The 144,179-nt window shown below is 39.6% G+C and overlaps 1 protein-coding gene and 1 long non-coding RNA gene across 3 annotated transcripts; one reads left to right on the forward strand and one right to left on the reverse strand.

The window, feature by feature from the left end:
- Positions 1–45,188: 45,188 nt before the first annotated feature.
- LOC147583373 (uncharacterized) lies at positions 45,189–98,856 on the reverse strand. Its single transcript, XR_015248146.1, has 5 exons — positions 98,650–98,856; positions 95,718–95,831; positions 51,877–52,116; positions 46,633–46,717; positions 45,189–46,488 (listed from the first exon to the last, which is right to left on the reverse strand). It is a non-coding gene; the product is annotated as an uncharacterized LOC147583373 (long non-coding RNA).
- A 92-nt stretch (positions 98,857–98,948) lies between these two features.
- On the forward strand, positions 98,949–106,800 carry SEC61G (SEC61 translocon subunit gamma). Of its 2 annotated transcripts, XM_025923297.2 has the most exons (4): positions 98,949–99,030; positions 100,669–100,767; positions 102,280–102,382; positions 106,629–106,800. In XM_025923297.2, exons 2-4 carry the CDS (start codon positions 100,674–100,676, stop codon positions 106,636–106,638), a joined length of 207 nt encoding a protein of 68 aa, XP_025779082.1. In that variant the 5' UTR covers positions 98,949–99,030; positions 100,669–100,673; the 3' UTR covers positions 106,639–106,800. The 2 variants fall into 2 exon arrangements, with proteins under 2 accessions (XP_025779082.1, XP_086553191.1); XM_086697065.1 differs by lacking the exon at positions 106,629–106,800 and having other exon boundaries at positions 102,280–102,386.
- The last annotated feature ends 37,379 nt before the right edge of the window (positions 106,801–144,179 follow it).

Genomic DNA, 144,179 nt, shown 5'->3' on the forward strand with positions numbered 1-144,179 from the left:
AGAGCCAGGTCTCTGGCCACCGACCCACGCTGTCTCGGCTGCGTGGTGCCCACTTCAGGTGAGATTTATGTCGTTTTTCTGGAAGAGAATCGCTCCCCTCACTCACCCAGGCTGAGGAAGCAGCCTCCAGCAGTCACCCCGCGCCGTCTGGCTGCCTCCCCTGCCCCAGGACCCCCCTGCCGCTGCCGCAGAGTCCTCCCTCCTCCCACTGGCCCAAGATCCTCCTCCTCCGCTGCACTGTCCTCCCTCCTCCACCCCCAGCCGTCGGGTCACGGCAACTGATCCGCATGAGAGCGCTATGACCCGGGTCGGCAGCCGCTGACTCACTCTTGTACTAGGGACGAGTCAGAGTCTCCGCGCGCCTGGACGCCCCCGTTTCTAAACCTGCAGCCGCCACCGAGCTGTCAAGGTCCAAGCGCCGCCGCAGGAAAGGCCCCGGATGTTCTCGGAATTCCCTCCCGGCGCTGCAATGATTCCCCTGCCCCGCCAGGCAGAGTTGCAACCCCGCCAAGCGGGCGGGTGTAAGGATCACCTCGCTCCACCGCATTCCTAGGAAAGACACGGCGCTCGAAGTGGGGAGCTTTTTCTGTTTCGTTCGGAATAGCACTACCGCTTTCCCGATTATAGAAGTTAATATTTTGCTTGCTTAGAAACTCAAATGCATATATAAAGACAATAATTTCTGTAACTCTCAACTTCTGAAGATAATTTCTGACCACACGCGTGTTGCCTTTCAGGCGGACACACACAGATGTGCTTTAAAAGCAATGATGGGGGCGCCTGGGTGGCTCAGTCGGTTGGGCGTGGGACTTTGGCTCAGGTCATGATCTTGCAATTCGTGAGCTCGAGTCCCGCGTCGTGCTCTGTGCTGACAGCTCCGAGCCTGGCGCCTGCCTCGGATTCTGTCTCTCTCTCTCTCTCAAAAGTAAATAAGCATTAAAAAAATAAATAAGCATTAAAAAAATAAATAAAAGCAATAATGGTTTAAACTTTTATTCAGAGTGTTTAATTGCTGTACGTGATTCCATCTGCTGTAATCTTTTAAATACAGTTTTGCAAAAATACTCACCGGTGACTTCTAACATCTTTTCTCCTTTATACCTTTTGTTATTTTTTGACTCTTTGAGAGTTGTGTTATGTATTTTGATGGATGTAGAGTGGATTTTTTTTTTTCGGATATGTATTTAATCAAATAGCTTCCACAGTTTGCTTGTTTTCCCTCTTGGATTGTTTGCTGGTTAAGTGGTTTCCTTTTTTCTTTAGTATATTCCACCTTCCCATAAATCAATTGAGTTGTGGCCATTGATGTAGGCTTTTCTCCAAATTTGTATTCTGAGTGGTCTCCTCTGTTTCTGCTTCCTCTTCCCCTTCTTCCTGACAGCTCATTCTTGCCACCTTTTTTAGTTTTCTGAGTTATCTGTGACTTTTATTGCCTTCAATCAAAAGAACAAAGAGCACAGGGAGTTCATATGGGCATAAGATGCTTCAGCCTTTTAAACAGACTTATCATTCAGGCTCCCCTCTTCCATGATTTTTTTCTTTCTCCTTTTTTTTTTTTTTTTTAATTTTTTTTAAACATTTTTTTTTCAACATTTATTTATTTTTAAGACAGAGAGAGACAGCATGAATGGGGGAGGGGTAGAGAGAGAGGGAGACACAGAATCGGAAGCAGGCTCCAGGCTCTGAGCCATCAGCCCAGAGCCTGACGCGGGGCTCGAACTCACAGACCGCGAGATCGTGACCTGGCTGAAGTCGGACGCTTAACCGACTGCGCCACCCAGGCGCCCCTCTCCTTTTTTTTAAAATTGTGGTAAAATATACATAACATAAAATTTGCCGTCCTAACCATTAAGTGTACAATTTAGTGGCATTAACTGCATTCACTTTGTTTGCCACCAACATCGCTATCCACCTCCAGGACTTTTTTTTGTCTTGCAAAGGTGAAACTCTGTCTCCATGGAACAGTAACTGCCCATTCTCCTTTCCCCCAGCCCCTGCACCCACCACTCTGCTTTCTGTCTTTGTGAATGAGTACTTTAAATGCTTTATATAAGTGGAATCAGACAGTATCTGTCCTTTTGTGACTGACTTATTTCATTTATCATGATGTCTCCAAGGATTATCCGTGTTCTAGTATATGTCAGACTTCTCTTTCTTTAAAAAAATTTTTTTAATGTTTATTTATTTTTGAGAAAGACAGGGTGCGAGAGGGGGAGGGGCAGAGAGAGCAGGACACACAGAATCCGAAGCAGGCTCCAGGCTCTGAGCTGTCAGCACAGAGCCCGACGCGGGGCTCTAACTCACAAGCCGTGAGATCATGACCTGAGCTGAAGCTGGACGCTTAACCGACTGAACCACCCAGATGCCCCACTTCCCTTCCTTTTTAAGATTGAATAATATTCCATTGTTTTTAATAAGGCACATTTATTTATCCATTCATCCAGCAATGGACACTGGGTTGCTTGCATTTCTTGGCCATTGTGAATAAGGCTGTTATGAACATTGGTGTATAAATATCTGTCTGAACACCTGCTTTCACTTCTATTGGGTATATCCCCAGAAGTGAAATTATTGGACCACGTGACAATCCTATATTTAAGTTTTGGAGGAAATGCCATACTATTTTCCATAGTATCAGTGCCATTTTACTTTCCCACCAAGCACAAGGGCTTTCATTTCTCCACATCCTTGCCAACAATTATTATTTTCTGTTCGTTTATGTCTTTTTTTAGTAATTGCCATCTTAATGGGTGTGAGGTGATTAGAAGATGTTTTTTGGGCAAGACGAGCCTTATGTGTTGATGAAGTAAGCAGAATGTAGATAGCTATCTGGGGGCTGGTGTCTAAATCCCCAAACCTACGGTGTTTTCCTCTTGACACCTGCAAGTATCAACTGGGCTCCAGAATAAGTGTCTTTGTAGCCTCCCCTTCTCTGTTTTGCTCCAGGTTAGAATTGGTCAAAAGAGAAATTTGGATGAGATCTGGAGGGCGAAAGGAATGTGGTTAGTTAGCTACCTGAGAGAGAGAGAGAGAGGGAGAGAGAGAGACAATGGCGTGGTTGTTCCAGCTTGGCAGCCCTCTCCCTGCACCCCATCTTGCCCGCTGGGGACCCTCCTGAGCAACAGCGACCAGACCCGCCCCAGGTACAGATTTCTCTGCCTTCTCACCTCCACAGCCTCGGTCTGCAGCCAAGAGGGCCTCGATCCCCGGATTTCCCTGCAAACTCCAGCTTGGCCGCCCATGACAGGTCTTCAGGAGGGCTTGTAGTTACTTCTCTCTGACGCTACAGTTTCCATTTCTGAACTTGACTTAGCCAGCTCCTCTCACAATATGTGAAGTCTAATATCTTATAATAAATCTCTTGTCCTTAATACACATAGTGGATCAACCTCCCTTTGTAGAACCTTGGCTGATGGAATAGCTTCTTCTTAGTTTGGTTAGAAATTACCTTGACAGGAGACAGAATTCTGTCCTTGCAAGATGAGAGATTAGGCTGTAGGTCAATGACTCTCAATCCTGTATATAAAAATCACCTAGAATATTTTTAAAAATATTGATGCCGAGCCCCATCTTAGACAAACTAAGTCAGAATATTTAAGGGTGGAAGGCTCAGATATAGGTACATTTTAAATGATTCTAGCATGATTCCAATGAGCAGCCAGAGTTGAAACCTACTTCTTTGAGTTAAATACTTTTAAAACCTTGACACCACGGATTTAATTCACACAGAAGTAGAAATGATTAATGCCTGAATCTTGCCTTGAATATGGGCTGTGCTGAGTAAGCTGGAAGAGAAAAGCATGATTCTAGGGGCATGGGGAATGTAGGTGGGGGACCAGAGCATGTAAAGCAAAGGTTTGACTTTCTTTTAGGAGAAGTTGAATATAGTGAGCCTGGGAATGAGTGAGAAAGAAACCTCATTTATTTCATTATTTGATAATTTTACCATGGGCTAGATCTATTCCATGAACAAGAGGTTATGGGAGAGAAAATAGTAAATCAGAAGACAAGAATACCTAAAATAAAATAAAAGAGGAGACAGAAATTCAATGGTTGCAATATTCAAAGTGTTTCAGGTCGCTATTTAGCTGTTCATCCTATGGCTAAAGGTTGGCATCAGATACAGATCTAAGTTAATTCTGAAAGTTAGCCTTTTTTTATGACAAAATAAGAAAGACTTTGCCAAGGACCTCAGGCAAATCACTACATGAGCAACGGGACTCTGCTGAAAAACGATAACTTGGAAAGAAATTTGGCATTTTGGGGGACAAAATTTACAATAAGAGAGTATAATTGTCCTTAGAAGCAGGGTCCAAATATGTCCTACTGGATTTGTGTGCTCAAAGAGTCAATCTGCTTTCCCAGAAGTCTCAGATCAAAAATAAATTCTGATCTTTCCCACACTCGGTAGGTTGCAACCAGATTGGAAATGTGCTGCCCATAAATACAGGAAGTTCAAGCATATCAATAATATAATATTCTCTCAAATGACATATTGAACGTTACTTTTCTACCTAAAATATTACTTCCTAAAATTAATAACTTAATGACTTCCCTAGAAGAATGTCCTTTCTTTCTTAATCTTTTTATTTTATAATTTTCCATATATTTCCCATTTCTGTACTTTATTCTTTGCCCACTTACTGGCTTATATCTGTCAGCTTCATGTCTATTATGGCTAATACCTCCTGAACTTTCTTCTCATTATTCTCCTGGCCCTGTTATTCTGAGCTTTGATCATTATTCTAATCACTCATTCACTCGACTTTCATGAAACTTACTGAGTGTCCGTTCAGTCTGGAGACAGAGGAGAGAAGTCCTCAATCCTAAGGTGTGGGAAGATCATGAATAAATAACCAAAAAAATGGGCAAGGTGACTTCAAACACTGGTCAGTATCAGGAGGTAAAGGAACAAGATGATGGGACAGAGAACCTGGCAAGGGATGAGTGAAGGTTGTTTAGATAGGATGGTCTGGAAAGATCTCTGTAGAGGTGGCATTTGAACAAAGAACTGAAGGCTAGGAAAGACTCAGCCACAGAAGAGACTTGAAATATCACAAGAATTAAAGGGAGACCAGAGTGGGCTGGTGTGAATGAGGTTTTGGTTTGTTTGTTTGTTTTGTGTGTGGATCCACATTTATTCCACAGGCCACTTGCAGATTATTCATATGTAGCTTTTCCTTTTGTATAATAACCTTTGTTTCCACTCCCAAGCCTCCCAGCATCCAACCCCCAAAGACTGCTTGCTCATTGGTTCCCCTTTAGCCTTCTTGTACCCCACAGGGCAAGGTGAATAATCCTGATTCCTGCAACCTGTGAACAGTCAGTTTATTGGGAACAGACAAGCCCAGAGGCTCATGGCAGAGGCGGCGGCTCCCTAGATGGGTGAGGCTTCTGCCTGATGCCGCACTAGCCTCTGGGGAGATGGGGTCAGCGCAACACCTTCTGCGCAGCCCCTGAGCCAAAGCCTTCAAGGTGCTGGGCAGCACCCCCATCATTGTAGCCAAGAAAACACATTTATAACAGACCCAAAGCAAGAGGACCTAAAAGGAGAAGGAGCAGGAGCCTGGCTGGGATGGGGGAGGGCGGGGCTGGAGGGGCGGGCAGGGTGGGGGTGGGGGGGGCGGGAAGGGCTATATATAGAAGGTGGGGGAGGGGCTTGATTCAATTGAGGAAATAAATAGTGAGTCACTGTAGAAACAGGGGCAAAGAAAGCCTATTATTCCAGGTAAAATGTTTTAAGAGTTTTAAGCTTAAGAGTGATACAGTATTTTAAAAAAGAGAATGATACAACATGATTATTATATTTAAAGATAGTCCAGGGGCACTTGGGTGGCTCAGTCAGTTAAGCCTCCCACCGACTCTTGATTTTGGCTCAGGTCATGATCTCAGGGATGTGGGATGCAGTCCCGCATCAGGCTCTGCACCACCAGTACGGATTGGGATTCCCTCTCTCTCTGCCCCTCTCCTGCTCATTCTCTCTCTCTCAAAAAGAAATAAAATAAATAAACTTAAAAAAATTTAAAAACATGGTCCAGTCTGTTTTGTGGAGAATCATTTGTGTAAACTTTCACAGTTTACAAAGTCCTTCCCATTCGTTTTCTGCCTTGATCCTCACTCCAGACTGTGAAAAAGTCAGCCCTTCCCATTAGCAGGAAGCTGCGTGAATGTGGTTCACCGACTCAGCAAAAGTCGCAGCTCAGGTCTTCTGATCAAAGTTGTAGGCATCTGGATGTTCTCAGGTTTATAGTTACTTTCTTGCACACACTTAAGGTTTTGTTCTTTCCATTAGAATTTTAGTTATTTAAGTGAATGGACAAAGCATAGGTCAAATGTCTGCTACCTTAAGAGAACCGTCTTAAATACCGTGTAGAGAGTTTGGTATAAGATAGACTCCACCTGCTTAACCTATTTGTTGTCTAGTTGAGACACCGTATGTATTTCCAAACATGGTTAATAATGTGAGGCATTAAGGCTTTCCAAACATGATTAACAAGGAGCATTAAGGAAATCACTAAAGATTTTCAAGAGTTATTTGTAAGGAGTTAAGACTTGAGGTAGGCTTTATAAAATGAGTAGGCATCAGACAGGTAATAGCATTGAGTGCATTTGGGAAGATAAAACTCGGTAGCCACACCATAGGACAATCTATAATAAAATTTAGCATCTGCAACCCTGTACTCCATAATCATCGTATCTGCGAATTACCTCCACACCCAAGTTCCAAAAAATGGAGCTATAATCTCATAAAACCATTGTGTTCTCTTTGCAACTGTAGCTTGAAAAAGCCCTCAGCTCTTCGAATCAGATGGCTGTCCCTCCTTTACAGAAATTTTGCAACTTCTAGTGGACAAGTAGGAATACTTAAAAAAAAAGGTAGTGAGGTTGGAATTTGGAACATGCCATTGGAGGATGGTGGCATTGGTAAAGTAGGCTGAGAACCTTACACTTTGAGGGGGTCGTGAATGGAGCTGTACTTTGGGAAGATTCAGTTTATAGCAGGGACAGTTTGAGGTGTAAGAGACAATGGAATCACTCACGGGGATAAGAAGTTTCCTGGAATAATCCAGGTTAGTTAGGATATAAGCAAGGACGGGGAAAGAAAGAACAAATTGGAGAGCCTGTTATGGTCATGCAGAGATGAATTGAGAAGGCCTGCCAATCAACCATGTTACTACTTGACATTCAGTTTTTCTTAGACAAAAAAAAAAAAAAAAAAAAAAAAAAAAGCTGTGTTGGTATGTTGATTCATGCTTTATGGTGGCATAAGCATGTATGGAGCCTGGAACTTGCTCCTTCAAAGCAGGCTGGTTTATAAGGATTTTATTTTGGAGTTTAAAGGAGCATTTTGCACCATAATAGACTCCTTTATAACATTTCTTAAGCAGAATTCATTTTGCTTCAGAAACACTAGGATTCATTATTTAGTTCATTATTTAGATTATAACTCAGTGTTGTTAAGTTTTGAACTTCTTCCCAAAACTTAAGACCAAATTCTGCCTTTGGATACAATGATAGATTCCTATTTGTTTTTCAAGGACCAAGACTGAAAGAGCACTTATCTAAACACCATTAGAATTCTTTCATAAACATACAGTGTGTTTTTTCTTTTATTTTAAAACTGTGCCTCATTATGCTCATACAGATCTTTAATTTTGACTTGAAGAGAAATGTGTAGTTTATGGTGGTATGATGTGAGGGGAGGGAGGCAGAGACCGTTTTGAGAGATATAACCCAGAGAAGAAGCTTCAAAATGTCAGCTTGGGGCGACGAGCTGTGTTAAAATCACCCAGAGAGATTTTTAAAGTGACTATTCACAGAGATCCTGTCTCGATGGGTCTTGGATGGACCCTGGGAACCTATATTTTTAAAAGCGTGGTAGACAATTCTAGATGCTTACATTTTTCCAAAGGAGGTATGTTCAGCTACCCAGAGTATCATGTTGACAATATCCTGCTGAAGCTGTCCTTGGAGACTGTTTTTGTTGTTGCTGTTGTTTGTTTGCTTGTTTGTTTTGTAGACCAAGAAACTCTAGTTTTCTAAATTTCTTAAGATTTGCTAAAACCATTTTTTAGTCTAGACCAAGTCAGGATTTCTGCCCAGGCAAAGTGTTGCTATTTTTTTCATCTATTTATTAAACAAATATTTATTAGCAAGGCATTTTTTAAAGATACAATGGTAACTAAGACACATTAGTCACCTTCATGAAGTCTATATTCTAGTTGGAGAAGACAATGATAGTTTCTAAACAGAGAGACAGATAAAGAGGAGAAATGAGCCTAAAGGAGATACATGACTCAAGGAGGACTTATTTTCAAAGGAAATGTTTGCAAAAGTATGTGTGAGAGAAACTGTAGTTGTTAATGCAGTAACCCAGGGCTGGAGACAGTCCAGTTCTTACCATATGTAGGTCTGTAAAGGTAAGCATGGATTACTTGAATCTAGAAAGAAGCAGGGTCCTGTAAAGGTGACCATTTTCAAAGAAGCAATGACCTTAGTTAGAGGGACACAGCCAGATATAAACTGGCGAAAATATTCTCAGCACATATATCTGACAAAGGATATGTATCTAGAATCTACAAAGACTTTCTATAATTCTGCAATGGGAAGACAAATAACCCAATAAAAATGGGCAAATGTTTAACTAATAAGTACATGAAAAGATGCTCAACATCATTACTCATCAGAAAAATGCAACTTAAAATCATTATTTACCAACTGTAATGGCTAATTTTTAAAATCTGATAATAACAACTGATAGGATTGAAGCAAGAACTTCACCCATGGCCGGTGGGAATGTAAAATGGCACAACCACTTTGGAAGGCAGTTGGTCAATTCTGTTAAGTGTAACATACAGTGAACAAAAGTCCCACCCATTCCTTGCCAAAATACTTACCAGCTACATCCCCCTAATGAATCCTCTGTCCCCATAAAGACTTAAGTTAAATGTTCATAGTAGTTTTATGTATAATAGCCCCAAACTGAACACAACCTGAATGTCCACCAACAGGTGAATAAATAAATTGTAATACATTCATACAATACAATACTAACCACCAATAAAGATGGAAAAAAAAAAAAACAACCTTTTAGTATATGCAAGCCCATGGATGAATTTCAAAAATATTTCCTGAGTGAAAGAAGCCAGATATAAAAAAGCTTTAGATGGAATTTTAGTCCACAGGATAAGACAGATTCTTAAAGGGAGATTAGCAAGATAAAGAAGAAAACGAGCCCGATATTAAGTCTAGAGTCCTCCAGTACTGTCATGTCAAGGAGAAAAAGGTCTAAGAAATGAGTCTAGATGGGAGCAGCCTGTGAGGTAGGGGGAAATCCAGGAGAGAATAATGTCACTGAAGCCAAGAGAAGAGAGTGTTTTCAGGGGGAAGCAGTGGTCTTCTTGGTCTATTATTGCTGCAAGAACAAACGAACAAGAAAACCAAAGTGACCATGGGACATAACAAACTGGGGCACACTGGGGGCCTTGAGGAGAGTTACCACAGTGTGACGTGGGACAGTAGCCCGACTGAAGACGCTTACAGAGGAAATATGAAAGGCAGAGTAAAAATATCAGTTCTCAACAGTACTAGCCAGGTGTCTGCAGTGACGGCCTGCATACAATAAAGCAAAAGCTCATGTGGAATCAAGGGAAGGTTAATTTACTTTTAATCTGTTTTGTGGGTGTTGTTCATTTTAAGATTGGAGATACCAGTCCATGTTTGTAGACGCGGAGTAATCTAGGAGAGAGACAGAGAGGGAAGTAGATGAGTCAGAAGAGAGGCTAATTGCAGAAGAAAATGAAATTGCAAAAATTTGAAGTTATTTACAAATACATATTTTCCCTTTAATTTATTGATTGCTAACTATTTACTTGTTACAGTATTATATCAAGATTCCCTTCATCACTCATCTGCCAGGGAAATGGATCTCAGGTACTCTTGTATTTATTCTTTTTTTTTTTTAAACTTTTTATTTATTTTTGAGACAGAGAGAGACAGAGCATGAACGGGGGAGGGGCAGAGAGAGAGGGAGACACAGAATCGGAAGCAGGCTCTAGGCTCTGGGCCATCAGCCCAGAGCCTGATGCGGGGCTCGAACTCACGGACCGTGAGATCGTGACCTGAGCTGAAGTCGGACGCTTAACCGACTGAGCCACCCAGGCGCCCCACTCTTGCATTTATTCTATAAACAACAATTTGATTTTACTTGCTCGGACATTCATAATTTATAGTCTGACATACTCATTCTGAGATATGTATGTATGGGTGTGTGCATGTATGTAAATATGACACGTATATTATATAAATATCTGACACCAGGTTAAAGATTCATACAAAACTGAAACTAAAATATCCTCAACTCTAAGGACCATGACATTCTAGGTTTAGTTATACTTTGTTAGTCTATAAGAGACTTTGAATATTGTATTAAGACACATCAAACTGCTACCAAACTGTTTACTTGAGAATAAGTAGGAGAGCAAAAGGGTCAGAAAATGAATAAAATGCTAGGGCTTTTGTGGAATTAATAAGAACGGGGAAGAACACCACCAGAGAACTAAGCCAAGCATGCCTTTCTCAAGACAAAAGGGAGAGGAACACAAAGAGATAAGTTGAATTAAAACCAGGGGACACAGGGGCACCTGGGTGGCTTAGTCGGGTGAGCATCGGACTTCGACTCAAGTCATGATCTCAAGGTTCCTGAGTTTGAGCCCCCCATCAAGCTCGCAGTTATTGGTGCACAGCTGGTTTTAGACCCTCTGTCCCCCTCTTTCTGCCCCTCCCCCACTTGCACTCTCTCAAAAATAAATAAACAGTTGGGGTGCCTGGGTGGCTCACTCGGTTAAGTGGCTCACTCCGTTAAGTGTCCCACCTCAGCTCAGGTCATCATCTTGTGGTCTGTGGGTTGGAGCTTGGAGCTTCGCGTAGGGCTCTGTGCTGACAACTCACAGCCTGGAGCCTGCTTCAGATTCTGTGTCTCCTTCTCTCTCTGCCCCTCCCCCACTGGCGTTCTTTCTCTCTCAAAAATAAATAAGCATTAAACAAATGTTTTTAAAAAAATAAATACTTAAAAAAACTAGGAGACATACACACGAGCATACCAATATTAGCAATCATTACTGGTGTAATATTTTATGCAAAGATCAAAATGCAACAAAATTAGAAATTAATAATTAAATATTTAAAATAAAAAAAACAAGCAAAAGCAAATTTAAAAGACAAATGACAAACTAGAGAAAACTGTAATCCACAAAGGGATAATAAACTTATAAAAGCTACAATAAATACGAAGAAATGGAACAATTTTAATGGGTAAAAACGTGAAATCATGTGTTTAAAAAAAGGGAGGAGGGGTGCCTGGGTGGCTCAGTCTGTTAAGTGTCTGACTTCGTCTCAGGTCATGATCTCGCGGTTTGTGAATTTTTTTTTTTTTTTTAATTTTTTTTTTCAACGTTTATTTATTTTTGGGACAGAGAGAGACAGAGCATGAATGGGCGAGGGGCAGAGAGAGAGGGAGACACAGAATCGGAAACAGGCTCCAGGCTCTGAGCCATCAGCCCAGAGCCCGACGCGGGGCTCGAACTCACAGACCGTGAGATCGTGACCTGGTTGAAGTCGGATACTTAACCGACTACGCCACCCAGGCGCCCCGCGGTTTGTGAATTTGAGCCCCGCATCAGGCTCTGTGCTGATAGCTCGGAACCTGGAGCCTGCTTCTGATTCTGTGTCTATCTCTCTGCCTCTCCCCTGTTCTCTCTCTCTCTCTCTCTCTCTCTCTCTCAAAAATAAATAAATATTTAAAAAAGGGTGGGAAAGTAAGCATCAAAATATTTAAAAAAAAAAAAAAAAACACTGGCAGCCAAAGAAAAAAGTTAAAATAAAAATGAAATATAAAATACACAGATAACTTTTTAATAATTTTGATTGTGGACAAGAGTGGGGGGGAAAGGTGTTGTAATTTTGTGTAAATTTTCTGCAGGACTACTTGCTAAGATGAATCAAAGGCTTTCAAATGCCCTTAAAAAATTACCCAGTAATTGTACTTCTAGAGTTTTCTCACCGAAGTAATTAGATACCCATAATGATTTTATGTATGAGGGTATCTGTCACACAAAAAAAGGGAGTAAATACTCCAAACATTCAATAAAAGGTATCAATTATATACATTACTTATCTTTTTTACCCTCCCTCCTACTTTTACTGAGAAATAGCTGGCGTACATCACTGTATAAATTTAAAGTGTGCATCATGATGGTTTGATTTACATATATTGTGAAATGATCAACAGAGTAAGTTTGGGTAACATCCATCATCTCATATAGATAAAATGACAAAAAAAAAAGAACAAAAAAATAGAAAATAATTTTCTCCTTATGACTAGCAGTCTTAGAATTAATTCTCTTAACAACTTTCCTGTATATTGTACAGTGGTGTTCATTATAGCCATTGTTGTTGCACATTACGTTGTAATTACATCATCATTCTCCATTACCTCCCCCCTCTTATTTATCTTATAACTGGAAATTTGTGTCTATTGACCACCTTCCTCCAATATCCCCTTCCTCTCCCCTCTACCTCTGGTAACCACAAGTCTGATCTGTTTTTCTATGAGTTCTTTTTTTTTTTAATTTATTTTTTTTTAGATTTCACTTATAAGTGAGATGATACATTGTCTCTGTCTGACTTACTTCACTCTGCATAATGCCTTCAAGGTCCACCCATATTGTTGCAAATGATAGGATTTTCTCACTTTGTATGGATGAATGATATTTCATTATATATTATTACCACAACTTCTTTATCCATTTATAAATCAATGGACACTTAGGCTGTTTCCATGTCTTGGCTACTGTAAATAATACTACTATAAACATGAGGGTGCATATATCTTTTTGAGTTAGTGTTTTCATTTCCTGTGGATATATTCCCAGGGGTGAATTAGCTGGATCATATGGTATTTCTCTTTTAAAGTTTTTGAGGATTCTCCATACCATTTTCCATAGTGGCTATACCAATTCACAATCCCACCAAGAATGCACAAGGGTTCCTCTCTTTTCTCTACCCCCTCACCAGTATTTGTTATTTCTGGTCTTTTTGATGATGGCCATTCTAACAGATGTGAGGTGATATCTCATTGTGGTTTTATTTTGCATTTCCCTGATGATGAATGATGTTGAGCATCTTTTAATGTACCTGTTGGCTTTTCATATATATTCTTTGGAAAAATGTCTATTCAAGTCTTTTGCCCATTCTTAATTTGATTATTAATTTTTCTGTGATTTAGTTGTATGAGTTCTTTATGTGTTAGAAATTAATCCCTTATCAGATATATGCTTTGCAAATATTTTTTTTCCCATTCCATAGGTTGTCTTTTCACTTTGCTGATGGTTTCTTTTGCTGTACAGAAGCCTTACAGTTTTATGTAAACTCGCTTGTTTATTTATGATTTTGTTGTTTGTACTTTAGGTGTCATATCCAAGCAATCATTCCCAAGACCCTTGCCAAGGAGCTTTATTGCTATATTTTCTCCTAGGAGCTCTGTGGTTTCAAGTCTTACATTTAAGTCTTTAATCCATTTCAACTTAATGTTTATGAGTGTTGTATGAAAGGAGTCCAGTTTCATTCTTTTACATGTAAATATACAATTATCTCAGCACCGTTTATTGAAGAGACTATCCTTTCTCCACTGAGTATTCTTGATAAGTATTCCCTTATCAAATATTAGTTGACTATATGTGTGGGTTTATTTCAAGGCTTTCAATTCTGTTTCATTAGTCTATTTGTATGCTTTTATGCCATACTCTTAAAAATAGTGACATACTAGGGGCGCCTGGGTGGCGCAGTCGGTTAAGCGTCCGACTTCAGCCAGGTCACGATCTCGCGGTCCGGGAGTTCGAGCCCCGCGTCAGGCTCTGGGCTGATGGCTCGGAGCCTGGAGCCTGTTTCCGATTCTGTGTCTCCCTCTCTCTCTGCTCCTCCCCCGTTCATGCTCTGTCTCTCTCTGTCCCAAAAATAAATAAACGTTGAAAAAAAAAAAAATAGTGACATACTATTTTGATTACTATAGCCTGAAATCAGGAGGTGTGATGCCTCCTGTTTTCTTCTTCTTAGTATTTTATTGGCTATTTGGGGTCTTTTGTGGTTCCATATAGATTTTAGGAGTGTTCTACTTCTGTATAAAATGCCACTGGAATCTTGATAGGAATTACATTGACTCTATCGATGGCTTGACATTTTAATGATATTAATTCTTCTAGTCCATGAACACAAGATACCTTTCCATTTATTTGTGTGTTCTTCTCTTTCTTTCATCAATGTCTTATAGTTTTCAGAGTAGAGAGATATTGCACCTCCTTGGCTAAATTTATCCCTAAGTATTTTATTGTTTATAATGTTATAAATGAGATCAATTTATTTCTTTTTTAGAAAATTCATCCTTAGTGTATAAAAATGCTACTAATTTTTGCATATCAATTTTGTATCTTGCAATTTTATGGAATTCATTGATTAGATCAAACAGCTTTTTGATTGAGTCTTTAGGATTTTCTCTATATAAAATCCTGTCATCTGCAGAAAGAGACAGCCTTACTTTTTCCTTTCCAATTCTAATACCGTTTATTTCTTTTTCTTGCCTGATTGTTGTAGCTAAGATTTCCCGTACTGTGTTGAATAGGAGTGATAAGAATGGGCACCCTTGTCTTTTCTGATCTTAAAGGAATCACTTTCAACATTTTGCCATTGAATATAATGCTAGCTGTGGGTTTGTCATCTATAGTCTTTATTTTGTTGAGATATGTTTCTTCTATGTTTAATTTGTAAACAGTTTTTATCATGAATGGACTTGAATATTGTCAAAAACATTTCTCGCACCTACTAAGATGATCATATGATTCTTCTTTCATTCTCTTCATGTGATATATCACACTGATTAATTTGCATATGTTGAACCATCCCGTGGATAAACCTCACTTAATTATGCTGAATGATCCTTTTAATGTGCAGCTGAATTTGGTTTATTGAGAATTTTACATCTATACTTATCAGATATATCAGCTTATAGTTTTCTTTTCCAACAGTGTCCTTTTCTGAGTTTTGACATACAGATAATGGTGGTCTCATAAAATGAGTTTGGGAGTATTCCCTCCACTTTGACTTTTGGAATGGTTTGAGAAGGATTGGTGTTAATTTTTAAATGTTTGGTAAAATTCGCCAGCGAAGGCATCTAGTACTGGTGTATTGTTGGGAGATTTTCAATCACTGATTTAATCTTCTTACTAGTAATTGATCTAATCAGATTTTCTATTATTTCTAGATTCAGTCCTGGTAGGTTGTAAGTTTCTAAGAATTTTTCTGTTTCTTTTAGGCTCTTCATTTTGTTGTCATATTGTTGTTCATAGTAGCCTCTTATTATCATTTGAATTTTTGTGGTGTCAGTTGAAATGTCTCCTATTTTATTTATAATTCTGTTGATTCGGATCCTCTCTCTTTCTTCCTTGGTTAGTCTAGCTAAAGGTTTTTTAATTTTGTTTATATTTTCAAAGAAGAAACTCTTAGTTTGGTTCATCTTTTCTATTGTTTTCTGTTCTCTGTTATTATTACATTAATATTTATTATTTCCTTTCTTCTTCTAACTTTGGACTCAATTTGGTCTTCTCTTTCTAGTTCCATAAGGCATAAGTTTTTATTACTTAAGTTTTTATAACTGTGCTTCTGGGCATGTCTGCTGAAAATGCCTTTGGGCAGAGATGCCTATATCTATTTTTGGTCAAGCCAAATGTTTAAGCTCTCACGTTGGGTATGGGGTGGGGGAGGGGTGCCACTTGCTGAGAGTATCTGGATAGGACTGCTAGCTTGGGTTCCCTGCCCACATGAAACTGTAGGATGGGATCTATGGTTGCCTGGATTCTCTGGTCAGGCTCACTAGATGGTTGGGACTGGATACAATATTTAGTAGTAGACAGGACTGTGAATTCGCTTCCCTGCACTGGCAGGGCAGTAGGATGAGATGAGACCCAGGGTCTGTATGGTTCATTGGGAATCTGTATCAGGTAAGAATGTACACTGAACTTCCTGGTCAGGTGAGGCCATCAGTTTTGCTTTGCAGATGGAGAAGCTATGGATTGTGCTCTTTGCCACTGTAAGCAGGGCTATTGGATGGGCTGCGTAGCTTGCCATGTGCTCTTGGGTAGGTTTCCTGGTCAAGCAGTTGGAAAGCTATATTTGGCATGAGTGGGCCTATGAAATAGTTTCCTTGCCCAGGGACAGAGGAAGAAGCAGCTCTAAAGCTGGTAAAACTCCTTGTTATCTTAACTTAAGTCAACTTGCACCCCAAATTCCCTGGACAAATAGGTCCACTGGTTTTGCTTTGCAACTAGTGGCTCTACCTGCCTTTCTCTTGTCTGGGGCACTGCTGGGCAGAACAGATTCTAGGTGTTCTGGCCACCTCTTCTGGTCAGATGGAGCCAGCAGCCACAGTGGTTTCCTTGCCCAGTGAGGAAGGGTAGGGGTCACTTCAGGCTGCTCTTAATGTCACAAACAGCCTCCTCCAGTTGGGAGTGGCTGGAAGCTACCCTCTGTCTTGGCTATGAATGAATCCTTTTGACTGTGTACAGGAGGGAAACTCTCCACACTCAGTACTGGCTTTGCTCTGGGGGCAATCACTCTCTTTGCCTGCCCCTTGACTGGAGTTCTACTGGGCCACACTGTTTCAGGTGTTCCCACCAGCCCTTCTGGTCTCATGGGCTGGGAAACACTCTTCCTGATACCTACTGGTATTTTCTTTCTCGTAGTTTCCCTTTCAACACTATAATTTTCCCTAATGCAGGGAGTCATTTTTATAATCTTTGTGGAAAAGGCTTGCTGTTAATAATTTCCTTACCATCTCATAGGAACTCTCCTCCTAAAATAATTTTTTTTCATCTTTTTTGATATCATATGGCTTTCCTTAGGCAAAGAGTGCAGATGGCCTGCATGCATGTATATGGTAGACAGCCAAGGGAAGTACGGAATATTTATCTCAAAAATAGTTGTGTCACCAAAATGTAACTGAGTAGCATACATAGAAAACTGGAATTGACACCCCTTAGGGTGGTTGCCCCATTGCAATTCTCCCTTCTCTGAAAACTATCCTACTGCACAGTGGCTACTGTCAACAGTCATGTCTGTGTTAAATGACCCTACCACCATGCCACAGTCAGTGGATATTTGACTCAAACTGGCCCAAATCACAGCTAATGCAGGAATATGTAGTTTGGGGCAGAGAATCTAGAGACTTATTAAGGTACACAGGGGAGTTTGTTGGCCCAATGCTTAATTAATGGAAGCACTCTAGAGAGAAAGTCTTAAACTACTGATGCCAAAGACCTTAGGGCTTCCCTTTCTCCAAGCTTTGGTTATCAAGCTCTTCCATGGGTTCTGTAAGATATTCCAGTATCTTTTCTATAAATTCCCCTTTTGCTTAAACCATTGTCAGTTTTCATTACTTACCGTGTAAACAGCATTGATTAAAAAAAAAAATCATAGCACAACCTCACATCCAAATGCAGGATAAAAAAATCTCCAATGAAACAGCAAAGAATGTAACTCAACCAAGTATTAATTGAATTATGAATCTGGGGTTAATTTGGTGTCAATTTCTTGTTGCCTAATTTATCTTCTATTAAAGTCCCACAGAAAGATGTATGCCATGAACATTCACAAGAGAAGAATTAGCAACATTCTTAGAATTCGCAACTAGAAATTGGAGACTATCATATGTCAAAATCAGGAGAAAAAAATAGTAACTGAATCATCAATGGGGATATATAGAAAAAATACATTTTGGGAGTTATGCACTGGACTCTCTGAACCAGCTCAATGTGGAGGCAAGGTTGATAGGGAAAAATGTTAGTATTTCCCTGCAGGCTGAAATATCCACTGAACAGAAAAGTAAGCATCCAGCATCCCCTACTCCTCAGAGCAGTCCTCAGAGTTGGCCATAGTGGTGACTTTTTCTATTCATGCCACCCCACTGGGAATACTACCGTCAGTATTCAAGTAGATGGGTTGGCAGAGAGCGGGGGTGGGAGGGGGGAAGGGTGTATTCCTGCCCAAGAATGCATAGCTGGGAACTGCAATTGTGGACAAGGCCAGGAAACACTATGTGCTGGGTGGGCAATGCAGGCTTTCACTTCCCACCCCTGTCAAAGAACTGCCGACTGCCTTGAAATTGGTAGCACAGTTAGGGACTTGGAAAAGAGTGGGGGGGCTGGCCAAGATCCCACTGCATTGCAGCACACTCCAGCTGGGGAAAGAAACAAACCGACCAACACAAATGGAACCAGGGAGATGCAAACCAGCCTATTCTTCCTGGCGTTGGTAGGAGGGAAAGAGCCTCTGAACAGTAGTACAATTGGAGACGTTGTGCCCACCCTATCGGAGACTCAGGGCTGAGACTCAGGGGGACCATACAGCTTATTTTCTAAACTTGGATACTTTGCAAGTGAAAGGGGATACTCTTATTAATTATGTGGGAACAGGTGGTGTTGTCTGCACAGCAGGACAAACAGTCACCCTACAGAGACTGTGCCTGATGGATCTCCCTCAGTTCAAAATCTGTAACAGAAATAAGCCAACCTGGACCCATTAGAAAGACAGAAAACCAAGGGAAAGGGAAGGCTTACAAATGATGATCCGATCTAGGAAAACTCATCTTTGAAGAGGAAGAAGAGAATTCTGGAACGTACCTGCTTGGAGTTTTCAGAAAGATGCAGGAAAATGTAACATCCATGAAATGAATACAAAGCAGGAGCATAAGGGCCAAACTGAAGGCAGATATGAAAAGGGGGTTGGAAGTTTTAAGCCTCTTTGGCAGGAAGGGCTGCTTCCTGCTTGGCATCAGAGCTGAAAGTGGACACTCCATTGTTCAAGGCCATTTCACTTCCTTTAAATGAAGCTACACATCCCCTGGCCACAGAGGTCCGGGGTGTGAGCTTTCCAATTTCAGATCCAAGAATCTGTGGTTTAGACACGCACTGGAATAAGTGAAACTTAGAGCCACGGACACAGGGACAAAACACAGAGCAAGGCTGTGAGGCACACTGTTCAGCTGCTTCCAGAAGGCTCTGCGCTCAGCAGGAGCCCCAAACTCTCCAACTTCCTGCTGCTCCATGAAAGATGGAAAAGTCTCTCGGGAGGAAGTTCTCTGATGAAAATGATCCATAAATAAAACAGAAAAAGTATGCTGTTAGGATAATTCAGGTGAAGAGGACATTACAAAAATGACTGGCTGAATAAAAGGTATGGTTTGAGACAAGAATACTGGCTTGTTTTTGTTTTTTTTTTTCTATAAGTCATTCCCATTCAAGGAACCCTGCTTTAGAATCCCATAGCAGATAAGTAAGACATATAAGTAAGTAAGATATGTAAGTAAGATAAGTAAGATATGTAATAATAAAATCAATTTTGTAATAATAGTTACACTTTTGATAAAAATAATAATATTGAGCGTTTATTCTGTGCCAAATACCTTAAGCACCCTATTTCATTATCCCATCTTTCACAGTGATGGTGACAGGACAGTATCTCCATTTTACAAATGAGTAACTTGAGTTTGCCCAGCCAGTGAACGGTAGAACTGGTTGGAGTCTATGTCTGGCCAATCTGAAGGCCATGGTATTAATCATCATGGCAAACTTCCAGAGGAGTTCTTAGCTCCGACAAGCATCCAAACGGAAGCTTCTTAGAGTCTGCTATCTGAAGGATTCCCGGGGCACCCAATAAATACATTGGCCTGCAGGATAATTCAGGTGATCTGCGAGGCAGGCATCATAGGGCACTGTGAAGAAGATTGCTCCCTGGGAGATTGTTCCTGTTGGGACATAACTCCAAAAGCAATGGGTACTTTATGGCAATAAATTAGAATATTATTTACAATAATTAACCCAGTGCATACCCATTGCTAGCTGGCTTTCTGCAGAGATCATTTCATAAGGTTTTATTTTTTTTTATTTTTTTTATTTATCTTGGAGAGAGAGAGAGACAGAGCGTGAGTGTGGGAGGGGGAGAGAGAGACAGAGAGACAGAGAGAGAGAGAGAGAGAGAGAGAGAGAGAGAACCCGAAGCAGGCTCCAGGCTCCACGCCGTCAGCACAGAGCCAGACGGGGCCGGAACTCACCAACCATGAGATCATGACCTGAGCCAAAGTGAGATGCTTAACCGACCGAGCCACCCAGGTGCCCCTAGGTTTTATTTTTTTCTTAAATACACTTCCCCCCCCACAAGAATCTACATCTAATGTTAAAATACATTAAGCAGCTGCCAAGCAGTAGGTTCAATTAATCTGTAATTCAGAAGGATGGTAGAACTTTCTTTGTATTCGGTGTAAATAAACTAAATATGGTTTTCCAGTCCCGTATAAATGGCTTTTCCCTACTTACACGGAACAAGTAGACAACTGGTAAGCACACCACGTATCGCCACTTCACGGATTAGTGAGAGCCAAAATTTAAAACTCCAGCCCACGGAATATATACACATTCTCACTCGGTCAGTACACTGCAGTAAAGGTATACCACTCTGATAATGACACCCCCAGAAACATGTTTACATAGAGCGTTGTATGGAATGACAGAGGTCGCCCAGAAGTCCGGCCTCCTCCTTTCTTTGGTAATGGGAGGCAGCAAGAGCCGAAGTTCTCACGAGCAGCAGACGTATGGCAATCCTCCCCGGAGTTCAAAAGACTCGAACCAGATGGGGCACAAGCTTCCCCACGCAGCTCCTGCGAGCCTCTTTCGCCGCTGACTCGTGGTGCATTTGCAGTGGGGATTTCCTGGGCTAAGAACACAGGGAGGCAAAATAAATAGGCATCTTCCTTTCATTCCTTTCAACATATTAAACAACAATGAATCATGTGACGGGGTGGCTGCAAGTCAAGGTCGTCCACTTTCAAAAATGTGGCTTTTTAAAGGGAAGGTGAATTTGAACATCTGGAAACATTTTTGACAATAAATCACTTCTTCACTGAAACATTAAATGGCATTTTTTTTGGCAACTAGTGTATCAGCATTACTTGGAAATGAACTCTTGGCAAACCATGGACTTAATGCTCCCCTTATGAGATCAGCACATAATTTGTTATATTCTTAGAATTATTTTTGCTTGAACTATTTCAAGAGTTTTGCCTAGCAGGAAATGAGTTTAGGGTGACAAAGAGATGAGAGGCACTTCAGTTTCTCAGAGCAGAATTACTGATCGATATGCACGTGTGTAACAGCGTGGAGTCAGCAAATACTACTGAGAATTGTCTTTGCTTACGTGGTTAAGAATTTTATTCCCACAAAACCACACAGTCGAAATCTGTGAACAACCGTATCTGATGATAGAAGAGAACTCTACAAAGAGAAATAGGAAAACAGTAGAATGGCATTAAGCACACACATTATTTTATTTGAAAGAAAATCAAATGACTGTGTGAAGACCTCATAGGATGGGAATCACTTTTTTGCAGCAAAAAGAACTGCTCGCTGTTTTTAACTTTCATTATGGTTCCATCAGTCTCTGTACGTATAGAAAATGTGATTTCTAGTTATTCTGCATATTTACGATGAAGGCACAATATCTGTGTATCTCTGTGTGTGTGTGTGTATGTTTCTTTTCTGTGAAATGCTTTTGTCAACACAAAAAATTAACAGTGCAGCAAAATCTTTGTGTGTGTGTATGTGTAAAGAGGAAAAATCTAATGAGATATTATAAGTAAACTGATACTAATCATAATAGTAATGATAAATAGTAAAACATACTTATATAAGTATATCAGTGAAAGGATACTGATAAACAAATGAACCATGAAACAAATTACAGTAACTTTATTTTGTTTATGTATTTTATTAATACCTTTTTAGAAGACCTTAAGAATACTCTTTAGACTAACATGTATTCTGGGACTTCCTCTGAAAAAGAACTCTGATCAACAAGAATTATAGGCGCTTTCCTGTCTGCTAGGAACATTTCTCCAATGATTCATTCCGTTGTTTTGGTAGGCTTGCTTTGAATTGGTAAGAAAATATTTAAGATGGATAAGAATTCATTTTCTTAGGAAGAATGAAACATTTCCCCAAATTTGGAAAAACCCATTAGGCATGCGTAAGGAAGTGAAACAGTCTTCTGAGACATGTATCCCAATCTGAGTCAAAATGGCAGTCTGTTCTTGGTAAGCGGTGGCAGGCAGGATTCCTACATCACCTCTGAGGAAATACCTCACGCTCCAAACTGTCTGTCCCCCTCGATAGAACATTCAACAGTAGCAGCAATGATTGGTAGCATTTGCATGAAAATCTAACTTCAGAGAATGGTGGAATTTTTTTTGTGTCCCTAAGAATATCTTTATTTTAAAATACAGATTTTTTTTTAATGTTTATTTATTTTTGAGACAGAGAGACAGAGCATGAACCGGGGAGGGTCAGAGAGAGAGAGAGAGACACAGAATCTGAAGCAGGCGCCAGGCTCTGAGCTGTCAGCACAGTGCCTAACACGGGGCTAGAACTCACGGCCCATGAGATCATGACCTGAGCCGAAGTCGGACGCTTAACCGACTGAGCCACCCAGGCGCCCCTAAAATACAGATATTATAGTAGTAATGTGAATGGACATACTCCTTACAATTACTGGGACTTTAGAGTTTACCCATAAGTTCGGAGAAAGTATATCGAGCAGTGATTTTACTTCATGAAGTTTTCACATCTATCCCTGGTGTTCCACCAAAGACCATTGAAACTGAGACAAAAATCTATTTAACATGTAGGGGAAAAATAATTTTGATATAGTCTCTTTCATTAAAATCTTATTGTTTTATGTAATTTGATGGTTCTCAAACTTCACTGTGCATCAGAATTGCTTGGAAGATTTGAGAAAATACAGATCACTGGGCCCCTTAGACTTTCGGATTCAGGAGTTGTGAGGCGGAACCTGAGAATCTGCATCTCTAACCAACTCCCAGGGCATGCTGAAGGTGCTTATCTGGGAACCAGGCTTTGGGCTAATTTGACTCTTTTTTTAGCCTCTCTAAAAGGTAATAGAGTAGTGATTACAATGTTACCTGTTTCATTTGGGTTGATTTCTTCTCTGCTTAGGTACTACCTACTTTCTTGAAAATCTTTGTCAATGGAAATGTTAACTAGCATTTATTGAATGCTTAACCAAAGAATAACAAAATTACTTGAATTGAGTGTTGAATTTATCCAAGACAAAAAATAGGACAATGAATTTATAATGCTCATTGCATGGTTTAAAAAAACCTTGCAGACAAAAAGCATATTCTTGGCCACATCCTTTAGAAGAATATTGCCACATACACGTGGCACTCAACAAATATTTGAGTGCCTATTTGTACTGAGTGCTACTGTAGGCAAAGGAGGCCACATCAGTGTAAAAACAGGTAAAACTCTGCTGCTCTTGGATTTTTGTAGAGAGACGGAGATGACTAACCAACAAAAAGTAAAATATATTGGATGTCAGATGGTCATTCGTGTTATGGACAAAAGTTACAAGAGAAGTGCTATAGGGTGAGCGGTATTGGTTGTCCTCGGCTTTCTGAGCAGATAATTTCGTAAGGGGTGGTACCAAGGATACAAGTGTGATGTGGCTAGAAAAGCAAGACAGAGAAGAGAAAAGTCAGTACCGTGTGCATTAACACATTGGTTATACAACGTGCACAAGTGGAGCTCAGTCCTGTCAAGCCCATGCACGCAGATCATGTCTTACCAGACGAAGCCACTGACTCCTGTCCCCAGGGGTTGGACTGTCCTGGGCAGGCACTGTGTCCATCTCTGGGATTCTGTGAGTAGCCTCCTCAGAGAAAGCCCCACAGAAGCTTGGCAGAGAGACACTGGTGTAAATGTAAGGTGGGGCCATGCCTGATGGGATGTGGTGCAGTGTCTGCCTCAGAAAAGAAGAGTTATTAGGAACTTTCTGGCCAGTCCAATGTTTTTTTAATTAAAAAAATGTGTTTAATGTTTATTCACTTTTGAGAGACAGAGAGAGCCAGAGTATGAGCCAGGGAGGGGCAGAGAGAGAGAGGGAGACACAGAATCTGAAGCAGGCTCCAGGTCTGAGCTGTCAGCATGGAGCCTGACATGGTGGGGCTCGAACTTAAGAATCACGAGATCATGACCTGAGCTGAAGTCAGATGCTCAGCTGGCTGAGCCACCCAGGTGCCCCTGGCCAGTGCAATTTTTAACAAACAAACAAAAACAACAACACAGACAATGTGACCCCAGAGTTGACAGTATATTAGAAGAATCCAGGGGCCTGAACAATCTGTCCACTGCACATGCATAAAAGGGAGTCAGAAGGGCACACACAGACAGGTCATTTTATTTGTGCAAAAACCTTTGAAATTTGTTTAAATATCAAGAATACTTTTTTGAAGTGGTGATTCCATGTCACAGGACATAGAAGAATTTCACTTCAAAAGTTTTCAAAAAATTGCAGATTTTTGTTAGCTTTGAATAGAACTAGATTTTCTCCAGCATCTTAGTAAAAACCTCATTAAAAATACACCTCAAATATGAGAATAAAGGGTGCTTGGGTGGCTCAGTAAGTTAAGTGTCCAATCTTGATTTCGGCTCAGGTCATGATCTCATGGTTCATGGGATCAAGCCCCGCATCCGGTTTTTCACTGACAGTGTGGAGCCTGCTTAGGATTCTGTCTTTCTCCCTCTCTCTGTCCCTCCCCTGCTCATGCTCTCTCTCTCTTCCAAAAATAAATAAACTTAAACAAACAAACAAATTACCAGAATGTGCCCATGTGTTGAATAAGTTAGTTGCTGTTTTATGTTGGGAGACTCTGGAGCTCAGACCTCACCCCCTTCTTGTTTTTGTCTATAGTCACAAATTTGGTGATGGCTCTCCTGTGTTGGACTTAAATACCATTCTTCTGTCTGCTACTATCTACCTAGTGAGTCTGCCCACATCTTTTCTGACTTTGATATCACATATTAACTGCCTATTTAATAGTTCCATTTGGATGTCTACCGATCAATATTTCCAAAACTGAAATCCTGAACACCCCTCCCAAAACCCACTCCACCACAGCCTTCTTGTTTCAGGTGACAGCAGCCCTCTCCATTGCCCGGTCTGTGGACTGTACTCGCTCTTTCACATCCATGTCAACTCACCAGCAGGGTCTGTTGGCTCTGCTTCTGAGATATGTCCAGAGTCTGCCCACTGCTCAGCTCTTTACGAACCACCAGCCCACCCACAATGTGCAGGAGAGGCTCACACACACAAGTCTAAATATTTAAAAGTTGCAAGTGAAATTAACAAACCATTAAGTAAAAAAATTCTCTCCCCTTTTTAAACAAATATAGCTTCCAAATGAGGTGGGAGGCCAGTATCTGTAGAATTCTGGGACCCAAGGAATATCCGTGATAGAATGTGTCATCAGGAGGGACCGCCCTGACCCACGACCAGCAACCCTTCCCACCCTGGTTCCCTATGCACACATAGTGACATATGCAAGCTCCACCCACACTTCCTCCAAACAGCTGTGTCCCGGGAATGCGCACTGACTGCATGGTCTTCCCTACATTATATTCATTATGTAAAGGTTGGTTCTCTCACCTTATTTCATACATTCTGTTTACTAGACTTTATTTCTATTTCCTTTTCTTAATTTAAACTTCAGTTAGTTAACATGCAGAGCAATACTGGTTTTAGGAGTAGAATTCAGTGATTCATCGCTTACATAACAACACCCAGTGCTCATCACAAGTACCCTGCTTAATGCCCATCATCCATCTAGCCCATCTACCACCCACCTACCTCCATCAACAAACACATAGTTTGTTTTCTATCCTTTAGAGCCTCTTGTGGTTTATTTCCCTCTCTGTTCTGTCCTCACCCACTTCCCATATGTTCAACTGTTTTGTTTCTAAAATTCCACATATGAGTGAAATCTTATGGTATTTATCTTTCTCTGACTCACTTATTTTGCTTAGCATAATATTCTAACTCCATCCATGTCATTGCAAATGGCCAGATTTTATTTTATTTTTTTGATGGCTGAGTGACATTCCATGTTTATATGTACCAAATCTTTAAAAAAATGTTTATTTATTTTGGAGAGAGGGAGAGAGAGTGCACGTGAGTGGGGGAAGTGCAGAGAGACAGAGGGGGAGATAGAGGATCCGAAGCAAGCTCTCTGCTGTCAGTAGAGAGAGCCCAATGCAGGGCTCGAACCCACCAGCCACAAGATCATGACCTGAGCCGAAGTTGGACACTCAACCAACTGAGCCACCCAGGAGACATCACATCTTCTTTATCCATTCATCAATCAATAGACATTTGGGCTCTCTCCATAGTTTGGCTATTGTTGATAATGCTGCTATAAACATTGGGGCACCTGTACCCCTTTGAATCTGTATTTTGGTATCCTTTGGGTAAATACCTAATAGTGTAATGGCTGGATCATAGGGTAGTTTTATTTCTAGTTTCTTGAGGAACCTCCATATTGTTCTCTAGAGTGGCTGTACCAGCTTTCATTCCCACCAACAGTGCAAGAGGGTTCCCCTTTCTCTGCATCCTCACCAACACCTATTGTTTCTTGTGTTGTTAATTTTAGCCATTCTGACAGGTGTGAGATGGCATATTCTTGTGGTTTTGCTTTGAATTGCCTTGATGATGAGTGGTGTTGAGCATCTTTTCATGTGTCTGTTAGCCATCTTTGAAAAGTGTCTATTCATGTCTTCTGTCCATTACTTAACTGGCTACTTGTTTTTTGGGGGTGTTGAGTTTGATAAGTTCTTTATATATTTTGGATACTAACCCTTTATTAGATATGTCTGTAAATATCTTCTCCCATTCCATAGGCTGTCTTTTAGTTTTGTTGATTGTTTCCTTTGCTGTGCAAAAGGTTTTTATCTTGATGAAATCCCAATAGTTCATGTGTTCTTTGGTTTCCCTTGCCTTTGGGGATGTGTCTAGTAAGAAGTTGCTGCAGCCTGTGTTCTCCTCTAGGATTTTGGTTTCCTGTCTCACATTTAGGTCTTTCAACCATTTTGTGTTTATTTTTGTGTATGGTATAAGAAAGTGGTCCAGGTTCATTTTTCTGCATGTCACCATCCAGCTTTCCTAGCATCATTTGTTGAAGAGACTGTCTTTTTTCCAGTGGATATCCAGTGGATATTCTTTCCTGCTTTGTCAAAGATTAGTTGACCATATGGTTGTGGGTCCATTTCAGGATTTCTATTCTGTTCCATTGATCTGTGTGTCTGTTTTTGTGCCAGTACCATACTGTCTTGATGACTACAGCTTTGTAATATAGCTTGAACTCTGGGATCATAATGCCTCCGGTTTTGTTTTTCTTTTTCAGGATTGCTTTGGTTACTCAGGGTCTTCTGTAGTTCCATACAAATTTTATGATTGTTTATCCCAGCTCTGAAAAAATGCTGGGGGGATTTTGACATGGACTGCATTGAATGTGTAGATTGCTTTGGGTAGTATAGACATTTTAACAATGTTTGCTCTTCCAATCCATGTGAGTGGAACGTTTTTCCATTTCTTTGGGTCCTCTTCAGCTTCTTTCATTAGTGTTCTATAGTTTTCAGAGTACAGATCTTTTACCTCTTTGATTAGGTTTATTCCTAGGTGTCTTATTGTTTTTGGTGCAATTGCAAGTGGGATCAATACCTTGTTTTCTTTTTCTCATGCTTCATTATTGGTGTATAGAAATGCAACAGATATCTGCTCATTGAGCTTATATCCTTCGACTTTGATGAATTCATGTATTAGTTCCAGCAATTTTTGGTCAAGTCTTTCAGGTTTTCCACATAGAGTATCACATCCTCTGCAAATAGTGGTAGTTTTACTTCTTCATTGATGATTTGGACACCCTTCATTTCTTTTAGTTGTCTGATTGCTTGAAGTTAAGATTTCCAGTACTATGTTATATAGTAATGGTGACAGAAGACATCCTTGTCTTCTTCCTGAGTATAGGGGAAACAATCCCAGTTTTTCCCCATTGAGGATAATATTAGCTGTGGGTCTTTCATATATGGCCTTTATGAGGTATGTTCCATCTATCCCTACTTTGTTGAGGGTTTTTTGTCAAGAATGGATGATGTATTTTGTCAAAATGCTTTTGCTGCATCTATTGACAGGATCATATGGTTCTTACCCTTTCTTTTATTAATGTGGTGTATCAAGTTGATTGATTCGTGAATATTGAACTAGGCCTGCAGCCCAGGAATAAATCCCATTTGATCATGGTGAATAATTCTGTCAATGTACTGTTGAATTTGATTTGCTAGGATCTTGTTGAGAATTTTTGCATCCAGTTTCCCCAGGGTTATTGGCCTGTAATTCTCCTTAAAAGTGGGGTCTTTGTCTGGTTTTGGAATCAAGGTAATGCTGCTTCATAGAATGAGTTTGGAAGCTTTCCTTACATTTCTATTTTTTGGAACAGCTTGAGAAGAATAAGTATTAACTCTTCTTTAAATGTCTGGTAGAATTCCCCTGTAAAGCTATCTGGCCAAGGACGCATTTGTTGGGAAACATTTGATTACTGATTCAATTTCTTTGCTGTTGTGGGTCTGTTCAAATTTCTATTTCTTCCTGTTTCAGTTTTGGTAGTTTGTGAGTTTCTAGGGAATTTGTCCATTTCTTCCAGATTGCCCAGTCTCTTGGCATATAATTTTTCATAGTATTCTCCTATAATTGACTTTATTTCTGTGGCATTGGTTGTGATCTCTCCTTTTTCACTTGTGATTTTATCTATTTGGGTCTTTTTCTTTTTGATAAGTCTGGCTAGGAGGTTATCAATTTTATTAATTCTTTCAAAGAAACAGCTCTTAGTTTTGTTGAGCTGTTCTATTGTTGTTTTGTTTGTTTCTATATCATTTATTTCTTCTCTAATCTTTATTATTTCCCTTCTTCTTCAGGCTTTAGGCTTTATTTGTTGTGATTTTTCTATCTCCTTTGGTTGTAAGGTTAAGTTGTGTACTTGAGGCCTTCCTTGCTTCTTGAGATAGGCCTGAATTGCAATGTATTTTCCTTTTGGGACCGCCTTTGCTGCATCCCAAAGGGTTTGAACTATCATGTTTTCATTTTCATTTGCTCTCATGTATTTTTTTTTCTTATTTCTTTTTTAATTTCCCGGTTAAGCCTTCATTCTTTAGTAGGATGTTCTTTAACCTCCACGTACTTGAGAGCTTTACAAATTTTTATCTTGTGATTGACTTCTTCAAGTTTTATAGTGTTGTGGTATGTAAGTATGCATGGTCTGATCTCGATCTCTTTGTACTTGTTGAGGTCTGATTTGTGACCCAGTTTGTCATCTATTCTGGAGAATGTTCCATGTGCACTTGAAAAGAATGTGAATACTGCTGCTTCAGGATGACATGTTGTGAATATATCTGTTAAGTGCATCTTGTCCAGTGTGTCATTCAAAGCCATTCTTTCCTTGTTGATCTTCTGCTTATATGATCTTTCTATTGCTGTTAGTGGAGTGTTAAGTCCCCTACGACATTGTATTATTATCAATGGGTTTCCTTATGTTTGTTATTAATTGATTTATATATTTGGGTACTCCAAGTTGGGGGCATAAATATCTACAATTGTTACCACTGCTTGATGGATATCATATTAATTATGATATAATGTCCTTCATCTTTTATTACAGTCATTGTTTTAAAGTCTAATTTGTCTGATATAAGTATGGCTACTCCAGCTTTCTTTTGACATCCATTAGCATGATAGTTGGTTCTCCATCCCCTCACTTGCAATCTGTACATGTCTTTGGGTCTAAAGTGAGTCTCTTGTAGACAGCATAGAGATGTATCTTTTTTTTTTTAAATCCATTCTGCTACCTTATGTCTTTTGATTGGAGCATTTAGTCCATTTACATTCTGAATGATTATTGGAAGATACGAATTTAGTGCCATTGTGTTACCTGTATAGTTGGTGTTTCTGGTGATGTCCTCTGGTCCTTTCCAGTCTTTGTTTTTGTTTTTTTTTTTTATTTTCTTTTTCTCCACTTACAGAGTCATTCTTAATATTTCTTATAGGGCTGGTTTAGTGGTCACAATCTCCTTTAGTTTTTGTTTGTCTGGGAAACTCTTTATCTCTCCTTCTATTCTGAATGACAGCCTTGCTGTATAAAGAACTCTTGGATGCATATTTTTATTCAGCATGCTGAATATATCCTGCCACCCTTTTCTGGTCTGCCAAGTTTCTGTGGACAGATTTTCTGTGAACCTGATCTGTCTTCCCTGGTAGGTTAAGGACTTTTTTTCCCCTTGCTGTTTTCAGGATTCTTTCCTTGCATGTGTATTTTGTGAATTTGACTATGATATACCTTGGCAATGGTCAGCTTATGTTGAATTAAATGGGAGTTCTCTGTGCTTTTTGGATCTTGATGACTGTATTCTTCCCCAAATTAGGGAAGTTTTCAGCTATAATTTGTTAGAATAAACCTTCTGCCCCTTTTCCTCTCTCTTCATCTTCTGGAACTCCTAAGATGCGAATGTTATTATGTTTAATAAGTCACTGAGTTCCCTCAGTCTGGACTTTGTGATCCATGACCTTTGTTTCTCTCTTCTTTTTATCCTCATTATTTTCCATAATTTTATCTACTATATCACTAACTCACCCCTCTACTTTGTCTATCCTCATGTCATGGCATTCATTCGAATTTGCATTTTGGTTATAACATTTTTAATTTCGGTCTGACTAGATTTTAGTTCTTTTATCTCTGGTATCATCTATGCTTTTTCAGGCCCAGCTAGTATCCTTCTAATCGTTGTTTCCAATTCTAGTTCAGACATACTATATCTATATTGACTAACTCCCTGGCTGTGAGTTCTACTTCCTATTTTTTCTTTTGAGATGAATTTCTCCATCTCATCATTTTGTCCAGGAAAGACAGGAAGAAAGAATAAAAGCCCAAAAAAACAAACAAACAAAAAAAAACCCCAAAAGCAACAAAACAAAACAAAACCCCAAAAGAACCACAAAAAAACAAAAGCTAGATCCTAGGTGTGCTTTGGTCTGCTTGTTAAAAGAATCTAGATCCAAAAAAACAAATAAAGAAAAATAAAATAAAATAAAAATAAACAAAAAATGAAAAAATATAGAGATAAATATATATAAATTAAAAATAAAAACCAACATTAAAAATAAAAAGGAAATTGAAAAAACAAGGAAATAAATGGAAAAAATAAAAATAAAGAATAAAGAATAAATGTAAACAGGAAGGTAGATCCTATTTCCCCTAGAATTGAAGCTTTGTAGCACCTATGGCCAGTAGACTTGGCGGAAGAAAGTTCTTTTTGCTGGCCTTTTGGGGGGAGGGGCTTGGTTGGTTGATTCTCAGGCCAACTTCCTTCAGTGGAAATGCGCCTCCAGGGTGCCTGGTGGGGTAGGGCTTGGTATAAGTGGCTCCAGCCTCCACTAGGTGACACTGATTTGCTCCCTGAAGGCTTTCAGTGCTGATGGGTGGATGAATATGGTGGTGAGAACTTCTCTAGCCCCAGAGCTGAAAGATTGCCCCCCTCCACACTTTTCAGGGAACCCTCACAGAGGAGCAACCAGTCACCCCTCTTATGTTCCTGGTTTCTGTCAGAACCCTGCATTCACCCTGCCTATGTCCCAACCCTTTTATCTCAGGTGCCCGACTGAGTTTCAGAACTCCAAATTTTAGGGACTCCTGCATTGTGGACCCACTCTGTTCCTCTAGGGGAGGGTCTTGTCAGTTTTTGCCTGCCTGTGCAAGGAGAGTGGTCACATGACCATGCAGAGTTCAGAGTTTATGTCAAAACAGAACAGAAAGCCAGCATCCCTGCTTGCTGCCCTCAGCCCAAGATCCTGCTCATATGCCTGGAAACAGTGCAACATGTTGGTGCCACACATCCTTCTTGTGACTCAGGGGATCCTCCGACCCCGCTGTCACTCCTGGGATTCCACCTCACTTCACCACCTGTGCACCTTAAGGTCAGGCACACCCCCCACTGTAGTGGACTTCTAAAAGTTCAGATTTTGCTCTCTGCTGCTTCTAATACTTTTTATTTAAGAAAAAAAAATTAACGTTTATTCATTCTTTTTTTTTTTTTTTAAATTTTTTTTTCAACGTTTATTTATTTTTGGGACAGAGAGAGACAGAGCATGAACGGGGGAGGGGCAGAGAGAGAGGGAGACACAGAATCAGAAACAGGCTCCAGGCTCTGAGCCATCAGCCCAGAGCCCGACGCGGGGCTCGAACTCACGGACCGCGAGATCGTGACCTGACTGAAGTGGAGGCTTAACCGACTGCGCCACCCAGGCGCCCCTTTTTTTTTTTTTTTTTTTTTAATTTTTTTTTTTTTTTTTTTACGTTTATTCATTCTTGAGAGACAGAGAAACAGAGCATGAGTGGGGGAAGGGCAGAGAGAGAGGGAGACTGAGAATCCAAAAAAGGCTTCAGGCTCTGAGCTGTCAGCACAGAGCCCAACGCAGGGCTCGAACCACAAACCGTGACATCACGACCTGAGCCGAAGTGAGAAGCCTAACTGACTGAGCCACCTAGGCACCCCTTTTGCTGCTTCTAATACTTTGAGGTAGGCTCCGTAATCAGGCTCCCTCCTCGCTGCCGTGCCCTCAGCTATATCTCCCCCAAGTCAACTCTCTGCACCTCTTACCTTCCAGAAGGTGGCCACTTTCCTACTTACAGACTTGCAGTTTTGTTCTCTCAGACCTCCTACTGATTTCCTAGGTGTTGAGAATGATCTGATAACTATCTAGCTGTGTTTGAGGGATGAGACAAGCTTGGGGTCTCCCAACTCCTATGCCATCCTAACAACCCTCCCCCCCAGCTCTTCTATTTCTTTTTGCCTCCTTTCTAATCTTTGAATTGATGAAACTTTCTTTGCTACCCATAAAAGTTATACATTCTTATTCTTCTTATATTTACATCTGACTTTTTCAGACTTATGGTTTTATTTCCCCTCCCACTCTTTCAAGATTGTCACTATTTATGTCTTTTCTCAGAATAACTGGAGAACCTTAGCATTCTCTTATATAAAGGGTAAGAGTCCAGGGATTTGGGTTTGGGATGATAGATTTGTGCTCCTAATTTTTGGAGTGTGTGTATGTGTGTGTACCAAGACCCCTATCCTGTAGGACGTGAACACCTCAAGTTCCATGTCAGCCAAAAACCCTGGCAAATTTGTCAGTACACAGGACTGAGTGCTGTCCAGCTCTGACTGGGCCTCAACCTTCCATTTCCAAGGAGTCTCTCCTGGAAGAGGATCCCTGTAGCCAAACAGGAGGGTAGCAGGTGCACAAGACAGAACACTCAAGTCCACTCCCTCTAGGATCTCCAGTCTCTTCTACTCAGGACCCTCTTCTACTCAGGCACACATTCTCTTCCCATGCCCATGGTTGGTTGGGATCCAACTTCCTCTCTCCCACCTTATTTAATTGGCTTACTTCAGTGCATTGCTCTGAATTTATGAACTGCTGTATCTCTCTCCTGGAATCCAGAGGTGGGTTGAGGAGAAAGACGTGGCTTTTTTACTTTTATATCTCTCCCACACCAGCATTTTATATATTGAAAGTATGTGGTGCAAAGGGAATTGGGAGTGAAACTATTAAACAGTATTACCTCCAAATTACTGCTATCAGTTGGGGAGAATTTAATTTCACTGTCCAGGAAGTATTATCGAAATCTTGTTTTGAGAAATTTATTTCAAAATCAGGTTTACTCAAAGGAGATCAAAATCCCCACCCCTCCAGACACACACACATCCCGACAGTGTGATGGAAAATATCAAGATCATGAAATATATGCTCTAGATTACAGATACAGGCTTCACTACAGCAAAACACAGACCCACCCAGCTAGTGGGAAAAACAGAGAGACGAATTTTGTAGGAACACAGAGCCTTCCTGCTAATATCGCTGACAAATGCTACTCTAAATGGATACTTGAGGAAGCGCATATGCAAACACAAAGGACTTTCTAGAAATAGTTACAAAATTTTTCAGTTTTCTCCAGTAAGTCTAGAATTGAAACAAACTGACCTCCCAGGTTCTGTATCTGTCTGGACTGGCAGGATTCTCCCAACTCTTGGAACTCTAGCTTGGGAGATCTGATCAGGCAATGCCAGATGACCAGCACACCTTAAAGGATACTGTCTTTGCAAAATTATGTAGCCTGGATGTGCTGCACATCGTAGCACAGTGTTAAGCAACACACATTTTAATTAAAGCGGAATGCTCCGTGCAGCATCAAAATGAAAGGTGTTGAGATAAGCAAAACAGGTCTTTATTATGGAAGTTTGTGGAAGGTGTGTACTTTGCATCAATTTTAAGAAGGTGGAAAATAATACAAGAAACAAAGCCCGTTGCATAAAGGAGAAAGCCTATTTATGTGTGACACGCTATGGTAGTCACATCATAGAAAGGAGTTTATTAGAAATGCTCACTTCTGAGAGCTCTGCTGACAGCTCAGAGCCTGGAGCCCGCTTCAGATTCTGTGTCTCCCTCTCTCTCTGCACCTCCCCTGCTTGCACTCTCTCTCTCTCTCTCTCTCTCTCTCTCTCTCTCTCAGAAATAAATAAACATTAAAAAATTTAAAAAAAGAAATGCTCATTGCTGAGACTGGTTTGGCTCTGGAATGACCATGTACACTGGGGAACCCTTATCTGGGTACACTTAACAGAGAATCATGGACATCTGGGGTCAATGCCACACCCAGGGTTTACTGGAGTCAGCTTATACATTCACACAGGCTCAGGCAAGCACCAATTGTTAGACACACAGGAATTTTGTGAGCCAGTAGTTAAACTGCCTATAGCTTAATAACAGCCGTGGCTGGAATATTCATACCACGGAAATGAGGAAATGCTACAAATCAGAGTTGTTGTTGTTGTTGTTGTTTTAATTCAAAAAGCTCAAGTTTTCATATGAACTAATATCTTAGCAGTGACTCCGCCATCTTTCTCCCTTAGAAAGAAATGGATTGTAATGAATCGAACATTGGAACATTGTTTCCAAATTGGAAACAATTTGGGTATGGAAGAGGTAGCTTGCTTTTCATCTGGTTGCTTCAAGACCTAAAAGTACACAGTTGTTTTTTTTTTCTCAATATGTAAGACTAGATTTATTCTACTAGTCTTTATTTCCACAATACTTTATGATAACCGGTCTAACAACCACCCTCTTTAAAATAGCATATTTTCATTTAATGATTATAAATCACTTACAAGGACAAAAATTAAAAATAAAAAGCCCACTTACACTACAGCACCAGTCTTTAGGAAAAGAAATGCAAAAGTTAGAGAATATTACAGGATGATCGCACTTCTCAGGGGAGTAGGAGAAAGGGAACACATCAAACTTGTCAACCTCAGCTTATCCAACTCACAACAAAATACCATGAGAATTTTGGAAAGGTGCTTAGTAACGTTTTCAAGTCTACGGATGTGAGGATTCAGATCTAACAGTTAAGGGGCACCTGGGTGGTTCAGTCAGTTAAGCGTCCAACTTCGGCTCATCAGGTCCTGATCTCACGGTTCTTGAGTTCGATCCCCACATCAGGCTGGCTGTCTGCTGTCAGCACAGAGCCTGCTTCAGATCCCCTGTTCCCCCCTCTCTCCTCCCCTGCTCTCTCTGTCTCTCTGTCTCTCCCTCTAAAAAAAAAAAACAAAAAACAGAAAGAAAGAAAGAAAGAAAGAAAGAAAGAAAGAAAGAAAGAAATTTAACAGTTAAAACTGGATTATTAGATTGGATTGTAAACTGGATTATGAAAATTTCACATTCTGCATATTTTATAGGATATTATTTCCAAATTATAGGAATAATTTCAGCGTGAGGTTTAAGTCACCAACGTTTGGTTTCCCATTATTTCGGAAAAACTTTCTCTGCATCCTTAATGTGCTTACAAAGTACTGCACCTAACAGAGGAAGAGAAAAGCAGCAGGCAAGAAAGCTGCTGGTTTAGAGAAAGTCTGTCAGCAACCCTGAAGCAAGTCCTAGTCACTTCCTCCCAGCTCAGACTCAGCAAGGAGCAGGAGGGCACTGACTGAACATACTGGAAGGCCAACTTAGGTATTTACGGAAAGAACAGCCAGTCAGTAGCTTCCCAGCTGAGATGTGAGTCAGTGAAGGACAGAAATATGCTTCTTCTGACTCACCTGCAGGGTGTTAAGGCCCTAACATCCCACACCGCTCCGTGCAGGGATGGGCTTGACACGGAGCGAAAATTTGGACACAAGAGCACATGTAGGAGTTGCCCCACTTAGCTCACACATTTTTCTGGTCAGACAGGCCTCAATTTGAAAGCCAACACTCAGAGGAAAGTTGCAGCCAATACAAGTGAGTGAATAAAATGGATTTACAGACTTTACGATATCAAGAAGGACCCTGGGCCTGAAGACCCAGAAGGTGTAGAATAATTATCTGAACAAGAGAGGTGCACAGGTTAGACTGAGTGAAGGGCATAGAAGCACCGAGTTATAATCCAGAGCCAATTGCAAGAAAACTTAGGTTAATTATTTAGGTCATTTTATTTCCGGTAGAAATCTTTACATCCTGAGTAATGTCTGATACGATGGTTCAAGTTTATTCTGGGGGTGGGGGGGGAGGGGAAGGAGTTTTGTTTAGGTAGCAAGGGAAAGACGTGGTAAGGGACTGAAGCAGAAAAGAACCAACCCAGGTGTAAAAGAGATGGCCACAAAAGACTTTGCCTCGGCACATCCTCCTGTGTTGGAGAATAATTCAACAAATTATTGTGGAGCACCTGTTTTTGTGACACCCTACCAGATGCTAGAGTTACGTAAATCAAAGAAACACATTTATTCTTCACAAAGGATTTAGAGACTGCATCGGGAGACACTTAAAAGGATTATTACAATATGATCTGTATTATTACAGTACAGCTTAGTGAGTGCAATGAAAAGGTGTGCACACAATGACAGAGTACAAGGCACATTTACATAATATGCATTGTTTTCACATACAGGAAGGGTATCTTAGGCAACTGTAAAGTAGTCTAGTAGCCAGGTAATTAGACATGGAGAAAATTAATTATTTAGCTACTATAGATGTATAGATTTAGAAGGAAAATAATAAGAGGAGGGGCTTTAAGAAATTTATATACCTATAAGTGAAATCATATGCGATCTTTCTCTGACTGACTTATTTCACTTAGCATAATACCCTCCAGTTCCATCCACACTGTTGCAAATGGCAAGATATATGTGGAATTCGAAAAACTTAACAGAAGACCATAGGGGGAGGAAAGGAAAAAAGGATACAAACAGGGAAGGAGGCAAACCATAAGAGAATCTTAAATACAGAGAACAAACTGAGGGTTGATGGGGTGGGGGGTCTGGAGGTGGGGAAACTGGGTGATGGGCATTGAGGAGGGCACTTGTTGGGATGAGCACAGGTTATTGTATGTAAGTGATGAATCATGGGAATCTACTCCTGAAGCCAAGACTTCACTGTATGTTAAGTAACTGGACAATAAAAAAAAAAGAAATTTATATACAGAAAGCATCACTGGAATATAGAGGGGGACCTCCCACAGTCTGTAGGACTGGGGAGAATGTTCTGTGGGGAGGGATATTTTTGTTGAGTCTTAAAGTAGGAGTTGGCCAGAGAAGTGAGAAGGGATAGTCAGAGTGGCAAGGTTAAAAAAAAAAAAAAAAAAAAAAAAAAAAAAAGAGTGAAAAGTGGTTAGAAGTGGCCTGGCAAGTTGGGGACCACAAACAGTTCTGTTTTGCTGGATCACAAAATGCAGGGCAGAGGGGCTCATGACAGGCTGGAGAGGAGCAGCCTTGTGAGCCCTGGATGGTCTGGTGACGTTTGGACTTTCTTCTGCAGCAAGGCATTAGAGGTTTTAAGTCTGTGACATTTTCATTTTAAGGTGAATGCTCAGACACCAATGTGAAGGGCAGACTTCAAAAGGCAGACTTGAGATCCAGAATTATTTGGGAGGCTGTTGAATTGTCTAGGTAACATTTAATAAAGGTCTGGATCAGCATAGTGGGAGTAGATACAGAAAAGAGGAGCAGGTTGGAGAAATACTTATAAAGTAAAATTGTAAGACTTATTATAGTGAACTGATGTGGCTATAAAAAAAGATGGGAAAGATAGAGCTTCTTGGTTTTGAGCTCTGATAATTGGTGTTAGGTAGCACTGTCCATCCCCTCCCTGGGCTGCATAGGATACACAGGTGACATGGGTTAAAGAGGTAGAAGATGATTTCATTTGTGACACCAAATAAACAAGCGGTGATGATGTTCAGAACACACACACAATTAGGTATTTATCACTGAAGCCTGGGGACAGGTCGAACTAGAGATGAAGAAGATTTGTCTTCATAAATAGGTGGTATTGGATCCAAGAAGTGTTCATGACATCAGTTAGGTATGCAGAGGTGAGCAGAGGGCCAAGAACTTAGGGTCTGAGACACAACAAGAACCCATCTTTAAATGAGATAAGCAAGAGTAAAGAATATCCGGAAGAGAGAGTAAACCACAGGATGAGAAGTTGACTGGGAAAGAAGGTCCTATAGATAATGTGGGGAGGGAAATAGCTAAGGGCAGGCTTTACTGATCTCAAAGACAATGTGAAAATATGCAGAGGTGTAGATCCAGTTAAAGTTAGGGCCAGGTATGCCAGATGTTGTAAATTTCCTTTAAGAAGTAGGATGCAAGGGGGGCGCCTGGGTGGCTCAGTCAGTTAAGCATCTGACTCTTGATCTGGGCTCAGGTCATGATCCCACAGTTCATGAGGTTGAGCACGCCCCCGCCCCATCTGGAGCATGCCTGGCATTCTATCTCTCCCTCTTTCTCTGCCCCTCCCCATGCTTGCCCGTGTGTGCACACACATTATCTCTCTCAAAATAAAATTAATAAGCTTCAAATAATAAGTGGGATGCAAGGTAACCTGCTAAAAATGATGAGGGGTGTTGAGCAGAAGGCTTAAGGAGAATTTTTTAAAAACCTAACCAAAGACAAGAAGAATTAAATGAAATGTGAGGCCAGCTGGATTTTGAGATTATGGATTTTTAGTGGCATTGTTCTACAATGCTATGTAATTATTGTTTCCCACATCAGTACTCACCTACTCAGATTTGAATAGAGTTGGCAGATTTGAGCATGGATATGTGGTTGAATTCTATTGGACATGTGTGTCCAAGGAGTGACAGGAAACCAAGAATGCTGTTGGGTCCAGTGTGAAAAAGAAGAAAAAGAGACCAGGCCAGGCCTAATAGACTCTTGGAAAATAGAGATTTAAGGCACAAGACATCTCTATGATGTTGTATCCCTGGAAAGTGAAAAGATAACAACTAGTATTTTAGAGGTTGAGTAGTTCTGGGTGATAAATTCAAGTATATGGCCACGAAAGTAAAGAAAAAAGGAGATAATGGTTACTGGAGTTGAGAACTGTTTAGAAGAAAATGCTTATTTTCTTCATCCTTTTGCTCACTTAAAATGAGAGGACTTTTGCTTTACTCCCCAGTAGGGAACACAATTAAGAGGAACATTCTGGTCACTTTCCTCTTTTTCCTTACTTGCTCTTCTCTTTGGGAGGAGGAGGGTCTTATTTGATCTCTGAGATCAATGGAAGCCAAGTTCATTGGTCGTTTCCAGTAGTAGCCTTGCTGCCTTGAAATGTGGGCAACACTGGTCCATATTCTCTGCTCTCTCATGGTACCTGCTCTCTGGCATCACACATGACAGCGTCTGTGTTTGGGTGACTATGTCAGGATCATGCTATTCCAAGATCTTCACTTGTGTTGGAAATCAGAAGCCAAAGTATAACTTTAGTCTACTATTAGTAATGGAGCCAAGATAGTTCAGATCCTTATTATTTAGAAACCATGCAGAGAAGGGATGAACGCTTTGTCTTTTTGGAGTGTCAATAGGGAGTTCAAGGCACTCTGAGGCTAGGATTCAGATGGTGATCCATCTGAGGAGTGATGGATCTTGACACCCAGAATGATGGAAGGAAAAAAAAAAAGACTTTGAGCCAGATACCAAATTTTCTATAAATGTAGCCGAATTACGAGGAATTTGGTAAGTGATAAAAAATGAGAAGCAAATGATTTGCTTATGATGGTCAACATCCTCAAAGGAGCAGAAATGTCCATGAGAATGGGCAATAAGTGACCTTATGGTGACATTGGGGATAACAGAGAATGCTGACCTCACCTTTTGGCTCTGAATGTGGGAGAATGAGTGGCCTCTACTGAAATTGGCTGCGAGGGACTCGTCACCTTCAGGACAGAGGCAGGTTTGAATTAAAGCCAGAGGGTGTCAGTTCCACAAAGAGTTTCTTGATGCAGAGGAGTTTGTTGACCACAATTGTGGTTCCAGAAGGAACACTGAAAATTTCTAATGGCCTGTTTAACAAACTTTCTCTCCATCTTTATACTCTTGAGAGTAGAGGGCCTGAATTTTTATTTTATCCTAGTGCTGAAAAAATACCAGACACATAGTAGGCACTGAATGAGTATCTGCAGGATGAATGAATGAATCTATTAACAAAAAGCACTAAGGAGAGTACAGGATAGAAAAGGTGAACACAGGCTTACATTAACAAGGAGACAAGAAATGTGAAGTATGGACCCAATATTTTAAACAGAATTGATTTAGAACCGCTTTGGTGTGAAAAGTGGGGAGGCCCATGGAAGGAGACTTTCTCTACAAGTGATGAGGCACAAGCAGGAGCTCTTCAAGGCTGAAGGTCCTTACGCTTCCTTGAAAGCAAGAATCCCAGGGCTCCAGATTCAACTATTCAACACTCAGGGTGGAAAAGGGCTAGCCAGTAAAGAGTCAGACAATGGAAGGCTGAGGATCTATAAACACAATGTAGAGCATCAAGTCCAAACAAGGATAGACTGAAAAAGGAATTTTAAGCAAAGAAAAGCAAAATTGGAATCAGTGATTTGGGGGTCCAGGAGAGTTTCTCTTGACCAGTACCCCTTTTAGAGAGGCCTATGGCCATGCCCATAGATAAGGAGGGAGTTACTGGGCAAGTTCAGACACAGGTCAAGAGGAACTGGGGCTGTTGGTATCAGACCATTCTTTTCCAGTAGATTGGGTTGTAGATCTGGTGTGACCTCATCAGAGCCCACAATCTCCAGAATACAATACTCTACTCTCCACTCAATGCCACTACAGTAAAAATGTATTGCAAGAAAAGAGGAAGCCTACTAGAATTAGACAAGCCCCTGAAACTTGTGATTCTCATTGCCTTGAAGAATCCCTGGAAATTAACATCCAGCTTTGAACATGAGCAGGCATTACATCAATTGCTCAAGAAGAGCCAGATGGCATATCTGAGAACCCGAGACCAGTCAGCATGATGCCTGTTTTGCTCCTTTCCCAAGAGGAACCTACACGGGAAGCCATGCTAGGAAGCCCTAGAACTTAGGGCTTCTGTTTGAATAGGAGAGCTGTGGCCAGAGCTGGCAAGGAATGAAGTGTTCTGGGTAGGGGAGTCAGAGCGTTGCATTTAAACTAGGATGTGGCAAGATAGATGGAGAAATGGCAACACAGGTACTCTTTAGGGGCCCAAGTGATAAACTCCACTGGAATTAGGGCAGAGAGACAATAAGTGACCGTTGCCCAAGAAAAAAAATGAGGGTACTGATTAGGAAACAGGTGTCCAGGGGAAAAAGTCCTTATCAGTAACCAGTTCAGAAAAGACTGAAGAAGTGGATAAGAAGTAGGTAAAATGGTTCAGCCAAGCGCTCACCTTGGTAAAGAATTCCTCCACTACTATCAGAAAAGGGTCATGGTCGTACAAGGTGAGCAGACTGAAGGTTAGAGTAGTTATTTCACAGGAAAGTACAGAAAACAGCAAAATGCAGGGTACAAACCAGTACTTTGAAATGGGCTAATGGGGTTCTAAATAGAAACTTTCCCTTAGGATAATGGAAAAGAATGTATGGAAACAAAATTATTTTAAAAAGCAGTGCAAACACAGAAAATAGTTTGGAGGTTAAGATCTGCCTTATATCTTCAGTTACTTCAAAGTATTTGGTTGGCAGTGTTTATGTATTAGGCGGAAGGAGGCAGACGCATGATAGGGTGTGGAAGGATTAGAATCAAGAGGCTCTTGCCTTATTCCTTTCAATGGTATTCTTTTTAATGGGCTGAGTTTACTGGAAATGTTTCTTTCATTCATATTTGACTTCAAGACTCAACCTATGCACTTTTCCCACAGTTGATTCATAGCTGAAAAAGTTGCTAATAGTTATTTCATTACTTTTATCTATGATTATTTTTCTTTTATCTGGGTTATCTCCCAAACATCAAGTTGCCTGATACATAAAAACAATTCCATTCTATCTTACCCACCAAAAATGTTCTGAAGAAGTGATGAAGTGTTCTACCTGACAGAACATAATTTATCCTGTATTATTGTAATCTAATTCAAGCCATTTCATGTTGTACCGGCTATGATTACACAAAACGTAACAGTCTACTTGGCTTAACTCCTCCTATGAAAGAAATTGAAGACACTTTCCTTGAGGTCAGCAATTCCTCTTGCGTCTCATTCCTAAATCAAAGTCTGAGGAAAGTTCAGAAGAGCAGTCACGAGGGAAGGGGGCAAAGCAAGTTCAAAGCTCAAAGAGTGACTGAGAAAACATTCTGGTTTCTAGAGACTTCAGATTCCAGACATAAATGAACAGTTTTTCAAAAGGGAGGGAGAAAAGAGAGAGCAAGGGGGGCAAACCGAGAAACAGACTCTTAAGTCTAGAGAATGAACTCATGGTCACCAGAGGGGAGGTCCCGGGGCTGGGGGGGGGGGGGGGGGGAGGGGGGAGGGGGGAGGGGGAAAACAGGTGATGGGGATTAAGGAGAACACTTGTTATGATGAGCACCGGCTGTTGTGTGGAACTGTTGAATTACTATATGGTACACCTGAAACTAACATTACACTGTGTAACTGGAATTTAAATAAAACTTAAAAGATAAAGTTGAAGTTTTCACCATCAAACAGACAAACAAAATGAATAGCTTTTCAGACTCCGTTCTATGGTGCAGGTCTCTGCCCTTGCATGTGAGAAGAGGCACAGGCCTGGCAAATGTTCTCCTCCGAATATACCCCCTTGACTCCTCACACTAATTCAGGAATCCATGAAAGGGTGGCCGCTTTCTAAATGTGAGTATCTTGTCAGTGAGTTTAAACCTGCCGGTTATTTCTACTTCAGTGTGAATGAATCAGTTAGAAATGTCAGCTTTCTTTCTTCCTAGCAAGTGGTTGATCCATGAGCTCAGAGAGGATGTGATACCAGGTAGAAAAGTAGCCTTTTCTCGGTGACACACCAAGGGGCCAGACTTGGCTGAGGTGGGGCTGAGGTCCTGGAAAGGAACCATCCCTTCCGTGGGGGCAGGGAGGTGACGGAGAAGTGGGAGAAGGGTGCAGAGAGCAGGTGGGGGTAAATTCTATAATTTGCAACGCTGCCTTCAGGGCCCGGTTGGCACACGTCATAAAGCATGTGCAACTTAATGTGGGACTGTATCATTTTTCTGTCAGCATAGGCCCACGATCTGTTGGTTTTTAAAAGTGATCTTAGACCTAGGAGAGAACAAAACTGAATTGTCAGAAGCTAAAATGGCATTGAGCTTGTTAGTGCCCAATGGCCTCAGTGGCCTGCCCAGCTTGTGAAGTGTTCCCAAACTCTCTGCCATGAGTCCCTAACTTCACACGGGACAAGGAACTCTGCACATCAGGCTTCGTCCTACTGGCAACAAGACTGGGCAAAACCGTAAAATACTGTGCCACTGCCCTTAATGCTTCTATATTCCTAATACTTTCTTCCCTTCCCACTTGGGCAACCTTACCGAGCTTTTGGCTTAGTACTTGTGTCTTGACTCAGATTTCAGTGGTTAGTATCACCCTAGAGCAGGTCGTGCCTTGCTGCCACGATGTGCACCCAGGGCTGGCTGTTTTTTCTGTTAGCAGCCTTTAGATTGGCTTTCCCCAAAGTATGGTGCTCGCCCTGGCCACCTTGGCAGAGACACACAAACCTAGATGAGGTGAATTATCTAGATCCTGTCCTGGAAAATAGCTCGTTCATTCAATCATTCATTTTGAAAACATTAACTGAATGCCAGCCTTGTGCCAAGCACCATGCAAGGCCTGAGGGATGAGAAGAAACACAGGCAATGGTCCTGCTTTGGAAGCCATCAGTCTTTTAGGAAGCAAAGATGGTAGTGACAATTGATCCCTATCTGCATTTGACAATGCAGTCTGGTAATTCCGGAGGAGGGAGGAGGGAGCTGATATCTTTACTAATGCTCCAGCACAGATGCTTGGTGGGTGGGGGCGAGGGGTGTAAGTGCAGTGACTGAGGCAAGGAAGTTAGTAAGTAGAAAAGGGGGAAGTCTAACATAGTCCAACGCTGTTGTAAACTCTACTTCCTTGGTGCTCAAGATACTGAGTAGAAATGGTAAGAGGCAGGCATCTGCTCTGTTGGGGTATAGGGAGTTCAATAGCAGCTTTTTTTTTTTTTTAAATAATACAGTGATGAAAAAATGGGAAAATAAAGGTTTTGGAATGCCCCTGACTCTGGCTTGCATAATTCTGGAAAAAAAAAAAAACTTTCTTAAACGGTGTTCTGGCATGTTTCCTTAATAACACAACCTTGTTTATGAAGACTATTTGAGGTATGGCTTTACACCCTTGAGCAAATGAATGTAATTTATTTGCAAGTCTACTAAAATTATTTGGTATGATGCCATTGGCCAAATAAATACCTTAATATTACAGCACCTCTTTGGTAGGAAAATTTACTTCAAACACAGGACTTTTCCAGAGACATAAATGAAAGGTGTCACACTCAGGCTCAGTGTAGCCTCGTAGAGACGGAACCCTGCAGAGGACACAGCTTCCTCAGTTCTTCCCTCTCTGGACACTGGGGAGCACCTCACCCAGACACCACTGACAATGAAACAGACACTGTGCTCAGCACATGTCTAACATGGGGCACACTGAGAATCTGGAGTTCCTTGAAATGAGTATTGTCTTTGTCCAGTGCTCTCCTAGGGGAGGAGGCTAAGTGCTGCTTGGGGAAGAATGGGCACAGGTTGAACCCCATCCCCTCCCTGCCCCCACCGGGAGACCAAACCTGCCTCTCCAGAGGCAGATTAGTGACCTGCTGGTACTGGAGCATGTCCCTCATTGAGATTCCTCGGCACTGGCCCATCAAAGTATTCCTTCCAAACACATGAGAACTATCCTAAAAGGCTTCTGATAATCACACTAAACAAACATTTTGCCTGCTTTCCAGTGATGTGTTATTTCTCACTAATGGTTTAGTGTCCCAAAGGGATGGCACCATAAGCTACTTAATCCAATACTGGTATGAAAAGTAATTTTCTGCTTGGAGACAGAGCTGAAAATACACCCTCTGCTTTCTCAGTGCCCTGGGGAGCTTCGAGTTACACCAGTACGTAACCTCCCATCTCTGGTAAAGAGCTCCACAGAAGTAGCCCTGGGCATTATTTTTTAACCATGTCTTTCCCAAGATCATCCAAGCATTGACCTTAAACAGTGGATTTTTACATTGCAACTTTTTCACTATTTCCAAACATTTTTCAATATTTTGTTATTTCAAAAACATGAAGCCTTGTATATAGCAGAATCTCCAAACACATTTGCAGATCATTAATAAAACCAATTTACATTTTCAAAAGAAACATCCAAGAATTAGGTGTGCTACTGCTTTAAAGATATACATCAATGTTTCCACGAATGTGGAAAATGATAATTACAGTATTAGAAAGTACACTATAACATTTGTGAAGGGCATGTGCAGGGGACATGTCCTTCACAGTAAAAATCTCAGAAATATGAATGCAAGGTACAGTTGGGTTGGCTAAATGAGTCTGAAGAATAGGCATAGAGGCCAGAGTCAGTCACGCCCTGACCTCTTGTGTGCACTGCTGTTGGGAAACATGATTTACCCTATGACAGAGTGTTGACAAGATGATTATTGTTGCTACTCCAGTCTTTATCCACAAAACACACACAAGAGTCCATTGACAAATGGACAAATACATTTCTCAGAGAAATCCTAATCAATATTCCTCAGCGTTTAGAGAACACTGAAGCAGAACAAGTGGCTTCAAATACAACAGAAAATGTTTCATTTAATAAAAGCATCTGGGGGCGCCTGGGTGGCTCAGTCGATTAAGCAGCCGACTTCGGCTCAGGTCATGATCTTGCGGTCTGTGAGTTCAAGCCCCACGTCGGGCTCTGTGCTGACAGCTCAGAGCCCGGAGCCTGTTTCGGAATCTGTGTCTCCCTCTCTCTGACCCTCCCCCGTTCATGCTCTGTCTCTCTCTGTCTCAAAAATAAATAAACGTTAAAAAAAAAATTAAAAATAAATTAAAAATAAAAAATAAAAGCATCTGAAGAAATATAGGAGCCTTGCCTTCTTGGCTTAGAATATCTTCAAGACGAAAATGCACATCTTCCTGCCATGGTTTGGAGAAGGGGAGAGTCGGCCTGAGGAGGAAAAGAGGCCAGAGGAGTTAATCTCTTGGGTTCCTCTGGTATTAAAGTGCCCTTAATCCTTTTTTAATTGGGTTTTTATTAATGTAGATTTCAGTGGTAACAAACACCTTCCCAAGTTGTGAAGAAGCTACTCACAGAGTAAAGCATCTTCATCAGCAAAACACCAACTCTGGTTCCTTGAATGCAGAGGCGAGGCATCACTAGGTGCCCAACAGGTGGCCTGTGAATACAAACGTAGGTGCTTAAGACAGGGTCTTTTCAAAGGTCTTGAAATCCAGACGTAGTTTACAAACTGTAGCATCTTCGTAAGTGCGGGGGCCGGGGGGGGGGGGGGGGGGGGAGGGGGGGGGAGGATCAGTCTCAAAGATGACTCTGAAGCCACTGCCTCAGGGAATTTTGTTGACAGTGCTCTAAGTGTTGGATTTCCTTCCGCCAACATCATTACCTCCTAAATCTATATCTTCTTTGCTGAGGTTGGAAGGATCTCCCACAACCGTGAGTGTGACTTTTCCCAGGAAACTCACCCCAGGGCCACCAGACACACGAAGAGCTCCTTCCTCTCTGCTCACAGAGCACTTCTGTGCCCTGCAGGTGTCATGGCATTTAAATGCCTTGTGGTGGGATGTCTGTGTGCTGGGCTCCAGAAGGAGTCCCTAAGCTCCCCGGCAGGCCTACCCTCTTAACTTCTCACTGTGTCCCGGAATTCCGCATCATTTCTGTAATTGTGGCCAGATAATACTTATAAAACTGAATTAATCCAACACCTCTCCTCTGCCCTCACTTCTTCCCTACACAATGTGTGATTTGACTTGTCACATTCAGGACAAATTCTAGAATTTCCTGTCTCTTCCAGTTCCTTACCACAGGAACCTTTTCTCAGGCTCCCTAATCTACCATTTAGGGTGATTCAAGAAAATACAGGAATGGTGCTGGATTAAAATGGCCAATGATCCCATTTTAACACAAAGGCCAGCATTGTGTTTACAGTCTGCTCCTCTCTCTTGATTATTTTGGCAACAGACTGCACAAATAAAGGATTTTGGAGTGTGGGATGATGTAATAATGTTTTAACATAAAACCGGAGAGTAACACTGTAATGCATTCATGTTAACGGGATGTAAGTCAGAAGATAGTGACTGCCAGCGTTTGATACTTTATTAGTATGTAGAACCTAATTAAACTGATCGTACTATAAGCATGGCTTCTTATTTCTATGGACTTCACTCTGCCAGACGGTGTCAAATGTGAAGTCTGATCTAAACTGGGGGCTTGCAATGACATTTACTTTCCCGACCTGCACAGCCAAATTAAAGTTTATATAGTTCTCCCGTAAAGCCAAAAGAAATATAAGTTTGAGTCAAAATTGCTTTTACGACTCTCATACGAGGAGCCCAGGCAGGGTTCATAGAGTTGAGGCATGTCCCGAGGGCGCTCCTCTTAAATATGGAAATGGAAAACCATTTCCTTATCCAGAGCCCAATGTCGGCCACAATGAGATTATACTGGGCATCAGAAAATGAAGACTGGGCACCGGCATCTTCAAATGAGAACACTCATCCCCAGGACTTTTGGGTCTTTTTTTTTTTTTAGTGCTTGGATGTTTATTTCTATAAACATAATAGAGAAAGAGAGAGGGAGGCAATAAACTAAGACAAATTTAAGAATGTTAGTTAGGGAGGGGCTCCTGGGTGGCTCAGTTGGTTGAGCATCTGACTCGTGATTTCAGCTCAGGTCATGATCTCAGGGTGGTGAGATCGAATCCTTTATCGGGCTCTGGGCTGGGCATGCAGCCTGCTCAAGTTTCTCTCTCTCCCCCTCTCTCTCTTTCTCTCTATACCTCCATCCCCACTGCTCATGCACTCTCTAAAATAAAAAATTTTAAATATATGCATTAAAAAAAAAGAATATCAATTAGGAAAAATACCACATAACTTGGGTCTCTGAAAATGAAGAAAGATTCAGGCATAAAATTAAGGCCCTGAGCAACTTAGTCTCTAAAAAGAACTGGGAATCTTTGTCAGGAGTTATAACCACTGGGCCCCAGGCCAAGAGTCAACTTGGCACCAAAGTCAACTCGAAGAAGTGACTCACTTGGCCATGAGAGCACTGCTGTGTGAGACCTTTGGCCTCCTAAGTGAAAGTACCTGGGTTCTCTTATCACTTAATAAAAAGCACTGGAGGCCACCCAAGGGTGTTGCTTCAGATGAAAGCCATAGGAAGAGGTTTGAACCAAGGTCGAAAGGGCACAGACAATGCACTGAAGAGCAAAACAGGTAAGCACCAGAGAAAAGCAATGTCTGCCTTCTCACAGGTAAGATAGTAACCCATGGGATAGTGGATGTTCTTGTTTAAGGGTTTTAAAACATCAATTTAAAAAAAAAATTAACTTCAATCACTTTCAAGGCTATCTTGTAACATTCGGGATATAGAATATACAGGTTATTGGACTCCATTTCAAGATTGTTTCAGAAAGTGTCTGGTCAGAAGATTTCTTGATTGACTAGTTTTGGAATAAATTTCATGTGAGGTATAGTTAAGGATTTATCAGGGATGGGATACTTTGAGACTAGATTGTCAGATGGCCACTCTCCTTGCTCCTTGATGGTAAGAGCTAGGGGAGGTCTACAATAAAATGGGTGGGAATACTCAGCATTCTCTCAAACCCTGGAACCCATCCCAATGCTAATTTTACCCTTTGCTCCTAGGTCTATTTCTCTTGGTCCTACACAACAAGATTACCCACTCTTCCCTATGACTGCCTTTGGCATTACTGAGGATGCTTGTCAGCGTCTCTGAGTTCTCTCTTGTTCAGTGAAAATATCCTCAGTACCCTCAGTGTTTCCTCAAAGGACTTTAAATCCTTCAATTGTCTTCACTGCTTTTTCCCCTGAATGTGTTAGTTTATCAAGAAATATTGGGCTCAGGATTTAACACATTCATTCCTTGATAAACAGTGATGGAAAGCATCAAATAGCAGGGCTGAATTCTGCAGAGAAGAGCAGAACCTCTGTGTGCAGGTACCTCTATTGGTAGTCTGATGGGCTAGCACTTACAGAGCTGTATTAACAGCCGTGTGATTGATCCTCATGCATTCTTATTAACCAAAAATAAACCTAATTCTTAACTGTCCCAAATTGGAAGGAACCAAGATGCCCTTCAGTAGGTAAATGGATAAACAAATGGTAGTACTTTCAATACAATGGAAATTTATTCAGTAATAATAATATAAAAAAGAGCTATCAGGCTACAAAAAGATATGGAGAAATCTTAAGTGCACATTATTATATAAAAGAAGCCAATTTGGGTGGTTACCAGAAGCAGGGGCTGGGGAATAGGCAAAAATGGGGGAATGTAGCCAAAAAGAACAGTAGTCCTGGGGATGTCATGTACAGCATGCTGACTATATAGTTAACAACACTGTGTTGTATACTTGAAAGTTGCTAAGAGATATTAAAGTTCTCATCACAAGAAAAAAAAAGTGTAACTATAAGTGATGATGGATGTTAACTAAACTTATTTTGGTGATCATTTCACATATATCAAATAACTGTATTGTACATATAAAACAAATACAAGGTTATATGTCAATTATGTCTCAATTAAGAGGAAAAGCCACCAATTTGAAAAGACTCCATACTATATGATTCTAACTACGTGCCATTTTGGAAAAAACTATAGAAACAGTAAAAAGATCAGTGGTTGCCAGGAGCTGGAGGGAAGGAGGAAGGTAGAATAGGTGAAGCACCGGGAGTTTTTAGGGCAGTGAAACTATTCTGTATGATACTATGATGGTGCGCACATGCATTGTGCGTTGTCAAAACCGAAAAAAACTGTGCAACACAGAGTGAACCTTAATGTAAAGTACAGATGTCAATTAATAATAATGTATTGGGGCACCTGGGTGGCTTAGTCGGTTAAGCAGCTGACTTTTGATCTCAACTTAGGTCATGATCTCATAGTTCATGGGTTTGAACCACCCATCGGGCTCTGTGCTCACAGCATGGAACCTGCTTGGGATCACCTGTCTCCCTCTCTCTCTTCCCCTCCTCCACTAGTACTATCTCTCTTTCTCTCTCTCAAAATAAACAAAGATTAAAAATAAAAAATAATAATGTATTAACACTGTGTTCATTGATTTTTTTTTAAAATTTTTTTTTCAACGTTTATTTATTTTTGGGACAGAGAGAGACAGAGCATGAACGGGGGAGGGGCAGAGAGAGGGAGACACAGAATCGGAAACAGGCTCCAGGTTCTGAGCCATCAGCCCAGAGCCTGACGCGGGGCTCGAACTCACGGACCGCGAGATCGTGACCTGGCTGAAGTCGGACGCTTAACGGACTGCGCCACCCAGGTGCCCCTGTTCATTGATTTTTAACAAATGTACCACACCAAAGCTGGATGTTAACAAACACAAAATAGGAACAACGACAACAGCAACCTTCAAACAAATCCTTTTTTTCATAATCCCTTCTATCATGTCATTTAACCCTATAATCTTGATTTTCCACTACTTTTTGCACCCAAAGGCAGGCTTTTTATTCAGTCCTTATTAAACTGCACTGCTTATTAGTCTGATAGCTGCTGACCTTGATTCTATCACCCAACATATGCCCGTTCTCTTGTAGGTACATGGATATGTGGTATCCAGAAATCTAGTGGCTAGGTACTTTATTCATGTAAATGCCACACATAAAAGTGGATGAAACAATTTATTCAATAGCAATGTGTTAAGTGGTATGTACCAGACATTGCTTTGGGTATCAGCCAATGAAATGGATGTTAGCCTCTGCTCAGTGGAGCTACTATATTCTAGTATAGGGAGAGAGACAATAAGCAATGATGTCATAAATGAGTTCTAAAATAGGTGAGAAGACGCTGAGTACCTGGGGAAAACCAAAATGGAGTGGGGGGGTTGGTCTTTAATTATTCAAATGCCCTGAATCTGAGGCTGGAAGGAATAGGGCAGATTTGAGGTAGTGTGAAAAGGCCGTCTGTGATGGACATGTGTGCAGAGCCAGGAACGTGAGAGATGGGGCTGCAGGGACGGTGAGGGGCCAGATCATGCTGGGATGTGTAGGCTGTGGAAGGATTTTTAACTTTATGCCATCTTTTCCCTCTCAAATAGAAAGCCATTCCATTATTTTAAACAGCAGATAAAATGAGCTTTTTGAAGAGAACGGAGAGGAGGAAGGTAAGAGGAGAGATGGAGAGTCCAGATGGCCATGATGGCAGCAGCAGGGCCCCTGGGAGGAAGAACTGAGGTCCAAGATCCTAACAATTGGGTGGATGGTGGAACATTCACTGAGAGAGCAGACCCTGGACCAGGAGGAGAAGTCCGGGGCACTTCTATAAAGCTTGAGGTGCCTATATGACACTCACAGGCTGGTGGGGTGGTAGGTAGGTAGATTCATGGGTTTGGACATCAGGCACGAGGAACTGGAACCAGCAGACATTCATTCAACAAGATCTGAATTTCCACGGCTACAGGCTGCACAGATCTGGGCTGGGATCCTGCTTCCACCACTGGTAACATTCTCTTGAGTTTGTTTAACTTCTCTGAGCTTTAGCTCCCTCTTCTGCAAGTTCAGGTCATTACTTCTGTGAAGGATTTCTGCCAAGCTTGAAAAAGAAAATGTAAGAACTCTAGCAGATTGGTTTCTTTTGGGGGGGGGGGGGGTGGGGGATAAGAATCCTCAAGTCTCTCTCTCTCTCTTTCTGTCTCTGCCCCATTCTTTCTCCCTCCCCCTCTCTCTTTTTCCTTCTGTAGTTTCCTGTTTCCTATGTTAACTAATTTTACTTTCAAAAAGCAAATTTGTTCTTACATGCCCTGTTCCCAAGGCCTGCAATCTCCTAGTTGGTGACTGACATGCCTCTGATAATTGGATCTAGAATTTTTAACACTGACTAAAAGAAAGTTGTAGATGTGAGAATGCATCATATTTTCTTTGTCAAAGCTTCACCTACATCTGCCAACTCCAATCTGCTATCACCCCTACACAAATCCCAAACACTCAACACCAATTTGTCGTGTCAATCAGCAGTCACTTGATTTCAACCTAGCTGCAGCAGGCAGCAGAGGAGGAGAAACTGAGGACAGACGGGTTCCTCTAGAGTTGAGTTGGCAGCACAGGCGTTAGTGGAAAGACAAGCGAGTGAGAAAAACGAAAAGTTGATGGTACTATTATAAAATGACCAATCATTTTGCGCAGCCAAGATGACTGAGAAACTAGGATAAGTACTCCCAATGATACAAAGATCAGTGCTACTTGGAATAAAAAAAGAGGGTAAAGAGAAAGAATGCGATTTGCATTTATTTCAGTGGTGGGATAATCACAGTGCTGGTCTTGCTTAGGGTGTGATGAAAAGAAGAAATTGCCTAAGTGGCATGGGAGTGAATATTTCATGACAAAATATAACGAGAAATAAGTACCTATGCCAGATATCAAAACATACTATAACATTTCATGTTTAACGCAAGGAAATATGGATGAGAAAAGGAAAACTTAGGAGTGGAAAAGTATAGAAAGCCTAGAAATTTAGCTGGGTTAGTGTGGGATTAAAACCATGTTGGAGGGGCGCCTGGGTGGCGCAGTCGGTTGAGCGTCCGACTTCAGCCAGGTCACGATCTCGCGGTCCGTGAGTTCGAGCCCCGCGTCAGGCTCTGGGCTGATGGCTCGGAGCCTGGAGCCTGTTTCCGATTCTGTGTCTCCCTCTCTCTCTGCCCCTCCCCCGTTCATGCTCTGTCTCTCTCTGTCCCAAAAATAAATAAACGTTGAAAAAAAAAATTAAAAAAAAAACAAAAAACAAAAACCATGTTGGATAATGAGTGGGAAACAGCAAAAAACTCAATGATATTAGGTTAAAATTAGACAGTGTTTTGGAAGAAAAACCCTAAAATATAACCATGTTTAAATAATCTCTGGATACATCAAAGAACAAAATATTAGGGAAAACATAGATGAGTTACCAAAGAGGCAGAACTTGTTAGAGCTTGAAGTGATAATATATATGAAGCATTGAGAGAAAAAAGTAACAGATTCAATTAAATAAAAATGTAAAATTTTTTAAAGCAAAAGTAAGATTAAAATAGACATGCAATAGAAGATTTGGTAACATATACAAGTAGAATGCATATGTATAATAAAGCAAATGGTATAAATTGGCACCTAATGGAAAGTTAAGTGGCTGTGAGCACATTCATATAATTTAGACCAGTATTCTAGTGTCTAGAAATTTATCCTTAGGAAATTGTAGAAAGGAGAAAAATCTAGGTCCATGTAAGTATTAATTGCAAGACTATCCGCTACTGTAAAATAATGAAAACAAACCAAATATCCAACAATAGGGAGATGGTTAAGGAAATTGGGACATAGTAGCACAATGTCATACTTACTTATTAAAATGATAATTTGCAAGACAATGTAATACCATGAAAAATATTTGAGATAATATTGGAAGCCTATGGCTACAATTGTTTATATGATTGTGGACAAATACTAAAAAATCTTAGTGTCTGTCCATAAAAAGTTAAGGACCCTGAAAAGTTAACACAGTTCTTTTAGTGAGCTAAGATTACAGGTGATTTTCTTTTTTCTTTTCTTTTCTTTTTTCTTTTCTTTTCTTTTCTTTTCTTTTCTTTTCTTTTCTTTTCTTTTCTCTTCTCTTCTCTTCTCTTCTCTTCTCTTCTCTTCTCTTCTTCTTTTTTAAATTTCATTTAAGAGTTAAAATATTGTATGGAAAATTCAAACAGGTACAAGAAAGAGTCCATGAGCAAGGATCCAGGTGTTGCTGAAACTAGAATGGTAAGTCACCCAAGAGAAGGGCACAGACTGCAAAAGTTGTAGGTTGGGTCTGAGGCTCTAAGACCATTTCCTTATCACCTTAATTCCCTACCCAACACTAGAGTAAATTTGTGTTACTCACAGGAAGTACGTTTGCTTGGATGACTTACTTAATGACACCAGCTGTGCCTCCTCCCTTATCCATTGCCCCTCCTAGTAACTACACACCACCGACATTTTCTAGGCAATAATAATTCAGGACACTCAACTTGAAGCTTCTTCAATGCATAAAAACAGACATTTTAGAAGTTTTGACTTTTAAGAAAGCTTCCTGAATCTTCTCAAAGCAACAGGGACCCATAAGGACCGACTCTGTTGGTATGTCCCTTTCTGTGAAACCAGACAGAGCATGATTTCTGTGCATGTGTGTGTTCTTCATTGTAATACAGTGCCTCTATCATACAATTTGTGAATCTTTTTTGATGATGAATGGCCAAAAAAAGGGAGAAATGAGGAGAAAGTAGACCTGAGACGAAGGGGGAACTAAGAGGGGGGAGGGGCACTACAAAATAAGGTCATGGAATGAGAAGAGAAAGTAGGGGGTTTGAGGGGCTTCAGGGGCTGGTGGAGTTTGTCACAGGAGAGCATCTCTAGGGCACAAAGACATTGGGAATTGGATGAAGGGACTTTAGAGAAGTAGTGGTCTGAGTTTTGAGCCTATCATTTAATGTCCTTTGCAAGATGCATTGGAATGCCTTTTCAATCAGTTTGGTGGCAAACTGTGCTTTTTATACACAAGCTGTTAATATCAGAAAAGGGGCCACACAGGAACTAAGAATTTATAAGCCTCTTCCTCCTCTTCCATTGGATAAATACCAAGACATTCTAGATCTTTTTTTAAAATTATTTTTTATGTTTGTTTTTATATTAGAGAGAGAGAGAGAGAAAACACACAGGCAAGGGAGGGACAGAGAGAGAGAGAGAGAGAGAGAGAGAGAGAGAGACCAAGACAGAACCCGAAGCAGGCTCCAAGCTGTCAGCACAGAACCCGACTAGAGGCTCGAACCCAGAGCCATGAGATCATGACCTGAGCCGAAGTCTGATGCTTAACCAACTGAGCCACCCAGCCACCAACTCCTGGGACATTGTAATGCCACTCTGGAGAAGAGGCCTTGGGCTCTTCAGTGCTTCTCATCCTGAGAGGATGAAGTTCCTCAAGAGAAAGCCCTGTTGAATGGCTAAGGGGAATTTGCATTGATAGTTCTCTCTGTTGGGTGTTTCGGCCAAGGAGGGAAAGAGAAAGCAGAATCTTCAGTATCAGAGCTAAATGATAAAAGATACCAAAACAGTATTTCCATAGAGAGAGAGATAGTGCCTCATGGAAATTCTTCTCTGGAGTAAAACAGTGAAACATAGATCTGTACTTATGCCACATTTTCACTATTAGTTCTTTTAAGGGCTAATATTTAAAATATTTATCCACTGCCTAGGGTATAGATACCAATCATTAAAACCAAATAGACATTCGGGTGCCTGGGTGGCTCAGTGAGTTGAGTGTCTGATTCTTGATTTTGGCTCGTCATGATCCTTGAGACCTGAGATTGAGCCCCGCGGTGGGCTCTGTGCTGAGTTTGGAGCTTAAGATTCTCTCTCCCTCTCTCCCTCTGCCCCCTTCTTTTTCCCCTACTCACACACACACTCTCTCTCTCTAAAAATACAAAACAAAAAAAACCACACACACACACACACAACAAAGAAAACCCTAAACAGACATTAACTTTCTTTTGCTGGAAAGAGGAGGTGGTAGGATTGACGGGGGCGTTGTGAAGGGGCTGGGCTTGAAGCAGTGACCGTTCACCAACCAGTTGGAAATATTTCAACATTTTAAGAAAAAGTATGACCATGTTGGTACTGATTATCAGCCTTGGTCCTTCCTCTACTCTCTTCCCCTTGGTAGCTGTAGCCTTTTTTGTCCTTTCCTTGCCTTCGCTAACGTGGGGTGATCCCCCCTCACTCTGTAAGGTACTCCTTGTGCTTCATGTCCTGAGTGAATCTGTGTGTGAGTGACCAGGATCGTAAAGGTAGACTTACTCATGGGATGAGAAGGAAGCTACATGGCATCCCCGTGATACCTCCATCGCCATGGGAGCCAAGGTGGGTTATTGGCAGGAAGACAGAGAGTGCCCATGGTGGAAGAACAGTGTTCATGTAGAGAAGCAATTCTACGACAGATGCATGAGTTCAGGTGATCAGTAGGAACACCCTTGTAACCACCATGAACCTGGATCGTCAGCACTCGGTCTTCATCAATTCCAGCCCGGCAGCACTGACAAAGGAAGCCCATTGCTTACATTTCTCAACATGGTACATGCCAGGCAGGCAGCTCAAGTGTCAGCCCAAACCTCTCTCTGATTTCACACCTGGCCTGGCACAGTTGGTAATGATCCAGACGTGGGCTCTGAGCACAAGGTCTGGGACAGTGTATTGTGTCTTCCACTGACTGCCTGAGTGCTTCTTGCTTACGTCACCACTCTAAACCATCAATCTAAAATGGGGACATTAACTGTTGTTAATTCACAGGGCTGTTGTGGAAATTAAAGGAGTTAGTGTTTGCGAAGAAGCCAGAATGGTGCCTGGTGCATAGTAAGTGCTCAGTTTTTAAAAGTACTGTTATTGTCATTTTCCTTCCTTTCCTCTATGCAGCTGCTGAGACTAGCTTGACTCCCTAACACCAATCCTATTTCTCGTTTATACTCATATCCAAATTTTGAAAATAGCTTAGTTTGTGCTAAGACACTGCTTCTCAACTCTTTTTTTTTTAATTCATGAACTTTTGATAAACATAAAAATATTATGCCCAACTCTCCAAGGAGATTTTTAGTGGGACTTGCCTCTACTACCCTAACTCCCTATTATTCCTCTTGATGATAATCAGTGAACTATAGCATAGTTTTTTAACGACACAATTGTTACTTATCCAATTTGACTATGTCCAGTAAATTCCCAAGCAGTTAAACAATCTGTCCAATGTAGGCTGTTACTCCCCCGGAGGCAAAGCATTAGGAAACGCCTCAGCAAATGTGTGGGGATTCACAGAGCTGGACTTAGAAGAAGGAATGTGTGGTGAAGGCTATGATGGTGAATTTGGACTCCAAATTCAGAGGACTGAACAGAGTTGAAAGTTAAGAAGGAGGTCAAGTTTAACAAACCAAAGAGAGACAATGGAGTACTGAGCCAAAACGATGGGAAGCCTGGGACTTCAGATACAGATTTACTCTAGTAATAAAGGTTGGAATCTAGAATCAAAAGAGGAAGAGAAGGAAAAACAAACAAGCAAACCAACAAACAGAAGATCAGAGATAAGCAGGGAGTCACTACCTGGACTACTAGGTACTGTGTCCAGTGACTGGCTTTCATACAACAGCCAGGGAGTGATCTATAGTGGGTAAAGCATCCAAGACCACCTAAGGGTTTAATGGTTTGAGGAGAATTAACTCCTTGATTTGCTCAAGTCCCACTGCAGATTGCGTACTCATATGGCACTTGTAAAGTTAAAAACAAAAAATGACCCTTTGACAAATACACAGTGGTAATAGCTTTAGGCCAAAGTCATCAGTAAGGGCTAAAACCGGGGTGGGGGGGTGGGGGAGTGGGGGGGGTGGGGGGTGGGGGGAGGTGAATGTGATGAGAAAGAGGATATTTGCATGGGTCAGTTTATCTCCCCAGAAGATACTTAATAATTGCAGAGGGAAAATAGTGACTTTATATGGAGACATTTGGGAGACTACCTTAGCCAAAAGATCAAAGTTAAAATCACCGGTATGGGGAAATATAGATTATCATATGTCTTCTGATGCCGTGCATTTAGAAAGCACAAAAGTGACGTTGGAGGAGACTGAGGGAACATGACAACCAAATGCATTGTGCAGTCTGGGCTGGATCCTGAATGAAGAGGAACCTCAGTGGGAATCTGACATTTGAATATGTTGTATAGAGATATTAATAGTATTCTGCCAATTTGAGTTCTTGATTTGAATCATTATACTATGGTTATGCGTGACATCGACATTTTAGGAAGCTGGGAGAAAAGAATATGCGAACTCTTTGTAATATTTTTACCAACTTTTTTGAAGTCTAAAATTACTTAAACATTAAAAGCTAAAAAATAATTTTTTAAAAGATCAAAACCTATAATAGCATTCGGAAAAATAGTAGGCAACTGCTAAGCCCACAATAGTTACTTAATGAAGGTGGTAGTAATAGAAATTTCCATAGTGCCATAGAGCAAGCCTGAGAAGTCCAATAAGAAGCACACAGAAACTGCTCCAAAATCCAAGAACTTGACTGACCTGGGGAGAAACAGGAAGAAGCATTGGCCCTTGTGGAAGGGACTGTCAGTTGCTCCGCTCACCGTTACACGAGAAAGCGGACGTGACGGCTCTAGCTTTGGTAGCCACAGTATGGAAACCACACATTGGAGGGGAGCTTCAGAAGCAAAGGAGGTAGGATGTAGATGACATCGCAGAGCTGCCACACCAGCCCTAGACCGCCCCTAAGCAGACTACTGCCACAGGAGAGGAAAATACACTTCTATTGTGCTTTACCTATTGTTACTTGCAATCTATTTCCATTAGCTGAAGCTAGTCCTACCTGGGTTTCCAACTTGCTCTAGCTCTAAGATACAGGACATGACTCAGTCGCAAGCTATGTCCCTCCACTCAATGACTTCTGAGTGGCCAGATACATACCCCGTCCTCTGACCTCACCTGCACTATTCCTTTTATATTGTTTCCACAAATCCCAAAGATTAGGCCAGGCTTATGGGGATAAGTGGTGTCACACTGCTCTTCCAGAGGTGCAATTATCACAGGCAAAGTCCTGGGGCAAAGACGGGAAGAGCCACCGCATGGCTTTCAAGGTCCTTCAAACGACTCCTCTATATTCTCACACCTCCCCCTTCACTGGTCCTACCCTTGTTCATTTGTGCCCCAGACCCAGTGTTCACCTGTGCTTCCCTGTGTTCTGTGATGCCTCAGAATCTTTCCACATACAATTTCCTCTTCCAAGAACATCCTCTGTTCTACTTTTCACCTGTACAACCTCTTTTATTCTTTAGATTTGTGCTTAAATATCACATCGTCCAAAAATCCTTCATGACCGTGGAAGATGGGGGTAGGCCACTCTGGTGTGTCAACAGCTGAACTTCATCTTACCCCTATCACATTGCATTATAATTACTTGTTCACTTGTCTCTATAGACATAATGATACTGGTTTTCACCTTTCGTCCTTTCTCCTGTCTTTTCCCTTCCACTAGGTAGCTACAGCCTTTTGTGTTCTTTCTTTGCCCTCTCTCAAAAGGTGTGATTCCATCAAAGCACGTCTCCAGAACCAAACAGAATATCTGGCATATAGTATGGCTTCAATAAATAATGGATGGATGAATGGGAGACTTTTTTAAAGGTTTATGTTGGTCATGACTTATGCCGGTGTGTAATATTGGATGGCACAGAACATCTCTAACCTTCTCAAAGTCCAGATACGGTTAGCTTTTATGAGACCATCCAGACCCCCCACAGAGCCCAGCTGCAGCACTGTTTCATAGCAACTCATTCCCCAAACAAGTCCCCTGGAAGAATTCCCACAGGAGGGGTTGGGGTGGAGATGGGCAGGACTTTCCTGTGGGCTACATTGATTTCATTAATCTCGTTCTCACTACTCAGCCAGTAGAACAAGTAAGTCAAGTTATATGTACTGCTGCCTCCAATTCGGGCTGGAAAGAAAAAAAAGAAGCCAGTGTTCCACATCATAAAGAGAAGCAAAGGAAAAATAATGAGGCTTTAAAAGAGGTTGATGATTTTAACACCTCTAGATCTACACTCATTTGCTCAATACAGCAAACCCTAGTTAGCAAAGTAAGACAAAAAAAATGTCCCGTTAAAGAAGCACACAGAACATTTGCATTTGAATGAGTGAAATTCCAAAACCTCAATACTGTAAAGCAGCAGCTGTGGGGCGGTGGAAAAAGAGTTTTGGACTAGGATCTGGGCTCCAGGCCTGGCTCTGCCACTCCATAGCTGCGTGACTGTCCAACTCAGCCGGTCTCAGCTTGGGTTTTTTTCTCCAGTAAATGGAACACTGCGCTAAATGATCCCAACAACCCCAAACCAAGTGAAAACCTCTCTTGTCGTTGTGTGTAGCAGACACAAGTGACAGTTTCCAATCATCCTCACCCTCTGGTCACCTAGCCCACAGCTGGGTAAGTCTGTTGGTCCAAGAATGGCATCTGGAGAGAAGGTTTATTCATCTATAGTTCCCCCAATGCCTCTGTTAAATAATTGATAGCGGCTGGAAAATGCTTTCAAATTTGGACGTTGCTAGGCAGAGGTGAGAAGTGAGTCTAGCCTGATTTTATTTAAAGACCATAAAAATCTATAAACCTTTTCTTGCTCTGTGCAGCAAAATCTTTTTTCAGAAGCTAAGGAGTCAAACAACATTTTGTGTGCGATCCTGCTCTAAGGTAAGGGTTACCTGCCTATAATCTCTGTCCATTCTAGATATCCTGAGGCCTTCAAGAATGGCTGCCAGAGGGGCGCCTGGGTGGCTCAGTCAGTTGAAACTTGGTCAGTTGAACCTCCGACTCTTGATTTGGGCTCAGGTCATGATCTCATGGTTGGTGGGTTTGAGCCCTGGTTTGGGTGCTGTACTGAAAGCATGGAGCCTGCTTGGGATTCTCTCTCTCCCTGTCTCTCTGCCCCTCCTCCACTTATGCGTGCATATATCCTCTCTCAACATGAATAAATAAAGAATGGCTGTCAGCACTAATCTTTGGCAGCTAGTGTGTATTTCTTTATGAAGCCAGTGTTTTTTATAATGTTTACTTATTTTTGAGAGAGAGAGAGAAAGAGAGGAGAGAGAAAGAGAGAGATCATGAACAGGGGAGGCCACACAGAGAGAGGGAGACAGAGAATCCCAAGCAGGCTCTACATGGTCAGCACATAGCCTAATGTGGGGAGAATCTGACCTGAGCAGAAATCAAGAGCCGGATGCTTAACCGACTGAGCTGGTGCCCCAATAATATTTCTATTGTTATCTCCTTGAACTGTTAAAGTATGTAAGTCCTACACTCCTAAGTATTAACAGTATTTGATTTGGTAAGAATGTGCCGTTGGGTAAATTTCAAAATGGAAACTTCACATAAAACATTATTTAACTGTCAAAAAGCCCCTTTGAATGAGAAATGAGATATCTCCATTTTACAGGTAAGGAAACCGAAGCTAAAATCATATAAGTATCTTGCCCACAGTTAAACCAAGGGTGGAGTTGAAATCTGAACCCAGGGCACTTCAACTTTGCTTTTCTACTCATTCCCCTGTCCTTCTGAAGGTCAGGTGCATATCTTTCACTTCTGTAGTTTTTATTTCCAAAGACTCACACATTCTTTATATATAAGAAATATTTACTAGCATCATTTGAGTGCATCCCATATACTCCCTATAATTTCAGTATAATCAATTTAGAGCCTTATTAATAGTGAAGAGGTCACATTTTGTACAAGACGCTCAGGGTGGCCTTGAGGTAAATCCTAAAGAGGCCTGATGGTTCAGGACTGCTTCTTCCCAGGCTGCTGTGAACGTGGGGTGACTGATAAGCTTCAGAGAGGCCACCCATGAAGTTATAGTTATTCTGCTCCGAATGAAGATGCAGAGAAATGAAAAGATAGGGAAGACTTTAGGGAAAGACGTAGTACTAGACTCAATGGCTGAATATGGAAAGCAGTGGAAATGGACTCCTCTGCTCACAGACTGGAAGGTGGATGATGTTCATCCTAACACTGGGATCAAGAAAACACAAAGTGCTTGGTGGTAGGGACAGAATGGATTGTGAGGAATGTGTAGGGCAGTTAAATGGACACGTCCAACTTTACATGTGGCCGCAACATTTATTCAAAGTTTGGTTTGAAGCCTACAGTTAAGTGAAAGCTGAAGCTATGTGACTAGACAAGGTGGAAACAAACCGTGAAGCATGAGAAGGTGGAGGGATTGACAGGAGTTGCACTGATGGTTAGGAGGTGATCAAAGGGAGGAAAAAACGTCACTAAATGGCCCAAGAAGAAACAGGGAGAAAGTAGAACGAAAATGGGGGAAAATGTTGAAGGACATTTTTAGGAAAAAGTAACCAAAGGTATAAAATTTCAGAGAGCTTAAGATTGTCTTAAACTAATCATGAAAGAAATTGCCTTAAAATTATTGCAACAGATGACTTGCCTTGTAGAAATTCAGAGTGAACTAATTTGTGTAATTTGTCCATTATGTGTCATTCTTCAGTCCCTAAGAGCCTTGAAAAACAGATATTACACTGGTAGAGAAAAATGATTCCAGGATGGGTCATGGAAGAGAGTGCTAAAAAAATTTGTTTTGCCTACTTTATAGTTTTGATTGAGATTACAGAAATAAATCTTATTAATTTTACAAGTCAATAATATGCACCCCAAGGATTTATATTTATGAAATAAGTAAAACTCGAATGCTGACTTAAATCCCAGGGTGGGGGGGGGGGGTGGTGGTTCTTATAATGAGAAATCCCCAAGAGATGAATTTGATTGAGTGCCTGCTGAGAATTTTACATTGTAGTATTAGTCAGACTTCTCAGGATTTAGCTCATCATATACTTTTCCTTTATTAAATTTTTTTCTTACTTTGGTAAGCATTCCAAAAATCGATTGGGATGCAGTTAGCATTACTAATGTTGACCTTATTATAGTGGAAATGACCTCATTATCACTCTTGATGCCAAACAGAATCCAGGACAGATTGTGATCTTGGTCTGAGATGAACAAAACAATATGACAATGAAAAAATGAAAGACACTTGGAACCAGTCTCCCACAGAATCCTAATCTGATACTCTTAAAAAAAAAAATCATGAAATTTTGGTTCCGATGCCAGGGTACACCACCGATTTAAGAGACAGCACGTGTCACGTTGATAGAACTCTTTAAATGAAGTTGTCACGGGTATGTATGTAAAACAATGGAAAAACCCCTATCTGCACTCATTTGACCAGCGGCTTCTACTGTCCCTTATGCTGCAATAAATTTAGACACCTGTCTACCCAGCAGTACCCCGTCCACCACCAAGACACAATTTCAAGTATGGCCTTTCCTGCTATATTTCAGTTCCCTTTCATCATTTACTCCATTGCTACTCATGCCATTTTTCTTTCATTTGCTCCACAAATATGGTGACCACCTTTCTATGTTTCTGGTACTATTTTAGTGGCAAACAAGACAGACAACCACCTCTATGATGGTTGTATTTTAATGAGGAGATGGAGCCAACGGCCCTGGATGCTCATGTCCTCCCCACTTTTGGCAGCACAGCAGAGAGCTTGGAAAGGAGATTTGAGTTAGTTGAACAGGCTAATTACTAGTGTATCAGGCTAATGACAAGTCGCCATGTTCTGGAGTATCCCTTCCAAGGCTACCTCCCCGACCAGGGATCTTGTGTCCTCTCATGGATGCTTTCCGACCTTGCCCCTCTTCTCAAAAGGCACACCACAAATACACAGAACATCCCCAGGGAATGTCCTCCTTTATTGGAACCTTGGCCATGGGACATGCAGACCACCTGCACCTGGTATAAGACCTAACAAGTAACAAGAGTTAGAGACAATGTATATGTTCTATTACTTCTCTGAATGTTTTTCTCCAATAAACTCTATATCTGAATTGGATGGTGTTGCAATAGATAAACAGATAAAATCCATTTCTTTTTAAGACCAATTTTTGTAAGTTTGTTTATTTATTTATTTATTTATTTATTTAGAGCATAAGTGGGGAAGGGGCAGGGAGAGAGGCAGAGAGAGAGGATCCCAAGCAGGCTCTGCACTGTCAGCGTTAAGCCAGATGTGGGGCTCACACTCAAGAACTGTGAGATCATGACCTGAGTCGAAGTTGGAGGCTTAACAGACTGAGCCACCCAGGTGCCCATTTTTAAGATGAGTTTTGACAGTGATAAGTGCTATGAAGGAAACAAAACCGTGCAATGGGACAGGGGGTTCTGATCCTAGGTAAGGCCTACCATAGTTAGGACGGCCAGGAAGGCCTTTTTAAGGAGACAGTAATAGAAGCAAAGCAGTAATAATAAAAGGCAGGTAGCCAAGCAAAGAAAGAACATTCAAGCACAGGAAACAACAATCACAGCAGATTGGATGAGCATAAGTTTGAAACGTTTGTGAGACAGAAAGCCAGGACCACAGTGACTGAAGTGATGAGTATTAAAAGTGATATCAGAAAGGGGTGCCTGGGTGGTTCAGTCGGTTAAGTGTCCGACTTTGGCTCCGGTCATGATCTCATAGTTCACAAGTTTGAGCCCCGTGTCGGGCTCTGTGCTGACAGCTCGGAGCCTGGAGCCTGCTTCGGATTCTGTGTCTCTCTCTCTCTGCCCCTTCCCCATTCGTACTCTGTCTCTCTCTCAAAAATAAGTAAACATTAAAAAAAATTTTAAAGTGACATCAGACAAGTAATCAGAGGACCTGTAAGGAGATCAGATTTTTTTTCTCTAACTACAATAAGAAGCCATAGGAGAATTTAAAGAGAAAGATTATAAGTTGATAAACGTATTTAAAGGTTTAACTCCTGGGTTTGGAGGAGAATGGCATAGAGGGCACATGAATGGAAGCCAGGAAACCAGGTAGAAGGCTAGCGCATGATCCAGGTGACAGGTAAGGGCAGATGAGCACATTCCGGTTAGTCTGCAGGACCCGCACATGAGCACTGACTGGATGGTGGATGTAGGAAAGAAGAACCATAGAGGACTGACGCCATGACAGTGAGAGACGGTAGGCCTTTCCATAACTGGTGCACATGGTCACTCAAAATCATGTACATGTAACCACTGAGAAAAAAAAATAGGAGGCGGTGGAAAATGAGGATTAATAAAGACTAGAGATCTAGTGTAAATAGCAAGTCAGAAAGGCCAATGTTTGGAGATTGGGCCAGTGGTGCTGAAATATGCTCGGGAAGTTGACCGCTCAGTTTGTCAGGGGGCAGCGGCCACCTGGGGCTTCTCTTGGGGAGCCTAGCAAGCCAGTGCTCACTGCAAAAATGTGACAGCTTATTCTTCAAACTTGGATTTCAAAAGGGGGACAGATGCCAAAGGCTTGTGAGAAGTGAGCTCACAGTCTTTTATGAAAGTTCAGGACCAGAGTCTCAAGCTGATTTGGAGGTCTGCCAGTAGAGTTTACCTCAGAAATTGAGAATCGGTCACAAGAACTCAGGTAAACCAGAAAAAGAGGTGGGAAGAAAATTAATCACTTCTTCAACTCCTACGTGCTAGGAACTTCACACAGGTTTCCTCTGTTCATCCTCAAAAATAACCTTGTGAGAAAGGCAGAGTTTCCTTCATTACCTGGAGGAACTGCAGCTGCGAGAGGTTTATGTATAAGCTCAAGGCATTACAGACAGTGGTCAGGATTCGGATCACGGTGGCCCAGGCCACTCGTCTCCCCACGGCACAGAGAGCCATCATCAAGTAGCAGGGAAACACGGGGATGCACTAGTGTTCAGCCTTAGCCACCTGAAGTTGCCTCATGTGAGCATGGTTGAGGGGTGAGCTAGCAGGTTGACCTTCTCTGGGTCTCTTTTTCTTGCCACCTCCTTTTCATGTTCCAGTTACTCTGGTACTTCTGTCTTGTGCTTCCTCTAGCCAGTAAAATGAGATCTACTATCTGAGCGTCCACCAAAAACACGGCACGAACTGGGGTCTATCGTTGGTATAAAAGTCAAAAAAGTTGAAATTTGCTAGGTGCCTTCTTTTCTCCTGAGTCTTTTCCCCTCCAGAACCTGCCTGATTTCTTTTCCTTCGTGTGGCTTCCTGCAGTTCTGAGTCCAGAGATTATAGTTCTCCTCAGGAGGGTTCATTAATAGGAACTACTTTACTACCAAGAAATAATGTTTTAAACAAAAGAATTCTGAATCAAATGGATGGTTTCTAGAAATGTGTTCACTTTCTTTACACTCTTTACTTTTGATAGAATGAATGTTTACTGGTGCTTATTAATTATCTGGTTATAGTCTCCTTTTGTAGATCTACTTGTTTGCTACACTAAAAACAATTCTCCCAGACCAACTACCAAAGACTTCCCTCAGCTTCCCCCCCACCCCCCCCCCCCCCCCCCGCGTCATTCATGAATGATCTTAATTATGCTTCTGGATTGCCCTCTAATGGCTGAATGTCTGAACTACAAATGGGAAGTACTGTTAGGAAATGTACTCTTTGTAGAGGTCAGTTCACTAGGTTAGTAACAAATTGTAGTGGACATATGTCTCCCCAGTAACAAAATACCTTACTCGCTGTGAACTATGTACCACCTTGACTATTATTAACTGCAGTAGAAAAACAACAACAGAAAAAGATTCTTAAAAAAGCTCTTCAGATGTTTAAAAAAGATCTGTGGCGTGGCTATTGAATGAAGACAATAATTAAGTATATAATTAATTAATAATAAGTATATTAGATAAGTACTGGATAAGAAAGTACTGAGGACAATAACTTGTTCTGAGGACTAAAGACCTGTCAGGTGAACCGGGCTTGACTTGGAGACTGCACACATAGACTTTCTTGAAGTAACACCGCCACCTTGTGTCTTTCTGAGATACTTGTGATAAAAATATGCAAACCTTTGTTTAAAAAATGTCCTCTAATAAAAGAAACTTGAAAATCTGCTTCAAGGTGCAAATAGGAGAACAGGAATTTATTTCATTTTATTTCAATTCCAGTGTAGCTAACATACAATTTTATATTCCTTTCAGGTGTACAGTATAGTGATTTAAGAATTCCATGTATTAGTCATTGCTTATCAAGATAAGTGTACTCTTCACAAAAATAAATTCAAAGTGGCTGAAAGACCTAAATGTGAGACAGGAAACCATCAAAATCCTTACAGGAGAACACAGGTAGCAACCTCTTTGACCTTGGCCGCAGCAACTTCTTACTTGACACGTCTCTGGAGGCAAGGGAAACAAAAGCAAACTTGAACTGTTAGGACCTTGTCAAGATAAAAACCTGCACAGCCAAGGAAACAATCAACAAAACTAAAAGGAAACTGATAGAATGGGAGAAGATATTTGCAAATGACATATCTGATAAAGGGTTGGTATCCAAAACCTATAAAGAACTTATCAAACTCAACACCCAAAAAACAAATAATCAAGTGAAAAAATGGGCAGAAGACATGGATAGACACTTTTCCAAAGAAAACATGCAGATGGCTAACAGGTGTATGACAGATGCTCAACATCACTGAGCATCAGGGAAATACAAATCAAAACCATAATGAGATATCACCTCACACCTGTCAGAATGGCTAAAATTAACAACTCAGGAAATAACAGATGGTGGTGAGGATGCAGAGAAAGGGGAACCCTTTTGCACTGTTGGTGGGAATGCAAATTTGTGCAGCCACTCTGGAGAACAGTAGGGAGGTTCCTCAAAAAAATAAAAATAGAGCTACCGTATGACCCAGCAATTGCACTACTAGCTATTTATCCAAAGGATATAAAAATGCTGATTCGAAGGGGCACATGCACCCCAATGTTTACAGTAGCACTGTCAATAATAGCCAAATTATGGAAAGAGCGCAAATGTCCATTGACTGATGAATGGATACAGAAGATGTGGTGTGTACATATAAACACACACACACACACACACACACACACACACACACACACAGGAATATTACTTGGCGATCAAAAATAATTAAATCTTGCCATTTGCAGAAATGTGGATGGAACTAGAACATATTATGCTAAGAGAAATAAGTCAGTCAGAGAAAGACATACGATTTCACTCATGTGGAATTTGAGAAACTCAACAGATGAACATAGGGGAAGGGAAGGAAAAATTAGATAAAAACAGAGAGGGAAGCAAACCATAACAGACTCAAGTACAGAGAACAAACTGAGGGTTGCTGGAGGCAGGGTGCCTGTGGGGATGGACTAAACGGGCAATGGGCATTAAAAAGGACACTTTTTGGGATGAATCACCGGGATCTACTACTGAAGCCAAGACTACATTGTATGTTAACTAACTTGAATCAAAAACAAACAAAAAAGGTTAAGTATACTCTTAATCCCCATCACCTATTTCACCTGTCCTCCCAGCAACCTCCCTTCTGGCAACCATCTGTTCTATATAGGTAAGAGTGGTTTTTTGTTTGTTTGTTTGGTTTGTCTCTTTTTTTCCCCTTTGATTGTTTTGTTTCTTAAATTATAACATGAATGAAGTCATATAGTATTTGTCCCTCTGATTGGCTTATTTGCTTTGCATTATAACCTCTAGATCCACCCATGTTGTTGCAAATGGTGAGATTTCATTCTTTTTGTGGATGAATAATATTCTTGTGTGTGTGTGTGTGTGTGTGTGTGTGTGTGTGTGTGTGTGTCTGTGTATACACACACACACTACATCTCCTTTATCCACTCATCTATTGATGGACATTTGGGCTCTCTCCGTGTCTTGGCTATTGTAGATAATGCTGTAATAAACACAGGGGTGTATATACCCTTCAAATTAGTGTTTTCATATTCTTTCGGTAAACACCCAGTAGTGCAATTATTGGGACATATGTTCTATTTTTAATTTTTTGAGGAATCTCTGTAGTGTTTTTCACACTGGCTGCACCAGTTTGCATTCCCATCAACAGTGCAAGAGGGTTCCTTTTTCTCTACATCCTTGCCAACACTTGTTTCTTGCGTTTTTGATTTTAGCCATTCTAAAAGTTGTGAGGTGACAGGTCATTATGGTTTTGATTTGCATTTCCCCTGATGGTGAGTGATGTTGAGCATCTTTTCATGTGTCTGTTGGTGATATTTTGGATATTAAACCTTTATTGGACATGCCATTTTTAAATACAGAACAGGAAGTTTTTAAAAACCGTACTGAGGGAGGCTTACACTTACTTAATAAAATGCACCCTTTTAAAGTGTATCAGCTCAATGAGCTTTGACAATGTATACACCCAGGCAGCCACCAGCACCATCAAGAAATTTTAATTACTGCTGAAAAGTACACTTGTGTCTATTTACAGATAATCCCTTACCTCAGGCAACCATTGTTCTATTCTCTATCAGTATAGGCCAGTTTTGACTTTTTAGAATTTCATATAAACAGAATTATACAGTATGTACTCTTTCATGCCTGTATTTAAGTATTTTTTTTTGTTCAAATATACCCTTTTTGACATCTATTCATGTTATTTCATGTTATCAGAAGCTCATTTATTTTTGCTCCTGAGTACTATTCCTTTGTATAAATACACCCAAATTTATGTACACATTTTCTTATTGATGGACATTTGGGTTGTTCCCAGTTTTTAAACTTATGAATAAGACTGCTATGAATATACATGTATATAAGCATTTACAGGTGTTCTCATCTCTCATAGTAAATACTTTGAGGTAGACAGCTGGGTTTAGTTTTATAAAAACAGCTAAATATTTTCTAAAATTTTAGAATCCTAGAGCAATCAATGAGAGTTCCAGCTGAGCCATATCTTTGTTAATATTTGGTGCTGCCACTTAAAAAAAAAATCTATTCTGGTGGGTGTGCAGTTAATAAGGATGAATATAGGAGTGCCCGGGTGGCTCAGTTGGTTAAGCACCCAACTTTGGCTCCAGTCATGATCTCACGGCTTGTGAGTTTGAGCCCCAGGTCAGGCTCTGACATCTCAGAGCCTGGAGCCTGTTTCAGATTCTGTGTCTCCCTCTCTCTCTGCCCCATCCCTGCTCTCTCTCTCTCTCAAAAATAAACATTAAAAAAATAAAAAAAAAATGAGTATATTTTCATGTGCTTATTGGTCATTCATATGTGTTATTTTGTTAAACATTTAATTAGTTTCCCTTGCTATATAAAATTGGGTTATCTTCTTTTTAAAAATTTTTTTTCTAAATTAAAAAAACTTATTACTTTTGAAAGAGAGAGAGACAGAGTGTGAGCGGGGGAAGGGCAGAGAAAGAGGGAGACACAGAATCTGAAGTAGGCTCCAGGCTCTGAGCTTGTCAGCACAGAGCCCAATGTGGAGCTCAAACCCAAGAACTGTGAGATCATGACCTGAGCCGAAGTTGGACGCTTAACTGACTGAGTCACCCAGGTGCCCTGGGTTATCTTTTACTATTGAATTGTAAGTTTCTTTATATATGCTCTATACCAGTCTTATGCAAGATACATGTATTGTTAGTATATTTTCCCAGTCTTTGACTTGCCATTTTATATTCTGAAGTGTTCTTTGAAGAGCAAACATTTTTAATTTTGACAAAGCTTAATTCATCAATATTTTTCGGTTACAGCTTTCTGTTACCTGTTTAAAATTTTTGCCTATACCGAGATCACAAAAATTTTCTCCTGTTTTCTAGAAGTTTTATAGTTTTGATCTTTACTGAGGTTTTTTCCCCCCCATATAGATATTTCGCTGTACCAGCACCATTTGTTACCATTGAATTACTTTGGTATCTTTTCTGAAAATCAACTGACCATATTTGTGTGGGTCTATTTCTGGAGTTCCTATTTTGTTCCATTTCTGTATTTATCAAAAATGAGAACAACATGACATTTTCTTGCTTGTTGTTGCTCTATATTAAGTCTTGAAGTCCTTGACATTTGTCCTTGCTTTTAAATTATTTTGGCTACTCTAGGCCCTCCTGCATTTCCTTATAAATTTTAAGACCAGCTTAAGTTGTACAAAACACAGGGACTGTCCAAACAGTCCAAAGCTGGGACTTTGGGAAGACAGTGCATCTACTAAATTGGGAAGAATTAGCATCTTAACAATATTGAGTTTCCCAATCCATGAACACATTTGTCTTTGTTTTCTGTGTTTTTTTTTTTTTTTTGTAGTTTTCAGTATATAGGTTTTGAATATATTTTGTCAAATTTATCTTAAATATTTCATGATTTTGATGCTAATATATTTTAAAATTTTCATTTTCTAATTTTTGATTGCTAATATATAGAAATACAAGTGATTTTGCATATTAATTTTGCATCATGTGGCCTTTTAAATTCACTCATTTATTCTAACATAATTTTTGAAGATTCCTTAGGAATTTCTATAAACATAGAATGCCAGGGGCACCTGGGTGTCTCAGTCAATTAAGCCTCCGACTTTGGCTCAGGTCATGATCTCACAGTTCATGGTTTGAGCCTGGCATCAGGTTTTGTGCTGACAGCATGGAGCCTGGAGCCCACTTCCAGTTCTGTGTCTCCCTCTCTCTGCCCCTCCCCTGCTCACGCTGTCTCTCTCCCTCTCAAAAATAAACGTTAAAAAAAAAACCAAAAACGTAGTAATGCCATCTGCAAATAAAATTAACATTTAAAAAAATTTATTTAGGGGCGCCTGGGTGGCGCAGTCGGTTAAGCGTCCGACTTCAGCCAGGTCGCGATCTCGCGGTCCGTGGGTTCGAGCCCCGCGTCAGGCTCTGGGCTGATGGCTCGGAGCCTGGAGCCTGTTTCCGATTCTGTGTCTCCCTCTCTCTCTGCCCCTCCCCCGTTCATGCTCTGTCTCTCTCTGTCCCAAAAATAAATAAATGTTGAAAAAAAATTTATTTAAATTTAAGTTAGTAACATATAGTGTAGTATTAGTTTCACAAGTAGAACACAGTAATTTATCACTTAATATGTAACACCCAGTGCTCATCCCAACAAGTGCCCTCCTTAATGCCCATCACCCATTTAGCCCATCCCCCCACCCATCTCCCCTCCAGCAACCCTCAGTTTGTTTCTGTATTTAAAAGTCTCTTATGGTTTGCCTCCCTCCTTTTTATCTGAACATCTTTGCTCCCAACACATAAAGTGCCTTTCACTTGTCTTGCTGTTTTCTACTAGCCCAAATGGCAATGACTTTATTCAATGTTGAATAAAGGTGATGGGAATGGAGTCTTGTTCCTGACTTTAGGGAAAGTGAATTCAGTCTTTTGCCATAAAGTATGATGTTAGTTGTGCATTTTTAAAATGTCCTTTAACAGTTCCCTTTTACTCCTATTTCAATAAGTTCTTTTTTGTAATAAATATAAACTAAATTTTGTCAAATGTATCTTTTCTTCTTTTCCCGAAGCAAGAAAATATGTTTTCTTCCTCCTCTATTCTGTTAATGTTAAATGATTATTTATTTTTCAAACGTTAAGCCAACCTGGCATTTTTAAGAAAAATTACACTTGGACATAATATATTATGCTTATTATACATAGCTAGATTCACTTTTGTAATAGCTTGTTAATTTTTGCATCAATATCACGAGACACTGGTATGGGGTTTTGGTTGTCAGTGATATTAGCTTCAAAAATCAAGCTGCTAAGGGTTCTCTTTTCTCTGTTTTTTGAGTTTGTGCTTATTACTACTACTATTATTGTTCCTTAAAATGTTTGGTGAAATTCATCAGTGAAGACATTGACCTTGGAATTTTCCTTGTAGGAAGGTTTTTAAGTATGAGCTCAACTTCTTTACTATATTTATAGGGCTATTCAGATTTCCCATTAATAATTTTTGTCTTGCAAAGAATTTGTCCATTCCTTCCAAGTCATCAAACTGAATGGCATAAATTTGTACTAGTTCTATCCTTTGAATGTCACGGGATTGATGGTGAACTTGTATGCGTTCTAGATCTTGTGTCCCCCAGGAATTCTTCATCTTAGAGCATCTAATCGCTAGCCCAGTCTTGTGGCAGCTGGCCTTACATTCATTAGCACAGCTTAACTTTCGTTAACAGACTCCAGGGGAACTCTGCAGATTTCTAGACCTCTTTCTCCACCTAGTCCCCACTCCATGCTAGTCTGCCCTAAGAATTCCAGCCATCTCCGATTCCTTGATCTCTAATAATTACCTCCTAAACTCAAGACTACTATTCTCTACATGGGAACCTTTTTGCTGTCTTGTGTTTTGGCTTTGGAAAGTGCCCTTCAGGCAGAGTGTTGGTGTGACTTTAAGACTCACTTTATTTTATCCTCTCCTTACGGATCAGCCTTGTATCTCCTGTTTCCCAGTCTCTGAAAACAGTTATTTCAACTATTGTGTCCAGTTTTGTCATTTTCTCACATTGGGAGGGCAAGTCTTTTCCCGGTTTTTCCATCATGGCTGGAAGTGGAAGTCCTCAAACACTCTTGACCAGACCACTGATCTTCCCTCATCTAGGATATCCCGACCCCGTTGTTAAGTGTGCTTACAGCACTATCAGTCTTAGGTGGGATGCAATATGAACAATAGAAAGGGAGGGCATATTAAAATCCACTTAATCAACTATCACTGCAGGCACTGGATGTTGCAGATAGATGGTCCTCTTGCATAGTGAATACATTATATCTTTCCTAAGTACTTGATCCTTAGGCTACAATGAACTAAACTGAGGGCTAGGTATTAAATTTCCCATTTATTAAAAGAGCTGGAAAGTAGCCATCTGGGGAGTTACTATGGGATGGTAGGGAAACATAGAGATAAAATGGAAAAAACAATTCTGCTTTGGGAGTTGGGATGCTTGGTTCGAATGCCAGGACTTTACACTTATTTTCCTCACTTGCTTCCATTTCTGTCTGTAAAAATAGGCAACTGAACTAACTGCTCTGTGACAACAATTCTGGTTTGGCCATTAGTACTACTGTTCTGTTTTCTACTATTTTTAGCATTATCCCATGTTAATTGGTATAATATCAGTAAACTAGAACAATTATCTTCTTAAGGGTTAAGTTACTCCTGTGGCATCAATTAGCAGAGGGTAGGTGCTAAAAGCAGTTCAAAGAAAGTGAGTGGAAGATAAAAACAGGACTATCAAAGAGCTTCTTGTATAATGTAGAGATCTCAATTTCCAATTAAAGAGTTCTGGGTTAAAAGGATCACAAGATAACAGGGCCTATTTTAATCTCCCATCTTCTTATTAAAATAGCAATGTCAAGCAAAACAGGAGCCCAGAATTCACCTCCTCCAACATCTAATAGTAATTATTAGCATCAGCAAAAATTTCAAGAACAAGAACCAAATAAGGAAAAGCACACAACTTCATGCCATAACTTCAATGAGCTGTGAAAAAAGAAAAAAAACAATTCTGATGTGGCTTGTCATACCTCCCCAACCTTTACCCTAAGCTCCAGAAAGAGAGTGAATGAAATGTTGAGAATTTCCATAAATATTTCTTACTTTGGAGAAAAGCCATCAGAGGGGTTTAATAGGATAGTCAGGCAAAATTCAAAAAGAAATCTTTTAAGAGTAGAAGCCTCTGCAGAAAGACAGTGAGCACAAGCAGGAGAGGTATCAGACCTGTCTGGGACCACAGATTTCCCCCCACAATAACAGGGTACACTCTGAATCAAGTGAATCTTAGGATAGGATACTGGGTCACATTTCAGAGGAGAAAACAGAATCCACATCCTTAAATGAAGGAAACACAGATGGAATTAGGCCTATACCATTTTCCTACATCCTCAGGCTATGGAGAAGGAAACGGAAGCAAAACACAGCCTTCAAGCTATGGTTCTCAGGAGATAAACAGGATTCTGCAAAGTATGAGGACACTGCACAACTGAGAGCAAAGTGAAACTTAAGAGTAGCCCACGTTCTTTCTACACAAGATGAAAAAGAAGTGACAACTTGGTCTTGTTCTCTATCTTTGTGCATTGTGTGTTTTAAATTTTTATAAAAGATGTTTTTAAAAAGGACTGTTTAAAATTATACATTTCTGCGGTGTTGGTTGTGATCTCTCTTCCTTCATTTGTGGTTTTATTTATTTGGGTCCTTTCCTTTTTCTTGTTGGTAACTCTGGCTAGGGTTTATCAATTTTGTTAATTCTTTAAAAGAAACAGCTGCTGGTTTTGTTGATCGGTTCTAGTGTTTTTTGATTTCAGTATCATTGATTTCTGTTCTAATCTTTATTATTTCCATTCTTCTGCTGGTTGTGAGAGTTTTATTTAATGTTCTTTATCCAGCTCCTTTAAGGTGTAAGGTTAGGTTATGTATTTGGGACATTTCTTCCTTCTTAGGAAGGCCTGGATTGCTATATACTTCCCTCTTATGACCACATTTGCTGCATCCCAAAGGTTTTTGACTGCTGTGTTTCACTTTCATTGGCTCCCATGTAACTTTTTATTTCCTCTTTAATTTCTTGGTTAACCCATTCATTCTTTAGTAGGATGCTCTTTAACCTACAAGTATTTGTGGTCTTTCCAATTTTTTCCCTGTGATTGATTCCAAGTTTCAAGGTATTATAGCATGAAAATATGCATGGTATGGTCTCAATCTTTTTGTACTTGTTGAGAGCTAATTTGTGACCCAGTATGTGATCTATTCTGCATAATGTTCCGTGTGCACTGGAGAAGAATGTGTATTCTGCTGCTTTAGGATGAAAAGTTCTGAGTATATCTGTTAAGTCCATCTGGTCTAGTGTGTCATTCAAAGCCATTTCCTTGTTGATTTTCTGCTTAGATGATCTGTCCGTTGTTGTAAGTGGGGTATTTAAGTCCCCTACTATTATTATATTATTATCAATGAGTTTCCTTGTGCTTCTGATTAATTGATTTATATATTTGGATGCTTCCAAGTTGGGAGATATTTACAATTGTTAGATCTTCTTGGTGGATAGATCCCTTAATTATGATATAATGCCCTTCTTCATCTCTTGTCTTTGCTTTGAGATCTAGTTTTTCTGATATGAGTATGGCTACTATGGCTTTGTTTTGATGTATATTACCATGATAGACAGTTCTCCATCCCCTCACTTTCAGTCTGCAGGTGTCTTTAGGTCTAAAATGAGTCTCCTGTATGGAACCAGAAAGGACCCTGAATAGCCAAAGTCATGTTGAAAAGAAAACCAAAGGCGGAGGTATCACAAGTCCAGACTTCAAGCTGTACTACAAAGATGCAACCATCAAGAAGGTATGGTACTGACATAAAAACAGACACATAGATCAATGAAATTACAGAGAACCCAGAAATGGGCCCACAAAGTATGGCTAACTAATCTTTGACAAAATGGAAAGAATACCCAATGGGAAAAAGACTGGTCTCTTCAGCAAATGGTGTTGGGAAAACTGAACAGTGACATTGAGATGAATGAGCTTGGACCACTTCCTTACACCATACACAAAAATAAATTCAAAATGGATGAAAGACCTAACTGCAAGATAGGAAACTATAAAAATCCTACAGAGAAAACAGGCAGCAACCTCTTTGACCTCTGCTGGAGCAACTTCTTCCTTAACATGTCTCCGGAGGCAAGGGAAGCAAAAGCAAACATGAACTATTGGGACCTTATCAAGATAAACACTTTCTGTACAGTGAAGGAAACAATCAACCAAACTAAAAGGCAACTGACAGAAGAAGATATTTGCAAATGACATTATCAGTTAAAAGGTGAGTATCTAAAATCTATAAAGAACCTATCAAACTCAACAACCAAAAAACAAATAATCCAGTGAAAGTAATGGGCAGAAGACATGAATAGACACTTTTTCAAAGAAGATATCCAGATGGCTAACAGACACATGAAAAGATGCTCAACATCACTATTATCCGGGACATACATATCAAAACCCTGATCAGATACCACCTCACACCTCTCAGAATGGCTAAAATTAACAACTCAGGAAACAGATGTTGGCAAGGATACAGAGAAAGGGGAACCCACTTACCCTGTTGGTGGGAATGCAAACTGGTGCAGCCACTCTGAATAGTGTGGAGGTTCCTCAAAAAAACAAACAAACAAACAAAAAAACAAAGCTAACCTACGACCCAGCAATTGCGCTACTAGACTGCTAGTTATTTATCCAAAGGTACAAAAATGCTGATTCAAAGGAGCACACTCACCTCAATGTTTATAGCAGCACTATCAACAATAGCCAAATTATGGAAAGGGCCCAAATGTCCATTGACTGATGAATGCATAAAGAAAATGTGGGAGGGAGAGGGAAGATGGCGGCGTAGGAGGACGCTGGGCTCACCGCGCGTCCTGCTGATCACTTAGATTCCACCTACACCTGCCTAAATAACCCAGAAAACCACCAGAGGATTAGCAGAACGGAGTCGCCAGAGCCAAGCGCAGACAAGAGGCCCACGGAAGAGGGTAGGAAGGGCAGCGAGGCGGTGCGCGCTCCACGGACTGGCGGGAGGGAGCCGGGGCGGAGGGGCGGCTCGCCGGCCAAGCAGAGCCCCCGAGTCTGGCTGGCAAAAAGCGGAGGGGCCTGACGGACTGTGTTCCGACAGCAAGTGCGACTTAGCGTCTGGGAGGTCATAAGTTAACAGCTCTGCTCAGAAAGCGGGAAGGCTGGAGGACAAAGGGAAGGAGAGCTGCTGAGCCCCCGGACGACAGAGCTCAGTTTGGTGGGGAACAAAGGCGCTCGCCAGCGCCATCTCCCCCGCCCATCCCCCAGCCAAAATCCCAAAGAGAACCAGTTCCTGCCAGGGAACTTGCTCGCTCCGCGCAAACACCCAACTCTGCGCTTCTGCGGAGCCAAACCTCCGGCAGCGGATCTGACTCCCTCCTGCTGCCACAGGGCCCCTCCTGAAGTGGATCACCTAAGGAGAAGCAAGCTAAGCCTGCCCCTCCTGCCCCTGTGCACCTTGCCTACCCACCCCAGCTAAGACGCCAGATCCCCAGCATCACAAGCCTGGCAGTGTGCAAGTAGCCCAGACAGGCCACCCCACCCCACAGTGAATCCCGCCCCTAGGAGAGGGGAAGAGAAGGCACGCACCAGTCTGACTGTGGCCCCAGCGGTGGGCTGGGGGCAGACATCAGGTCTGACTGCGGCTCCGCCCACCAACTCCAGTTATACACCACAGCACAGGGGAAGTGCCCTGCAGGTCCTCACCACGCCAGGGACTATCCAAAATGACCAAGCGGAAGAATTCCCCTCAGAAGAATCTCCAGGAAATAACAACAGCTAATGAGCTGATCAAAAAGGATTTAAATAATATAACAGAAAGTGAATTTAGAATAATAGTCATAAAATTAATCGCTGGGCTTGAAAACAGTATAGCTGACAGCAGAGAATCTCTTGCTACAGAGATCAAGGGACTAAGGAACAGTCACGAGGAGCTGAAAAATGCTTTAAACGAAATGCATAACAAAATGGAAACCACCACGGCTCGGATTGAAGAGGCAGAGGAGAGAATAGGTGAACTAGAAGATAAAGTTATGGAAAAAGAGGAAGCTGAGAAAAAGAGAGATAAAAAAATCCAGGAGTATGAGGGGAAAATTAGAGAACTAAGTGATACACTAAAAAGAAATAATATACGCATAATTGGTATCCCAGAGGAGGAAGGGAGAGGGAAAGTTACTGAAGGGGTACTTGAAGAAATAATAGCTGAGAACTTCCCTGAACTGGGGAAGGAAAAAGGCATTGAAATCCAAGAGGCACAGAGAACTCCCTTCAGACGTAACTTGAATCGATCTTCTGCACGACATATCATAGTGAAACTGGCAAAATACAAGGATAAAGAGAAAATTCTGAAAGCAGCAAGGGGTAAACGTGCCCTCACATATAAAGGGAGACCTATAAGACTCGTGACTGATCTCTTGAAACTTGGCAGGCCAGAAAGAATTGGCACGAGATTTTCAGTGTGCTAGACAGAAAAAATATGCAGCCGAGAATCCTTTATCCAGCAAGTCTGTCATTTAGAATAGAAGGAGAGATAAAGGTCTTCCCAAACAAACAAAAACTGAAGGAATTTGTCACCACTAAACCAGCCCTCCAAGAGATCCTAAGGGGGACCCTGTGAGACAAAGTACCAGAGACATCACTACAAGCATAAAACATACAGACATCACAATGACTCTAAACCCATATCTTTCTATAATAACACTGAATGTAAATGGATTAAATGCGCCAACCAAAAGACATAGGGTATCAGAATGGATAAAAAAACAAGACCCATCTATTTGCTGTCTACAAGAGACTCATTTTAGACCTGAGGACACCTTTAGATTGAGAGTGAGGGGATGGAGATCTATTTATCATGCTACTGGAAGCCAAAAGAAAGCTGGAGTAGCCATCCTTATATCAGACAAACTAGACTTTAAATTAAAGGCTGTAACAAGAGATGAAGAAGGACATTATATAATAGTGACAGGGTCTATCCATCAGGAAGAGCTAACAATTATAAATGTCTATGCGCCGAATACCGGAGCGCCCAAATATATAAAACAATTACTCATAAACATAAGCAACCTTATTGAGAAGAATGTGGTAACTGCAGGGGACTTTAACACCCCACTTACAGAAATGGATAGATCATCTAAACACACGGTCAATAAAGAAACAAGGGCCCTGAATGAGACATTGGATCAGATGGACTTGACAGATATATTTAGAACTCTGCATCCCAAAGCAACAGAATATACTTTCTTCTCGAGTGCACATGGAACATTCTCCAAGATAGATCATATACTGGGTCACAAAACAGCCCTTCATAAGTTTACAAGAATTGAAATCATACCATGCATACTTTCAGACCACAATGCTATGAAGCTTGAAATCAACCACAGAAAAAAGTCTGGAAAACCTCCAAAAGCATGGAGGTTAAAGAACACCCTACTAACGAATGAGTGGGTCAACCAGGCAATTAGAGAAGAAATTAAAAAATATATGGAAACAAACGAAAATGAAAAGACAACAATCCAAACGCTTTGGGACGCAGCAAAGGCAGTCCTGAGAGGAAAATACATTGCAATCCAGGCCTATCTCAAGAAACAAGAAAAATCCCAAATACAAAATCTAACAGCACACCTAAAGGAAATAGAAGCAGAACAGCAAAGGCAGCCTAAACCCAGCAGAAGAAGAGAAATAATAAAGATCAGAGCAGAAATCAACAATATAGAATCTAAAAAAACTGTAGAGCAGATCAATGAAACCAAGAGTTGGTTTTTTGAAAAAATAAACAAAATTGACAAACCTCTAGCCAGGCTTCTCAAAAAGAAAAGGGAGATGACCCAAATAGATAAAATCATGAATGAAAATGGAATTATTACAACCAATCCCTCAGAGATACAAACAATTATCAGGGAATACTATGAAAAATTATATGCCAACAAATTGGACAACCTGGAAGAAATGGACAAATTCCTGAACACCCACACTCTTCCAAAACTCAATCAGGAGGAAATAGAAAGCTTGAACAGACCCATAACCAGCGAAGAAATTGAATCAGTTATCAAAAATCTCCCAACAAATAAGAGTCCAGGACCAGATGGCTTCCCAGGGGAGTTCTACCAGACGTTTAAAGCAGAGATAATACCTATCCTTCTCAAGCTATTCCAAGAAATAGAAAGGGAAGGAAAACTTCCAGACTCATTCTATGAAGCCAGTATTACTTTGATTCCTAAGCCAGACAGAGACCCAGTAAAAAAAGAGAACTACAGGCCAATATCCCTGATGAATATGGATGCAAAAATTCTCAATAAGATACTAGCAAATCGAATTCAACGGCATATAAAAAGAATTATTCACCATGATCAAGTGGGATTCATTCCTGGGATGCAGGGCTGGTTCAACATTCGCAAATCAATCAACGTGATACATCACATTAACAAAAAAAAAGAGAAAAACCATATGATCCTGTCAATCGATGCAGAAAAGGCCTTTGACAAAATCCAGCACCTTTCTTAATAAAAACTCTTGAGAAAGTCGGGATAGAAGGAACATACTTAAAGATCATAAAAGCCATTTATGAAAAGCCGACAGCTAACATCATCCTCAATGGGGAAAAACTGAGAGCTTTTTCCCTGAGATCAGGAACACGACAGGGATGCCCACTCTCACTGCTGTTGTTTAACATAGTGCTGGAAGTTCTAGCATCAGCAATCAGACAACAAAAGGAAATCAAAGGCGTCAAAATTGGCAAAGATGAAGTCAAGCTTTCGCTCTTTGCAGATGACATGATATTATACATGGAAAATCCGATAGACTCCACCAAAAGTCTGCTAGAACTGATACATGAATTCAGCAAAGTTGCAGGATACAAAATCAATGTACAGAAATCAGTTGCATTCTTATACACTAACAATGAAGCAACAGAAAGACAAATAAAGAAACTGATCCCATTCACAAGTGCACCAAGAAGCATAAAATACCTAGGAATAAATCTAACCAAAGATGTAAAGGATCTGTATGCTGAAAACTATAGAAAGCTTATGAAGGTAATTGAAGAAGATTTAAAGAAATGGAAAGACATTCCCTGCTCATGGATTGGAAGAATAAATATTATCAAAATGTCAATACTACCCAAAGCTATCTACACATTCAATGCAATCCCAATCAACATTGCACCAGCATTCTTCTCGAAACTAGAACAAGCAATCCTAAAATTCATATGGAACCACAAAAGGCCCCGAATAGCCAAAGTAATTTTGAAGAAGAAGACCAAAGCGGGAGGCATCACAATCCCAGACTTTAGCCTCTACTACAAAGCTGTCATCATCAAGACAGCATGGTATTGGCACAAAAACAGACACATAGACCAATGGAATAGAATAGAAACCCCAGAACTAGACCCACAAACGTATGGCCAACTCATCTTTGACAAAGCAGGAAAGAACATCCAATGGAAAAAAGACAGTCTCTTTAACAAATGGTGCTGGGAGAACTGGACAGCAACATGCAGAAGGTTGAAACTAGACAACTTTCTCACACCATTCACAAAAATAAACTCAAAATGGATAAAGGACCTGAATGTGAGACAGGAAACCATCAAAACCTTAGAGGAGAAAGCAGGAAAAGACCTCTCTGACCTCAGCCGTAGCAATCTCTTACTCGACACATCCCCAAAGGCAAGGGAATTAAAAGCAAAAGTGAATTACTGGGACCTTATGAAGATAAAAAGCTTCTGCACAGCAAAGGAAACAACCAACAAAACTAAAAGGCAACCAACGGAATGGGAAAAGATATTTGCCAATGACATATCGGACAAAGGGCTAGTATCCAAAATCTATAAAGAGCTCACCAAACTCCACACCCGAAAAGCAAATAACCCAGTGAAGAAATGGGCAGAAAACATGAATAGACACTTCTCTAAAGAAGACATCCGGATGGCCAACAGGCACATGAAAAGATGTTCAGCGTCGCTCCTTATCAGGGAAATACAAATCAAAACCACACTCAGGTATCACCTCACGCCAGTCAGAGTGGCCAAAATGAACAAATCAGGAGACTATAGATGCTGGAGAGGATGTGGAGAAACGGGAACCCTCTTGCACTGTTGGTGGGAATGCAAATTGGTGCAGCCGCTCTGGAAAGCAGTGTGGAGGTTCCTCAGAAAATTAAAAATAGACCTACCCTATGACCCAGCAATAGCACTGCTAGGAATTTATCCAAGGGACACAGGAGTACTGATGCATAGGGGCACTTGTACCCCAATGTTCATAGCAGCACTCTCAACAATAGCCAAATCATGGAAAGAGCCTAAATGTCCCTCAACTGATGAATGGATAAAGAAATTGTGGTTTATATACACAATGGAGTACTACGTGGCAATGAGAAAAAATGAAATATGGCCTTTTGTAGCAACGTGGATGGAACTGGAGAGTGTGATGCTAAGTGAAATAAGCCATACAGAGAAAGACAGATACCATATGGTTTCACTCTTATGTGGATCCTGAGAAACTTAAGAGAAACCCATGGGGGAGGGGAACAAAAAAAAAAAAAAAAGAGGTTAGAGTGGGAGAGAGCCAAAGCATAAGAGACTGTTGAGAACTGAGAACAAACTAAGGGTTGATGGGGGGTGGGAGGGAGGAGAGGGTGGGTGATGGGTACTGAGGAGGGCACCTTTTGGGATGAGCACTGGGTGTTGTATGGAAACCAATTTGACAATAAATTTCATATATAAATAAAAAAAAAAGAAAATGTGGTATATACACAATGGAATATTACTCAGTGATCAAAAAGAATGAAAACTTGCCATTTGCAACAACCTTGTAGAACTAGAATGTATTGTGCTATGTGAAATCAGTCAGTCAGAGAAAGACAAATATCATATGGTCACTTGTATGTGGAATTTGAGAAACTCAACAGAGGAACATAGGGGAAGGGAAGCAAAAATAAGATAAACAGAGAGGGAACAAAGCATAAGAGACTGAAATACAGAGAACAAACTGAGGGTTGCTGGAGGGGCGGTGAGCGGGAGGATGGGTTAAATGGGTGATGGGTATTAAGGGGGGCACTTGTTGGGATGAGCACTGAATGTTACACGTATGTGCACTGAAACCATTATTTACACTATACATTAACTAACTTGGATTTAAATAAAAACATAAATAAAACAAAATTATACAAACACACTACTAAAAAATAAAGTTGCAGAGAGATGATAACAGTAGACAGAAGGCAGATAAAGAACCTAAGAGTAGAAATCTAAAAGAAATAGAAGAAAACTCTCCGCAAGTACTTTCTGTGACAAAAAAAAAAAAAAAAAAAAAAAAAAAAAAATCTTAATAAGGACATGAACTCCAGAAGATTATTTCTCATCGGCCAATAACATAAAAATTGAATGAAATTAAAAAAAAAACTGTACTGCTAAAAAAATTTGAGAATGAAAATAATATCAGAAAATGAATTACAAACAGCAAGAAATAGAAGAGTTAAAAATGGAATTAATAAAGTATAAAAAGGCTTGAGCCAATCACAGTGAATAGAGAAATAAAACAATTAAGAAAATATAATATTTAAAGAACAAAGAACAAATAATAAAAGGACTGTCTCCTTAAACAGATAAACCAACATATGAAACAGAACACTTTTTACAAGATGTAAGAACACAAACTTCCCTGAGAATTAGTCTACGTAAAAAACTATATAAAGGGGCACCTGGGTGGCTTAGTCGGTTAAGCTTCCGACTTCGGCTCAGGTCATGATCTCGAGGTTTGTGGGTTCCAGTCCTGCATCAGGCTCTGTGCTGACAGCTCAGAGCCTGGAGCCTGCTTTGGATTCTGTGTCTCCCTCTCTCTCTGCCCCTCCCTGACTTGGGCTCGCTCGCTCTCTCTCAAAAATAAATAAATGCTAAAAAAAAAATTTAAAGCTACATACAATATGGTTTTTATCAAGGCAGCTCTTGTTTCCATTGATTTCAGGATTCCCATTGTTTCCCAAAGAATTCTTTAATCACATAGAAGATGCAAAGTAAGAAGGACACATTTCAAGCTAATGTCAAATTTCTCCTTTCTATCGCTTAGTGCTAGCGGATAATAGAATAATTAATTTCAGTCCAATTTCCAAGAAAAGTTAAATGACACCCAATTTTATACCCACCCCCCCCCCCCCCAAGCCACTAAACATAAAGACAGGTATATTTAAACATGCACGAACACAGGAAATATAGTGTTCATAAGAAATTTTTTTAAAAAGCTACTTGACAGGGGCGCCTGGGTGGCGCAGTCGGTTAAGCGTCCGACTTCAGCCAGGTCACAATCTCGCGGTCCGTGAGTTCGAGCCCCGCGTCGGGCTCTGGGCTGATGGCTCAGAGCCTGGAGCCTGTTTCCGATTCTGTGTCTCCCTCTCTCTCTGCCCCTCCCCTGTTCATGCTCTGTCTCTCTCTGTCCCAAAAATAAATAAACGTTGAAAAAAAATTAAAAAAAAAAAAAGCTACTTGACAATAAAATTAACTGACACAATTTTAAAAACAATGTTTAAAAACTGTGACACCCCCTACTTTAACTTCACTAATCGTGGATTAGCATTTCATAATGTATAACTATTGAATCACTATGTTGTGCATCAGAAACTAACATATTGTATGTCAACTATACTTCAATTAAAAAAATATATATCTGATTCTTTTCTCAGTTATACATTTTCACAAAGCCTTACATGTCTTCATTGCAACACTGGAAAACAACAGTTCATGATTTTTATATTCCTATGAGATTACTGTGTATCCAAAAATTTGCTCACTTGAACTTTTATTTCTTTTTTGAAACAGGAAGGAAAAATAGGCAATAAAACCTTGCCCTCTGTACTAGTTTGCTAGGGCTGCCATAAACAAGTACCACAGACTGGGTGACTTAAACAGAGATTTATTTTCTCAATTCTGGAGGCTAGAAGTCGGAGATCAAGATATCAGCAAAGTTGGTTTTTTCTGACTTCTTTCTGTAACTTGTAGATGTCAGTCTTCTTCCTGTATCTTTCACATCATCTTCCTTCAGCACTCGTCTGTGTCCAAACTTCCTTTCCTTAATTACTTTTTTCTTTTTTTTTTTTGAAGTAAGCTTCATGCCCAGCCAGACTCCAATACGGTGCCTGAACTCACAACCCTGAGATCAAGACCTCAGCTGAGATCAACAGTCAGATGTTTTAACTGACTGAGCCACTCAGGCACACCTAAATTTCCTTTTCTTATAAGAACACCAGTCTTATTGGAATAGGGCCCATCCTAATGACCTCCTTTTAATGTAATTAATTCTTTAGAGACCTTATCTCCAGGGGCATCTGGGTGGCTCAGTTAAGCCTCGGACTCTTGTTTTGGCTTGGGTCATGATCTCACCATTTGTGAGTTCAAGCCCTGCATTGGGCTCTGTGCTGACAGTGCAGGGCCTGCTTGGGATTCTCTTTCTCTCTCTCTCTTTACCTCTCTCTCTCACACACAAGATAATAAATAAACATTAAAAAATAAAGATCTTATCTCCAAATACAATCACATTCTGAGGAATTGGGGTTGAGGACTTCAACATGTGACTTTGGGGGGTACACAATACAGCCAGTAACATTTTCCATGTCTCACTATAAAGGAAGTGTGACTGAATGTCATTCTGTTCCATTATTATGTTCCATTATTTAATAAAGGAGTCAGAACTCCTTGCCTTCTTTATTTCTTAAAAAAAATTTTTTTTTTCAACGTTTATTTATTTTTGGGACAGAGAGAGACAGAGCATGAACGGGGGAGGGGCAGAGAGAGAGGGAGACACAGAATCGGAAACAGGCTCCAGGCTCTGAGCCATCAGCCCAGAGCCCGACGCGGGGCTCGAACTCACGGACCGCGAGATCGTGACCTGGCTGAAGTCGGACGCTCAACTGACTGCGCCACCCAGGCGCCCCCCAAAAAAATTTTTTTTAATATTTATTTATTTTTGACAGAGAGAGAGAGAGAGAGAGAGAGAGAGAGAGAGAGAGAGAGAGACAGAGCATGAGCGGGGGAGGGGCAGAGAGAGAGGGAGACACAGACTCCGAAGCAGGCTCCAGGCTCTGAGCTGTCAGCACAGAGCCCAATGCGGGGCTCAAACTCACAGACCACGAGATTATGACCTGAGCTGAAGTCAGACGTTCAATAGACTGAGCCACCCAGGCACCCTAATTCCTTGCCTTCTTTAATAGACTCAGTTGGCTATAACTAGGTATGTGGTAAACTCATCTCTATCTGCTTTGTCTTACAGAGATGTTGAACTTCTCAGAACCTTGAAAACAAAACAACAACAACAACAACAAAGACTGACTGATAGACGGAAAGAGTGGAAGAGTCTCAATGCTGCTTCACTTGGTTTTAGATACAGCATAAAGAAAACAATGGAATGACTCTAGTTTCTTTTCATCTCTTGGAGTCTTAAAATTTTTTTTACGTTTATTTATTTACTTTGAGAAAGACAGAGACAGCACAATTGGGGAAAGGGCAGCTAGATGGGAGAGAGAGAATCCCAAGCAGGCTCTGCACTACCAGCACAGAGCCTGATGTGGGGCTTGAACCCACACAGCCATGAGATCATGACCTGAGTTGAAACCAAGAGTCATACGCTTAAACAACTGAGCCACCCAGGTTCTCCATCCATCTCCTGGAATCCTGTAATTCATTTTTAATTTTTACTAATCGACAAATTTTGAGTAGTTTTAAGTTTATGGAAAAACTGAATAGAAAGTACAGAAAACTACAGCGTGATTGCTGAATGGTATTGCAAGATTATGTTTAGCTTCATAAGTAACTGCCCTGCTGTCTTCCAAAGTGATCGTACCATTTTGCATTCCTGCTAGAAATGAATGAAAGTCTGTTGCTGCACTACGTTATCATTATAGGTAGTAGTAGTATCTCATTGTTTTAATTTGCAACTCCCCGATGCCGTGATATTGAGCACCTTTCCATATGCTTATTTGCCATCTATATATCTTCTTTACTGAGGCATCTGTTCAGATCGCTTGCCTATTTTTTGTTATGTCAACTTGAATAAAAATAAAAAAAATAACAATTTTTATTTAAATTTTAGTTAGTTGGGGCACCTCAACTTTAGTTAGTTGGGTGGCTCAATCGGTTAAGCACCCAAGTCTTGATTTTGGCTCAGGTCATGATCTCAAGGTTCATGAGATGGAACCCTGAGCTGGGATCCATGCTAACGGCATGGAACCTGCTTGGGATTCTCCCTCTCCCTCTCTCTATGCCCCTCCCCCACTTGTGCCTGCACGTGCATGCACATGCACTCTCTCTCTCAAAATAAATAAACTTAAAAAATTTAGTTAACATACAGTGCAATACTGGTTTTAGGAGAATTCAGTGATTCATCATTTACATACAACACCCAGTGCTTATCACAAGTGCTCTCTTCTTATTAATGTTTATTTATTTTTGAGAGAGAAAAAGAGAGAGCATGAGTCAGGGAGGGGCACAGAGAGAGGGAGACAGAGGATCCAAGGCAGGCTCTGCACTGACAGCAGAGAGTCCAATGTGGGGCTCGAACTCATGAACTGTGAGATCATGACCTGAGCTGAAGTTGGACTTTTAACTGACTAAGCCACCCAGGTGCCCCACAAGTGCCTGATTTAATGCCTATCACCCATCAAGCCCATCCCCTACCCACCTGCCTCCATCAACCCTCAGTGTGTTCTCTATCATTAAAGAGTCTCTTGTGGTTTCCTTTCATATGTTCATCTGTTTTGTTTCTTAAATTCCACGAGTGAAATCATTTGGTATTTGTCTTTCTCTGACTTACTTATTTCATTTAGTAGAATACATTCCGGTTTCATCTATGTTGTTGCAAATTCGCCCATTTTTTTTTTTTTAATTGCTGAGTTTTCAAAGTTCTTTGTATATTTTAAGTAACAGTCTTTTATCAGATATATTTTGCAAATATGTTCTCCCAGTCTGTGGCTTGTCTTTTCATTCTCTTAACAGTGTCGTTTGTAGAGCAGAAGTTTTGACCTTAATGAAATCACACTTATTAAATTTTTCTTTCATGGGTCATGCTTTTGGTGTTGTATCTAAAAACTCAATACCAAACCCAAAGTCACCTGGGTTTTCTCTTATTCTATCTTCTAGATTTTTATAGTTTTGCATTTTACACTTCGGTCTATGATCCATTTTGAGTTAATTTTTGTGAATGATGTAAGGTCTGTGTCTAGATTCATTTTTTGCATGCAGATTTCCAGTTTTTCTGGTACATCTGTTGAAAAGGCTAGCTGTGCTGCACTGAATTGCCTTTGCTCCTTTGGCAAATTTCAGTTGACTGTATTTGTGTGGGTCTATCTCTGCGTTCTCTGTTCTGTTCAGTTGATCTAGTAAAACCTTTGTTTTCAAGCGTAATTTGTTCCGGAAACATGTTTATAATCCAAAGCACTTGTATATAAAAGTGAGTTTCCCCATAAGAAATAATGGAAACTCAGATCGTTCGTTCTACAACCCAAATATATTCATAAAAATGATTACAAAACTGTAATATAATACAAAATAATAAAGAAAATATAAAATATAAAGAAAAATAAATTAACCTGCACTTATCTTTGAAAACCTTCATGGCTGGTGTGAGGGAGACAAAAGAAGGGAGGGTTATTGTGTAGGATAATTTTTCACTATCACTAACAGAATCACTGCTATCTATAGGCTCAATGGAATCTTTTTTAGATTACAGTATTAATAAACTCTTATCATATACTGTATTTAATGTAACTGGAAATACGGCAGCAGAGGAAAGGGTCTATATCTGCAGGCAGCCTGACCTAGAATGAAGTAAAGCATTCCTAAGCTCACTCTTGTAAGGAAAGGCAAAGGAGTATCCATAGGTGCTTTGAAAGGACAAAAAAATACACTAGTGACAGTTGTGGGCACTTTCCAACATTCTGAAAAATATCACTGATTTCTGCCAAACACCGCGGCCTGAGACTGAGCATCCAAGCATGGGAGATGATCACCCACAATCCCACAGAGAGAGAGGAAGAGACGGAGAAAATCATTGACTCAGTTGCGATCATGTGACATTCGGTGCCATGTACTACTCATGTTGCAAGACATCGCCCATTTATCACATTAAAGTTTATTAGAAATGTTTGCTTGTCTTGCGGAACACTCACAAAACAAGTTACAACCCAAGGTTTTGCTGTATTTGTTTATTCTTTCACCAATACCACACTATCTTAATTACTTTAGATTTACAGTAAGTCTTAAAGCCTAGTACTGCCAATTTTCCATCTTTCTTCAATATTGTGTTGTCTACTGTTTTGTTTTTCCATAAGCTTCAGAATCAGTTTGTTGACATCCAAAATAATTTGCTGGGATTTTAACGGGAATTGTGTTGAATCCCAATTTGGGAAGAACTGACATCTTGAAATATTGATTCTTCCTATCCATGAACACAGAATCTCTCTCCATTTACTTAAATCTTCTCCGATTTCTTTCATTAATTTTATAGCTTGCCTAATATAGATCTTCTACATATTTTAAATTTATACCTCAGTCAACTTGCCACCCTTCTTTCCTCCCTCTCTTTTTGGTGCTAATAAAAATGATGTATTTTTTTATTTCCAATTTTTCATTGCTGGTATCTAGCAAAGTAATAGACTTTTATAAGTTAACTTTGTATCCTGTAATCTTGCTATAACTGCTTCTTAGTTCCAGACTCTTTTTTTTTTTTTTTTAATTCTTTGGGGTTTTCCAGAGTCAATCATGTCACCTGTGAAGAAAGACAATTCTCTTTCTCTTTCCTAAATCTATATGCCTTCCTCCCACTCTTTTCTTGTTTTATGCCATTAGCTAGGATATGATGGTGTAAGGAGTGTGGGGGGTCTTAGAATTTTTCACTTTATTGTTTTGAAAGAATTACACTTTGCCTCACCAAAAGAATCATCCCTCATTTAGGGAATATTCCAAAACACTAACAGAAATTGGGAGGGGAGTAAGGAAGAAGGGTGTTAATTTTCTCATCACAGCAAGGCACCAATTTTACAGCCTAAAATTAAAATGTTTTAAGAATATATATCTTACGATAACTCCAACCTTGATGTTTTTCACAATGTTTTCTTTTTTTAGGCTTATTTATTTATTTAAGAGAGAGAGAATGCGAGTGGGATAGGGGAGAGGGAGAGTGAGAGAGAGAATCCCAAGCAGGCTCCAAGTGTCAGTGCAGAGCCCAATGTGGGGCTCGAACTCACGAACTGTGAGATCATGACCTGAGCTGAGATCAACAGTCTGGTGCTTAACCAACTGAGCCACCCAGGCACCCTTCTACTCTCTCAAAGTAAATAAACAAACTTTAAAAAGGAAAAAAAAAAAAAAAAAAAAAAAAAAGAAAATAGGATAGAGAGACCATAATCTGGGGGCTAGGAACTCATTGCCACTCTGTTGAACATTGTTTCTAGGCCTTTCTAGAGATCAGAACCAGGAAATTTTATTTATTTGCTTTCAGATAAAATACTCCATAAATTCATGGCATTCCCAATTCAAACTAAAGATGACAGGGTTGTAATTTAACAATACCAGTTTATCCTTTCAGCAACTCTGAAAATTCTAGTTTTCAATGATGCCAACATACTTACTTTATCCCATAATCACACATAACAGTCTCAAAAACAATACCAACAGTCCTACCAAAAATATTACTAAAAATTCCTTAAATTCTTATGCTTTTCATTTTATCCTTATACCACACAGATTGCTGTTCTAAACTCATTTAGAACAGTTACTCTGTATTGCAAAAGTTTGCTCTTAAAAGATTAAGAGTTTAAAAGTAATCAAATAAAATATTCACAGCTCCAAAATTAAACCTACTCAATGAGGTATATACAAAGTTTTCACTTCTATCCGTATTCTCTCCACATTATAGGTAGTCATATAATCTTAAAAGTTCATCCTTTCATTAATGTATATGTGTGTGTGTGTGTGCAATACTATTAAAATTTCTTAGATAAGTTGTAACATACTGTAGACATTTTCTTTTTTTTTTCATTTAACAAGACCTTGTCAGAAATATAAACTTGTCAATAATCTACTCATAGTAGTCAAAACCTCAAGAATCAACTGAAGAGTCTAAAATGTAAGAATAGTTTGAGAATGGAACACTTAGGAACACAAATATCTAAGAAAATGGTAAAGACCGGCTAATTGTTCGGTTGTATTGATGTCTCCTTCGCCCTCTGGCACACAATGAAACTACGCTTCCTATGACTTCTACAGTTCAGTGACACCTTACAGGTGAGTTGTGGTCAAAGGGAGTTAGGGGAAAGTGATGAATGCTGTTTTCAGGACTCTAAAGTCTCACACAATCCTCTACATTCTTTCTTTCCTTCATCTTCTGGCTGGATGCAGAGGAGACACCAGAAGACTCCAAGGCCCTAGAAATTGGCAGAACTGTACAATGGAAGGAGCCTGAGATGCTAAATGACTATGTAAAACAGACCCCACCCCTACCTCAAGTCCACTTTAGACTGGTTCTGGGCAAGAAATAAACACGGTGTTAGAGCAGATGTTGGGTTGTGTGTTAGAACAGTTAGCTTACCCTGAACATACAGGACCAGTGCAGGAAACAAAGTCTCATAAGGAGACTCAGAAATGGTCAGAAAAGTGCTTTTTTGTTGTTTTTTATTTTTTTTATTTTTTATTTTTTTGTTTTTGTTTTTAAAAGTAAAGGTAGCAGAGAGTTTCAAGAGCAAGTATTTGATGGCATCAAATGCTGCAGAGAGCTAACAAGAATTGTTTATTAGAAGTGACAGTGTAGGGTCGCTGGTAAAATTAAGTATGTGCCATCTAAATCTCTCAAGTCATTTTCATTGCCCTATTCTAGTTCTTGTGTTTATGGAGAAATAAAACAGAATAATTTCTTTAAAGTACTTAAAAAAGTGTATTTGGCCTAGGAGTGCTGGGTGACTCAGTTGGTTGAGCGTCCGACTCATGATTTCGGCTCAGGTTATGATCCCAGGGTTGTAGGACTGAAACCTGCATTGGGCTGAGCATGGAGCTTAAGATTCTCTCTCCCTCTCCCTCTGCCTCTATCCTACTTGTGCTCTCTCTCTCTCTCTCTCTCAAGAAAAAAACAAAAACAAAACCAACCATATTTGACCTGATCATATTTATCTCCAAAATATTTTTGCCCCAACGACTCTGTTTCTACGTCCAATCTTTAATTTTTTTCTGGAGCTCTACTCACACTTTCATGATTCTGTATCACTCCCAAGGGTACATCTATTATACTTTCTGACCATCAGCTTCTTTTAAAAAAATGCAGTTCTTCCCAGTTTCTGATACTTAGACAAGCTAAAACACAACAAAAAGATGGGTGCTATGGGGTCCTTAGTTCTTCACAGATCCTGCTCCCGATCTTCCAGCCATTTTAGTTGTGTGGTGCTGACTCTATAAAACTATTTGTCTTAGAGAAGAATAAGACATAAATTCCCACAAAGAGGGATTTGAAGGAAGTCTAGTAAAAGGAAATGGAGAGTTGGGAGAATAAGGTGGGGCAGGATGTTACAGAGGAATTACAGGTAAGGGAACAAAAATACATAAGCCTAGTTGAAGCAAGGGGACAAGGAAGAGAACGCCAGAGCCGCCACAAGTCAAGGATGGCTGCTGTGACACCAGCACTAGATGGTGAGCTCTGACTACACTTGTTTCTGTGGGCGGGGCCAAACCAGCAGGGGTTTCTTCCCGTTACTTGTAAAGTGAAGCATAGCCTCCCAGAGAATTGCTGGTAGGTGGGAAGGTCCCTAAAACCCAGGATACAGTAGAATTTTACTATCCCTTGTGAAATATCTTAGTACCTTAAAAAAACAAAACTTAAAAGTTTGATTATTTAAACTAGTAAGAACCGCCAACGGTAATACAATTTGAACATTAGCAAATCTATATTAGCTTTTTCCTAAACATAGACATAGAGATAATTTATATATCACATCACATAACACAATATTATTTTGTAACAAAAAATAAAACTTCTTAAATTACTGCAAGGAGAACTCTAGTGATATGTTTTCAACACCCATTTTGAAAGTCTATAAAAGGAAGATGTAGAGATGTAATTTTAAACTCTCCTACAGGGGCACTTGGGTGGCTCAGTTGGTTAAGTGTCTGACTTTGGTTCAGGTCATGATCCTCCTGGGTTTGTTAGTTCGAGCCACCAAGTCAGGCTCTGTGCTGACAGCTCAGAGCCTGGAGCCTCTTTCAGATTCTGTGTCTCCCCCTCTCTCTGCCCCTCCCATGCTCATGCTCTGTCTCTCTCTGTCTCTCAATGATAAATAAACGTTAAAAAAAATGTTTTTTTTAAACTCTCCTTCAAATAAAGAGATCTTGCTTGGGAGTAAAATACGTGTAAAAAAAATATCATACATCCCATTTTCAATTAAAGGTTATATTTTCCTACTTTAAGGAACAAAAGACTCAAACGCTGGGTAAAAAATATTCGTTAACCTAACCAGAGGCTTTATTACTTAAGTTTGGTGTTTTAAAAAATCCTTTCTATAGGGTTTTTAACTTTTTCTTGCTTTAGGCAGAGAGTCAGGAATCTAAATGGAGCATTAATTCAGCTTATCTCAAATAACACCATTAATATTTCACTGGTATCTTTAAATTAAAGGACAATTTAAAATTTCTACCACATATACATTCAATTTATATTTATCATTATCTGTCAGAACAAAAATTTAAAAACTTTAGTGATCTGTGTATACTTTCCCCCATGTTACAAAAAATTTCCTGTGTAAAAATTGTTCAGTGAATACCCACACAACTACAACTAAGAGTCCACAATTAACACGTTACCGTATTTGCTTTATACCCTACCTATCCATTATTCCATCAAACTGTAAATGCACCATTTACCTAAGTAAGTTGCAGATAATTGTATACTTCACTCCTGTCAGTGGTTATATCATTTAACTAGGGTTTAATATTTGTTTATAGGGCCTTATTTTTTTGAGGCAAATTTTATATAAAGTAGAATGCACAGACCTTAAGAGTGCTATTTGATGAACTGTGAGAAGTGCATACACCTGTTACCTTGGCCTGAACGTTTGTGTTACCCCCAAACATACTACTATGATGGAGGTGGGGCCTTTGGGAGGTAATAAGGTAATGAGGGTGGAGCCTAATGATGGAATTAGTATTCATATAAGGGGAAGGACTAGCACTCTTCCGGCCAAATGAGGATAGAAAAAGACAGCCCTCTGCAAACAAGGAAGAGGCCCTCTACCAAGAGCCTGACTGTGCTGGTGCCCTGATCTGGGGTTTCTATCCTCTAGAACTGTGAAAAATGATGTGTATTGTTTAAGCCATCCAGTCTGTGGTATTTTGTTATGCAGTCTGAACTAACACACCCGTGTAACTCTAACCCTTGGTCAAGTTTCATACTCTCACCTGAGTTTCCTCATCCTTCTCCCAGTTTTCACCATACACTAATTCTACCCCCTAGAACTTAACAATAGAATTGCAAAATACGTACTCTTTCTCACAGATTTCTTTCACTCACCATAATGTTCATAATATGCATCAATATTATTATATATATATTTTTTTCTCTCTCAATTGTGTAGTAGTATTTAATTGTGGAATTACACCATTTTGTTTATCCACTCCTCCCCCTTTTTAAGTTATTTTAATTCCAGTTAGTTAACATAGTGTTATATTAGTTTCAGGTGTACAATATAGTAATTCAACACTTCCATATATCCTATCTATTCTCCTTTTGATAGACCCATGAATCACTTTAGTTCTTCTGATTACAAATAAACCTGCTATATTCTTATACAAGTCTTTAGGTGAATATATTTTCATATATCTTCAGTAAATACCTAAAATTGGAATTATGAAATAAGAGGGTGGTATATGCTTAGTTATATAACAAACTGCCAAAAGTTTTCCAAAAAGATTGTATCATTTTACGCTCCTACCAACAAAGAATTCTGATTGATTTGTTTATGCCCAGATTTGATGTTATCAACCTTTTTAACCATTCTTGTGGGTGTGTAGTAGCATCTTGAGATTTCATATACCACATTCTCATTAACATTCAGTTCAAGCTATGTTCAAATTTCCCTGGTGATTTCTTCTTTGACCCATGATTTATTTAGAAGAATGCTATTTCTCAGTACTTGGACTTATCTGGCTATCTGGTTGTTACAGACTTAATTCCACAGTGGTCAGAGAAAACCCATGTATGATTCGAATATTTTTTATATTTAAGACTTCTTTTACAGTCCCATATGTTCTATCTGGAAGTACCGTGTGCACTTGGGGAGAATGTACCTGCAGCTTTGGGGGGGGGGTACTGCTCCATTCATAGTTAGGTCATGGTGGTTGATAATGTCAGATCTTCAATTTCTTCACTGATTGTTCTTTTTTGCCTAATTCCATGAAGTGCTGAAAGAAGATTGTGAAAATCTCTTACTTGTTTGTAGATTTGTCTTTTTATTACTTTTTGTTTCATGACATTTGAAGCTCAGTTATTGAGGGCACACAAATTTATGACGAATATAACTTCCTGATGAAATGACCTTTAATCATTACAAAATGTTACTTTTTATCTCCAGTAATTCCTGTTGTTAAAATCTACATTATCTAATATTATCTGCTCTCAATAAGCCCCAGTAACAAATTCCGATATTGTTTTAAACTTCTATCTATCTACTCGCAACTTATGCCTTTAAAGTGCATCCATGCAATCAGCATAATAGCCAAATCTTTGGGTTTTAAACCCACTTTGACTTTTTTTTTAAGGGGAATTTTTAAACCTAGAAATTACATTTAGATGTAATACAATTATAAATGTGCTTATATTTAGTTCTTCTGTTTTGTTGGTTTTTTTGACTGTTTTGCTTTTTTGTTGTTCCCTGTTCACCTTTTCCTGCCTCCTTTTGGGCAAATTGTGTTCTTTTAATTTTTTAAATTTACATCCAAGTTAGTTAGCAGATAGTGCAATAATGATTTCAAGAGTAGATTCCAGTGATTCATCCCCTATGTATAACCTCCAATGCTTATGCCAGCAAGCGTCTTCCTTAATGCCCTTGACCCATTTAGCCCATGCTCCCACCCATAACCCCTCCAGCAATCCTGTTTATTCTCTATACTTAAGTCTCTTACGTTTTGTCCCCTTCCTGTTTTTATATTATTTTTGCTTCCTTCCCTTATGTTCATCTGTTTTGTATCTTAAATTCCACATGAGTCAAGTCATATGATATTTGTCTTTCTCTAATTTTCTCACTTTACAGTTATTTAAAGTGGTTGCAGTTTTTTGTTTTGTTTGTGGTTTTTTTTTTTTTTGTTTTTTTTTGTTTTTTTTGAGAGAGAGAGAGAGAGAGAGAGGGCAGGGAAGGGGAAGAGAGAGAGAGGGAGAGATTCTTAGGCAGGCTCTGCCCAGCGCAGTGGAGGCAGGGTGTGACTCTGGGATGGATCTGACAACTGTGAGATTAAGACTTGAGCCAAAATCAAGAGCTGGCATTTTAATGGACTGAGCCACCCAGGCGCCCCTAGTGGCTTCATTCTTAACATAGTACTATACCACTTCAAGAGAAATGTAAGAATATTGCAATAGTAGAGTTCTGTTTACCACTTTCCATGGCTCTATTGTCACTGTATGACATTTGGCACTTCCAAAATCTATGTCCATAAGTTCTGGATTCAAGGAGAAACTCTAATTGCTTATGTGTGGCTATACAAATATAATACGTAGATATCAAAAACTGAATGGTTCAATGTGGTGGTCCATAATGCTCAGTGGTCTGTTATATACATTTGTTCGGGTGATGGGCGGCACTTTCCTTCTAGGTAAGATCCTAGGTTTTCCAAATATGATGATACATGATTATGATTTTTGTCCCATGTCAAAGCAAAATACTGCAGTCTGTTGATACTTGTTTCATAGGACATTTGACTACAGGATGTGTTGGAAGTGAAGCAGAGTAAGACAGTTTTCAGAGCCCCAAGGTCTGTGCCACCTCTTAGCTCTCTTATCCTAACAGTGGAGCAGGGTAAGGGTACCTTGGTGCCTGAGAAATAAATATAACTCAGGAGCAGCTGACAGAATATTGAATTCAGAGGGGTGCTAAAATTATCAGTGCTAGAAACTTCAGTACCTAAAATCTCCTAATAATTTTTCTTTTAAATATAGATTAAAAAATTTTTTTAATGTTTATTTATTTTTGAGAAAGAGCATGAGTGGGGGCAGGGCAGAGAAAGAGGGAGACACAGAATCCAAAGAAGGCTCCAGGCTCTGAGCTGTCAGCACAGAGCCTGAGGGGTGGCTCAAACTCACGAACCTTGAGATCATGACCTGAGTGGAAGTCGGACACTTAACCAACCGCGTCACCCAATGCCCCTTAAATACAGATTTTTAATCCCTAAACCTCCAGATACTGATTCAATGGGTTACAGGTCATAAGCCTAAGTATTTAAAACCTTCTCCATACACTGCATTACAGGTGGTTCATACATGTGACAAAGTTCATATGGATACTTTGCCTTAGCCTAACAGTCATTTTTAAATTCTGAACAGACCTGGGTGTGTCTGAATAATTCTTCATCCTTAAGATTTCAGCCCACGTATCATCTCCTTAGTATCCTTACAGTGGCCATCTAAGGGAATTCTGTCTTTATTCTACCATCTTTTCTCTCTGTTTTTCTCTTCACAACATCGCCCCGTCTTTATTTGTTCTATAGCATTTATACTAACTTATACCTTGTCTTTCTCCTTGCACTGTAAATTCCCTTAACTAGACCACAGTAATTACACAGTACTCAATAATTGTTTATAGGTGCTCAAATAACTGTCCAAATAATGATTCATTCTAAATACAAAATCACAAGTTGACAAGCTCATCTGTTACCACCAAATATCTGAGTTCATAGTATTTTCAGAAAAGCCTAGTCAGATACCATACATACATTATAACCACTTCTCCAAACCAAATCAAACCTAGAGTACACCTAATGATGGATTCAATTCTAGATATAGTCCCAAGACTGATAACCAGAGGAAAGCCAGCTTTGGGGGTTGGAGACCATTTCGAGCTAGGTCGGTCATATGATTGTTTTGTTTATAAGCTTCATTTTGACCAATAAAATTAAATGCATCCAGAAAGTATGGACAGTCAGGAGATACACGACCAAGATGAACTGCATAAAACAGAAACTTCTATCAGAAATCATCCCCTCAAATGGAATCCATTTAGCAGAGATTTACCCAATTCGTGTGTAATAGAACAGGTACCGCGCAAGGCCGAAGGGGCCTCTTGCTGTGAACGCGAATAGGGTGAGATCGGCCTGCTGGGGGAACAGGGGAGTTAGCCAGGGAAGAACCCGGCAGACGCCACACTCAAACTGCAGAAAAGAAAGCCAAACTCCCAAACCGCTCACGTCAGCTACCCCGCAGCGCACTTCTTCCGGGATGCGTGTCCAAACTGCCCAGCGAGCTGCGCTTGCGCACTGATGTTTCTGCGTAAAGGACCAATGAACGGGGGAGTGGGCGGGCCATAGGCCAGAGACTCGGTTTCCGGTTCCGGCCGTCCTTGGTCAGTCCGCTTTTGTGCTACGTGTCGCTGGCGTCTGAGAGTTTGCCGGGCAGGTGAGCATCTATCTCTTGGTGGGCTTGGGGATGAATCCTTTGTGACTAGCGGAGGCGACGGGCGTGGGCGAGCCGTCGGCCCTCTCCGAGAGGCTCTCCGTTCTGGGGGGTCTGGCGCCCCCGGCTGCCCACGAACCTCCTCGCACGGCCTGCTGTGGAAGTAAAGGCCCAGGGCCGTGGCCTCCTGAGGTCCCGAAGGAGTGTGGCTTTGGAAGCCCTTGCTCCTTCAGCGCCTAAAGTCCTGGCCCAGGCTTCGGCTTTCTGGCTGCTCGTCCTGGGCCACCTCGGTGTGCAGGTTTTACTCTGTTAGGGGGCTGCTGGTGTCTTCTGTGCTCTGGTCAGAGATGATGGCCTGCCGCTGGAGTTCCCTTAGGCTTTGGGAGTTTGTGTGTAGTGTCCTGCCTTGGAAGAGTCCTATTTAGCCCTGGCCCTGCCACCACGTCTATAGGATAAAGTGAGAGGGTTGGTCTAGATTCTAGATCGAGAGATCATAGCAAGTGACCGGATCCTTTCCCCTGAAAGTGAACAGTGTTTTACGCATTGTGCCTTTTTTTTTTTTTTCCATGGAGGAAAGTTTTTAGCTTTCATCACGACATCTATAAAGTTTAAGCCCGCTGGATTTGAAGAACAAAGTGAAGTACTAAGGAAACAGGCATTGCTGTGTTTTTGGAGGCACCCAATGTACTTGGCCTAGAATGTTTATAGAATTTTATTCCAGCTGCCCGCGCCGGGTGAGGAAACTGGAGCTTAGGAAGGTTATATTTCCTAGACAGGAATTTGAACCACCACCTGCTCTTCCAATGGTACTCATTCCTTGATGTAACAAAAATTTATTATCATGTGCCTGACCACTGTTTAAAGGGCTGGAGGTAGGGTAAAATGCAAGTAGTAAGCTCTCAAAGCTCTCAAAGCTCTCAAAGCTAAGATTGGGTGACATTTCTATTGGGCAGTAGATTCCTCAGAAGAATCTAGCTGATGAAGTATGTAGCGCTGTTTTCTTAAAAGGTGTGTCCTACCTAAAGGTCTGGAGTTCAGGTAATAGCTTCTGAGAGTCTGGATCTTGGTTTAGTCAATCTTTGTGGTTTTGAAGATTTGATAGATCTGTTCCACACAAAAATACTCTTTTCTGAAAGTGTTATGTGATTGTGGTTTACAACAATCAGATTGTAGTCCACGTTGCCCCTAGGCTAGATTCTTGCAGCGTCACAGTTGGCCTTCACTACACTTGACACTGGTTTCTGAGAGTTTAAAATAAAATATGGAAAATACTTGTTGGATCCCCAAATTGTTGGTTCTGTAGCAGGAACAATGAGAAGACTGCAGAGTGGGAAAGGAATGGATGTGTTAAGTGCTTAACTTGTCATGTTAGGAGCATGTGTCCTGTGTCAGTGATAATCCTGGAGGTGAGACCTGTGCTTGTTTTATAGCCTTTGATCTGATGCCGGAGTTAACGAAAAAATAATGTCCGTTTTGTCTTGGAGTCTGTATTGTTTTGTTTTGTTTTATGAGATGGAATTGACTCGTATCAGACATGAATTCATGACTAGTTTCCTTTATATTTTGATATAACTGATGAAGTGCTGATTTGATGATAACCAATACCAGTGAGCATCTTACTTTTTTGTTTTTTTTAAATAGGCATCATGGATCAGGTAATGCAGTTCGTTGAGCCGAGTCGGCAGTTTGTGAAGGACTCAATTCGGCTGGTCAAAAGGTGCACTAAACCTGATAGAAAAGGTAATAGCTTTAAAATGGGAGAAAAGATTAAATCTTTACATTTGCTAAATCTTTTCTTTGATTGGTATCTTTCTGCTTAATAGCCGTTGCATTATTTTGTCAACATTTTTAGCGATTCATTTTGCTTTATTGTATTTTAATATTGCCATTTTCTAAATTTTGTACACTTTTTTACACTTTACAGATTTTTCCGTTTTATGTATTTTCAAATGGTGAAAGATAATTTATCACAGCCTTGTGTTTCATGTTAGGTTTGCCTTAGTGGTATTTAATGACTTTAGAGTTTTAGGTGTCAGTGTCTTCCACATTTCCACTCCGAAAGATCTTTTGGAGTCCTCCCTTCTCTGTTGCTGCCCCCATTTCCTCCCCCCAAAACAAAACCTTAACATGAAATCAACAGTATAGTTGTTATCGATCTACTAAGTTAAACTTCGTTTATCATGATTCATCTGTAAAAAGGTGCACCAGAAATGGTGTACCTTTATTCATTTGAGTGTTTCCCGAGTTAGCACCTGGGAATATAACAGAATATAATATATATGTAGTGTAATAAATATATACACATATGTAATAGAGACCTGTCCATGTTCTTGTGTAGTGTAGAATCTTTCAGGGAATATAGTCATGAACCAGTAATGGCAATTATAACTCTAATTACTTCTGCGGTAATTACCGTGAAAGACAAATAGAAGTATGGACAGCACATAATAGTAGGACTAACCAAGTCAGGAGGGCACGGGGGCTTCCCTGAGCAAATAACATTAAATGGAGCATTACCATGGTCTGAAACCTGTTTTCAGATTGTGCCCAGCCCAGCTTGATTTCTCAAGCCTTATTCCTGGCTTCATTATGATATCAAAGACGACAGCTCTATTGTTCATTAAAAATCATGTTTTATGTTTTCATAATTAATACTTTTTTTTAAATTAGAGAGAGAGTGCGTGCGCAGGGGAGGGGCAGAGAGAGAGGGGGAGACACAGAATCTGAAGCAGACTCCAGGCTCTGAGCTGTCAAGCACAGAGCCTGATGCAGGGCTCGAAACCATGAACTGTGAGATCGTGACCTGAGCTGAAGTTGGAGGCTTAATCGACTGAGCCACCCAGGCACCCCTATAATAAATCCTTTTAACAGTGTAACAAATTTTGAGATGGATGCTGTATATTTCTGTTATCCATGTTTCTTTTTTCTTTTTCTTTCTTTTTTTTTTTTTTTTTTTTTTTTTGATATTCTGGTCATTTGATAAGAAGTTAGAGTATTTTGCTGCTTGTTGATGGAATCACTAGCATGGGCATACACTTTATTTCTATGTGTCCTTAAATATCAAAGAAGAAAATTAAAAAATTTGTCAAGCAAATATTTATTAATAATGTCATGTTTTGTTTAACTTAAAATGATATGTTCACTCTGGAGAAATGTACACCAGTAAGTTTATTTATATTGCTGCTAATTTTTTCTCCTATATTTGCAATGTCAATGTAAAAAATTATCTAAATTTTGTGTTTTTAAATCCAGAATTCCAGAAGATTGCCATGGCAACAGCAATAGGATTTGCTATAATGGGATTCATTGGCTTTTTTGTGAAATTGATCCATATCCCTATTAATAACATCATTGTGTAAGTAAACTTTTTGAAATAGACAGTATCTAGTATAGAATAAAAACTGAAATCATTTGAGTTGACAGCCTGCGATGTTATTAATACACAGATATGTGCTTTGACTTTTTAATGCTGCTAGAGTCTGCTGCTATTTATTGAGTACCTGATAATTCAGAGTGATTTTATATGTTATACAGTCTTTATTAGCAACTCTGAGATAGGTACAATTTTCTTTTATAAATACAATTTTAAAGGGTCACGAAAGTGAGTTAAAAACAGTTTATGACCAAGCAAGTGACAGAACCAGTATTCAAATTTAAGTCTTCTTTATGCTGTATATTAAGTTGTTGGTTTGTATTTTTTATTTATTTATTTTTTTTATTTATTTTTGGGACAGAGAGAGACAGAGCATGAACAGGGGAGGGGCAGAGAGAGAGGGAGACACAGAATCGGAAACAGGCTCCAGGCTCTGAGCCATCAGCCCAGAGCCCGACGCGGGGCTTGAACTCACGGACCGCGAGATCGTGACCTGGCTGAAGTCGGACGCTTAACCGACTGCGCCACCCAGGCGCCCCAAGTTGTTGGTTTTTAAAGTGTAGAGGAAATGCTCCCCCTGTGAAAGTCACTACAGTGATAGAATTCAGACTCTAGACTCCATCTCTTAGGTTCAAATCCTCTCTTTTGTTACTTAATAGCTGTCATGACCTTGGGCATTTTACTCAGCTTCTCTGTGCCCATTTTATTCCATAAGGCTAATAGCTTTTATTTGGGTTATGGTAAAGATTAATGGCTTAAGTCATGTAAAACCGTAAAAAACAGTTGGGGTAAGACAATGAAATGGAAGTTGTGACTGCCATGAGTCACTGGTACTAATGGAGGGTTTCTTAACCCTTTAGTGTCTTAGGAGAAGAAAGCACTGACAAACTGGGATTACTTTATTCTTTCCTAAATGCTTTTCTTTTCAGATTGATTATAAGTTACGGAGAAACCTAATGGCAGTGAGAAATGAGAGTAGTCAGTTTTAGGCATTTTAGTTTGGTGTAAAGACTTAGTATGAGTTGCAGTACTCATTTGCTCTTTGATGCTTTTGTATTTATTTAATCTCTGAACTTCAGCGCCATTTAGAAGTAGTAATACCTATTGGGCTTATTTTATGGGATGGGGAGGTTTAGACATGTTTTGTAAACTATACATCTTTTAAGTACTAGATGCTGTTGATGTAGATGCTGGTGGAAGTTGTCTTCTAAATGATAAGTGACTAAATATATTGTGAGATGGAGTTCTTAAGTAGGTTATTATAGTTATTAAGCAGAAGTGCCACGAAGAGATACCGTGAGATCAGAGAAAGTTAGGCCTGAAAAGGATCAAGTCTCTCGAATCTCCTCCATCACTGAGAAATCTCTATTCTACTACTAGTGAGCAATACCAGCTCTGGAATTGTGGAATCATGGAGAGAATGGTCAAGTAGAATTAGGAAACCTGAGACTGTCTCTGGGCTGCACTTGAGCTCATTAGTAAACAGAAGGGATAGGATGGAGTTTCTGGGAAGTCACTTCATTTCCATACATACAGCTCAGGGCCTCTTGCTTCCCATTCCAGATAGGTTTAATTGATACAGTTAATTTTTTCAGTTGATAGGGAATTTGTTTTCTGTAAACACCCCTCATTGTTCTTAGTTTTACCCTTTGGGACAACATATAACTTTCTCTCTTTCAGTATATTGTTATATGAGTGCCTCTCACATTTTTTCTCCAGTCTTCACTTAATATATTTTTAACTCTCTTGCCAGGCGTTACTGGCTGCCTTAAGTGATTGATAGGGCCTTTCACATTCAATTATGAGTTCTGAGGCATTCCTGGTATAGATACTTACATCTATCTATGCACACACGTAATGTTAATCTATGTAAGTACGTATACATATATTATGGGGTGTGTGTACGCACTGCAGAACCTAGTTCACTGTACTCTTGTAGCCATGAAAAGCACTGAATAAGTGTTTGTTGAATTAAGTCAACAACTTAAGGTTTATCTTTTTCTAAGGGTCATGATGGTATGAACAATCTCTAACACTTACTGGGCATTTCCTGTGTGCCAGGGACTCTTCCTGCTTTAGTTAACTCCTTTAATCCTCATGACACTTCTGTGAGGTTAGTACTGTTCTTTTCATTTTATGGATGAAGAGACTGTGGCACGGAGAGTAGGTACTTCCTCAGGCTGCTTGGCCGCTAACCGGTAGAGCAGTGTACCATACGCAGGCCGACTGCCTCAGGAGCCTCTATTTCTAATTGTTGAGAGCCCTCTCTCATGCTGGCTCTGTTGAACGTTCCCTATTTTGAGTCCTGTTCCTCACTTTATGCTCCAGTTTGCATTTCATCCATTCTCTTAAAATCCAGCGTTTAGAATTGAATGCCTCTACATATGTCTTCTTGCTGACGGCTAAAATCCTCAGACAGGTTTCTCACAATTAACTGCTACAATAAATTTCCTTTATCCTGGGTTTAAACAGTTGGGGTGGTTTATTTTTAGCCTAAAAATGGAACATTTTCCTTGTTAAATTCCTTTTTCCTGGATGCCCTTAGGGAGGACTTTTGAATTTTTAATCTGTCCAACATTGTTATTTATCCTAGTTTTTTTTTTTTTTTTAAATTTTTTTTTTTAACGTTTATTTATTTTTGAGACAGAGAGAGACAGAGCATGAACGGGGGAGGGTCAGAGAGAGGGAGACACAGAATCTGAAACAGGCTCCGGGCTCTGAGCTTTCAGCACAGGGGCCCGATGCGGGGCTCGAACTCACGGACCGCGAGATCGTGACCTGAGCCGAAGTCGGCGCTCAACTGACTGAGCCACCCAGGCGCTCCTATTTATCCTAGTTTTGTATTACGACAGCTTTTATTTCCTTGTCTAAGTTGTAGCCTAAGGACAGGGCACTCTGTTTAGGACAGGGCAGCCTTAGTGCACCCTTTTCGGATGGAGTTTAGTCGGGTTGTTCTAACAGGGTTTTGAAACAAGTATTAAAAATTCGCTTTCACTTAATTCTTTCCATGGCAAATACACAATATCTTTTATCAATCTTACCAATCAGAGATGGTTCAGCAGCTGGTTACTTAGAAAACTTGTCATCTGGTGACAAAATTGTTTCAAAGTTGAAGGAGTTAGAAATCTACCTTTAGAGAGTTTTTACATTAAAATGAAGGCCAAATAAAGCATTCTGTGAGAAATGCTATCAAAACTTATTCTTCTCATGACATTCTTCAACATCTGTAAAACCCAAAGATCTTTTTTTCCTGCTTGAAAAGAACATAAGTCACTGTTTTAATTATTTTGGGGTGATGGCAAGTGAAATACAACCACAAGCTCCTCTTTCATTAGGCTAAATTATCACTTGTTTTCCTTTATGATAAATGTATGTCCTCTTCTATAAAATTAAAGCAGTCACAAGTAATAGCCATAGTATTATAATTTAAAGGAGTTATGTAGTCATGGATAGTTTAGTTACAGCAATACAGTTTAATAACAAACACTAAAAATACTTGGCATTAAAGTAATATTGAAGAGTATTTCTTTCAGGCATATTACTTTCATCGAGTAGTGCAATTATTTTTCCTTTTTTTAACATTACTAAACAATACTAGGGACGCGCCTGACTGGCTTATCAGTAGAGCATGCCACTCATGATCTCAGGGTCATGAGTTCACGCCCCACGTAGAGTGTGGAGCCTACTTAAAAAAACAAAAAAATGAGTAAACAATACTAAAGTGTGCATCTTAGCATGCAGTTTTAATGTTTATGCTTTTGAAACTTAGAAGTTCTGTAGAAAAGGTGATTTTTGTTTTCATTATGATTAAACCCCTGTTTTTTAGTGATTGTGTGAAGTTATAGTACTTGGAAACTGTTGAACTAGTTTGCATTCTTTATTTTCAACTGATTGTGTATCAAATTGAAAAACTAACCAGCTAACCATCCTGTTATGTAATTCATATTTTTCATCTTGTTCAGAAAGACTTTATGCCAGACTGTTAAACACTTGTCCCCAAAAGAGGATTCTGAGTTTTTAATACAAACCTGTTCAAACGCCACATCATCTCTAAGGACCTTTTTTAGTTACAAGATTTTAAAGTACAGTTTCTTCTCCTTTGTGCTATCTTTGGGTTCTCAGATAACTGGTTTTAGTTCCATAAAATTGTAGCACATTACATTTCAAATAATTGTTGTTATTAAAATGTTCTATACACTTAAATGGACCATTTTTCTTTCTTTTACAGTGGTGGCTGAATACCTTTTTAGAAGAGTTTTTCATCTTGGGGATTGGTGAATAAGTGAGGATTTGAGAAGCTCATGGAGTAAAAATCTGTCTATATGTTTTGTGTTTTTCTTTCTTTTTTTGCCTTCCAAGATGTTTTGTATTTGTAAATTAAAACAATTTCAAAATAAAAACAGGCTTATCTTTTTTCCATCATAGATATTTATCAAATTTGATAGGAGATAATGGGTTCTTTTTTTTTTTTCCTAAAGTTTATTTATTTTTAGGAGAAAGCGCAAACAGTGGAGGGGCAGAGAGGTAGGGAGAGAGAGAATCCCAATCAGGCTCCATATTGTCCTCCCAGAGCCTGAGGCGGGGGTTTATCCCACAACTCTGGGATCATGACCTGAGCTGGTATCAAGAGCCGGACGGACGCTCAACTGACTGAGCCAGTCAGGCGCCCCGGAAATAATGGATTCTTTTCCCTCCCTCCCTTCTTACTTTCCTTCCTTCCATCCTTCATGTTTTGACTTATAGGAGAAATTAAAGTGATGTACCATAATTTCTGAGTGCACCTCTCTCAGATAAACATTTTCCTATCATGGAAGAAGAAACAAAGTAAAGGATAGTAAAGGTAGTGAAAGAATTCGAGGATAGGGTAGGAGTTTTGTCCTTAAGCACTCAGAATATAAGCAGGTAGAGCAATAGAAGTGTAGGTGCTACTTGGAATATTTTCCTGAAAATAATGGTGGAAACTTCAGTGTGAGAGGCCCTCTTCAGACAAACTGGTCACACTGTCATAAACATTGGAGTTCTGAGTTTTGTGAAGGATCCACTGATAATTGAATGTAAGATAAAAAGTGGCCCTATTTTCTTTCCCCTTTAAAACACAATAGTAATAAGCTAGTGAGATAGTTTATTCCCCTTTTAAAAAAGGTTTGTTTGTATGTTTGTTTGCTTTTTAAGATTATTTTGAGAGAGGAGAGAAGAATCCCAAGCCGGTTCGGTGCTGTCAGCATGGAGCCTGAAGTGGGGCCCGCTTTAAAAAAAGTTTTATTAATCTGTTCAGTGTTTAGTTACTGAATTTTATTTCCCAAGTTCTATATGTTCTTAATAAATTGGTTAGTAGCACTGAGAAATGTATAGAATTGTTGAATCATTATATCGTATATCTGAAACGTAACTATGTTAATTATACTTGAACTAAATGTTTTTAATTGATTAGCAGCACATATTTGATAAATGTCCTCTGATTCTTCTTTTGTTTCTTTTTTTTAAGTTTATTTATTTCAAGAGATAGCACGAATGGGGGAACGACAGAGAGAGAGAGAATCCCAAGCAGGCTCAGTGCTGTCAGCACAGAGCCTGAAGCAAGGCTTGAACTCATGAAACCATGAGATCATGACCCGAGCCCAAACCAAGAGTCAGGCGCCTAACCGGCTGAGCCACCCAAGCATCCCATGTCCTCTGATTCTTCTTGAATAAGGTAGGCAGGGGTCTAACTGGTAAGGTTGGGCAATATTCCTCATTTTTGGAATCCATGGTGCAGAGAGCAAGGTCTTTCATAGTGATGGTAACATATTTTCTGCCTATATTTGAAATGCCAATAAGTATTTCAGTTTTGAATGAATTGTCCTCAAGGAAATAAAAATACAGCCTTGGCCATCTATAATCTTAGGGAGTCCATATAGCCACATTTTACAGATACTTCGCTCCTTAAAGACCAAAAGTCTGTGTGTGTATGTGTGTGTGTGTGTGTATGTACGTGCACATGTGTACATGTATATATGCACATGCATATGTGTATATATGTATACATAAACCTGCATATATTTGTACACATACATGTACATGTGCACATAATACATATAAAGTATGGACAAATTCTAAAGCGTAGACTTTCTTTGCTTCTGGCGAATGTGTATATTTTCTTCTAGGATAAGATAATTCTGGACCTTAGTATATTCATTCTTGATATAATTATGAATCCCTATTTATAGTGTGTATTTTGGCTGTTCACTTTTTATTTTGCTGACTTGCTGGTTCTTGACACATGGATAGGTAATGTACTACATACATATGTTTATACATGTAAAATGAAAGCTGACCAGTAATGTGAAAGAACAGAATAACCATACTCAACAATGAATCTTATATAGGAAAAATAAATAGATTTTTCTTATTCACCATGTAAGTATATCTAAGAGCTGGTGCATTTGTGTTTTAAAGGGTGGCTCAGTTGGTTAAGCATCCGACTTCTGCTCAGGTCATGATCTCATGGTTCGTGAATTCTAGCCCCACATTTGGCTCTGCTGACAGCTCAGAGTCTGGAGCCTGTTTCGGATTCTGTGGCTCCCTCTCTTTCTGCCCCTCCCCTGCTCACACTCTGTCTCTCTTTAAAAACTAAATAAACATTTAAAAAAAAATACAAAAATTATGTTCCCTTGGGTCCTCCCCTTAGAGATTGATTCAGTAGGTCTGGCTCAGCCTGAGAATTTGCATTTCTGTCTCCCTGCTGATGGCTGCTGGTACATGGACCACACTTTGAGTGTCAAGTTTTCTACAGTTCTTAGTGGTTTTGGGGTACCTGGGTGGCTCAGTCAGTTGAGGATTCAACTTTGGCTCAGGTCATTATCTCATGGTTTGTGAGTTTGAGCCCCACGCTGGGCTGTCTGCTGTCAGTGCAAAGCCCCCCTTCAGATCCTCTGTCTACCCCCACTTTGCACCTCCCCCACTTGCACTCTCTCTCTCAAAAATAAACATTTAAAAAAATAAAATAAGGTTCTTAATATTTTTTTTTTTTTTTAAAGATTTTATTTTTATTTATTTATTTTTAAGAGAGAGACCGAGTGCAAGTGAGGGAGGGGCAGAGAGAGAGGGAGACACAGAATCCAAAGAAGGCTCCAGGCTCTGAGCTGTCAGCACACAGCCCGATGCAGGGCTCGGCCTCACGAACCATGAGATCATGACCTGAGCCGAAGTCGGGCGCTCAACTGACTGAGCCACCCAGGTGCCCCTAGAGATTTTATTTTTAAGTAATCTTTACACCAACGTGGGGCTTGAGCTTACGACTCTGAGATCAAGTCACATGCTCTACTGACTCAGCCAGCCAGCCAGCGATCCCCCAGAATTTTTAATGGTTTTGTGTTGTTTAAATACTTACAGCAAAATATAAGAATGTCCCTTTTGTAGTTGTTCTGCAATTCTCATGAACCCCTATGCCTTAAAGCAAGTGCTCAGCCACCTGGTCCACTAGACTAACCACAAAAAGTCAACAGAAAAATACACATCAAGGAGGAGACAGAAATAAATAGTCCAGACAGCATGGCAGAGCCTTGATGGAAGGGTAGCAAATAAAGCATGGTTCCTTTTCCAATTGCTTTGTTACTGCTGGAAAGGAGTGTTTTACTCCAGAATCTTTCCTTCTTGGGCTATTTGTCTCATTTTGTTAGGAAGGTTCTACTTGGAAAGGGTGGTATTTGATTTAGCCTGAGTGCTGGAGGCATCACTGTACTTTGTGTTTGAAGGAGTGCCTTATGCCAGAAAGCATTAGAGCTGAATTCTACCTCTGATGGTACACTCTGGTCATAATTTTGTGTGCTAGAGACAGTCTTCTGGGTAGATTTCCTGATGCTTCCGATTTTCTGAGGCTTTTTGTTGTCCCATTTTCTGAGGCTCATTCTACCTCAACCCTTTCGCATTCCATAGCCATGCTTACAGTCATGTGTTCGCTTGTCTCCCACATGATCTTCCAGCCCCTAATCGACCTTGTTGTTTTTGTTTATCTTAGTCAACATTGATTATAGCATTGTTTGTGGGCTTTTGAGAAGGTTCTGAGAATGTCTTGATACCATGACTTAGTAAAGTTCATTGCAAAAGGACATTGGTCGCTTCACTAATTACAAATTAATAAAAATGTATTTGCATTCTCCTCCTACCAAACCTTTGTTGAATTTCTAAAGGAATAGTATCACAAATGTTGACTCACTAGTGGAGGTTGGAACATAGCTTTGTAGGATTGATGATACTTATATAAGGCCTTACAGTTTTCAAACTACTCCTTAGTTGATCTTCATAATAGCCCTATGGCAAGTAACGTAGATATTGTATTCTCCAAAAACATATCCACAGCTTACTCCTCACCCCTCCACTGCCACCACACCATCACACCTGGCTATTTTTCTTTACTGTCTGCCCCACTAAAATAGTGCCAGGAAGGAGACATTTTGTCTGACTAGTTTATTACCAAATCCCAAGTACCTGCCTACAGTAGCCACTCTCCTCGTTACATGAAGGAAACGGAAGTGTTGTATACATTGCCGGTTTAATAATTTCTTGTTTGTAAGGGCAACATAGAACAGGATCATTTCCATCACTGGCCTAGTAGAGGGCACAAAGCAAATCCTCAACTCCTCTGGTCAGAGTAACCCAGTATCAAAATAAATACACACATATGTGTATGTGCGTGTATTGGTTTTTGATTTCGGAATACACACACACATTAGTGTTCTTTATATGCCTGCATCGTGGTCTTGATCTGCGCACTTCTTAGCTTTTCAGCTTGGAACAGTAGTCATTCTGGGCTTTTAACCTGCCGTGCCTTCTTTCCCCTCTCTGCCAATGGCCTATATGGAAAATCATTTCCTTCTCCATCAATGATTTAGTAATCTCTCTTGTATCTCCATATGGCAATGCAATTTATGTTTTTTTCAGATGTGATTACATTTTGTCAGCATCAGTACAATTTATAAGGTACTTTCTGCTGCTTTAAAGGCCACAATAACACACTGGAGGCCACCTCCAGTCTTGACAGAGGACTAGCCAGCCTTGAAAGAAAGCAAATGGGTGTAAAACTGACCAGGGTAGCACTCTCTTTTCTAGAATATTTTCGAGGCCTTGTGAACCAAACCAAACAAAAATCTAGATGGGAGGACCAGAAAAACCAGCCAGTTCTTTCAGCTCTTCTGGTATTCTAAGTGTAATGGCCAGAAAAGGCCCTGCCCCTCCCCGTAGTAAGAAGACTGTTACCCCTTATAGATGTGAAAGGGCTTTGAAAGTTAAACTGTATAGATGTGAAAGAGATTGTGTCATTTCTGTGTGTTTGGGGACGGTCAAGAGGGTAGAACCAAGACACTTGTCACAATAAACTGAACCAGTAACAAAGCAAGATCATTGTCCCCTCAGGGAAGAAGAGTAGTTCGTTGCACCAGCAGTATGTAGGGAGAGTGGTATGTAACATGTCACCTTAGGTAAAGTTTCCTTAACCCTTTTGAACTGCAGTCTCCTGATCTTAAAAATGGGGATGCTAATGCCCAGCTTTCAGTGTTGAGTTACTTTAAGTAAGAAAGTACTACATGTGAGTGAAGTGGGAACGGTGCCCAGAACATAGGTATTTTAACGTTAAATCTTGTTTTTTCTCTGATCCTTCCATCTCCCCAGAGGCAGGGTTCTCTGAAGCTGTATTTAGCTGGCCTTCCTCCAGTTGGTACAGGCTGGAGTTCTGATTCTCTTCATATGGCCATGTGTCTTGTCCCAACAGCTTGCTCAGAGTCATGTTAAAAGAATGTCTCACATCCTCTGTTCCCTAACCCAAAGTACAAAGGCTTGGGGGGAACTTTAGTTGAATTCAGTGAACTGATTCTCTACTATATGCTAAGAACTTGGCTGGGTACTCGTGAGAAAGTGTGCTTCCTTAAGCAAGAAGAAAGTGTTTAACCTCAACTCTGGCTGTGTAAATAGGGTGCAAAAAGTCCTATTGGTAATGATTTGTTCTGACCCCTTCTCTAGGCACCCTAGGGTAGAAAAAGTACAAGCAGTGCTGATAGTAGACAATGGCATGGTTAGCCACTGTAGTCAGTTGTGAAGGAGCTATCTCAAGTCATTTAAAAATGGTGCACTTTGGGGCGCCTGGCTGGCTCATTCAGCAGAGCATGAGACCCTTGATCTCAGGGTCGTGAGTTTGAGCTCCCTGTTGGGTGTAGACATTACTTAAAAATAATAATAAAATAAAAATTGTGCACTTTACCTGTTTAGTCTCTGAAGAAACTGGGGAAGATAATTTCTAAAGTGCTTTTCTGTGATCTGGTTTCCTCAGAGAGGACTCTGAGGTATCTAAAAATGTCCATACCCCACCAAAGCTGGCCTTCAGTTCAAGGGCACTCATTGGGTCTGCAGGGGTTTTTTTCTGATCACCAAGTACGTGTCATTTTTCGACACCAATTCTCCAATTCTATGACACTGAGTGTCCCAACTATGCATTTCAATTCTGACACTGTCTACCTGGGGTTAGGCTCAGATCCCACAAGTAAAGGACTCAGTCCCACAAGACTGCCCTCACTTCAGATGCAAGTTGCGAGTGAGGTCCCCAGAGAACCCACACTACTGCCCAGCTGACTACAAATGTGGGGGTTCTCATGATCTGCCCCCCTCAGATGTGATAATTCACCAGAATGACTCACAACTCTGGAGAGTGGTTTACCAACATCTTTATTATGAAAGATATAATGCAGAAACAGCCATATGGAAGGGATGTATAAGGCAAGGTGTGAGTGGGGAGGCGGATGCAGACCATCCGTGTCCTCTCTGGGTGTGCCACTCTTCTAACACATTGATGTAGTCACCCACAGGAATGCTCTCTGAACCCCATCATGCAGGGGTTTTTATTGAGACTTCATTATGTAGGTATTGTTGATTAAATCATTAGCTGTGGCGATTGGATTCAATTTCCAGCCTCTCTTTTGTCCCAGAGGAACCTTCTAATTGTGCTTGGCTTTTAGTCACCAGCCTCCATCTTGAAGCCACCTGGACGCTTGCCAAGAGTCACCGCATTCGCATAAACTCAAGTGTGATCAAAAGAGCCTCCTTATGAATAAGAACGACACCCCTATCACAGGAAATTCCAAGAGTGTTAGGAGCTCTGTGCCAGGAACCAGGGACAAAGACTAAACATACATTTTTTTTTTTTTATACCACAGGGACCTTAATGAAAAAAAAGTGGGGGAGACTCAAGAGTATATATATGAAAAAAAAAAAAAAAAAAAGAGTGTATATATATGAATGTGTAGTGTGTGAATGTGTATGTATATGTACAAGTGTATTATAAACTGTATATTTAGAGAAATATATGTTTACTCTTCCTAGCATTTATTACACATTAGTCTTTGCCTACTATAGCACTACTTGAGCACCTAAACTTGGGAAAACAATGTTAGAATTTGAAGAAGCATGCAGGATCCTCAAATGTATCCTCCTTTTACAAATGAGGACCCTCCAGTTCTCTCATCATATTTTTGATCAGCTTTCAGAATTCTACTGTAGGCTTTCTTTCTCTATGTATATGTGTACATATGTAAGTATTCACTTATTTAACTTACTAATCTATTTATTATCAGTATGCATCCACTGATTCAGTTTTCCACTGGTGTATCATTCATTTCTGTCAGACTTGTCCTTTTAAAATTATATTAAAGACAAAAGTAATAAATACCAAAAACTCATCACTTGCTAAGTATTTCTTTTTTAGTGTTCTATTCAGTTGTTTCCTTTACCTGACCTAGATTGTCCAAATTAGTTGCTGCACAAATAGGGCTGTTAAGACTATGAAGCTCTGCTACCCATTCTAAATGCTGTCTGCCAACATTATGGGTCTTAATGTTGACATGACCTGACCTAGACTAAACCATTGTGAGAGTCAGCAGTTGTAAAACTATACTTGCAAACTAGACTGAATATCTGAATGTTCTATAGCGAAGATATTTAGAAAAAATATCAGTCAGAGGTAATGTTTAGGGTCAAAAAAAATACACTGGAGTCCATGTACAATATGCGTAAAACAAAAGTTTCAGGTAACAATACTTAGCCTTACTCACCCTGTGCATTTTTTATTTTCTATTCATTGTATCCCATTTTTATTTTTTTTAAAAAGACTTGTACTTATTAGGTAGAGGGGACAGAGGGTTACTGCTTCCTATCTCTAGAGGACTGAGGGGTTAAAGAACACATCATTGACAACTAGCACAGACTGGAGACCTGAGGTTCTTTGAATGTTCAAGACTATGTACACCCTCAGGGCCTTTGCATGACCCAGGGCCTGGTGGGGGAATCTTTGAAAACAGCTGAGGTTAAATTTCTGACAACTTATAGGACAGGGCTTTGGAACAGTTTAACTTTTTATTTTTTAAAGTTTATTTATTTATTTTGAGTGAGAGCATGGGCGCAAGCATGTCTGCATGAGTTGGGGAGGGACAGAGAGGGAGAGAGAGAGAATCCCAAGCAGGCTCCATGCTGTCAGCACGGAGCCCAGCTTGGGGCTCAGTCCCATGAATCATGAGATCATGATCTGAGCCGAAATCAAGAGTCAGACACTTAACCGACTGAACCACCCAGGCGCCCTGGAACAGTTGAATTTTTATTAGTCAAAGAAGAAAATGTGAATTTCTCTTATCCCAGCCTTGTGGTCTAAAACTCATACCGGCTATATTCTGTGGCTATAAACCTTTGCACCTCTCACACACATACATTTTATCAAACTAATAGGGAGCAAGGTTTTTAGTCAAATGGTACAGAGGCTTGTAAATAATAACATCAACCTTTGGCTTCAACCCTTTGACTTGCCAATCCTACTGTCTAGAAGCCTAACTTTTATTTTAGCTGTTTCTTCTGGGAATTACCTTAATCTCAAAATCATACGAATTCTTTCCAGCTTCACCTACTTAGATATACTGTTGATTTTCTGTTAGGACAGATGATGTGTTAGCTTATTACATGCCTGCTGCTTTCTCTTCTCCATCTTCCGAGTATAAACTACTATCTTTAATTGCTCTGACTACCTTTGTGTCTTTAAATAGTATATTTCCACCTCTATTTTTTGTTCTGACAACTGCGGGCAGTCTCTTTAACTCCCTACCTTGACAGTGAGGTTATTTGTGGGCTTGTTTTTTCTCTTTATTTGGCTGCTTCTTTCCATCACCTCTTGGCTCTTGCCATTTGAACTTTTACATTTTCAGACGTGATACCCTTTACTCTTGTCATTGTTTGCTTGGCAAATAGGTCGGTTCTAAAAGTTAAAAAATTAATACAGTGACCTGGGTGGTTCCTTCAGTTAAGCATTCATGAGTTTGAGCCCCATGTCGGGCTCTGTGCTGACAATGTGGAGACTGCTTGGGATTCTCTCTCTCTCCCTCTCTCCCTGCCCCTCCCCTGCTCTCACTCCCCACCCCCCCAATAAATAAACTTTAAAAGTTAAAAAATTAATAAATGATGCTTACATTGTTATGACAAAATAAATATTGCTAACTTCCCAGCCTAGTAACGTATTATGGTTACGTTTCTTTTTTGATCAGCTTTACATATTTTGTGTGTTTATGTTTTTATTTCTAGTTTCCTTAACATTGCCTGCCTTAATCCCTGTGTCTCAAGGAGTATCAAATGTATGGAATTTTCTCTTTTCCTCATGCCTTTCACCTCCCTCTAGAGCCCTCTGTCCTCTCCTGTCCAGAGGAATTATTTTCTTGACCTGATGCACAGCAACATCCTGGCATAATGTTTCCCAGATTCTAAATCTTTCACTTTCTTGATTTGTTCTTTTGTTTTGCTGTAATTTATCATCAATAACTTCCTAAGTAAAATGTGTACGAGATCCAAATGTCTTTTGTCTAATCTCACACTTCATCGATAGTTTTATTGCATATGAAAAACTTGGTTCTAAACAGCTTAAACATTTTTCCTCAGAACTTTGAAGATCTTTATAATTAATTGCTTTTGATAACATAGTGCTGCTGATAAATATATTTCCAGTGTGATTCTGATTCTTTGTTAATGACTTTTGTTATAATTATGACTATTATTATTATTAAAGCTTTTAGGGTCTTTTCTTTACCTTGATAAACTTCATGAAGAATTGCCTAGATGTGATTTATTTCTTGTGCTGAGCATTTACTGGGCCTTTTAAATCTGGAGGCTTATATTCTTCAGTTCTAGAAAATTACCTTTACAAATATTCTTTCCTCTATTTCCTTTCTCTCCTTTCTTTTTCTAGAACTCTAGTTACTCTAATGTACTTTCTCAATTCTCCATGTATTTTTCAATTTCTTACCTTGGGGTTCTATTTTCTGGGAGAGTTTCATCTTCCAACTTTAATTTTTTATTTTAACAATGATTTTTAATTTCTATGAGCTCTGTTTTTGGTTTGGATTTTTTAGTAGTTTCATATTATTGATTCATGAATGCAATAACATCTCAAATCTCTTTGAGAAGATAATGGCTTTTTTGTCTCTCATGCTTAAAACATTTTTGTTTTCCATTCTTACATTATCTTTCCTTCTGGATAATTTTTTTTGTTCATAGTTAAGAATGAGGCACAAAAATAGGATTGAAAGTTCTATGGGCTAATCAGTTACCTGTTTACTCTTAGGTTCATTCCTTATCTTTCCCCCTCTCTGTTCTAGTGGCTGACCCCTTCAAACTAGATTTCCAAACTCTTAGAAACTGGCTTCAGCTCTGGGGAGGCACTGGCTAGAGGAGGAAGAACCCAAATATTTCTCCTTTTCTCTAATTTCTGGGTAACACTTCCTCTGGTGGTTGCATATCTCTTCTGTTTAAGGCTCCTGAACTCTTCTCATGCCAAGGCCTTGGTACCAAGCTTCAGAGAGCACCACCTTTTCCCATCATTCCTCTGGATCTAAGGATGGTCATGGTTTCATGATTTTGCTAATTTGGGGGTTTTCCCACCACCACCTTTGCTTTTTAACTTTTTTAATGACTGTGAATCTAGCTCCCAATATTAAATTTTTTCTCTGTGCTGCATGGAGTATATTCTCTTTTCTTGACTAGATCCTTACTCACATATCTTTGGGGCTTGTAAACTAACAAAATTTACTTTAGAGTGATTTGCAAGTAGCTGACTATTATGGTTGGGGACGTCTACGCACCAAGGTGGGAAACGTTTTTCTGGGGCTAATTAATATTTGGAGTAACATTATTTTATTATTCTTTTGTCTGGGAAATAAACGCTTGTCTGCCATGTTCTCTACGTATAGTGAGAAAGGGGACGAGGACTCTTAATTCCCAACACCATTCTTCGTTTTGTGTGCTTATTAAATTTGTTTTTCTTATATATTATTCAGTATTTCTTTGTATTTATAGTACGAAATATCCATATGAGGTCAATGCACCTGGTGCTGGGACTAGTTCAAATTGTATTTTAGGAAGACCATAGTAAGAGCACTCCAGAGGATGTATTGATTGCAGTAATAATCGTGAGAAAAACTGAAAGCAAGGAAAAGAGTTTGCAGTCTAGTGTTCTAAAAAGTGATGAGATTATCCTGAATTAAGAACACTTTTGGAAGGAAAGGAGAGGAGTAGGAAGTGGATTACAGAGGGGCTGAGGGGGTTAGCATTGACAGGCAGTAGGGCACAGGGGAGGCAGCCTCACCACTTACCAGTTGTATTATTTTGGATAAATCAATCCTCTCACCATGCCTCAATTCCCTCATCTCTAAAGTTGTGAATATTGCATGTAAAGTGCTTGGAAGAGTTCCAGGCACAATAGTGACTAACATTTACTTTTCTTTTTCTTTTTAAAGTTCATTTACTTTGAGAGAGTGAGGGCATGAGTGGGGAAGGGGCTGAGAGAGAGGAAGAGAGAGAATCCCAAGCAGGCTCCATGCTGTAAGCACAGAGCCCAATGAACCATGAGATCATGACCTGAGCCAAAATCAAGAGTTGGATGCTTAACTGAGCCACCCAGGTGCCCCAGTAACTAACATTATTAATATGAGATGCAGGAAAGCAGAAGACTTCAGAGTTAGACTGGTTCAAATCCAGGCTCTGGTTTTTAGTAACCGTAGGGACTCAGGCAAATTTGTGGTTGTTTCCTTATCAGTAAAATAAGGAAGAAATGCCATATGAGGTTGTTATAAATATTGTTTATTATTTTGAGTCTACTTTACATGTTTGGAAGAAAGTATTCAGTAAATAGCCATTCTATTTTAAATTGATGTTAGTTTTATATTCAAATATTATACACCATGTGACTAAACAGTGTAAAAGAATAATAAAACAAATACTTGTGTATTCACTACCCAATTGAAAAAATTAAATCGAACCAGAAGTGTCCTGTGCCCTCCACAATTGTATTTCTCTCTTTTTCTTCCACATAGATAACTATCCTGGATTTTCTCTCATTTTTTGGGTTGTATACTATAGGTATGAGCGCATAAACAATGTATTTTCAGCTTGACAGTGTGGGAGCTTCGTATTAATGGAACCATACTGCCTTTATTCTTCTATGACTTGTCTTCTTCACTCAGAATGCTGTTTTTGAGATTCATACATATTGATACAAAGCTCTAATAGCCATAGTCCATTTATTCTCACTGGTGTGTGCCATTCCATTGTAAAATTATTCCACAATGTATGTACTCATTTTACTGTTGACGGACATTTGAAGTGTTTCTAGTTTTCTCATTTGTTTTTCTTTTCTGTGATGAATCACACTGCTAAGAACATGCTTATGCGTGTCTTCTGGTGTATTTGTGCAAGCATTCCTTTTGGTTGAATACTTAGAGTAAAAAGTACTGTCCGTGCTCCACAAATACCTGTGGAGTGATGGTCCGCGCTCCTGCTCCCATCAGTGCTGGTAGGAGATTTCCTGCTCTGTGTTGGCCGGTGCTCTGTCATGCATATCTTCTGTCTGTGGCGGGGATTTTCATTTATTTTATGGTATCTTTGGGTGAAGACATTCGTAACAGTAACATCTCTGAGGACAGGTTTCCCCCACTACCTGGATTCTTACTCATAGTCTACTTCCATAAGTTGAAGTAGAGTAAAGCAGAATAGCAGTGATCATTTCATAAAAGTTAAAATCCTATTCAGATTTTTTTCTTTTTAGTGAAAAAAAGTACATCTTTCATAAAAGCAAAGTGTCATAAAGTGAACTTTTGGATGGGGAGTGGAAAACGTGTACTTCAACAATTCATTTAACATTTGTACCTTTTGTGTTTGTTTATTGTTGTTATTAATACTGCTGGGTTCTTACAGGATTACCCAGGCTCATCTTTAAATACCTATGCTTTCCATGGGGCACCTGGGTGGCTCAGTCAGTTAGGCATCCGGCCTCCGCTCAGGTCATGATCTTGCGGTCCATGAGTTTGAGCCCCGCGTTGGGCTCTGTGCTGACAGTTTGGAGCCTGGAGCCTGCTTCTGATTCTGTGTCTCCCTCTCTCTCTGTTCTCCCCCCCCCCCCCGAAAAATAAAAGATTAAAACAAAAAAAATAAAAAAATACCATTGCTTTCCAAACTTGGTAGAACCTAAGACTCATCCAGGTATTTGTAAACCATGTGGGTCCTGGGGCTCCACTTTACCTACCAAATCAGAATCTATAGATGGTGGGCCTGGGATTCTACACCTTTTAACGATGCTCATAAATGGTATTAAGTTTGGTAAAGATTGAGAAGCACTGCTCAGTCTACACAGCTCATCTTTCTAGCTGAAGGCCTGAGCTCCCACCTGGAGATCACCAGATTGTTGTATCATGACCTCTGGAGTGGATGAAACGTGTGATTCGGTAGGTATGACTCTCATGTAACTATTCAGTAACATGGGCAGCCACACCTAAATATAAATATTTCTCCTGCAATTATAGCTGTGGTCATCATGCTGACAATGAAATGCTTGGCCCAGGCAACCATGCACAGGGCAGTGAAGGTCAATAAAAATCTTTGAAACCCAGCTCCTTTTTTATGGCAATCCCCAATGCAATATCTACCCAAGACCTTTCCTCTATGTATCAGGAATTAATTCCAAGTGAAAGTCATGCCCTGTTAACTTAAAAAAGAAATCTATTTTACTTTGTATTTCAATCCTCAAAAACCTGATGAGCGAATACACATAAAAATGTTTCTCCCTTGTGAACAATTACATACAAACTGAAGAATCACTCACAGACAAATACAGTCCTGATAAGGTTGCAATTAATAAAATGGGGGTGATTTGGATAGGAGTGGATTTTTAGATAATCAGGAATTTGATTTGGGGCATGTTAGTTTGAGCAACCTATTAAATAGTCAAGTGTTGAGAAGGCAAGCTGGTGTTTCCAGGAGATGCTCAGGCTAGACATATAAACTTGGGAAGCATCAGGGTAGAGATATGTTTTAAGCCTTGAGATGAGATTAGACCATCTAAGGGGTGTGCGTAGCAAGAAAAGAAATAAATCCAGTGATAGAAGTCCTGGGAAGTGCAATGTTAAGAAGACAGAAAAAGAGAAGCCAGTGAGATAGGAAGAAACCTGGGGATTGTGGTGTCGTGGAAGCTATGTAAGGAAATGCTTCCAGGAGTAAGTGACTCACTGAGTCAGATGCTGCCGAGAGTTTATGTAAGCTGAAGATTGAGAGTTAACAATGTAGAGAGTATTTGTACTGATGGAGAGAGCTTACCTAGAGAGAGACTACTGAGCAACGTAAAAAGTATTTGTGACCTTGGTAAGAGTAGTAGAATGTTGGGGCAAAGGCCCGACTAGAGTGGGTTCCAAAGACTATGAGGGGCTAGGGATATGAGCAAAGAACTACAGACAACTCTTTTGAGGTTTCTGTAAAGGGTGCTAGTTGAAAGGGGTGGTGGGGTCAAAAGACGGTTTCTTTTTAAGATGAGACAAATAGCAATGTATTTTTATAGAGATAGGAATGGCCCAGGGGAGAAAGGAAAAATTTATAATGCAGGAGTGAGAGGAGACAGATCTACTCCCCCAGCAGTGGGAATGGCTTGTTCTTGCTAATAAAAGGAAAAAGTATATGGGTATAGAACAGAAATTTTTCCGAGTGAAGAAATGAAGGAAAAAAATAGTTAAGTGGGTTGAGGGTACATGTCAGAGAGTGATATAATGATGTGTCATGGTATTTAAACTGGGTAAGAATTAGAAGACGAGCTGCGTGAGTGGTAATGGCTTGTGCATTCCAATGGGCTGAAGGTACTACAGGGAGTGAGCTAGAAAGACAGGACTTTGTGGTTGAAGGACAGTTCTAGGATTCAAATGATGGAGAAGTTGTAGTTGCTGGTAATGACTACTTATAACACTTGGAAGGACCATGGGAATCATCAGCAACTGATAGAATGAAAATCCAGATCCTTGGAGGTAAAGACGTCAAGAAACTGGAAAGTAAAAGTATTGAGAAGATTACCTTTGTGGATTTTAAGATCACCAAGAATTATAACAGAAGTAGGGATGGAAAGAGTGACAGCAAGCTAGGAATGAGAGTCTTCCCAGAATGGGGTGGGAGAGAGGACTGACTCAACAGTTTGTAGATGACACTGTTAAGAAGGGCAGTGGGTGGTACTGATTGATGTTGTGAGGTTGAAAGCTGGAGAGTGAAGTTTAGAGAAGATGACAGATCAATCTCAAAGCTGCACTGAGGAGCAAGGAGGATACCTCTCCCGTCTCCAGTCTTGGTGTTAGGAGTGGGAATGGGAAAGGAAAGATTCTCCTTGACAGAGCTACAGGCTAAGCCGTTCTGGAACAGCTTAAGGAGTAAAAGAAATATCCTAATATAGGAAATCACTGGGAATTGACTGGTAACTAGCCATGCATTCCAGATGGCAGAATGGAAGAATTTCAGAATTAAGGAAGGGTTGAATTGAGTGATGGATGGGATCAGAAAAAGGGAAATCCAGAACCTTACAGGAATTAGGCAGCCGTTTTCAAGGAATGATTGGGCAGTTACCCTGAAGTAACTAAGGATAAAGGGAAGAGTGATTGTTTGCCCTTATTTCTTAGAGTGACAGCAAAGCAATTCTAGACTCGGGAGATAGGAAGGGGGCGGAATTTGGAGACCCTCTTCCTACATTTCTAGTGGTGCCTGAGCAGAGATTTGCTCCAACTTCAGTGTGTAATGAACCACTTGAGGATCTTGCTAAAATGCAGATTCTGATTCAGGAAATGAGGGATGAGGACTGGGGTTTTGCATTTCTCAGAGGTTCCTTCACAGACACTGGTGCTACTTTGAGGAACAAGGGTAGAGGATGGAGAAGAAGCAGACTTACCAGGAGCCCATTGACTCCTGCAGTGGAGGCATTCATTAGAGTATTTATAATAAAACATGTATGGTTATTTGTGTATATCTTGGGGGGGATGAGAAATATTTCACTGAGGTTGTGTTGAAGATGAACCTTTTAAGATGCATTGGATTTTGGAATGCTGAGACTACAGGTGTGCTAGGTATCTTCTTAATGGATTTACAAATATTTTGATCCTCCAAGTTTCCTGGATTTAACACATTGCTTCAAGGGAAGTATTATAACAGGATAATATATAGAAACATTCACTACTATGTTTTTTATATCTAGTCACTTCAGTTACTTTTCCCCTAGTCAGTCAGAGGCCATACATTGCTTATAGAAGCAATTAGCAGGAAGGGAATACACAGAGATATACAAGCTCAAAGTTAAAGATTTAAAAATTAAAAAAAAGAATGTATATATAATATATATTATATATTTTTAAAAACAGGCTTTTTGAGATACATACGTATTCATATATATATATATATATATACATATATATATATATATACACATACATACATACATACATACATACACAACACGTATAAACGAAGAATAGGTTTTTTGAAAATCAAAGGTAAATCTTGAGGAAAGGCAGGCACAGAGTTGTGACATAAAAACAGAACCAGAAAGAATGTAAGAATGTGGAGGAAGAAGGAAATTACTATACATCTATCTGCACCTGGGCTTGAGTTTGGAAAGCAAGAGATGAGTCCTCAAGGAGTTGTGTTGGAAGCAGAGAAGGAGGAGATCGGACCTGGTAGGAGGAAGTCTTATTCTAAGACTCCCTATCGGACAGGCCACCACATCTTGGCTCACATCCGGGGACCACCTAGGGAGAGCTTAGCCAATATCCGCAGATCATTGCTTTTGGAGGGAACAGCACAAACTGTTCTAGAAGAAAAGCTACATAGCTCTTTGCCCCCTCCTGTGGGTTGTATGCTTTCATTTAGTAAATATAGTTTTCTATTAAAGGAAATATATTTCATCTTTTCATGATTTGGTCGAAGGTGGAATTATTTGAGTTTGAGCTTCAAGAATTCGTGTGTGTGTGTGTGTGTGTGTGTGTGTGTGTGTGCACGCGCGTGCGTGCAAGCACATTGTATAGCTGCTAGACTCTTGATTAATAATTAAGATAAGGAGTTGGTTGTGTGTAACCAGAGAAGAAAGAAGTCCAATGATAGAGCCCTGGGGAGCTGCAGTGATACGAAGTCAAATCAGTCAGTGCTATTACAATACATAGATAAAGGCAAGAAAATTTAGGTAATATTTCATTTTTTTCTAGTTATTTAGTATAATATGGATATAGCTCATATAGCTACTATTCAAACCAGCAGAATGTCAATGTTCTATTGGACTAATGGTTAAATTTTTCCGTAGTAATGAAAATTGTATATCCTTTGAAACCCATCACTTAAGAGCCGTCTGAATTTCACCTATCTAATGTCTCACAATACAATATTTTTATATTTATCTTAAATTAATTTTAAATCTGTATTTACAGTTTCATTTCTTCCTCTCCATAATGTTTGTAGATGAAGACTTTTTTTTTTTTTTTTTTTTTTCTGAAAGAGAGAGAGAGAGTGCGAGCAGGAGAGGGGCAGAGGCAGAGGGAGAGGGGGAGACAGAATCCTAAGCAGGCTCCACACCCAGCCTGGAGCCCAACATGGGACCCGATCTCACAACTGATGGTGAGATCATGGCCCGAGCTGAAATCAAGAGTTGGCAGCTTAACCGACTGAGCCACCAAGGTACTCTGCAGATGCAGACATTTATTGCAGCATTCAATTTATTTGCTATTTACTTAACAACCAGGTTCACTTGATGTGGCTTTTCCTAGATAAAAAGGAAATCGAGTGTCAATAGTTTTCTTTCACCAATAGGATACAATTATCCTATTGTATCCTAGGTGATGATTTAATAAAAATGTCAGAAGAACTGTGTTTGAAGAACTATATTAAGATTAAAAGTTTTACTCAGAGTTCATACAGAAGGTAGGGATGTCATTAACGTGCTTAACAATGAGCAGCTACCCTATTTTCTCCTTCTTTCTTTTATTTCATGCTTAAGCAATCATCAATATAAATGATATGGATGATAAATATACTTTATTTCTGCAAGATCAAATAAAAAATGTTCAGGTTAGAGAAAGCTTGCTTGCTTTCTTTCTTTCTTTCTTTCTTTCTTTCTTTCTTTCAGAAACTTTGCAAAAATACATCAGTCACCAAGAATAAAGCTGAGACACGCTTTATATTGGGCATGAGCCTCTGCCAAGTTGTTCTCGTCCAAAATCCTGACATCTTTTGGACAGTTCTGCTGAAATGCATGGGAATGACTTTATTGCCCTGATATGGACATCCATAATATCAAAATTATTATGCTATAATATTAAATGTGTTATTTCACATTTGTAATAAAATGGGCTAACAATTTAGAATTCATTTCTCTAAAACTTACAGTCAGAATTATGGATTGTCAAAAGCATGAAAGTTACAGGCTTCATGGTGATTATTGCTGAAGCCTTTGTTTGGCATCAGTTCTGGAGTGGAATCATTTGTTTTATTTTTAAATGCTAGATTTCACTGAAGAATTGAAATCATTTGAATGTGAGAAAAACTCTGGGTAGTTTCCTGGGCCAGAAATCTATAAGTATAATTTTTCTATTTCTTAAAAATTCCACTGTTTAAAACAGAGGTGGTACACAAATAGTAAAGCTAACCTCCAATTCTGCAAATCTTTCAGAAACCAGTTGGCAAAATCAAAATAGCTAACTGCTTACCTTTTAACCCAAGAAAAGACCTGTCTCCAAATATCAATGTTTCTGAGTTTTAGAAGCAGTTTTTTTAAATTTTCAAAATTGCTTGATTAAATTAAAATTGGTTTCTCTTAGTCATGTCACCTTAAAGACAGTGTATTACTTTCTAGAATCTTTCCCTTAAAAACTGTAATTTAAAAATAAGTGTCAAATTCTCTTTCATTGTCTCAATAGAATGTTTAATTACGGGTTATTAGCAAACTATCTCAATTATTGACTTTTTTTAAATATATATAATTTATTGTCAAGCTAGCTATAACATACAGAGTATACAATATGCTCTTGGCTTTGGGAATAGATTCCCATGATTCATCACTTACATACAACACCCAGTGCTCATCCCAATAAGTGCCCTTGACAGTTATATGATAAAGCATTCCAAAATTTGGTGGCCTAAACAGCAGCAACTTATTTTTCACAGTTTCATGGGTTGGCTGGGGCTCACTTGGACAGTTCTCCTATGGAGTTATTTAAGGTCTCTTATGCATATTTATTCAGCTGAAAGCTTGGTGGGGGGTTGAATATCCAAGGTGACAGCTCATTCTACAGGGCTTCTCTTCATGTATTCTCATTCAGTACTTTAGTCCGGACTTCCTAGTATCCAGAGGACTGAGCTCCAAGATAAGAGAATAGAAGTTGTGATCCTTTGAAGGCATAGGATTGGAAGTCCCGGAACATCATTTCCAATGATTTCTATTGGACAAGGCAAGTCAAAGGACCAGCCCAAATTCAAGGGAAGGAAAATAATTTCCATCTGTTGATAGGATAAGAGGCATACATGTACAGGAACAGAAAGAATGGATGGCTGCTTTCATTAACACTATCCTTTACCTTCTAGTGGTAATAGTTAATTATCTCTCAGTTGTCCAATATTTATTGCGTCCTGGGAAACAAGATGGAGATACATTCCATAAGTTGACATGATTCCTATCTTTGAGATAATTACAGTATCGTAGAGAAGATTGGCAATTAAACAAACATGCAGGACAGCACTTGTGTTTCTGGCAATTTGACAGATTCAATAACACAGACAAAATATAAATGCAGAATAAATTTTAATAACTTTTAATGCATTACTAGGAAATATCGAGTGACATACAGAGGACATTCATTTAAAGCATGTTAAGTGTAAAACGTGATGGTACAGTGTTTATGAAGACATCAAGAGAGGATATGCATTTTAAATGCTAGCAACTGGGGTTTGGATATGTACAGACATAGAAAATGTAGAAAATGGGAGCCCTTATTACTGTGTAATGGGTCCAGAAATGGGTCTTTCATGTAACAGGTCAAAAATTTCTAGGTGAACAGTCCAGTGAAATATGGAAACTGAACCTGAGCAACCTGTGAGCATGGAGCCAATAATTTGTTGAGTAGAGAAAACCAAAGCTGGAGGATTAACACAAAACTGATTGTATACGTAAAATCCTTGGAGCACCAGGCAGAAATTAATACAAAATCTTCTCTGTAAGAACGTCTTAAATATATAGGGCACAGAGTGCTTATAGAAGAAACAGTTTCCAAACAAATTGAAATCACAATAAAAAAGGTTAGATGCCATAGATGGTAGTTCCTAAGGCTACTCACCAACATTTCTGGGTTTTCCACATTTAGATATTCAGTATTAATGCATTTCCTTTCCCTTAGAACGTCATGTGGCATGCTTTGGCCAATGGAATATGAGTGTAAATTACATGGTCATTTCTTACTGGAAGCATTTAAGTGTTTGAGTGCTATTCTTTATAATTTTCTTTTTCTGCCATGATGATTAATTGTGGTAGCATATCATGATAATGAAGATACAATTATGAGCCCTCATAAAGGAGACAATGCTTTAGAGGGTAATTTGAACCAGCAGCACAATAGATATGAGTTTTTAAAACAAATTTGGAAGTTATTAGTTTCCATGACATAACTTAGCACATCATAATAAACCACACAGGAAATTATCCATTGTATAGGAGTGTTAATAAGCAATCCAAAACACATTACTTAAGGTCAAATAAAAGAATCTGACTGAGTCAACTAACTGTGATATTATTTTATTATAAATACAAATTATTTTTAAATAATCATACATGCAAAAGAAGGAATAGACATTATAATCAATAAAAAGACCAAAAAATTTTGAAAAATGGTAAATAGAATTTCTAAAAATGCAAAAATATAGTCACTTAAATTGAAAACTCAGATTCAAACAAAATCACCAGGCATGTCTACGAACAGGATCAAATGACCAATGACCAAGAGTAGTGAGAGACGGTAAAAATAAAACCACACGTGATTCAGACATTGACCTTATCAAATACTTTATAATAACTATGGTTAACTTCCTGTCAGTGTGGCGTGATGGACATTTTTCAAGATAGCTAAAAGTACTCCAGACAGGAGTTAGTGAAAACCCCGCGTACAAGAAGCAGAAATGTGAGTTGGAATGACCATCAGCCAACACCAAGGTCAGCCTCCACTGCATACCAACAGTGTGGAAGGAGGCAGCGTGAAGTGGTGTGCACTAAGTCACGTAAGTGTTGTACTTAACCAAACTGGAATCATCAACATGGCCTATAATGATTCCAATAATGAGCTACATGAAGATCGTGGTGAAGAAGAGCGCTCATGATGGCATTTCAACACCCACCAAAGGGTCTTCTTCTGAAACGGAATTAAACATCAAGACTCACAAGAATACCATAGGCCAGTCTTGGCAACATAATCACATGGGAAGATACAGAGCAAGAAACACAGCATGCCAGCAATGTGGGAGCAGGTATATTTCTTCTGTGGTATTCCTTGCAGTAGTCCAAAAATCACCTGGCAAATATATTTTTGTTTTCAGGTGCAAAGGGATGAGACACTCATGGTTGAGATGGGTGAGTCCCTAGCTTGAAAGCATCATGATGCACAGGAATCAAAATCTCTCATAATGTTTGCAAAGATATGCTTGTATGGTGCCTGCAAGAGAGATACCCAATTATAAGAGTCATTACACTCAGGGAAGCCCAAATATATGGCTTCGTAGGTATTTATAATTCTCCTAGTTCAGATGCACTTTTACAACTAAGTTTTACCATAAGCAGTGTTGCCTAGGAATGAGTTGATACTCTACTTTTATCATGTCTCCAGGAAATCAGATCTAGAAATTTTACTGAAGGTCAAATTTTTATGCAGAAAGGGGAAGTACGTATTAAACTTTGTTACCTCGTAATTCTCAACTATTTGCTATCCCTGGGCCACAAGAAGGGAGTAAGGTTGACTCAAAACTAGATTATTGATTAAAAACTCCAGAATTCAATGAAATCCAAAATAATATTAACAGTAAAACTTAATATATGCAACCCAAAACTGAAGCTACAACTTTTAACTGAAATATAGATGCTTAAATTCCTTAAATGTGGATACATAAATTCCTTTACCAGTAAGCTGAAGACGACATTGCTTTCCAAAAGTTGAATTTCTATGACCAACTAGGGAATAGGAGGATGTTTTAATGTTAGAAAATGAATGAATATAATTTGTTAAATAGGTCAAAAGAGAACAATGTATATAAATTTTTCATATTCAGTACTCATTCTTAAAAAAAGATAAGTAAAAAATTATCACAGTAAAGACTATATATCTTATGAAATAATATATTTTTTAAAAGTTTATTTGTTTTGAGAGAGAGAGAGAGAGAGAGAGAGAGAGAGCGCATGGGTAGGGGAGAAGCAGAGAGAGGGAGACAGAGAATCCCAAGCAGCCTCCATGCTGTCAGCACAGGGCTCAGTGTCACAAACCCATGAGATCATGACCTGAGTTGAGATCAAGAGTCAGACGCTTACCTGACAGAGCCACCCAGGTGCACCAAGAATTTTTTTAATACTGAAAAACATTATGACATTTTCAACAAGGTCAAGTCAAAACAGTCTTCATTTCCCTGATTCTTTTATAATTATTGCAGAATTTCTAGAATTAAATAAATTAAAAAATAGAAATATGAGTTACAATTATTCCAAAAAAGAAGAGATAAATAATATTATTTGGTTCATATCCAACTGGCAATCAAAAGAGAATCAAGTGCATCAATCTAGGGGCGCCTGGGTGGCGCAGTCGGTTAAGCGTCCGACTTCAGCCAGGTCACAATCTCGCCGTCCGTGAGTTCGAGCCCCGCGTCAGGCTCTGGGCTGATGGCTCAGAGCCTGGAGCCTGTTTCCGATTCTGTGTCTCCCTCTCTCTGCCCCTCCCCCGTTCATGCTCTGTCTCTCTCTGTCCGAAAAATAATAAACGTTGAAAAAAAAAATTAAAAAACAAAAAACAAAAAAAAAAAAAAAACAAAAGAGAATCAAGTGAAAAACAATACAAATCAGGGAAATTAGTAAATTTACAAGGGTAAACTATCTAAAAATTAGCAACATCAATAGTTTTCCTATGTAGGAGATAACCAATTAGAAAATACCAAACAAAGCAAGAACTCATTTACAATGGGAATAAAAATATAGAATACTATATAAGTCAGAGAACAATAACTTATACAAAAATGGTACCTCTGGCTGGACCACTGAAAGTTTACCTGTCACAATTACAGGGCAAATGAGTTCTGACAGTTTTCCTCAATAGCTTTAAATTGGTCTAAATTCCTTCCTTTAATAGTTTTGACATCTTCTAAAGCCTTAGAGCTTTTTGTAGGATCTTCAATATGCATCTAGGAGACAACAGAAAGAGAATGGAAGATTATAGATTACTTTCATCCACATTCTGCTGATCAGAATCCAGTCTCATCATCCCACCTTACATCAAGGGAAGCTGGGAAATGTAGTCTTCCTCTGTAACCAGGAAGAAGAGGAAAAATATAGATATTAATGAGCACCAGTATTCTTTGCCACAAATATTTAATAAGAATCTAAGAAATGTGTGGGCCAGTTCAGAAGAAAACTAAGAATCTGAACATACGTAGACTAAAGAAGGGTTAAGTAATGGGAAGTGCCATTATTTTGAAGGAGAAGACCTAATATTATAAAGACTTTGTATTTCCTTACTAACACAAAGTTTTAATAAAACTTTCAATTTCATTGAAAATATCAATGAAAAATTGTCTGAAAATTAAAAAAATAAATTATCCTAAAGTTCACTTATAAAAATAAAATATAAAAATAAATATAAGGTATAAAAATAATATAAATAATAAAATATATAATAAATAAATAAAATAATATAAATAATAAAAAATATAAAATATAAAGTATAAAAATAAAGTTCACTTATAAAAAAAGATAAGCAGAGATATTTTTAAAAAGAAAGAATAAGAGCATATTTCACCTTTGGGGGCAAAAAACATATAAAGGGTAAACATAATTAAACATGATGTGGTTTCCTAGACACTTACAATGCATGAATAGGATTAGTAGAACTACATGTATGACATGGAAACTGATCCTAATACTAGATGACAAATACAGCATAACAAATATTAAGAAAAGGACTATTTATTGAGTAATTATTTTATGATAATTGTTTGAAAAAGTATGTTTTTTTCTCACCACATACATAAACACAAAACCAGGTATCTTAAAGCAGATGTAAACAACTGAAAACCCAAAGTCCAAATCTATCCCATCTCCTGATTTTGTAAGTAAGCTTTTATTGGTTAATGGTCATGCCCATTTGTTTATATAATGCCAATGGCTGCTTTTCCGGTCAGAATTGTCACAGACACCCTGTGGCTTACAAAGACTAAAATAATTACTATCTAGTCCCTTATGGAAAATGGTTTGCTGAATCCTGAACTGAAACAATGAAAATAATTGAAAGAAAATGTAGGGGAACGTTTATTTGATTTGGAATAGGAGTTTCTTAGTGTAACAGCTAAGTAAGACACCACAAAATGCAGTGTGGTGTATATTGGAAATATTAATTTATCCGACAAGTAAACAATGGTCTCAGTCAAAGGAAAAACTGAGAAACATGTTTGCAAAGATGGTTACAGTAATTTCTCTCATGCTATACTCATGCCTCCATGACTTTGCTGTACCTCCCATCAAAAGGGGGAATCTATTTCTCCTCCCCTTGAATCTGGGCAGCTCTATGACCATCTGAACAAGGAAATGTGGCGAAGTATGTTTTGTCACTTCTGAACCAGATCCTCAAGCAGCTGTGTGACTTCCACTCCAGCAGTGGAATACCTGGAACATTCTCCCTTATACACAAGCCCCGTCCAGCTCCTTAAGACACCTCATAGAAAGAGAAGTCCAACTGTCTCAGACATTCTGCCATTTTTGCTGAGGCCCTTTTGTGAGTGAGGTTTTCTGGGACCAGTCAGCTCCCAGCTGACCCTCAACTGACTACAAAGGACGAATAAGCCCAGCCCTACCTGGGTACACTCATGCCCAAATTACTAATCTATAGGGCTGGGAGGAAATAAATAATGTTGTTTCAGTCCCTAAATGTTGGGGATGATTTACTTACAGATAACTGACACAACAGAGTTGTGGTGCACATGACAAGCAAAGGATCAGTCTTCTTCGCAAAGAATATTAACACATCGATAAGTAGGTTCTTTTTTCCTTTGGTAGTTGCTTCGGATTCTCACCTAGCATTTTCAGTTTGGGTCTAGATGATAGGCCCTCAAATTGCTTATCTTTCTTCCATCTTCTTAATTAGTGATAATGGTGGTTGTTGGGGCAGTCTTTCTTCATTAAATTCAGTTTTGGCATGTAGAGACTTTGTTGGTTACGGTTTCCCATTCTGTTACTGAATGTTTTCCTCTAGCGCGTACTTTTGCTTGTTACACAGAAGTATAATACAGTAAAGTGCATGCACCTTAAGAGTACAGTTTGGTGAATTTGTACACACCCATTCATCCATGTAAACACCACATAGATCAACATGTAGAACTTTTCCTGCATAGCACCTCCTTTTTTCAGAAACAGCTTTTCCTTTACATGCTGAGTATATAGATCATGCCTGCTTTTTGGTGTTGCACAATTTCTCATATGATCTGCACTGTGTGTATGTGTGATTCTGTGTATTTTCTTTGTAATCATCTGTGTTAATCTGGGTTCTCCAGAGAAACAGAAGCAATAATAGATATGTATTGTAATATGTGTATCTCCACTTTCACCTCCACTTACATATGTATGTATGTATGTATGTATGTATCCATCTATCCATCCATCCATCCAGAGAAGGAGAGAGAGAGAGATTTCCTATAAATAATTGGCTTACCTACTGATTATGGAGGCTGAGAATCCCAAGCTGAGCCCTGGAGAGCTGATGGTATAGTATACCAGTCCTAGTCCAAAGGTCTGAGAGCCAGGAGAGACTATGGTATAAATTTCAATCTGAGTATGAGTCTCAGGGAGAAAAGGACAGATGTCTGAGCTCAAAGACAGGTAGGTAGAAAGAGAATTTGTTCTTCCTCAGTTTTCTATTCAGGCCTTTCTATTCAGTTTTCTATTCAGTGGATTGGATGAGACCCAGCTAGGGTAGGAGGCCAGGAGGGCACATCTGGCTTTACTTAAGTCTGTCAATTCAAATGTTAATCTCATCCAGTAACTCACAGGCACAATCGGAAATAAGTTTAACCGAATATCTGGATACTCTGTAGCCCAGAGCAGAGTAGGTTGAGTGTGGGACATGCACACCCAAACATCAGACCACAAACAACACTGTCAAGGAATTAATGGAGGCAAGTCACTGAGAGAGTTGGTGGAAATCTGGCCAGGGAGCTGTAAGAAGATATACCTTTTCCTGATACGACCCAAGCTTCTTAAATGTATTGGAATATCTGTATTTGGATAGAGGATGAAACCACATAGTATAATTCTGGCCATATTATTAAAACAGTAGCCCGGAAGCATACAAATGAAATGATTGGGTCATGATTTGGGGCACAGACACTGGAAAACCAATTTAAGATTGGGAAAATTTTCTAGAATAAATATCAAGTGTATCCCTTATGTAAGTCGTAGTACCTTAGATTAATTATATTTTGTATTGACCACATTGTGTTATTAAAACTATATTTATGGTTATTTCACAGAATCTCTCTTATAAATTTTTCTCACTTTGAATGCAGCTGTACGTCTTTAGACAAAATAGCTCGTATTTATATATTTTTTTCATCTTAACTGAATTGCTCTGGCATTGTTGTGGAAAAATATTGATTTTGGGGTCTTATTAACTGTCTATTATTGTTTATTAGGTAATGCTCCATCATCTTTGCCTTGGTTGATAAATATCTGTTCTCCTGCCTGTTCGTGTGATTTACTTCTCTCTCTCAGTGAAGCTGGCAGTACGTAATTAGTATTTTATATAATGACTTTCCTTTCTAGAATTCAGGGGAGTTTCACTTGGTGCCAGTGAAATTCTGACTTATTTTTTGCTACTATTTTCTGAAGGAATGGGTAATTTGAAGACTGTAAATCTTATATCCAGTGCCCTTTGAATGACCTTGAAGGTCTTTCGTATTCCCTGATCCCACTGATGGCGTTACAGCTTGTGCAGACCACAGAAACAGCCCGGTTGAGGTGCCCACTGATTAGAGCTCAGCGGACAGTGCCTCGGGACCTTGGCACCAAGCCATTATCAGCCAGGAAGCAGGGGACACTTTTCTAATCCATCAACCCAGAAAGGCCACCCTGTGTGCTTTTAAGAGTGGCATAATCTGGCTTCACTGTTTTAAGTTAGGGTTTTTTTTTTTTTTTTTTCCAACCAGTAACTTATATGACATGATAATAAAAACATGGAGTTTAGGGGGGCCTGGGTGTCTCAGTTGGTTAAGCATACAACTTCTTGGCTTCACCTCAGGTCATGATCTCCTGGTTTTGTGACTTCAAACCCTGCATCAGGCTCTGCCCTGGCAGCATGGAGCCTGCTTGGGATTCTCTCTCTCTCTCCCTGCCCTCCTCCCCCCCCCCCCCACCCCCTGCTCCCCCACCCCGGTACTGTCTCCATCTCTCTCGAAATAAATAAAAATAAAGAAATAAACTTAAAAAAACTGTGTAAATACATAAACTTTATAAATAAATAAACAAACAAACAAACAAACTTAAAACACACACACACACACACACACACACACACACACACACACACACACACACACAGAGTTTAGAAGGAAAAACATGCATGTTTGAATTTTGGTTTTATCATTTACCACCACTTTTGTCCCCAGCTGGACTCCAGACTTTACTGCTCACCTGCTTGTACCCAACAGCCTTGGTCCAGCATTTTTGCTTAAACTCCTTTCCAGTTTCTCTCTTAACTCAGGCAAAAGATATGAGGGGTGTAGCATCCATGGTGGGAACTGAAAGTACTCCTCAAGCAGTAACAGTAGCCTGGATGAAGAACTCTGGGAGCCCAGACCACCCAGACCAGCTTGACCTTAACTCCTGACTCTCACCTGTACAGATGACCCACAGAGTGACCAACAGTTACCTCATTATAATACTAAATCCCTGCCCAAGGAAGAGCACAGGCCTCATTTACATAATATACAGTGTATGTGTAGGCACGTTTCCTTAAGGCACATGTGGGACCTTATGCCAGCCTCTACTTATGATGACAAGGCTCCCCTCTCTAAATATCCATCCTAACCCTAAATAAGAGGAACCCAGCCACCTCTGCTCAGGGAGTCACAGCTTTGGAAGTTATTCCCCATGATCTCCTTATTTACTGCAAATAAAGTTCACTTTATTTTTACTTTTATTTTACTTTTACTTGTATTTTATTTTTACTGTGTGTGACAACTCCATCTTGTGTGGTTTCAATCTGTGACTCACTAAGGGACAAACTGACAGGTTACAATTTGATTTTTGTTAAGTTAGGAAACCTCTGTGAATCAATGTTTTCACACAATTTTTTTTTTCTTTTTGAAATAACACACTTTTGGGGAGCCTGGGTGGCTCAGTCAGTTAAGCGTCTGACTTTGGCTTAGGTCGTAATCTTCCGGTTCACCAGTTCGAGCCCCGAGTTGGGCTCTGTGCTGACAGCTCAGAGCCTGGATCTTGCTTTGGATTCTGTGTCACCCTCTCTCTGCCCCTCCCCACTCACAATCTGTCTCTCTCTCTCTCAAAAATAAATAAACATTGGGGCGCCTGGGTGGCGCAGTCGGTTAAGCGTCCGACTTCAGCCAGGTCACTATCTCACGGTCCGTGAGTTCGAGCCCCGCGTCAGGCTCTGGGCTGATGGCTCGGAGCCTGTTTCCGATTCTGTGTCTCCCTCTCTCTCTGCCCCTCCCCCGTTCATGCTCTGTTTCTCTCTGTCCCAAAAATAAATAAAAAACGTTGAAAAAAAAATTAAAAAAAAAATAAATAAACATTAAAAAAATACACTTTTAATTACAGAAGTTATTCATGTTTATGGAAAATGAATACACACTCAGAACTCTCAGAGTTCCACTAGAGAAGGATAAACACTTCAGGTTTGGTGTGAATACTTTGAATTTTTTTCTTTGCCTACATATTATATGTTCATATAATCATATGTACATATATATCAGTACATATACATTTATTTTTTTAAATTGTAAATATTTTAATTAAACTTTTTATTGACTGTATCTTAAGAATGTGCCATAATTTATTTCATTAATCGCCTATTGTTTCACATACATACAAATATATACATACATTTAAGACTTTGGCAAAAGATATTTTTCCAAATCACTTTCTCCAAATTTCTGTCCATAGCTCATATATAAGTAGTATATAAGAAATGTCTATTGTTGTATATTATCATCCTTTAAAGAGTGTATGCCTTTTTAATAGATAAAAAATGACTTTCTCTGGTTGCTGTGATTTGCTTTTCATTGATTAGTAGTAAGATTAAACTTGTTTCCATTTGTCTGCTTGCACTTATGTTTCTTATTTTGTGAATTTCATGATTGTGACTTTTCCTTATGTTTCTATTCTTAAAAATACTTATCTTATTGGTTTTTAAGAGTTCTTTATATATTAAATGTTTTTAATGTTTACTTTTGGGTGAGAGAGGGAGGGAGAGAGAGAGAGAGAGGGAGAGAGAGAGAGAGAGAGAGAGAGAGACCACATGCAGGGGAGGGGCAGAGAGAGCGGGGGACAGAGGATCTGAAACAGGCTTGTCTCTGACAGCAGTGAGCCCGATGACGAGCTTGAACCTATGAACCGAACCATGAGATCATGACCTGAGCCAAAGCCAGAAGCTCAACCAACTGAGCCACCCAAGGACCCCTAGTGCTTTATATATTAAAGGAATTCGCCTTTTCTATTTCTTGTGTGTGTGTTAGGGAATTCTAAACCGAAAATTAGAGGAGACTGCCTTCCCTTAATTTATGCATTGATTCCTTGTAACAGGCAGAAGAATTCAAGAGGGTGACATTAGTCAGAGTCTGTTTTTTTTTGTTTTTTTTTTTTAAATCCTCTTTACTTTTCTGAACAAATAGTCTTAATGATTGTGTGAAATCTGCATTGGATTTAAAGCCAACTTTTGGTGAGGCGTATTTCTTCAATCTGTTTCCTAGATCTTGGCAGAATTGGACACTACCTCTGTTTTAGGAGATGGGGACCAAATGAGATTAGTTCATTGTCAACCTTCATGGACACAATCTAGTCACTACTTTTTCCCTGGGTGAAGGACCCACATCCCCCTTCCATGTGTGGGATGATTGTCAGGGATGGCATCCAGTTACAGCTTTTCCTTTCTCATAGTGGGTACAAAACTGCACTTTACACTCTAATAGAAACATTGCAGTGGTTCAGAAATGAGAACATTTTCATGATGGAGCAAGCCATAATTATTTTTAGCTCATAATTTTCTTCTTTCCGTCTGTAATAACTTATATACAAGACTTTGTGGTGCAACAATGTCATTGTCAGTATTCTAAAGTATTTTTCCTGAATGAAGACAGGACATATTCTTCATATGGTGGATGGCCAAAGACTGTTCATGCTAAGGCAAGATTTCTCTAGGTTCCCTGGCACAGTAAGTTAAGTGATTTTTTCAAATCTACAATTGCTTCCTGAGTTGTTTACAGTGTATTTTTCCAAAACTCTGTTTTTAATGTTTTCAAGCATCTAGAAGCATTGAACTTACACAGTGAATACTCATATAGTCTTTACATCTATACACTAATTGTAAACAATTATCCCTTATTTGTTTGTATTCTCTACACATTTTCCCAAACCACTGGAAAACAAATTATTGAAATCATGATACATCACCCCTAAATATTTCCATACGTATTTGTAAGAATATTAAATTATCCACATAACTATATATAATTGCCAACTTAATAAAATTAACAATTATATATCACTTGATATCCAGTTCAGATGATATATTTTTATATATATACATTTACAGTTTTAAATAATCAAAACTGTCAATATTATCTTTTGAGCTTTTTTCTCTGATAATACGCTTTAAAATATCTTCCCTACCTCAAAAATTAAAAATATATTGTTATACGTATCTACATTCTTATCCTTGTGTGATTTTTTAATTTGAATTTCTAATTTAAATTTCTAGAATTCAATTGGATTAACTTGGTTCTAAAGAAAAAATCAAGTTTTATTTTTTCCATAATGTTAAATTATCTCAGCACAATTGATCAATCCATATTTACCCCACTGACTAAAAATGATACCTTTAATATTTACAGATGACATATCTGATAAAGGGTTAGCATCCAAAATATATAAAAAAACATACCACTCAACACCAAAAGACAAATAATAAAATTAAAAAATGGGCAGAAGGCATAAACAGACATTTCTACAAAGTTCTCCTCGAACTTTGCAGAAATGTCCAGCAGATGGCCAACAGACACATTAAAAGACGCTTAGCCTCACTAATCATAAGAGAGATGCAAATCAAAGCGACAATGAGATATCTACTCACACCTGTCAGAATGGCTAACGTCAACAACACAAGACAGGACAAGTGTTGGTGAGCATGTGGAGGAAAAGAAACCCTCTTGCACTGTTGGTAGGAATGCAAACTGGAGCAGCCACTTTGGAAAACAGTATGGAGGTTCCTCAAAAAGTTAAAATAAAGCTATTCTACAATCCAGCAATTGCACTTCTAGGTATTTGTCACCGAAATACAAAAGCACTAATTCAAAGGGATACATGCATCTCTTGTTTATTGCAGCATCATTCACAATACCCAAATTATAGAAGCAGCCCAAGTGTCCATAGACAGATATATATACACAATGGAATATTATTCAGCCATAAAAAGAATGAAATTCTGCATGGATGGAGCTAGAGAGGATTAATGCTAAGTGAAATAATTTAGAGAAAGGAAAATACCATATGGTTTTACTCATATGTGGGATTTAAGAAACAACACCAAAAAAAAAAAAAATTGAGCAAAGGGAAAAACAATAGAGAGAGAGAGAGAGAAACAAACCAAGAAACAGGCTCTTAACTACAGAGAGCAGACTGATGGTTATCAGAAGGGGAATGGGGGGGGAGGGTAAAACAGATGATGAAGATTGGGGAGTGCACTTGTGATGAGCACAGGGTGATGTATAGAATTTTGAATCATGATATTGTACACCTGAAACTAATATAACACTGTGTATTAACTACACTAGACTTTAAAATACAATTAAAGGAGGAATTAAGATGGCAGAATCCTGTGCTTGCCTCGTCCCTCAAACACAGCTGGATAAATGTCACATTATTCTGAACACCCAAGAAATTGATCTGAAGACTGACAAACTGCACAACTAGAGGGAGAGGGACCACATAGTGGGAGGTATGAAGTGCAGAGACATGATTTGGGGGAGAAAAGAATCACAGGCGTTGTGTAGGGGATGGAGCCCTGATCACGGAGAGAGGACAGAATGAGAGACAGCGAGAGAGAGAGCGAGAGCAAGATTGCTCAGCACACAAGGGATCACACAAGAAAAACACTTCCCCAAACCAATGACTGGGAAAATGAAAGGGTCTGATTATTGGGAATTTTTATGCCAGCAGAACTAAAAAACTCCAGTTTTAGAAATCGGTGCCATGGCTGACGTGGAGCCCAGCGGGCACAGTGGTGCTCCTGTGGAGAAGGAGGGAAAAGGCCCAGGAGCAGATGGCATGATCTGAGGATCACATCCAGGATGACTGGAAGAGACGTTTTCCGCTTCTTGAAGTGCATCTGGGAGAGGTGGCACTGCCTCTCAGGGGACAAAAGAGCTAGAGAGCACCATTGTGCCTCCCTGTTCTTTAGCATAGGGGCAGAGACACCTGCTGAGGGCAGCTAACCTGCACACCGGCTGTTTGCTGTGCTTTACTCTAAACTGTGCATTTCTGTGACTGCCTTTCTGGGACAAAACAGTCCAACCCCAATGTGGTGAGACCCTCGTCCAGAGGGTCAGCGCAGGTCTCTAAAGATCAGAGTTTTGAAACTCAGTCAGCGTGTCTGAGATGAAACACAGGTTTACTGCCCTGCCATGTGGTCAGACAGCCTGGACACAGGGTAAAGACAGGGATCCGAGGGACGCTTGCAACACACAAGGGGAGACTGTTCACCTTCTGTGAGGGCTTCCTGGAAAATGGTGGGTTCAGATTCTCCTCTCCAGGGACAGGGAGAGGGAAGATTCCATTTTTCTTCCCCATCCATCAGCACAGACTTCAGTGAGCAGCACAGCACCAATGATGGAGGCCTGAGCCACTTACACCGAGCCCCGCACCCTGTGCTCTGAGATGCTTCTTTTTCTTTCTTCCTTCCAACATTTTATTTAAGTTCCAGTTAGTTAACATATAGGGTAATATTAATTTCAGGAGTAGAATTTAGTGATTCATCACTTACATACAACACCCAGTGCTCATCACAATTAACCTTAACACCCTTAACACCCATCCTCCAACCCACCTCTCCTCCAGCAATCTTTAGTTTCTTCTCTATAGTTAAGAATCTTATGATTTGCCTCCATTTCTGTTTTCATCTTATTTTCTTTTTCCTTCCCTTTCCCTATGTTCATCTGTTTTGTTTCTTAAATTCCACATCTGAGTGAAATTATATAGTACTTATATTTCTGACTTATTTCACTTAGCATAATACACTCTATTTCCATCCACATATTACAAATGGCAAGATTTAATTCTTTTTGATGGGTGAGTAATATTCCAATATATATTATATATAATATTATATAATTATATAATAATATTTAATAATATTTATAAATATAATAATATTTAATAACATCATTTATAAATATAATTTATAAATATAATCTATAAATATATTATATATAATATTTGATAATATTTATAAATACATTTTATAAATATAATTTATAAATATATAAATTATAAATATATTTATAAATTAAGTAATTTTTAATAATGATTATATAATAATATTATATAATATATATAATATATATACCACATCTTCTTTTTCCATTTATGAGTCAGTGGACATTTGGGCTCTTTCCATAATTTGGCTACTATTGATAGTGCTGCTATAAACATTGGGGTGCGTGTGCCTATTCTAATAAGTATTTTTGTATCCTTTGAGTAAATGCCTAGTAATGCAATTTCTGGGTTGTAAGGGTAGTTCTATTTTTAATTTTTGGAGGAATCTCCGCACTGTTTTCCAGAGTGGCTGTACCAGTTTGCATTCCCACTAACAATGTAAGAGGGCTCCCCTTTCTCTGCATCCTCACCAACATCTGTTGTTTCCTGAGTTGTTAATTTTAACCATTCTGACAGGAAAGAGGTGGTATCTCATTGTAGTTCTGATTTGTATTTCCCCGATGATGAGTGATATTGAGCATCTTTTCATGTGACTGTTAGCCATCTGCAGGTCTTTGTAGAAATGTCTGTTCATGTCTTTTGCCCACTTCTTAACAGGATTGTTTATTTTGGGGTGTTGAGTTTTATAAGTTCTTTATCGACTTTGGATACTAGCCCTTTATCTGATGTGTCATTTGCAAATATCTTCTCCCAATCTGAAGGTTGTCTTTTAGTTTTGTTGATTGTCTCCTTTACTGTGAAGAAGAATTTAATCTTGATGAAGTCCCAATAGTTCATTTTTGCTTTTGTTTTCCTTGCCTCCAGAGAAATGTCTAGTAAGAAGTTGCTGTGGCCAAGGTCAAAAAGGTTGCTGCCTGTGTCTTCTGATAGGATTTTGATGGTTTCCTGTCTCACATTTAGGTCTTTCATCCATTTTGAATTTATTTTTGTGTCTGGTGTAAGAAAGTGGTACAGTTTCATTCTTTATGTCACTGTCCCAACACCATTTGTTGAAGAGACTGTCTTTTTTCCAGAGGATAGCCACTGGATAGGATTCTTTCCTGCTTTATCAAAGATGAATTGACCATATAGTTGTGGGTCCATTTCTGGGTTTTCTATTCTTTTCCATTGATCTATGTGTTTGTGTTTGTGCCAGTACCATACTGTCTTGATTACAGCTTTGTAATACATCTTGAAGTCCAGAATTGTAATGTTTCCTGCTTTGCTTTTCTTTTTCAGAATTGCTTTGGCTATTCAGGGACTTTTGTGGTTCCACACAAATTTTAGGATTGTTTGTTCTAGATCTGTGAAAAATTCTGTTGGTATTTTGATAGGGATTGCCTTGAATATATAGATTGCTTTGGAGTGTAGACATTTAACAATATTTGTTCTTCCAATCCATGAGCACGAAGTGTTTTTCCATTTCTTTGTGTCTACTTCAATTTCTTTCATGATTATTCTGTAGTTTTCAGAGTACAGATCTTTTACCTCTTTGGTTATATTTATTGGTAAGTATCTTATGGGTCTTTGTACTATTGGAAGTGGGATCTATTCCTTGATTTCTCTTTCTGCTACTTCATTATTGGTATATAGAAATGCAACAGATTTCTGTACACTGATTTTATATCCTGTGACTTTGCTGAATTCATGTATCAGTTCTAGCAATTTTTGTTGTTGTTGTTGTTGGAGTCTTTTGGATTTAATACACAGAGTATCATGGCTTGTGTGAATAGTGAAAGTTTGACTTCTTCCCTGCCAATTTTGATGCTTTTATTTCTTTTTGTTGTCTGATTGCTGAGGCTAGAACTTCTGGTACTATGTTAAATAACAATTGGTGAGAGTGGAAATCTCGTGTACCTAACCTTAGGGAAAAATTTCTCAGTTTTTCCCCATTGAGGATGATATTAGCTGTGGGTTTTTCATGTATGGCTTTTATGATATTGAGGTATGTTCCTTCTATCCCTACTTTCTTGAGGGTTTTATCGAAAATGGATGTTGTATTTTGCCAAACGTTTTTCTTCATCTATTCAGACTTTCATATGGTTCTTATCCTTTCTTTTATTAATGTGGTGTATCAGATTGATTGATTTGTGAATATTGAACTACCCCTGTAGCCCAGGAATAAATCCCACTTGATTGTGGTGAATAATTCTTTTAATGCACTGTTGGATTTACTAGTATCTTGTTGAGAATATTTGCACCCATGTTCATCAGGGATATTGGCTAGTAATTTTCCTTTTTAGGAAAATTTGTTGATAGTGCTTCTTAGTGGGGTCTCTGGTTTTGGAATCAAGCTAAAGCTGGCCTCATAGAATGAGTTTGGAAGGTTTCCTTTCATTTTTATTTTTTGGAGCAGTTTCAGAAGAATAGGTTTTAATTCTTCTTTAAATGTTTGAGAATTCCCCTGAGAAGACATGCCTCCCTGGACTCTTGTTTGTTGGGAGATTTTTGATTACTGATTCAATTTCTTTGCTGGTTGTGGGTCTGTTCAAATTTTGTATTTCAACCTGTTTCACTTTTGGTAGTTTATATGTTTCTAGGAATTTATCCATTTCTTCCAGATTGCTCAACTTTAATTTTTCATAGTATTCTCTTATAATTGTTTGTATTTCTGTGGTGTTTGTTGTGATCTGTCCCCTTTTATTCATGATTTTATTTATTTAGGTCCTTTCTCTTTGCCTTTTGATAAGTATGGCTAAGATTTATCAATTTGGTTATTGTTGTTAATTATCTCAAAGAATCAGCTCCTAGTTTTGTGGATCACTTCTAGTGTTTTTTTGATTTCTATATCACTTATTTCTGCTCTAATCTTTATTATTTCTCTTCTTCTGCTGGTTTTGGGCTTTATTTGATGTTCTTTATCCAGCTACTTTAGGTGTAAGTTTGGGTTGTATATTTGAGAATTTTCTTCCTTGTTGAAGAAAGCCTGTACTGCTTTATAGTTTATGACAAACTTTGCTGCATCCAAAAGGTTTTGGACTGTTGTATTTTCATTTTCATTTGTTTCCATGTATTTTTTTTTTATTTCTCCTTTTAATTTCCTGGTTAACCCATACATTCTTTAGTAGGATGTTACTTAACTTTCATGAATTTGTGGTGTTTCTACATTTTTTTTTTTGTAGTTGACTTCAAATTTTATAGTATTGTGGTTGGAAAATATGCATGGTATAATCTCAATCTTTTTGTACTTGTTCAGAGCTGGTTTGTGACCCAGTATATGATCTATTCTGGAGAATGTTCTATGTGCACTTGAGAGGAATGTAATTTCTGCTACCTTAGGATGAAATGCTCTGAATATATCTGTTAAGTCAATCTGGTCCATTGTGTGATTCAAAGCCATTGCTTCCTTGTTGATTTTCTGCTTAGATGATCTGTCTCTCTTGCTGTAAGTGATGTGTTTAAGGCCCCTACTATTATTGTGTTATTGCCAATGAATTTCTCTAAGATTGTTATTCATTGATTTATATATTTGGGTTTCTCCAAGTTGGGGACATAAATATTTGTAATTGCTAGAAC

This window comes from Puma concolor, chromosome A2, assembly GCF_028749965.1.
Source record: "Puma concolor isolate L17-30 chromosome A2, mPumCon1.1.hap2, whole genome shotgun sequence".
In the NCBI taxonomy this organism is placed as follows: Eukaryota; Metazoa; Chordata; class Mammalia; order Carnivora; family Felidae; genus Puma; species Puma concolor.

Excerpts from the sequence above, each read along its gene's own strand:
- SEC61G (XM_025923297.2), top strand. The coding sequence starts at position 100,674 with ATGGATCAGGTAATGCAGTTCGTTGAGCCGAGTCGGCAGTTTGTGAAG. Across the intron at positions 100,768-102,279 it reads CACTAAACCTGATAGAAAAG|AATTCCAGAAGATTGCCATG; the intron begins GTAATAGCTTTA and ends TTTTAAATCCAG.